Below are 144,179 nucleotides of genomic sequence, written 5' to 3' on the forward strand. Positions count from 1 at the left end.
CATTATAGAATGCCCCCAGATGTGCATCGGAAACTACTACTGGTCTTCCAGTGAACGATAAAAGCGTAAACTGTTTGAGACATTACTCCCATGGAGAAAAGTGCTCATGGTGACTGTTGTATTCAATCCCGATGCAATTTCAGTGTTTCATCAACACTCTGATAGTCCACAGATTACAGAATGCCTCCAGATGTGCATCGGAAACTACTACAGGTCTTCCAGGGAACGATGAAAGCGTAGACAGTTTGAGACATTAGTCACATGGAGGGTAGTGCGCATGGTGACTGTTGTATTCAATCCCGATGCAATTTCTGTGTTTCATCAACACTTTGAAGGTCCACAGATTACAGAATGCCCCAAGATGTGCATCGGACACAACTACTGGTCTTGCAATGAACGATCAAAGCGTAGAATGTTTGAGACATTACTCCCATGGAGGAAAGTGCGCGTGGTGACTGTTGTATTCAATCCTGATGCAATTTCTGTGTTTCATCAACACTCTGATAGTCCACACATTACGGAATGTCAGAAGATGTGCATCGGAAACTACTACTGGTCTTCCAGGGAACGATCAAAGCGTAAACTGTTTGAGACATTACTCACATGGAGGAAAGTGCGCATGGTGACTGTTGTATTCAATCCCGATGCAATATCTGTGTTTAATTAACACTCTGATAGTCCACAGATTACAGAATGCCTCCGGATGAGAATCGGAAACTACTACTGGTCTTCCAGGGAACCATCAAAGCGTAGACTGTTTGAGACATTACTCTCCTTGAGGAAAGTGCACATGGTGACTGTTGTATTCAATCCCGATGCAATTTCTGTGTTTCATCAACACTCAGATAGTCCACAGATTACAGGATGCCTCCAGATGTGCATCGGAAACTACTACTGGTCTTCCAGGGAACGATCAAAGCGTAGACTGTTTGAGACATTACTCACATGGAGAGTAGTGCGCATTGTGACTGTTGTATTCAATCCCGATACAATTTCTGTGTTTCATCAACACTTTGAAGGTCCGCAGATTACAGAATGCCTCAAGATGTGCATCGGACACAACTACTGGTCTTGCAATGAACGATCAAAGCGTAGACTGTTTGAGACATTACTCCCATGGAGGAAAGTGCGCATGGTGACGGTTGTATTCAATCCTGATGCAATTTCTGTGTTTCATCAACACTCTGATAGTCCACACATTACGGAATGTCAGAAGATGTGCATCGGAAACTACTACTGGTCTTGCAGGGAACGATCAAAGCGTAGACAGTTTGAGACATTACTCCCATGGAGGAAAGTGCGCATGGTGACTGTTGTATTCAATCCCGATGCAATTCCTGTGTTTGATCAACACTCTGATAGTCCACAGATTACAGAATGCCTCCATATGTGCATCGGAAACTAATACTGGTCTTCCATGGAAGGATCAAAGCGTAAAATATTGAGTCATTACTTCCATGGAGGAAAGTGCGCCTGGTGACTGTTGTATTCAATCCCGATGCAATTTCTGTGTTAGAGCAAAACTCTGATAGTTTACAGATTACAGATTGCTCCAGATGTGCATTGGAAAGTACTACTGGTCTTGCAGGGAACGATCAAACCGTAGACTGTTTGAGACATTACTCCCATGGAGGAAAGTGCGCATGGTGCCTGTTGTATTCAATCCTGATGCAATTTCTGTGTTTCATCAACACTCTGATAGTCCACATATTATAGAATGCCCCCAGATGTGCATCCTAAACTACTACTGGTCTTCCAATGAACGATAAAAGCGTAAACTCTTTGAGACATTACTCCCATGGAGAAAAGTGCACGTGGTGACTGTTGTATTCAATCCCGATGCAATTTCAGTGTTTCATCAACACTCTGATAGTCCACAGATTACAGAATGCCTCCGGATGTGCATCGGAAACTACTACAGGTCTTCCAGGGAACGATCAAAACGTAGACTGTTTGAGACATTTGTCACATGGAGGGTAGTGCGCATGGTGACTGTTGTATTCAATCCCGATGCAATTTCTATGTTTCATCAACACTTTGAAGGTCCACAGATTACAGAATGCCTCAAGATGTGCATCGGACACAACTACTGGTCTTGCAATGAGCGATCAAAGCGTAGACTGTTTGAGATATTACTCCTATGGAGGAAAGTGCGCATGGTGACTGTTGTATTCAATCCTGATGAAATTTCTGTGTTTCATCAACACTCTGATAGTCCACACATTACGGAATGTCAATCGATGTGCATCGGAAACTACTACTGGTCTTCCAGGGAACGATCAAAGCGTATACTTTTTGAGACATTACTCACATGGAGGAAAGTGCACATGGTGACTGTTGTATTCAATCCCGAGGCAATTTCTGTGCTTCATCAACACTTTGAAAGTCCACACATTACAGAACGCCTCCAGATGTGCATCGGAAACTACTACTGGTCAAGCAGGGAACGATCAAAAGCGTAGACTGTTTGAGAGATTACTCCCATGGAGGGAACTGCGCATGGTGTCTGTTGTATTCAATCCCGATGCAATTTCTGTGTTTCATCAACACTCTGATAGTCCACACATTACAGAATGCCCCCATATGTGCATCGGAAACTAATACTGGTCTTCCAGGAAAGGATCAAAGCGTAAAATGTTGAGACATTACTCCCATGGAGGAAAGTGCGCATGGTGACTGTTGTATTCAATCCCGATGCAATTTCTGTGTTTCATCAACACTCTGATGGTCCACAGATTACAGAATGCCTCCAGATGTGCATCGGAAACTACTACAGGTCTTCCAGGGAACGATCAAAGCGTATACTTTTTGAGACATTACTCACATGGAGGAAAGTGCACATGGTGACTGTTGTATTCAATCCCGAGGCAATTTCTGTGTTTCATCAACACTCAGATAGTCCACAGATTACAGAATGCCTCCATATGTGCATCGGAAACTAATACTGGTCTTCCATGGAAGGATCAAAGCGTAAAATGTTGAGACATTACTCCCATGGAGGAAAGTGGGCATGGTGACTGTTGTATTCAATCCTGATGCAATTTCTGTGTTTCATCAACACTCTGATAGTCCACACATTACGGAATGTCAGAAGATGTGCATCGGAAACTACTACTGGTCTTCCAGGGAACGATCAAAGTGTAGACAGTTTGAGACATTACTCCCATGGAGGAAAGTGCGCTTTGGTGACTGTTGTATTCAATCCCGATGCAATTCCTGTGTTTCATCAACACTCTGATAGTCCACAGATTACAGAATGCCTCCATATGTGCATCGGAAACTAATACTGGTCTTCCATGGAAGGATCAAAGCGTAAAATGTTGAGACATTACTCCCATGGAGGAAAGTGGGCATGGTGACTGTTGTATTCAATCCCGATGCAATTTCTGTGTTTGAGCAAAACTCTGATTGTTTACAGATTACAGAATGCCTCCAGATGTGCATTGGAAACTACTACTGGTCTTGCAGGGAACGATCAAACCGTAGACTGTTTGAGACATTACTCCCATGGAGGAAAGTGCGCATGGTGACTGTTGTATTCAATCCTGATGCAATTTCTGTGTTTCTTCAACACTCTGATAGTCCACACATTATAGAATGCCCCCAGATGTGCATCGGAAACTACTACTGGTCTTCCAATGAACGATAAAAGCGTAAACTGTTTGAGACATTACTCCCATGGAGAAAAGTGCCCATGGTGACTGTTGTATTCAATCCCGATGCAATTTCAGTGTTTCATCAACACTCTGATAGTCCACAGATTACAGAATGCCTCCAGATGTGCATCGGAAACTACTACAGGTCTTCCAGGGAACGATGAAAGCGTAGACTGTTTGAGACATTAGTCACATGGAGGGTAGTGCGCATGGTGACTGTTGTATTCAATCCCGATGCAATTTCTGTGTTTCATCAACACTTTGAAGGTCCACAGATTACAGAATGCCCCAAGATGTGCATCGGACACAACTACTGGTCTTGCAATGAACGATCAAAGCGTAGAGTGTTTGAGACATTACTCCCATGGAGGAAAGTGCGCATGGTGACTGTTGTATTCAATCCTGATGAAATTTCTGTGTTTCATCAACACTCTGATAGTCCACACATTACGGAATGTCAGAAAATGTGCATCGGAAACTATTACTGGTCTTCCAGGTAACGATCAAAGCGTAGACTGTTTGAGACATTACTCACATGGAGGGTAGTGCGCATAATGACTGTTGTATTCAATCCCGAGGCAATTTCTGTGTTTCATCAACACTTTGAAGGTCCACAGATTACAGAATGCCCCAAGATGTGCATCGGACACAACTACTGGTCTTGCAATGAACGATTAAAGCGTAGACAGTTTGAGACATTACTCCCATTGAGGAAAGTGCGCGTGGTGACTGTTGTATTCAATCCTGATGCAATTTCTGTGTTTCATCAACACTCTGATAGTCCACACATTACGGAATGTCAGAAGATGTGCATCGGAAACTACTACTGGTCTTCCAGGGAACGATCAAAGCGTAAACTGTTTGAGACATTACTCACATGGAGGAAAGTGCGCATGGTGACTGTTGTATTCAATCCCGATGCAATATCTGTGTTTAATTAACACTCTGATAGTCCACAGATTACAGAATGCCTCCAGATGAGAATCGGAAACTACTACTGGTCTTCCAGGGAACCATCAAAGCGTAGACTGTTTGAGACATTACTCTCATGGAGGAAAGTGCACATGGTGACTGTTGTATTCAATCCCGATGCAATTTCTGTGTTTCATCAACACTCAGATAGTCCACAGATTACAGGATGCCTCCAGATGTGCATCGGAAACTACTACTGGTCTTCCAGGGAACGATCAAAGCGTAGACTGTTTGAGACATTACTCACATGGAGGGTAGTGCGCATTGTGACTGTTGTATTCAATCCCGATACAATTTCTGTGTTTCATCAACACTTTGAAGGTCCACAGATTACAGAATGCCTCAAGATGTGCATCGGACACAACTACTGGTATTGCAATGAACGATCAAAGCGTAGACTGTTTGAGACATTACTCCCATGGAGGAAAGTGCGCATGGTGACGGTTGTATTCAATCCTGATGCAATTTCTGTGTTTCATCAACACTCTGATAGTCCACACATTACGGAATGTCAGAAGATGTGCATCGGAAACTACTACTGGTCTTGCAGGGAACGATCAAAGCGTAGACAGTTTGAGACATTACTCCCCTGGAGGAAAGTGCGCATGGTGCCTGTTGTATTCAATCCTGATGCAATTTCTGTGTTTCATCAACACTCTGATAGTCCACACATTATAGAATGCCCCCAGATGTGCATCCTAAACTACTACTGGTCTTCCAATGAACGATAAAAGCGTAAACTGTTTGAGACATTACTCCCATGGAGAAAAGTGCACATGGTGACTGTTGTATTCAATCCCGATGCAATTTCAGTGTTTCATCAACACTCTGATAGTCCACAGATTACAGAATGCCTCCGGATATGCATCGGAAGCTACTACAGGTCTTCCAGGGAACGATCAAAGCGTAGACTGTTTGAGACATTTGTCACATGGAGGGTAGTGCGCATGGTGACTGTTGTATTCAATCCCGATACAATTTCTATGTTTCATCAACACTTTGAAGGTCAACAGATTACAGAATGCCTCAAGATGTGCATTGGACACAACTACTGGTCTTGCAATGAACGATCAAAGCGTAGACTGTTTGAGACATTACTCCTATGGAGGAAAGTGCGCATGGTGACTGTTGTATTCAATCCTGATGAAATTTCTGTGTTTCATCAACACTCTGATAGTCCACACTACGGAATGTCAATCGATGTGCATCGGAAACTACTACTGGTCTTCCAGGGAACGATCAAAGCGTATACTTTTTGAGACATTACTCACATGGAGGAAAGTGCACATGGTGACTGTTGTATTCAATCCCGAGGCAATTTCTGTGCTTCATCAACACTTTGAAAGTCCACACATTACAGAACGCCTCCAGATGTGCATCGGAAACTACTACTGGTCAAGCAGGGAACGATCAAAAGCGTAGACTGTTTGAGAGATTACTCCCATGGAGGGAACTGCGCATGGTGTCTGTTGTATTCAATCCCGATGCAATTTCTGTGTTTCATCAACACTCTGATAGTCCACACATTACAGAATGCCCCCATATGTGCATCGGAAACTAATACTGGTCTTCCAGGAAAGGATCAAAGCGTAAAATGTTGAGACATTACTCCCATGGAGGAAAGTGCGCATGGTGACTGTTGTATTCAATCCCGATGCAATTTTTGTGTTTCATCAACACTTTGAGAGTCCACAGATTACAGAATGCCCCAAGATGTGCATCGGACACAACTACTGGTCTTGCAATGAACGATCAAAGCGTAGACTCTTTGAGACATTACTCCCATGGAGGAAAGTGCGCGTGGTGACTGTTGTATTCAATCCTGATGCAATTTCTGTGTTTCATCAACACTCTGATAGTCCACACATTACGGAATGTCAGAAGATGTGCATCGGAAACTACTACTGGTCTTCCAGGGATCGATCAAAGCGTAAACTGTTTGAGACATTACTCACATGGAGGGTAGTGCGCATGGTGACTGTTGTATTCAATCCCGATGCAATTTCTGTGTTTCATCAACACTTTGAAAGTCCACAGATTACAGAATGCCCCAAGATGTGCATCGGACACAACTACTGGTCTTGCAATGAACGATCAAAGCGTAGACTGTTTGAGACATTACTCCCATGGAGGAAAGTGCGCGTGGTGACTGTTGTATTCAATCCTGATGCAATTTCTGTGTTTCATCAACACTCTGATAGTCCACACATTACGGAATGTCAGAAGATGTGCATCGGAAACTACTACTGGTCTTCCAGGGAACGATCAAAGTGTAGACAGTTTGAGACATTACTCCCATGGAGGAAAGTGCGCTTTGGTGACTGTTGTATTCAATCCCGATGCAATTCCTGTGTTTCATCAACACTCTGATAGTCCACAGATTACAGAATGCCTCCATATGTGCATCGGAAACTAATACTGGTCTTCCATGGAAGGATCAAAGCGTAAAATGTTGAGACATTACTCCCATGGAGGAAAGTGGGCATGGTGACTGTTGTATTCAATTACGATGCAATTTCTGTGTTTGAGCAAAACTCTGATAGTTTACAGATTACAGAATGCCTCCAGATGTGCATTGGAAACTACTACTGGTCTTGCAGGGAACGATCAAACCGTAGACTGTTTGAGACATTACTCCCATGGAGGAAAGTGCGCATGGTGACTGTTGTATTCAATCCTGATGCAATTTCTGTGTTTCTTCAACACTCTGATAGTCCACACATTATAGAATGCCCCCAGATGTGCATCGGAAACTACTACTGGTCCTCCAATGAACGATAAAAGCGTAAACTGTTTGAGACATTACTCCCATGGAGAAAAGTGCTCATGGTGACTGTTGTATTCAATCCCGATGCAATTTCAGTGTTTCATCAACACTCTGATAGTCCACAGATTACAGAATGCCTCCAGATGTGCATCGGAAACTACTACAGGTCTTCCAGGGAACGATGAAAGCGTAGACTGTTTGAGACATTAGTCACATGGAGGGTAGTGCGCATGGTGACTGTTGTATTCAATCCCGATGCAATTTCTGTGTTTCATCAACACTTTGAAAGTCCACAGATTACAGAATGCCCCAAGATGTGCATCGGACACAACTACTGGTCTTGCAATGAACGATCAAAGCGTAGAGTGTTTGAGACATTACTCCCATGGAGGAAAGTGCGCATGGTGTCTGTTGTATTCAATCCTGATGAAATTTCTGTGTTTCATCAACACTCTGATAGTCCACACATTACGGAATGTCAGAAGATGTGCATCGGAAACTATTACTGGTCTTCCAGGGAACGATGAAAGCGTAGACTGTTTGAGACATTAGTCACATGGAGGGTAGTGCGCATGGTGACTGTTGTATTCAATCCCGATGCAATTTCTGTGTTTCATCAACACTTTGAAAGTCCACAGATTACAGAATGCCCCAAGATGTGCATCGGACACAACTACTGGTCTTGCAATGAACGATCAAAGCGTAGACAGTTTGAGACATTACTCCCATTGAGGAAAGTGCGCGTGGTGACTGTTGTATTCAATCCTGATGCAATTTCTGTGTTTCATCAACACTCTGATAGTCCACACATTACGGAATGTCAGAAGATGTGCATCGGAAACTACTACTGGTCTTCCAGGGAACGATCAAAGCGTAAACTGTTTGAGACATTACTCACATGGAGGAAAGTGCGCATGGTGACTGTTGTATTCAATCCCGATGCAATATCTGTGTTTAATTAACACTCTGATAGTCCACAGATTACAGAATGCCTCCAGATGAGAATCGGAAACTACTACTGGTCTTCCAGGGATCCATCAAAGCGTACACTGTTTGAGACATTACTCTCATGGAGGAAAGTGCACATGGTGACTGTTGTATTCAATCCCGATGCAATTTCTGTGTTTCATCAACACTCAGATAGTCCACAGATTACAGGATGCCTCCAGATGTGCATCGGAAACTACTACTGGTCTTCCAGGGAACGATCAAAGCGTAGACTGTTTGAGACATTACTCACATGGAGGGTAGTGCGCATTGTGACTGTTGTATTCAATCCCGATACAATTTCTGTGTTTCATCAACACTTTGAAGGTCCACAGATTACAGAATGCCTCAAGATGTGCATCGGACACAACTACTGGTCTTGCAATGAACGATCAAAACGTAGACTGTTTGAGACATTACTCCCATGGAGGAAAGTGCGCATGGTGACGGTTGTATTCAATCCTGATGCAATTTCTGTGTTTCATCAACACTCTGATAGTCCACACATTACGGAATGTCAGAAGATGTGCATCGGAAACTACTACTGGTCTTGCAGGGAACGATCAAAGCGTAGACAGTTTGAGACATTACTCCCATGGAGGAAAGTGCGCATGGTGCCTGTTGTATTCAATCCTGATGCAATTTCTGTGTTTCATCAACACTCTGATAGTCCACACATTATAGAATGCCCCCAGATGTGCATCCTAAACTACTACTAGTCTTCCAATGAACGATAAAAGCGTAAACTGTTTGAGACATTACTCCCATGGAGAAAAGTGCACATGGTGACTGTTGTATTCAATCCCGATGCAATTTCAGTGTTTCATCAACACTCTGATAGTCCACAGATTACAGAATGCCTCCGGATGTGCATCGGAAACTACTACAGGTCTTCCAGGGAACGATCAAAGCGTAGACTGTTTGAGACATTTGTCACATGGAGGGTAGTGCGCATGGTGACTGTTGTATTCAATCCCGATACAATTTCTATGTTTCATCAACACTTTGAAGGTCAACAGATTACAGAATGCCTCAAGATGTGCATCGGACACAACTACTGGTCTTGCAATGAACGATCAAAGCGTAGACTGTTTGAGACATTACTCCTATGGAGGAAAGTGCGCATGGTGACTGTTGTATTCAATCCTGATGAAATTTCTGTGTTTCATCAACACTCTGATAGTCCACACATTACGGAATGTCAATCGATGTGCATCGGAAACTACTACTGGTCTTCCAGGGAACGATCAAAGCGTATACTTTTTGGGACATTACTCACATGGAGGAAAGTGCACATGGTGACTGTTGTATTCAATCCCGAGGCAATTTCTGTGCTTCATCAAGACTTTGAAAGTCCACACATTACAGAACGCCTCCAGATGTGCATCGGAAACTACTACTGGTCAAGCAGGGAACGATCAAAAGCGTAGACTGTTTGAGAGATTACTCCCATGGAGGGAACTGCGCATGGTGTCTGTTGTATTCAATCCCGATGCAATTTCTGTGTTTCATCAACACTCTGATAGTCCACACATTACAGAATGCCCCCATATGTGCATCGGAAACTAATACTGGTCTTCCAGGAAAGGATCAAAGCGTAAAATGTTGAGACATTACTCCCATGGAGGAAAGTGCGCATGGTGACTGTTGTATTCAATCCTGATGCAATTTCTGTGTTTCATCAACACTCTGATAGTCCACACATTACGGAATGTCAGAAGATGTGCATCGGAAACTACTACTGGTCTTCCAGGGAACGATCAAAGTGTAGACAGTTTGAGACATTACTCCCATGGAGGAAAGTGCGCATTGGTGACTGTTGTATTCAATCCCGATGCAATTCCTGTGTTTCATCAACACTCTGATAGTCCACAGATTACAGAATGCCTCCATATGTGCATCGGAAACTAATACTGGTCTTCCATGGAAGGATCAAAGCGTAAAATGTTGAGACATTACTCCCATGGATTAAAGTGGGCATGGTGACTGTTGTATTCAATCCCGATGCAATTTCTGTGTTTGAGCAAAACTCTGATAGTTTACAGATTACAGAATGCCTCCAGATGTGCATTGGAAACTACTACTGGTCTTGCAGGGAACGATCAAACCGTCGCCTGTTTGAGACATTACTCCCATGGAGGAAAGTGCGCATGGTGACTGTTGTATTCAATCCTGATGCAATTTCTGTGTTTCATCAACACTCTGATAGACCACACTTTATAGAATGCCCCCAGATGTGCATCGGAAACTACTACTGGTCTTCCAATGAACGATAAAAGCGTAAACTGTTTGAGACATTACTCCCATGGAGAAAAGTGCACATGGTGACTGTTGTATTCAATCCCGATGCAAATTCAGTGTTTCATCAACACTCTGATAGTTCACACATTACGGAATGTCAGAAGATGTGCATCGGAAACTACTACTGGTCTTCCAGGGAACGATCAAAGCATAGACTGTTTGAGACATTACTCACATGGAGGGTAGTGCGCATGGTGACTGTTGTATTCAATCCCGATGCAATTTCTGTGTTTCATCAACACTTTGAAGGTCCACAGATTACAGAATGCCCCAAGATGTGCATCGGACACAACTACTGGTCTTGCAATGAACGATCAAAGCGTAGACAGTTTGAGACATTACTCCCATGGAGGAAAGTGCGCGTGGTGACTGTTGTATTCAATCCTGATGCAATTTCTGTGTTTCATCAACACTCTGATAGTCCACACATTACGGAATGTCAGAAGATGTGCATCGGAAACTACTACTGGTCTTCCAGGGAACGATCAAAGCGTAATCTGTTTGAGACATTACTCACATGGAGGAAAGTGCGCATGGTGACTGTTGTATACAATCCCGAGGCAATTTCTGAGTTTCATCAACACTTTGAAAGTCCACACATTACAGAACGCCTCCAGATGTGCATCGGAAACTACTACTGGTCAAGAAGGGAACGATCAAAACGTAGACTGTTTGAGACATTGCTCCCATGGAGGGAAGTGCGCATGGTGCCTGTTGTATTCAATCCCGATGCAATTTCTGTGTTTCATTAACACTCTGATAGTCCACACATTACAGAATGCCCCCATATGTTCATCGGAAACTATCGGAAACTAATACTGGTCTTCCAGGGAAGGATCAAAGCGTAAAATGTTGAGACATTACTCCCATGGAGGAAAGTGCGCATGGTGACTGTTTTATTCAATCCCGATGCAATTTCTGTGTTTCAGCAAAACTCTTATAGTTTACAGATTACAGACTGCCTCCAGATGTGCATCGGAGACTACTACTGGTCTTGCAGCGAACGATCAAACCGTAGACTGTTTGAAACATTACTCCCATGGAGGAAAGTGCGCATGGTGACTGTTGTATTCAATCCCGATGCAATTTCTGTGTTTCTTCAACACTCTGATAGTCCTTACATTATAGAATGCCCCCAGATGTGCATCGGAAACTACTACTAGACTTCCAATGAACGATCAAAGCGTAAACTGTTTGAGACATTACTCCCATGGAGAAAAGTGCACATGGTGACTGTTGTATTCAATCCCGATGCAATTTCTGTGTTTCATCAACACTCTGATAGTCCACAGATTACAGAATGCCTCCAGATGTGCATGGGAAACTACTACAGGTCTTCCAGGGAACGATCAAAGCGTAGAGTGATTGAGACATTACTCCCATGGAGGAAAGGGTGCATGGTCACTGTTGTATTCAATTCTGATGCAATTTCTGTGTTTCATCAACACTCTGATAGTCCACACATTACAGAATGCCCCCATATGTTCATCGGAAACTAATACTGGTCTTCCAGGGAAGGATCAAAGCGTAAAATGTTGAGACGTTACTCCCATGGAGGAAAGTGCGCATGGTGACTGTTGTATTCAATCCCGATGCAATTTCTGTGTTTGAGCAAAACTCTGATAGTTTACAGATTACAGAATGCCTAAAGATGTGCATCGGAAACTACTACTGGTCTTCCAGGGAACGATCAAAGCGTAAACTCTTTGAGACATTACTCCCATGGAGGAAGGTGCGCATGGTCACTGTTGTATTCAATCCCGATGCAATTTCTGGGTGTCATCAACACTCTGATAGCCCACAGTTTACAAAATGCCTCCTGATGTGCATCGGAAACTACTACTGGTCTTGCAATGAACGATCAAAGCGTAGACTTTTTGAGACATTACTCCCATGGAGGAAAGTGCGCATGGTGACTGTTGTATTCCATACCGATGTAATTTCTGTGTTTCATCAACACTTTGAAGTTCCACAGATTACAGAGTGCCTCCAGATGTGCATCAGAAACTACTACTGATCTTCCAGGGAACGATCAAAGCGTAAAGTGTTTGAGACATTACTCCCATGGAGAAAAGCCTGCATGTTGCCTGTTGTATACAATCCCGATGCACTTTCTGTGTTTCATCAACACTTTGAAGGTCCACAGATTACAGAATGCCTCCAGATGTGCATCGGAAACTACTACTGGTGTTCCAGGGAACGATCAAAACGTAGACAGTTTGAGACATTACTCCCATGGAGGAAAATGCGAATGATGACTGTTGTATTCAATCCCGAGGCAATTTCTGTGTTTCATCAACACTTTGAAGGTCCACAGATTACAGAATGCCTCCAGATGTGCATCGGAAACTACTACTTGTCTTGCAATGAACGATCAAACCGTAGACTGTTTGAGACATTACTCCCATGGAGGAAAGTGCGCATGGTCACTGTTGTATTCAATCCTGATGCAATTTCTGTGTTTCATCAACACTCTGATAGTCCACACATTATAGAATGCCCCCATATGTGCATCGGAAACTACGACTGGTCTTCCAGGGAACGATCAAAGCGTAAACTGTTTGAGACATTACTCCCATGGAGAACAGTGCACATGGTGACTGTTGTATTCAATCCCGATGCAATTTCTGGGTGTCATCAACACTCTGATAGCCCACAGATTACAAAATGCCTCCTGATGTGCATCGGAAACTACTACAGGTCTTCCAGGGAACGATCAAAGCGTAGACTGTTTGAGACATTACTCACATGCAGGACCGTGCACAAGGTGGCTGTTGTATTCAATCCCGATGCAATTTCTGTGTTTAATCAACACTTTGAAGGTCCACAGATTACAGAATGCCTCCAGATGTGCATCGGAAACTACTACTGGTCTTCCAGGGAACGATCAAAGCGTAGACTGTTTGAGACATTACTCACATGGAGGAAAGTGCACATGGTGACTGTTGTATTCAATCCCGATGCAATTTCTGGGTGTCATCAACACTCCGAAGGTCCACAGATTACAGAATGCCTCTAGATATCCATCGGAAACTACTACTGGTCTTCCAGGGAAAGATCGAAGCGTAAACTGCTTGAGATATTACACCCATGGAGGAAATTGCGCATGGTGACTGTTGTATTCAATCCTGAAGCAATTTCTGTGTTTCATCAACACTCTGATGGTCCACACATTATAGAATGCCCCCAGATGTGCATCGGAAACTACTACTGGTCTTCCAATGAACGATCAAAGGGTAGACTGTTTGAGACATTACTCCCATGTAGGAAAGTGCGCATGGTGATTGTTGTATTCAATCCCGATGCAATTTCTGTGTTTCATCAACACTCAGATAGTTCACAGATTACAGGATGCCTCCAGATGTGCATCGGAAACTACTACTGGTCTTCCAGGGAACGATCAAAGAGTAGACTGTTTGAGACATTACTCACATGGAGGAAAGTGCGCATGGTGACAGTTGTATTCAATCTCGAGGCAATTTCTGTGTTTCATCAACACTTTGAAAGTTCACACATTACAGAACGCCTCCAGATGTGCATCGGAAACTACTACTGGTCAAGCAGGGAACGATCAAAGCGTAGACTCTTTGAGACATTACTCCCATGGAGGAAAGTGCGCATGGTGACAGTTGTATTCAATCCCGAGGCAATTTCTGTGTTTCATCAACACTTTGAAAGTCCACACATTACAGAACGCCTCCAGATGTGCATCGGAAACTACTACTGGTCAAGCAGGGAACGATCAAAGCGTAGACTGTTTGAGACATTACTCCCATGGAGGAAAGTGCGCATGGTGTGTGTTGTATTCAATCCCGATGCAATTTCTGTGTTTCATCAACACTCTGATAGTCCACACATTACAGAATGTTCCCATATGTGCATCGGAAACAAATACTGGTCTTCCAGGGAAGGATCAAAGCGTAAAATATTGAGACATTAGTCCAATGGAGGAAAGTGCGCATGGTGACTGTTGTATCAATCCCGATGCATTTCCTGTGTTTGAGCAAAACTCTGATAGTTTACAGATTACAGAATGCCTCCAGATGTGCATCGGAAACTACTACTGGTCTTGCAGGGAACGATCAAACCGTAGACTGTTTGAGACATTACTCCCATGGAGGAAAGTGCGCATGGTGACTGTTGTATTCAATCCTGATGCAATTTCTGTGTTTCATCAACACTCTGATGGTCCACACATTATAGAATGCCCCCAGATGTGCATCGGAAACTACTACTGGTCTTCCAATGAACGATCAAAGCGTAAACTGTTTGAGACATTACTCCCATGGAGAAAAGTGCACATGGTGACAGTTGTATTCAATCCCGATGCAATTTCTGTGTTTCATCAACACTCCGTTAGTCCACAGATTACAGAATGCCTCCAGATGTGCATCGGAAACTACTACAGGTCTTCCAGGGAACGATCAAAGCGTAGACAGTTTGGGACATTACTCACATGGAGGGTAGTGCGCATGGTGACTGTTGTATTCAATCCCGATGCAATTTCTGTGTTTCATCAACACTTTGAAGGTACACAGATTACAGAATGCCTCAAGATGTGCATCGGACACAACTACTGGTCTTGCAATGAACGATCAAAGCGTAGACTGTTTGAGACATTACTCCCATGGAGGAAAGTGCGCATGGTGACTGTTGTATTCAATCCTGATGCAATTTCTGTGTTTCATCAACACTCTGATAGTCCACACATTACGGAATGTCAGAAGATGTGCATCGGAAACTACTACTGGTCTTCCAGGGAACGATCAAAGCGTAAACTGTTTGAGACATTACTCCCATGGAGGAAAGTGCGCATGGTGACCGTTGTATTCAATCCCGAGGCAATTTCTGTGTTTCATCAACACTTTGAAAGTCCACACATTACAGAACGCCTGCAGATGTGCATCGGAAACTACTACTGGTCAAGCAGGGAACGATCAAAGCGTAGACTGTTTGAGACATTACTCCCATGGAGGGAAGTGCGCATGGTGACTGTTGTATTCATTCCCGATGCAATTTCTGTGTTTCATCAACACTCTGATAGTCCACACATTACAGAATGCCCCCATATGTGCATCGGAAACTAATACTGGTCTTCCACAGAAGGATCAAAGCGTAAAATGTTGAGACATTACTCCCATGGAGGAAAGTGCGCATGGTGACAGTTGTATTCAATCCCGATGCAATTTCTGTGTATCATCAACACTTTGAAGGTCCACAGATTACAGAATGCCTCCAGATGTGCATCGGAAACTACTACTGGTCTTGCAATGAACGATCAAAGCGTAAACTGTTTGAGACAATACTCCCATGGTGGAAAGTGCGCATGGTGACTGTTGTATTAAATCCCGATGCAATTTCTGTGTTTCATCAACACTATGATAGTCCACACATTACAGAATGTCAGAAAATGTGCATCGGAAACTACTACTGGTCTTCCAGGGAACGATCAAAGCGTAAACTGTTTGAGACATTACTCCCATGGAGAAAAGCCTGCATGGTGCCTGTTGTATACAATCCCGATGCACTTTTTGTGTTTCATCAACACTTTGAAGGTCCACAGAATTCAGAATGCCTCCAGATGTGCATCGGAAACTACTACTGGTGTTCCAGGGAACGATCAAAACGTAGACAGTTTGAGACATTACTCCCATGGAGGAAAATGCGAATGATGACTGTTGTATTCAATCCCGAGGCAATTTCTGTGTTTCATCAACACTTTGAAGGTCCACAGATTACAGAATGCCTCCAGATGTGCATCGGAAACTACTACTTGTCTTGCAATGAACGATCAAACCGTAGACTGTTTGAGACATTACTCCCATGGAGCAAAGTGTGCATGGTCACTGTTGTATTCAATCCTGATGCAATTTCTGTGTTTCATCAACACATTGAAGGTCCACAGATTACAGAATGCCTCCAGATGTGCATCGGAAACTACTACTGGTCTTCCAGGGAACGATCAAAGCGTAGACTGTTTGAGACATTACTCACATGCAGGAACGTGCGCAAGGTGGCTGTTGTATTCAATCCCGATGCAATTTCTGTGTTTCATCAACACTTTGAAGGTCCACAGATTACAGAATGCCTCCAGATGTGCATCGGAAACTACTACTGGTCTTCCAGGGAACGATCAAAGCGTAGACTGTTTGAGACATTACTCACATGCAGGAACGTGCGCAAGGTGGCAGTTGTATTCAATCCCGATGCAATTTCTGTGTTTCATCAACACTTTGAAGGTCCATAGATTACAGAATGCCTCCAGATGTGCATCGGAAACTACTACTGGTCTTCCAGGGAACGATCAAAGCGTAGACTGCTTGAGACATTACTCCTATGGGGGAAAGTGCTCATGATGACTGTTGTATTCAATCCCGATGCAGTTTCTGTTTTTCATCAACACTCTGAAGGTCCACAGATTACAGAATGCCTCCAGATGTGCATCGGAAACTATTACATTGACTTCCAGAGAACGATCAAAGCGTAGACTCTTTGAGACATTACTCCCACGGAGGAAATTGCGCATGGTGACTGTTATATTCAATCCCGAGGCAATTTCTGGGTGTCATCAACACTCTGATAGCCCACAGATTACAAAATGCCTCCTGATGTGCATCGGAAACTACTACAGGTCTTCCAGGGAACGATCAAAGCGTAGACTGTTTGAGACATTACTCACATGCAGGACCGTGCACAAGGTGGCTGTTGTATTCAATCCCGATGCAATTTCTGTGTTTAATCAACACTTTGAAGGTCCACAGATTACAGAATGCCTCCAGATGTGCATCGGAAACTACTACTGGTCTTCCAGGGAACGATCAAAGCGTAGACTGTTTGAGACATTACTCACATGGAGGAAAGTGCACATTGTGACTGTTGTATTCAATCCCGATGCAATTTCTGGGTGTCATCAACACTCCGAAGGTCCACAGATTACAGAATGCCTCTAGATATCCATCGGAAACTACTACTGGTCTTCCAGGGAAAGATCGAAGCGTAAACTGCTTGAGATATTACACCCATGGAGGAAATTGCGCATGGTGACTGTTGTATTCAATCCTGAAGCAATTTCTGTGTTTCATCAACACTCTGATGGTCCACACATTATAGAATGCCCCCAGATGTGCATCGGAAACTACTACTGGTCTTCCAATGAACGATCAAAGCGTAAACTGTTTGAGACATTACTCCCATGGAGAAAAGTGCACATGGTGACAGTTGTATTCAATCCCGATGCAATATCTGTGTTTCATCAACACTCTGATAGTCCACAGATTACAGAATGCCTCCATATGAGAATCGGAAACTACTACTGGTCTTCCAGGGAACCATCAAAGCGTAGACTGTTTGAGACATTACTCCCATGGAGGAAAGTACTCCTGGTGATTGTTGTATTCAATCCCGATGCAATTTCTGTGTTTCATCAACACTCAGATAGTTCACAGATTACAGGATGCCTCCAGATGTGCATCGGAAACTACTACTGGTCTTCCAGGGAACGATCAAAGAGTAGACTGTTTGAGACATTACTCACATGGAGGAAAGTGCGCATGGTGACAGTTGTATTCAATCTCGAGGCAATTTCTGTGTTTCATCAACACTTTGAAAGTTCGCACATTACAGAACGCCTCCAGATGTGCATCGGAAACTACTACTGGTCAAGCAGGGAACGATCAAAGCGTAGACTCTTTGAGACATTACTCCCATGGAGGAAAGTGCGCATGGTGACAGTTGTATTCAATCCCGAGGCAATTTCTGTGTTTCATCAACACTTTGAAAGTCCACACATTACAGAACGCCTCCAGATGTGCATCGGAAACTACTACTGGTCAAGCAGGGAACGATCAAAGCGTAGACTGTTTGAGACATTACTCCCATGGAGGAAAGTGCGCATGGTGTGTGTTGTATTCAATCCCGATGCAATTTCTGTGTTTCATCAACACTCTGATAGTCCACACATTACAGAATGTTCCCATATGTGCATCGGAAACAAATACTGGTCTTCCAGGGAAGGATCAAAGCGTAAAATATTGAGACATTAGTCCAATGGAGGAAAGTGCGCATGGTGACTGTTGTATCAATCCCGATGCATTTCCTGTGTTTGAGCAAAACTCTGATAGTTTACAGATTACAGAATGCCTCCAGATGTGCATCGGAAACTACTACTGGTCTTGCAGGGAACGATCAAACCGTAGACTGTTTGAGACATTACTCCCATGGAGGAAAGTGCGCATGGTGACTGTTGTATTCAATCCTGATGCAATTTCTGTGTTTCATCAACACTCTGATGGTCCACACATTATAGAATGCCCCCAGATGTGCATCGGAAACTACTACTGGTCTTCCAATGAACGATCAAAGCGTAAACTGTTTGAGACATTACTCCCATGGAGAAAAGTGCACATGGTGACAGTTGTATTCAATCCCGATGCAATTTCTGTGTTTCATCAACACTCCGTTAGTCCACAGATTACAGAATGCCTCCAGATGTGCATCGGAAACTACTACAGGTCTTCCAGGGAACGATCAAAGCGTAGACAGTTTGGGACATTACTCACATGGAGGGTAGTGCGCATGGTGACTGTTGTATTCAATCCCGATGCAATTTCTGTGTTTCATCAACACTTTGAAGGTACACAGATTACAGAATGCCTCAAGATGTGCATCGGACACAACTACTGGTCTTGCAATGAACGATCAAAGCGTAGACTGTTTGAGACATTACTCCCATGGAGGAAAGTGCGCATGGTGACTGTTGTATTCAATCCTGATGCAATTTCTGTGTTTCATCAACACTCTGATAGTCCACACATTACGGAATGTCAGAAGATGTGCATCGGAAACTACTACTGGTCTTCCAGGGAACGATCAAAGCGTAAACTGTTTGAGACATTACTCCCATGGAGGAAAGTGCGCATGGTGACCGTTGTATTCAATCCCGAGGCAATTTCTGTGTTTCATCAACACTTTGAAAGTCCACACATTACAGAACGCCTGCAGATGTGCATCGGAAACTACTACTGGTCAAGCAGGGAACGATCAAAGCGTAGACTGTTTGAGACATTACTCCCATGGAGGGAAGTGCGCATGGTGACTGTTGTATTCATTCCCGATGCAATTTCTGTGTTTCATCAACACTCTGATAGTCCACACATTACAGAATGCCCCCATATGTGCATCGGAAACTAATACTGGTCTTCCACAGAAGGATCAAAGCGTAAAATGTTGAGACATTACTCCCATGGAGGAAAATGCGAATGATGACTGTTGTATTCAATCCCGAGGCAATTTCTGTGTTTCATCAACACTTTGAAGGTCCACAGATTACAGAATGCCTCCAGATGTGCATCGGAAACTACTACTTGTCTTGCAATGAACGATCAAACCGTAGACTGTTTGAGACATTACTCCCATGGAGCAAAGTGTGCATGGTCACTGTTGTATTCAATCCTGATGCAATTTCTGTGTTTCATCAACACATTGAAGGTCCACAGATTACAGAATGCCTCCAGATGTGCATCGGAAACTACTACTGGTCTTCCAGGGAACGATCAAAGCGTAGACTGTTTGAGACATTACTCACATGCAGGAACGTGCGCAAGGTGGCTGTTGTATTCAATCCCGATGCAATTTCTGTGTTTCATCAACACTTTGAAGGTCCACAGATTACAGAATGCCTCCAGATGTGCATCGGAAACTACTACTGGTCTTCCAGGGAACGATCAAAGCGTAGACTGTTTGAGACATTACTCACATGCAGGAACGTGCGCAAGGTGGCAGTTGTATTCAATCCCGATGCAATTTCTGTGTTTCATCAACACTTTGAAGGTCCATAGATTACAGAATGCCTCCAGATGTGCATCGGAAACTACTACTGGTCTTCCAGGGAACGATCAAAGCGTAGACTGCTTGAGACATTACTCCTATGGGGGAAAGTGCTCATGATGACTGTTGTATTCAATCCCGATGCAGTTTCTGTTTTTCATCAACACTCTGAAGGTCCACAGATTACAGAATGCCTCCAGATGTGCATCGGAAACTATTACATTGACTTCCAGAGAACGATCAAAGCGTAGACTCTTTGAGACATTACTCCCACGGAGGAAATTGTGCATGGTGACTGTTATATTCAATCCCGATGCAATATCTGTGTTTCATCAACACTCTGATAGTCCACAGATTACAGAATGCCTCCAGATGAGAATCGGAAACTACTACTGGTCTTCCAGGGAACCATCAAAGCGTAGACTGTTTGTGACATTACTCCCATGGAGGAAATTGCGCATGGTGACTGTTGTATTCAATCCCGATGCAATTTCTGTGTTTCATCAACACTCAGATAGTCCACAGATTACAGGATGCCTCCAGATGTGCATCGGAAACTACTACTGGTCTTCCAGGGAACCATCAAAGCGTAGACTGTTTGAGACATTACTCCCATGGAGGGTAGTGCGCATGGTGACTGTTGTATTCAATCCCGATACAATTTCTGTGTTTCATCAACACTTTGAAGGTCCACAGATTACAGAATGCCTCAAGATGTGCATCGGACACAACTACTGGTCTTGCAATGAACGATCAAAGCGTAGACTGTTTGAGACATTACTCCCATGGAGGAAAGTGCGCATGGTGACTGTTGTATTCAATCCCGACGCAATTTCTGTGTTTGAGCAAAACTCTGATAGTTTACAGATTACAGAATGCCTCCAGATGTGCATCGGAAACTACTACTGGTGTTGCAGGGAACGATCAAACCGTAGACTGTTTGAGACATTACTCCCATGGAGGAAAGTGCGCATGGTGACTGTTGTATTCAATCCTGATGCAATTTCTGTGTTTCATCAACACTATGATAGTCCACACATTATAGAATGCCCCCAGATGTGCATCGGAAACTACTACTAGTCTTCCAATGAACGATCAAAGCGTAAACTGTTTGAGACATTACTCCCATGGAGGGAAGTGCACATGGTGACTGTTGTATTCAATCCCGATGAAATTTCTGTGTTTCATCAACACTCTGATAGTCCACAGATTACAGAATGCCTCCAGATGTTCATCGGAAACTGCTACAGGTCTTCCAGGGAACGATCAAAGCGTAGACTGATTGAGACATTACTCCCATGGAGGAAAGTTGCATGGTGACTGTTGTATTCCATCCCGATGCAATTTCTGTGTTTCATCAACACTCTGATAGTCCACAGATTACAGTATGCCTCCAGATGTGAATCGGAAACTATTACTGGTCTTCCAGGGAACGATCAAAGCGTAAACTGTTTGAGACATTACACCCATGGAGGAAAGTGCGCATGGTGACTGTTGTATTCAATCCCGATGCAATTTCTGTGTCTCATCAAGACTCTGATAGTCCACAGATTACAGAATGCCTCCAGATGTGCATCGGAAACTACTACTGGTCTTCCAGGGAACGATCAAAGCGTAAACTGTTTGGGACATTACAACCATGGAGGAAAGTGCGCATGGTGACTGTTGTATTCAATCCCAATGCAATATCTGTGTTTCATCAACACCCTGATAGTCCACAGATTACAGAATGCCTCCAGATGTGCATCGGAAACTACTACTGGTCTTCCAGGGAACGATCAAAGCGTAAACTGTTTGAGACATTACACCAATGGAGAAAAGTTTGCATGGTGACTGTTGTATTCAATCCCGATGCAATATCTGTGTTTCATCAAGACTCTGATAGTTCATAGATTACAGAATGCCTCCAGATGTGCATCGGAAACTATTACTGGTCTTCCAGCGAACGATCAAAGCGTAGACTGTTTGAGACATTACCCACATGGAGGATAGTGCGCATGGTGACAGTTGTATCCAATCCCGATGCAATTTCTGTGTTTCATCAAAACTTTGAAGGTACACACATTATAGAATGCCTCCAGATGTGCATCGGAAACTACTACTGGTCTTCCAGGGAACGATCAAAGCGTAAACTGTTTGAGACATTACCCCAAGGAGGAAAGTGCGCATGGTGACTGTTGTATTCAATCCCGATGCAGTTTCTGTGTTTCATCATCACTCAGATAGTCCACAGATTACAGAATGCCTCCAGATGTTCATCGGAAACTACTACTGGTCTTCCAGGGAGCGATCAAATCGTAGACTGTTTGCAACATTACTCCCATGGAGGAAAGTGGTCATGTTGACTGTTGTATTCAATCCCGATGCAATTTCTGTGTTTCATCAACACTCTGATAGTCCACAGATTACTGAATGCCTCCGGATGTGCATCGGAAACTACTAATGGTCTTCAAGGGAACGATCAAAGCGTAAACTGTTTGAGACATTACTCCCATGGAGAAAAGCCTGCATGGTGCCTGTTGTATACAATCCCGATGCACTTTCTGTGTTTTATCAACACTTTGAAGGTCCACAGATTACAGAATGCCTCCAGATGTGCATCGGAAACTACTACTGGTGTTCCAATGAACGATCAAAACATAGACAGTTTGAGACATTACTCCCATGGAGGAAAGTGCGCATGGGGACTGTTGTATTCAATCCCGATGCAGTTTCTGTGTTTCATCAACACTCAGATAGTTCACAGATTACAGAATGCCTCCAGATGTGCATCGGAAACTATTACATTGACTTCCAGGGAACGATCAAAGCGTAGACTGTTTGAGACATTACTCCCATGGAGGAAAGTGCGCATGGTGACTGTTGTATTCCATACCGATGCAATTTCTGTGTTTCATTAACACTTTGAAGATAAACAGATTACAGAATGCTTCCAGATGTGCATCGGAAACTACTACTGTTGTTCCAGGGAACGATCAAAACGTAGACAGTTTGAGACATTACTCTCATGGAGGAAAATGCGAATGATGATTGTTGTATTCAATCCCGAGGCAATTTCTGTGTTTCATCAACACTTTGAAGGTCCACAGATTACAGAATGCCTCCAGTTGTGCATCGGAAACTACTACTGGTCTTGCAGGGAACGATCAAACCGTAGACTGTTTGAGACAATACTCCCATGGAGGAAAGTGCGCATGGTCACTGTTGTATTCAATCCTGATGCAATTTCTGTGTTTCATTAACACTCTGATAGTCCACACATTATAGAATGTCCCCAGATGTGCATCGGAAACTACGACTGGTCTTCCAGGGAACGATCAAAGCGTAGACTGCTTGAGACATTACTCCTATGGAGGAATGTGCTCATTATGGCTGTTGTATTCAATCCCGATGCAGTTTCTGTGTTTCATCAACACTCTGATAGTCCACAGATTACTGAATGCCTCCGGATGTGCATCGGAAACTACTAATGGTCTTCAAGGGAACGATCAAAGCGTAAACTGTTTGAGACATTACTCCCATGGAGAAAAGCCTGCATGGTGCCTGTTGTATACAATCCCGATGCACTTTCTGTGTTTTATCAACACTTTGAAGGTCCACAGATTACAGAATGCCTCCAGATGTGCATCGGAAACTACTACTGGTGTTCCAATGAACGATCAAAACATAGACAGTTTGAGACATTACTCCCATGGAGGAAAGTGCGCATGGGGACTGTTGTATTCAATCCCGATGCAGTTTCTGTGTTTCATCAACACTCAGATAGTTCACAGATTACAGAATGCCTCCAGATGTGCATCGGAAACTATTACACTGACTTCCAGGGAACGATCAAAGCGTAGACTGTTTGAGACATTACTCCCATGGAGGAAAGTGCGCATGGTGACTGTTGTATTCCATACCGATGCAATTTCTGTGTTTCATCAACACTTTGAAGATAAACAGATTACAGAATTCTTCCAGATGTGCATCGGAAACTACTACTGTTGTTCCAGGGAACGATCAAAACGTAGACAGTTTGAGACATTACTCTCATGGAGGAAAATGCAAATGATGATTGTTGTATTCAATCCCGAGGCAATTTCTGTGTTTCATCAACACTTTGAAGGTCCACAGATTACAGAATGCCTCCAGTTGTGCATCGGAAACTACTACTGGTCTTGCAGGGAACGATCAAACCGTAGACTGTTTGAGACAATACTCCCATGGAGGAAAGTGCGCATGGTCACTGTTGTATTCAATCCTGATGCAATTTCTGTGTTTCATTAACACTCTGATAGTCCACACATTATAGAATGCCCCCAGATGTGCATCGGAAACTACGACTGGTCTTCCAGGGAACGATCAAAGCGTAGACTGCTTGAGACATTACTCCTATGGAGGAAACTGCTCATGGTGGCTGTTGTATTCAATCCCGATGCAGTTTCTGTGTTTCATCAAAACTCTGAAGGTCCACAGATTACAGAATGCCTCCAGATGTGCATCGGAAACTATTACATTGACTTCAGGGAACGATCAAAGCGTAGACTGTTTGAGACATTACTCCCATGGAGGAAATTGCGCATGGTGACTGTTGTATTCAATCCCGATGCAATATCTGTGTTTAATCAACACTTTGATAGTCCACAGATTAAAGAATGCCTCCAGATGAGAATCGGAAACTACTACTGGTCTTCCAGGGAACCATCAAAGCGTAGACTGTTTGAGACATTACTCCCATGGAGGAAAGTGCGCATGGTGACTGTTGTATTCAATCCCGATGCAATTTCTGTGTTTCATCAACACTCAGATAGTCCACAGATTACAGGATGCCTCCAGATGTGCATCGGAAACTACTACTGGTCTTCCAGGGAACGATCAAAGCGTAGACTGATTGAGACATTACTCTCATGGAGGATAGTGCGCATAGTGACTGTTGTATTTAATCCCGATGCAACTTCTGTGTTTTTTCAACACTTTGAAGATCTACAGCTTGCAGAATGCCCCCAGATGTACATCAGAAACTAACACAGGTCTTCCAGGGAACGATCAAAGCGTAGACTGCTTGAGACATTACTCCTATGGAGGAAAGTGCTCATGGTGACTGTTGTATTCAATCCCGATGCAGTTTCTGTGTTTCATCAACACTCTGAAGGCCCACAGATTACAGAATGCCTCCAGATGTGCATCGGAAACTATTACATTGACTTCCAGGGAACGATCAAAGCGTAGACTATTTGAGACATTACTCCCATGGAGGAAATTGCGCATGGTGACTGTTGTATTCAATCCCGATGCAATATCTGTGTTTCATCAACACTCTGATAGTCCACAGATTACAGATTGCCTCCAGATGAGAATCGCAAACTACTACTGGTCTTCCAGGGAACCATCAAAGCGTAGACTGTTTGAGACACTACTCCCATGGAGGAAAGTGCGCATTGTGACTGTTGTATTCAATCCCGATGCAATTTCTGTGTTTCATCAACACTCAGATAGTCCACAGATTACAGGATGCCTCCAGATGTGCATCGGAAACTACTACTGGTCTTCCAGGGAACGATCAAAGCGTAAACTGTTTGAGACATTACAACCATGGAGGAAAGTGCGCATGGTGACTGTTGTATTCAATCCCAATGCAATATCTGTGTTTTATCAACACCCTGATAGTCCACAGATTACAGAATGCCTCCAGATGTGCATCGGAAACTACTACTGGTCTTCCAGGAAACGATCAAAGCGTAAACTGTTTGAGACATTACACCAATGGAGGAAAGTGCGCATGGTGACTGTTGTATTCAATCCCGATGCAATTTCTGTGTTTCATCAAGACTCTGATAGTCCACAGATTACAGAATGCCTCCAGATGTGCATCGGAAACTATTACTGGTCTTCCAGGGAACGATCAAAGCGTAGACTGTTTGAGACATTACTCACATGGAGGATAGTGCGCATGGTGACAGTTGTATTCAATCCCGATGCAATATCTGTGTTTCATCAAGACTCATATAGTCCACAGATTACAGAATACCTCCAGATGTGCATCGGAAACTACTGCTGGTCTTCCAGGGAACGATCAAAGCGTAGACTGTTTGAGACATTACTCACATGGAGGATAGTGCGCATGGTGACAGTTGTATTCAATCCCGATGCAATTTCTGTGTTTCATCAACACTTTGAAGGTACACAGATTACAGAATGCCTCCAGATGTGCATGGGAAACTACTACTGGTCTTCCAGGGAACGATCAAAGCGTAGACAGTTTGAAACATTACTCCAACGGAGGAAAGTGCGCATGGTGACTGTTGTACTCCATCCCGATGCAATTTCTGTGTTTCATCAACACTTTGAAGGTCCACAGATTACAGAATGCCTCCAGATGTGCATCGGAAACTACTACTGTTCTTCCAGGGAATGATCAAAGCGTAGACTGTTTGCGACATAACTCCAATGGAGGAATGTAGGCATTGAGAACGTTGTATTCAATCCCGATGCAATTTCTGTGTTTCATCATCACTCAGATAGGCCACAGATTACAGAATGCCTCCAGATGTTCATCGGAAACTACTACTGGTCTTCCAGGGAGCGATCAAATCGTAGACTGTTTGCAACATTACTCACATGGAGGAAAGTGGTCATGTTGACTGTTGTATTCAATCCCGATGCAAATTCTGTGTTTCATCAACACTCTGATAGTCCACAGATTACTGCATGCCTCCGGATGTGCATCGGAAACTACTAATGGTCTTCAAGGGAACGATCAAAGCGTAAACTGTTTGAGACATTACTCCCATGGAGAAAAGCCTGCATGGTGCCTGTTGCATACAATCCCGATGCACTTTCTGTGTTTTATCAACACTTTGAAGGTCCACAGATTACAGAATGCCTCCAGATGTGCATCGGAAACTACTACTGGTGTTCCAATGAACGATCAAAACATAGACAGTTTGAGACATTACTCCCATGGAGGAAAGTGCGCATGTGGACTGTTGTATTCAATCCCGATGCAGTTTCTGTGTTTCATCAACACTCAGATAGTTCACAGATTACAGAATGCCTCCAGATGTGCATCGGAAACTATTACATTGACTTCCAGGGAACGATCAAAGCGTAGACTGTTTGAGACATTACTCCCATGGAGGAAAGTGCGCATGGTGACTGTTGTATTCCATACCGATGCAATTACTGTGTTTCATCAACACTTTGAAGATAAACAGATTACAGAATGCTTCCAGATGTGCATCGGAAACTACTACTGTTGTTCCAGGGAACGATCAAAACGTAGACAGTTTGAGACATTACTCTCATGGAGGAAAATGCGAATGATGACTGTTGTATTCAATCCCGATGCACTTTCTGTGTTTAATCAACACTTTGAAGGGCCACAGATTACAAAATGCCTCCAGATGTGCATCAGAAACTACTACTTTTGTTCCAGGGAACGATCAAAACGTAGACAGTTTGAGACATTACTCCCATGGAGGAAAATGCGAATGATGACTGTTGTATTCAATCCCGAGGCAATTCCTGTGTTTCATCAACACTTTGAAGGTCCACAGATTACAGAATGCCTCCACATGTGCATCGGAAACTATTACATTGACATCCAGGGTACGATCAAAGCGTAGACTGTTTGAGACATTACTCCCATGGAGGAAATTGCGCATGGTGACTGTTGTATTCAATCCCGATGCAATATCTGTGTTTAATCAACACTTTGATAGTCCACAGATTACAGAATGCCTCCAAATGAGAATCGGAAACTACTACTGGTCTTCCAGGGAACCATCAAAGCGTAGACTGTTTGAGTCATTACTCCCATGGAGGGAATTGCGCATGGTGACTGTTGTATTCAATCCCGATGCAATTTCTGTGTTTAATCAACACTTTGATAGTCCACAGATTAAAGAATGCCTCCAGATGAGAATCGGAAACTACTACTGGTCTTCCAGGGAACCATCAAAGCATAGACTGATGAGACATTACTCCCATGGAGGAAAGTGCGCATGGTGACTGTTGTATTCAATCCCGATGCAATTTCTGTGTTTCATCAACACTCAGATAGTCGACAGATTACAGGATGCCTCCAGATGTGCATCGGAAACTACTACTGGTCTTCCAGGGAACGATCAAAGCGTAGACTGATTGAGACATTACTCTCATGGAGGAAAGTGCGCATAGTGACTGTTGTATTCAATCCCGAGGCAACTTCTGTGTTTTATCAACACTTTGAAGATCTACAGCTTACAGAATGCCCCCAGATGTACATCGGAAACTAACACAGGTCTTCCAGGGAACGATCAAAGCGTAGACTGCTTGAGACATTACTCCTATGGAGGAAAGTGCTCATGGTGACTGTTGTATTCAATCCCGATGCAGTTTCTGTGTTTCATCAACACTCTGAAGGCCCACAGATTACAGAATGCCTCCAGATGTGCATCGGAAACTATTACATTGACTTCCAGGGAACGATCAAAGCGTAGACTATTTGAGACATTACTCCCATGGAGGAAATTGCGCATGGTGACTGTTGTATTCAATCCCGATGCAATATCTGTGTTTCATCAACACTCTGATAGTCCACAGATTACAGATTGCCTCCAGATGAGAATCGCAAACTACTACTGGTCTTCCAGGGAACCATCAAAGCGTAGACTGTTTGAGACACTACTCCCATGGAGGAAAGTGCGCATTGTGACTGTTGTATTCAATCCCGATGCAATTTCTGTGTTTCATCAACACTCAGATAGTCCACAGATTACAGGATGCCTCCAGATGTGCATCGGAAACTACTACTGGTCTTCCAGGGAACGATCAAAGCGTAAACTGTTTGAGACATTACAACCATGGAGGAAAGTGCGCATGGTGACTGTTGTATTCAATCCCAATGCAATATCTGTGTTTTATCAACACCCTGATAGTCCACAGATTACAGAATGCCTCCAGATGTGCATCGGAAACTACTACTGGTCTTCCAGGAAACGATCAAAGCGTAAACTGTTTGAGACATTACACCAATGGAAGAAAGTGCGCATGGTGACTGTTGTATTCAATCCCGATGCAATTTCTGTGTTTCATCAAGACTCTGATAGTCCACAGATTACAGAATGCCTCCAGATGTGCATCGGAAACTATTACTGGTCTTCCAGGGAACGATCAAAGCGTAGACTGTTTGAGACATTACTCACATGGAGGATAGTGCGCATGGTGACAGTTGTATTCAATCCCGATGCAATATCTGTGTTTCATCAAGACTCATATAGTCCACAGATTACAGAATACCTCCAGATGTGCATCGGAAACTACTGCTGGTCTTCCAGGGAACGATCAAAGCGTAGACTGTTTGAGACATTACTCACATGGAGGATAGTGCGCATGGTGACAGTTGTATTCAATCCCGATGCAATTTCTGTGTTTCATCAACACTTTGAAGGTACACAGATTACAGAATGCCTCCAGATGTGCATGGGAAACTACTACTGGTCTTCCAGGGAACGATCAAAGCGTAGACAGTTTGAAACATTACTCCCACGGAGGAAAGTGCGCATGGTGACTGTTGTACTCCATCCCGATGCAATTTCTGTGTTTCATCAACACTTTGAAGGTCCACAGATTACAGAATGCCTCCAGATGTGCATCGGAAACTACTACTGTTCTTCCAGGGAATGATCAAAGCGTAGACTGTTTGCGACATTACTCCCATGGAGGAATGTAGGCATTGAGAACGTTGTATTCAATCCCGATGCAATTTCTGTGTTTCATCATCACTCAGATAGGCCACAGATTACAGAATGCCTCCAGATGTTCATCGGAAACTACTACTGGTCTTCCAGGGAGCGATCAAATCGTAGACTGTTTGCAACATTACTCCCATGGAGGAAAGTGGTCATGTTGACTGTTGTATTCAATCCCGATGCAAATTCTGTGTTTCATCAACACTCTGATAGTCCACAGATTACTGAATGCCTCCGGATGTGCATCGGAAACTACTAATGGTCTTCAAGGGAACGATCAAAGCGTAAACTGATTGAGACATTACTCCCATGGAGAAAAGCCTGCATGGTGCCTGTTGTATACAATCCCGATGCACTTTCTGTGTTTTATCAACACTTTGAAGGTCCACAGATTACAGAATGCCTCCAGATGTGCATCGGAAACTACTACTGGTGTTCCAATGAACGATCAAAACATAGACAGTTTGAGACATTACTCCCATGGAGGAAAGTGCGCATGTGGACTGTTGTATTCAATCCCGATAAAGTTTCTGTGTTTCATCAACACTCAGATAGTTCACAGATTACAGAATGCCTCCAGATGTGCATCGGAAACTATTACATTGACTTCCAGGGAACGATCAAAGCGTAGACTCTTTGAGACATTACTCCCATGGAGGAAAGTGCGCATGGTGACTGTTGTATTCCATACCGATGCAATTTCTGTGTTTCATCAACACTTTGAAGATAAACAGATTACAGAATGCTTCCAGATGTGCATCGGAAACTACTACTGTTGTTCCAGGGAACGATCAAAACGTAGACAGTTTGAGACATTACTCTCATGGAGGAAAATGCGAATGATGACTGTTGTATTCAATCCCGATGCACTTTCTGTGTTTAAACAACACTTTGAAGGGCCACAGATTACAAAATGCCTCCAGATGTGCATCAGAAACTACTACTTTTGTTCCAGGGAACGATCAAAACGTAGACAGTTTGAGACATTACTCCCATGGAGGAAAATGCGAATGATGACTGTTGTATTCAATCCCGAGGCAATTCCTGTGTTTCATCAACACTTTGAAGGTCCACAGATTACAGAATGCCTCCAGTTGTGCATCGGAAACTACTACTGGTCTTGCAGGGAACGATCAAACCGTACACTGTTTGAGACAATACTCCCATGGAGGAAAGTGCGAATGGTCACTGTTGTATTCAATCCCGATGCAATTTCTGTGTTTCATCAACACTCTGATAGTCCACAGATTACAAAATGCCTATTGATGTGCATCGGAAACTACTACAGGTCTTCCAGGGAACGATCAAAACGTAGACTGTTTGAGACATTACTCCCATGGAGGAAAGTGCGCATGGTGACTGTTGTATTCAATCTCGATGCAATTTCTGTGTTTCATCAACACTTTGAAGGTCCACAGATTACAGAATGCCTCCAGATGTGCATCGGAAACTACTACTGGTCTTCCAGGGAACGATCAAAGCGTAGACTGTTAGAGACATTACTCACATGCAGGAACGTCCTCAAGGTGCCTGTTGTATTCAATCCCGATGCAATTTCTGTGTTTCATCAACACTTTGAAGGTCCACAGATTACAGAATGCCTCCAGATGTGCACCGGAAACTACTACTGGTCTTCCAGGGAACGATCAAAGCGTAGACTGCTTGAGACATTACTCCTATATAGGAAAGTGCTCATGGTGGCTGTTGTATTCAATCCCGATGCAGTTTCTGTGTATCATCAAAATTCTGAAGGTCCACAGATTACAGAATGCCTCCACATGTGCATCGGAAACTATTACATTGACATCCAGGGCACGATCAAAGCGTAGACTGTTTGAGACATTACTCCCATGGAGGAAATTGCGCATGGTGACTGTTGTATTCAATCCCGATGCAATATCTGTGTTTAATCAACACTTTCATAGTCCACAGATTACAGAATGCCTCCAAATGAGAATCGGAAACTACTATTGGTCTTCCAGGGAACCATCGAAGCGTAGACTGTTTGAGTCATTACTCCCATGGAGGAAATTGCGCATGGTGACTGTTGTATTCAATCCTGATGCAATATCTGTGTTTAATCAACACTTTGATAGTCCACAGATTAAAGAATGCCTCCAGATGAGAATCGGAAACTACTACTGGTCTTCCAGGGAACCATCAAAGCGTAGACTGATGAGACATTACTCCCATGGAGGAAAGTGCGCATGGTGACTGTTGTATTCAATCCCGATGCAATTTCTGTGTTTCATCAACACTCAGATAGTCGACAGATTACAGGATGCCTCCAGATGTGCATCGGAAACTACTACTGGTCTTCCAGGGAAGGATCAAAGCGTAGACTGATTGAGACATTCCTCTCATGGAGGAAAGTGCGCATAGTGACTGTTGTATTCAATCCCGAGGCAACTTCTGTGTTTTATCAACACTTTGAAGATCTACAGCTTACAGAATGCCCGCAGATGTACATCGGAAACTACTACAGGTCTTCCAGGGAACGATTAAAGCGTAGACTGTTTGAGACATTACTTACATGGAGGAAAGTTCACATGGTGAATGTTGTATACAATCCCGATGCAATTTCTATGTTTCATCAACACTTTGAAGGTCCACAGATTACAGAATGCCTCCAGATGTGCATCGGTAACTACTACTGGTGTTCCAGGGAACGATCAAAACGTAGACAGTTTGAGACATTACTCCCATGGAGGAAAATGCGAATGATGACTGTTGTATTCAATCCCGAGGCAATTTCTGTGCTTCATCAACACTCTGATAGTCCACACATTATAGAATGCCCCCAGATGTGCATCGGAAACTACGACTGGTCTTCCAGGGAACGATCAAAGCGTAAACTGTTTGAGACATTACTCCCATAGGGAAAAGTGCACATGGTGACTGTTGTATTCAATCCCGATGCATTTTCCTGGTTTCATCAACCCTCTGATAGTCCACAGATTACAGAATGATTCCACATGTGCATCGGAAACTACTACTGGTCTTCCAGGGAACGATCAAAGCGTAGAGTGTTTGAGACATTTCTCACATGCAGGAACGTGCGCAAGGTGGCTGTTGTATTCAATCCCGATGCCATTTCTGTATTTCGTCAACACTTTGAAGGTCCACAGATTACAGAATGCCTCCAGATGTGCATCGGAAACTACTACTGGTCTTCCAGGGAACGATCAAAGCGTAGACTGCTTGAGACATTACTCCTATGGAGGAAAGTGCTCATGGTGACTGTTGTATTCAATCCCGATGCAGTTTCTGTGTTTCATCAACACTCTGAAGGTCCACAGATTACAGAATGCCTCCAGATGTGCATCGGAAACTATTACATTGACTTCCAGGGAACGATCAAAGCGTAGACTATTTGAGACACTACTCCCATGGAGGAAAAATGCGCATGGTGACTGTTGTATTCAATCCCGATGCAATATCTGTGTTTCATCAACACTCTGATATTCCACAGATTACAGATTGCCTCCAGATGAGAATCGCAAACTACTACTGGTCTTCCAGGGAACCATCAAAGCGTAGACTGTTTGAGACACTACTCCCATGGAGGAAAGTGCGCATTGTGACTGTTGTATTCAATCCCGATGCAATTTCTGTGTTTCATCAACACTCAGATAGTCCACAGATTACAGGATGCCTCCAGATGTGCATCGGAAACTACTAATAGTCTTCCAGGGAACGATCAAAGCGTAAACTGTTTGAGACATTACAACCATGGAGGAAAGTGCGCATGGTGACTGTTGTATTCAATCCCAATGCAATATCTGTGTTTCATCAACACCCTGATAGTCCACAGATTACAGAATGCCTCCAGATGTGCATCGGAAACTACTACTGGTCTTCCAGGAAACGATCAAAACGTAGACTGTTTGAGACATTACTCCCATGGAGGAAAGTGAGCATGGTGACTGTTGTATTCAATCTCGATGCAATTTCTGTGTTTCATCAACACTTTGAAGGTCCACAGATTACAGAATGCCTCCAGATGTGCATCGGAAACTACTACTGGTCTTCCAGGGAACGATCAAAGCGTAGACTGTTTGAGACATTACTCACATGCAGGAACGTCCGCAAGGTGGCTGTTGTATTCAATCCCGATGCAATTTCTGTGTTTCATCAACTATTTGAAGGTCCACAGATTACAGAATGCCTCCAGATGTGCATCGGAAACTACTACTGGTCTTCCAGGGAACGATCAAAGCGTAGACTGCTTGAGACATTACTCCCATGGAGGAAAATGCGAATGATGACTGTTGTATTCAATCCCGATGCAATTTCCTGGTTTCATCAACCCTCTGATAGTCCACAGATTATAGAATGATTCCAGATGTGCATCGGAAACTACTACTGGTCTTCCAGGGAACGATCAAAGCGTAGAGTGTTTGAGACATTTCTCACATGCAGGAACGTGCGCAAGGTGGCTGTTGTATTCAATCCCGATGCAATTTCTGTGCTTCTACAACACTCTGATAGTCCACACATTATAGAATGCCCCCAGATGTGCATCGGAAACTACGACTGGTCTTCCAGGGAACGATCAAAGCGTAAACTGTTTGAGACATTACTCCCATGGAGAAAAGTGCACATGGTGACTGTTGTATTCAATCCCGATGCAATTTCTGTGTTTCATCAACACTCTGATAGTTCACAGATTACAAAATGCCTCCTGATGTGCATCGGAAACTACTACAGTTCTTCCAGGGAACGATCAAAACGTAGACTGTTTGAGACATTACTCCCATGGAGGAAAGTGCGCATGGCGACTGTTGTATTCAATCTCAATGCAATTTCTGTGTTTCATCAACACTTTGAAGGTCCACAGATTACAGAATGCCTCCAGATGTGCATCGGAAACTACTACTGGTCTTCCAGGGAACGATCAAAGCGTAGACTGTTTGAGACATTACTCACATGCAGGAACGTCCGCAAGGTGGCTGTTGTATTCAATCCCGATGCAATATCTGTGTTTAATCAACACTTTGATAGTCCACAGATTACAGAATGCCTCCAAATGAGAATCGGAAACTACTACTGGTCTTCCAGGGAACCATGAAAGCGTAGACTGTTTGAGACATTACTCCCATGGAGGAAATTGCGCATGGTGACTGTTGTATTCAATCCCGATGCAATATCTGTGTTTAATCAACACTTTGATAGTCCACAGATTACAGAATGCCTCCAGATGTGCACCGGAAACTACTACTGGTCTTCCAGGGAACGATCAAAGCGTAGACTGATTGAGACATTACTCTCATGGAGGAAAGTGCGCATAGTGACTGTTGTATTCAATCCCGAGGCAACTTCTTTGTTTTATCAACACTTTGAAGATCTACAGCTTACAGAATGCCCGCAGATGTACATCGGAAACTACTACAGGTCTTCCAGGGAACGATTAAAGCGTAGACTGTTTGAGACATTACTTACATGGAGGAAAGTTCACTTGGTGAATGTTGTATACAATCCCGATGCAATTTCTGTGTTTCATCAACACTTTGAAGGTCCATAGATTACAGAATGCCTCCAGATGTGCATCGGTAACTACTACTGGTGTTCCAGGGAACGATCAAAACGTAGACAGTTTGAGACATTACTCCCATGGAGGAAAATGCGAATGATGACTGTTGTATTCAATCCCGAGGCAATTTCTGTGTTTCATCAACACTCTGATAGTCCACACATTATAGAATGCCCCCAGATGTGCATCGGAAACTACTACTGGTCTTCCAGGGAACGATCAAAGCGTAGAGTGTTTGAGACATTTCTCACATGCAGGAACGTGCGCAAGGTGGCTGTTGTATTCAATCCCGATGCAATTTCTGTGTTTCATCAACACTTTGAAGGTCCACAGATTACAGAATGCCTCCAGATGTCTATCGGAAACTACTACTGGTCTTCCAGGGAACGATCAAATCGTAGACTGCTTGAGACATTACTCCTATGGAGGAAAGTGCTCATGGTGACTGTTGTATTCAATCCCGATGCAGTTTCTGTGTTTCATCAACACTCTGAAGGTCCACACATTACAGAATGCCTCCAGATGTGCATCGGAAACTATTACATTGACTTCCAGGGAACGATCAAAGCGTAGACTATTTGAGACACTACTCCCATGGAGGAAATTGCGCATAGTGACTGTTGTATTCAATCCCGATGCAATATCTGTGTTTCATCAACACTCTGACAGTCCACAGATTACAGATTGCCTCCAGATGAGAATCGCAAACTACTACTGGTCTTCCAGGGAACCATCAAAGCGTAGACTGTTTGAGACACTACTCCCATGGAGGAAAGTGCGCATTGTGACTGTTGTATTCAATCCCGATGCAATTTCTGTGTTTCATCAACACTCAGATAGTCCACAGATTACAGGATGCCTCCAGATGTGCATCGGAAACTACTACTGGTCTTCCAGGGAACGATCAAAGCGTAAACTGATTGAGACATTACAACCATGGAGGAAAGTGCGCATGGTGACTGTTGTATTCAATCCCAATGCAATATCTGTGTTTCATCAACACCCTGATAGTCCACAGATTACAGAATGCCTCCAGATGTGCATCGGAAACTACTACTGGTCTTCCAGGAAACGATCAAAGCGTAAACTGTTTGAGACATTACACCAATGGAGGAAAGTGCGCATGGTGACTGTTGTATTCAATCCCGATGCAATTTCTGTGTTTCATCAAGACTCTGATAGTCCACAGATTACAGAATGCCTCCAGATGTGCATCGGAAACTATTACTGGTCTTCCAGGGAACGATCAAAGCGTAGACTGTTTGAGACATTACTCACATGGAGGATAGTGCGCATGTTGACAGTTGTATTCAATCCCGATGCAATTTCTGTGTTCCATCAACACTTTGAAGGTACACAGATTACAGAATGCCTTCAGATGTGCATCGGAAACTACTACTGGTCTTCCAGGGAACGATCAAAGCGTAAACTGTTTGAGACATTACACCAATGCAGGAAAGTGCGCATGGTGACTGTTGTATTCAATCCCGATGCAATTTCTGTGTTTCATCAAGACTCATATAGTCCACAGATTACAGAATGCCTCCAGACGTGCATCGGAAACTACTACTGGTCTTCCAGGGAACGATCAAAGCGTTGACTGTTTGAGACATTACTCACATGGAGGATAGTGCGCATGGTGACAGTTGTATTCAATCCCGATGCAATTTCTGTGTTTCATCAACACTTTGAAGGTACACAGATTACAGAATGCCTCCAGATGTGCATCGGAAACTACTACTGGTCTTCCAGGGAACGATCAAAGCGTAGACTGTTTGAGACATTACTCACATGCAGGAACGTCCGCAAGGTGGCTGTTGTATTCAATCCCGATGCAATTTCTGTGCTTCATCAACACTCTGATAGTCCACACATTATAGAATGCCCCCAGATGTGCATCGGAAACTACGACTGGTCTTCCAGGGAACGATCAAAGCGTAAACTGTTTGAGACATTACTCCCATGGAGAAAAGTGCACATGGTGACTGTTGTATTCAATCCCGATGCAATTTCTGTGTTTCATCAACACTCTGATAGTTCACAGATTACAAAATGCCTCCTGATGTGCATCGGAAACTACTACAGTTCTTCCAGGGAACGATCAAAACGTAGACTGTTTGAGACATTACTCCCATGGAGGAAAGTGCGCATGGCGACTGTTGTATTCAATCTCAATGCAATTTCTGTGTTTCATCAACACTTTGAAGGTCCACAGATTACAGAATGCCTCCAGATGTGCATCGGAAACTACTACTGGTCTTCCAGGGAACGATCAAAGCGTAGACTGTTTGAGACATTACTCACATGCAGGAACGTCCGCAAGGTGGCTGTTGTATTCAATCCTAATGCAATTTCTGTGTTTCATCAACACTTTGAAGGTCCACAGATTACAGAATGCCTCCAGATGTGCACCGGAAACTACTACTGGTCTTCCAGGGAACGATCAAAGCGTAGACTGCTTGAGACATTACTCCTATGGAGGAAAGTGCTCATGGTGGCTGTTGTATTCAATCCCGATGCAGTTTCTGTGTATCATCAAAACTCTGAAGGTCCACAGATTACAGAATGCCTCCAGATGTGCATCGGAAACTATTACATTGACATCCAGGGAACGATCAAAGCGTAGACTGTTTGAGACATTACTCCCATGGAGGAAATTGCGCATGGTGACTGTTGTATTCAATCCCGATGCAATATCTGTGTTTAATCAACACTTTGATAGTCCACAGATTACAGAATGCCTCCAAATGAGAATCGGAAACTACTACTGGTCTTCCAGGGAACCATCAAAGCGTAGACTGTTTGAGACATTACTCCCATGGAGGAAATTGCGCATGGTGACTGTTGTATTCAATCCCGATGCAATATCTGTGTTTAATCAACACTTTGATAGTCCACAGATTACAGAATGCCTCCAGATGTGCACCGGAAACTACTACTGGTCTTCCAGGGAACGATCAAAGCGTAGACTGATTGAGACATTACTCTCATGGAGGAAAGTGCGCATAGTGACTGTTGTATTCAATCCCGAGGCAACTTCTTTGTTTTATCAACACTTTGAAGATCTACAGCTTACAGAATGCCCGCAGATGTACATCGGAAACTACTACAGGTCTTCCAGGGAACGATTAAAGCGTAGACTGTTTGAGACATTACTTACATGGAGGAAAGTTCACTTGGTGAATGTTGTATACAATCCCGATGCAATTTCTGTGTTTCATCAACACTTTGAAGGTCCATAGATTACAGAATGCCTCCAGATGTGCATCGGTAACTACTACTGGTGTTCCAGGGAACAATCAAAACGTAGACAGTTTGAGACATTACTCCCATGGAGGAAAATGCGAATGATGACTGTTGTATTCAATCCCGAGGCAATTTCTGTGTTTCATCAACACTCTGATAGTCCACACATTATAGAATGCCCCCAGATGTGCATCGGAAACTACGACTGGTCTTCCAGGGAACGATCAAAGCGTAAACTGTTTGAGACATTACTCCCATGGAGAAAAGTGCACATGGTGACTGTTGTATTCAATCCCGATGCAATTTCCTGGTTTCATCAACCCTCTGATAGTCCACAGATTATAGAATGATTCCAGATGTGCATCGGAAACTACTACTGGTCTTCCAGGGAACGATCAAAGCGTAGAGTGTTTGAGACATTTCTCACATGCAGGAACGTGCGCAAGGTGGCTGTTGTATTCAATCCCGATGCAATTTCTGTGTTTCATCAACACTTTGAAGGTCCACAGATTACAGAATGCCTCCAGATGTCTATCGGAAACTACTACTGGTCTTCCAGGGAACGATCAAAGCGTAGACTGCTTGAGACATTACTCCTATGGAGGAAAGTGCTCATGGTGACTGTTGTATTCAATCCCGATGCAGTTTCTGTGTTTCATCAACACTCTGAAGGTCCACAGATTACAGAATGCCTCCAGATGTGCATCGGAAACTATTACATTGACTTCCAGGGAACGATCAAAGCGTAGACTATTTGAGGCACTACTCCCATGGAGGAAATTGCGCATAGTGACTGTTGTATTCAATCCCGATGCAATATCTGTGTTTCATCAACACTCTGATAGTCCACAGATTACAGATTGCCTCCAGATGAGAATCGCAAACTACTACTGGTCTTCCAGGGAACCATCAAAGCGTAGACTGTTTGAGACACTACTCCCATGGAGGAAAGTGCGCATTGTGACTGTTGTATTCAATCCCGATGCAATTTCTGTGTTTCATCAACACTCAGATAGTCCACAGATTACAGGATGCCTCCAGATGTGCATCGGAAACTACTACTGGTCTTCCAGGGAACGATCAAAGCGTAAACTGATTGAGACATTACAACCATGGAGGAAAGTGCGCATGGTGACTGTTGTATTCAATCCCAATGCAATATCTGTGTTTCATCAACACCCTGATAGTCCACAGATTACAGAATGCCTCCAGATGTGCATCGGAAACTACTACTGGTCTTCCAGGAAACGATCAAAGCGTAAACTGTTTGAGACATTACACCAATGGAGGAAAGTGCGCATGGTGACTGTTGTATTCAATCCCGATGCAATTTCTGTGTTTCATCAAGACTCTGATAGTCCACAGATTACAGAATGCCTCCAGATGTGCATCGGAAACTATTACTGGTCTTCCAGGGAACGATCAAAGCGTAGACTGTTTGAGACATTACTCACATGGAGGATAGTGCGCATGTTGACAGTTGTATTCAATCCCGATGCAATTTCTGTGTTCCATCAACACTTTGAAGGTACACAGATTACAGAATGCCTTCAGATGTGCATCGGAAACTACTACTGGTCTTCCAGGGAACGATCAAAGCGTAAACTGTTTGAGACATTACACCAATGCAGGAAAGTGCGCATGGTGACTGTTGTATTCAATCCCGATGCAATTTCTGTGTTTCATCAAGACTCATATAGTCCACAGATTACAGAATGCCGCCAGACGTGCATCGGAAACTACTACTGGTCTTCCAGGGAACGATCAAAGCGTTGACTGTTTGAGACATTACTCACATGGAGGATAGTGCGCATGTTGACAGTTGTATTCAATCCCGATGCAATTTCTGTGTTCCATCAACACTTTGAAGGTACACAGATTACAGAATGCCTTCAGATGTGCATCGGAAACTACTACTGGTCTTCCAGGGAACGATCAAAGCGTAAACTGTTTGAGACATAACACCAATGGAGGATAGTGCGCATGGTGACTGTTGTATTCAATCCCGATGCAATTTCTGTGTTTCATCAACACTTTGAAGGTACACAGATTACAGAATGCCTCCAGATGTGCATCGGAAACTACTACTGGTCTTCCAGGGAACGATCAAAGCGTAGACAGTTTGAGACATTACTCCCACGGAGGAAAGTGCGCATGGTGACTGTTGTATTACATCCCGAGGCAATTTCTGTGTTTCATCAACACTTTGAAGGTCCACAGATTACAGAAAGCCTCCAGATGTGCATCGGAAACTACTACTGGTCTTCAAGGGAACGATCAAAGCGTAAACTGTTTGAGACATTACCCCCATGGAGGAATTTGCACATGGTGACTGTTGTATACAATCCCGATGCACTTTCTGTGTTTCATCAACACTTTGAAGGGCCACAGATCACAAAATGCCTCCAGATGTGCATCAGAAACTCTTACTGTTGTTCCAGGGAACGATCAAAACGTAGACAGTTTGAGACATTACTCCCATGGAGGAAAATGCGAATGATGATTGTTGTATTCAATCCCGAGGCAATTTCTGTGTTTCATCAACACTTTGAAGGTCCACAGTTTACAGAATGCCTCCTGTTGTGCATCGGAAACTACTACTGGTCTTGCAGGGAACGATCAAACCGTGGACTGTTTGAGACAATACTCCCAATGAGGAAAGTGCGAATGGTCACTGTTGTATTCAATCCTGATGCAATTTCTGTGCTTCATCAACACTCTGATAGTCCACACATTATAGAATGCCCCCAGATGTGAATCGGAAACTACAACTGGTCTTCCAGGGAATGATCAAAGCGTAAACTGTTTTAGACATTACTCCCATGGAGAAAAGTGCACATGGTGACTGTTGTATTCAATCCCGATGCAATTTCTGTGTTTCATCAACACTTTGAAGGTACACAGATTACAGAATGCCTCCAGATGTGCATCGGAAACTACTACTGGTCTTCCAGGGAACGATCAGAGCGTAAACTGTTTGAGACATAACACCAATGGAGGATAGTGCGCATGGTGACTGTTGTATTCAATCCCGATGCAATTTCTGTGTTTCATCAACACTTTGAAGGTACACAGATTACAGAATGCCTCCAGATGTGCATCGCAAATTACTACTGGTCTTCCAGGGAACGATCAAATCGTAGACAGTTTGAGACATTACTCCCACGGAGGAAAGTGCGCATGGTGACTGTTGTATTACATCCCGAGGCAATTTCTGTGTTTCATCAACACTTTGAAGGTCCACAGATTACAGAATGCCTCCAGATGTGCATCGGAAACTACTATTGTTCTTCCAGGGAATGATCAAAGCGTAGACTGTTTGCGACATTACTCACATGGAGGAAAGTAATCGTGGAGACTGTTGTATTCAATCCCGATGCAATTTCTGTGTTTCATCAACACTCAGACAGTCCACAGATTACAGAATGTTTCCAGATGTTCATCGGAAACTACTACTGGTCTTCCAGGGAACGATCAAAGCGTAAACTGTTTGAGACATTACTCCCATGGAGAAAAGTGCACATGGTGACTGTTGTATTCAATCCCGATGCAATTTCTGTGTTTCATCAACACTCTGATAGTCAACAGATTACAGAATGCCTCCAGATGTGCATCGGAAACTACTACTGGTCTTCAAGGGAACGATCAAAGCGTAAACTGTTTGAGACATTACCCCCATGGAGGAATTTGCACATGGTGACTGTTGTATACAATCCCGATGCACTTTCTGTGTTTCATCAACACTTTGAAGGGCCACAGATCACAAAATGCCTCCAGATGTGCATCAGAAACTCTTACTGTTGTTCCAGGGAACGATCAAAGCGTAGACAGTTTGAGACATTACTCCCATGGAGGAAAATGCGAATGATGACTGTTGTATTCAATCCCGAGGCAATTTCTGTGTTTCATCAACACTTTGAAGGTCCACAGTTTACAGAATGCCTCCAGTTGTGCATCGGAAACTACTACTGGTCTTGCAGGGAGCGATCAAACCGTAGACTGTTTGAGACAATACTCCCAATGAGGAAAGTGCGAATGGTCACTGTTGTATTCAATCCTGATGCAATTTCTGTGCTTCATCAACACTCTGATAGTCCACACATTATAGAATGCCCCCAGATGTGAATCGGAAACTACAACTGGTCTTCCAGGGAACGATCAAAGCGTAAACTGTTTGAGACATTACTCCCATGGAGAAAAGTGCACATGGTGACTGTTGTATTCAATCCCGATGCAATTTCTGTGTTTCATCAACACTTTGAAGGTACACAGATTACAGAATGCCTCCAGATGTGCATCGGAAACTACTACTGGTCTTCCAGGGAACGATCAGAGCGTAAACTGTTTGAGACATAACACCAATGGAGGATAGTGCGCATGGTGACTGTTGTATTCAATCCCGATGCAATTTCTGTGTTTCATCAACACTTTGAAGGTACACAGATTACATGATGCCTCCAGATGTGCATCGGAAACTACTACTGGTCTTCCAGGGAACGATCAAAGCGTAGACAGTTTGAGACATTACTCCCACGGAGGAAAGTGCGCATGGTGACTGTTGTATTACATCCCGAGGCAATTTCTGTGTTTCATCAACACTTTGAAGGTCCACAGATTACAGAATGCCTCCAGATGTGCATCGGAAACTACTACTGTTCTTCCAGGGAATGATCAAAGCGTAGACTGTTTGCGACATTACTCACATGGAGGAAAGTAGGCGTGGAGACTGTTGTATTCAATCCCGATGCAATTTCTGTGTTTCATCAACACTCAGATAGTCCACAGATTACAGAATGTTTCCAGATGTTCATCGGAAACTACTACTGATCTTCCAGGGAACGATCAAAGCGTAAACTGTTTGAGACATTACTCCCATGGAGAAAAGTGCACATGGTGACTGTTGTATTTAATCCCGATGCAATTTCTGTGTTCATCAACACTTTGAAGGTACACAGATTACAGAATGCCTCCAGATGTGCATCGGAAACTACTACTGGTCTTCCAGGGAACGATCAGAGCGTAAACTGTTTGAGACATAACACCAATTTAGGATAGTGCGCATGGTGACTGTTGTATTCAATCCCGATGCAATTTCTGTGTTTCATCAACACTTTGAAGGTACACAGATTACAGAATGCCTCCAGATGTGCATCGGAAACTACTACTGGTCTTCCAGGGAACGATCAAAGCGTAGACAGTTTGAGACATTACTCCCACGGAGGAAAGTGCGCATGGTGACTGTTGTATACAATCCCGATGCACTTTCTGTGTTTCATCAACACTTTGAAGGGCCACAGATTACAAAATGCATCCAGATGTGCATCAGAAACTACTACTGTTGTTCCAGGGAACGATAAAACCGTAGACAGTTTGAGACATTACTCCCATGGAGGAAAATGCGAATGATGACTGTTGTATTCAATCCCGAGGCAATTTCTGTGTTTCATCAACACTTTGAAGGTCCACAGTTTACAGAATGCCTCCAGTTGTGCATCGGAAACTACTACTGGTCTTGCAGGGAACGATCAAACCGTAGACTGTTTGAGACAATACTCCCAATGAGGAAAGTGCGAATGGTCACTGTTGTATTCAATCCTGATGCAATTTCTGTGCTTCATCAACACTCTGATAGTCCACACATTATAGAATGCCCCCAGATGTGAATCGGAAACTACGACTGGTCTTCCAGGGAACGATCAAAGCGTAAACTGTTTGAGACATTACTCCCATGGAGAAAAGTGCACATGGTGGCTGTTGTATTCAATCCCGATGTAATTTCTGTGTTTCATCAACACAATGATAGTCCACAGATTACAAAATGCCTCCAGATGTGCATCGGAAACTACTACAGGTCTTCCAGGGAACGATCAAAACGTAGACTGTTCGAGACATTACTCCCATGGAGGAAAGTGCGCATGGTGACTGTTGTATTCAATCTCGATGCAATTTCTGTGTTTCATCAACACTTTGAAGGTCCACAGATTACAGAATGACTCCAGATTTGCATCGGAAACTACTACTGGTCTTCCAGGGAATGATCAAAGCGTAGACTGTTTGAGACATTACTCACATGCAGGAACGTCCGCAAGGTGGCTGTTGTATTCAATCCCGATGCAATTTCTGTGTTTCATCAACACTTTGAAGGTCCACAGATTACAGAATGCCTCCAGATGTGCACCGGAAACTACTACTGGTCTTCCAGGGAACGATCAAAGCGTAGACTGCTTGAGACATTACTCCTATGGAGGAAAGTTCTCATGGTGGCTGTTGTATTCAATCCCGATGCAGTTTCTGTGTTTCATCAAAACTCTGAAGGTCCACAGATTACAGAATGCCTCCAGATTTGCATCGGAAACTATTACATTGACTTCCAGGGAACGATCAAAGCGTAGACTGTTTGAGACATTACTCCCATGGAGGAAATTGCGCATGGTGACTGTTGTATTCAATCCCGATGCAATATCTGTGTTTAATCAACACTTTGATAGTCCACAGATTACAGAATGCCTCCAAAAGAGAATCGGAAACTACTACTGATCTTCCAGGGAACCATCAAAGCGTAGACTGTTTGAGACATTACTCCCATGGAGAAAAGCCTGCATGGTGCCTGTTGTATACAATCCCGATGCACTCTCTGTGTTTCATCAACACTTTGAAGGTCCACAGATTACAGAATGCCTCCAGATGTGCATCGGAAACTACTACTGGTCTTCCAGGGAACGATCAAACCGTAGACTGTTTGAGACATTACTCCCATGGAGGAAAGTGCGCATGGTCACTGTTGTATTCAATCCTGATGCAATTTCTGTGTTTCATCAACACTCTGATAGTCCACACATTATAGTATGACCCCAGATGTGCATCGGAAACTACGACTGGTCTTCCAGGGAACGATCAAAGCGTAGACTGATTGAGACATTACTCCCATGGAGAAAAGTGCACATGGTGACTGTTGTATTCAATCCCGATGCAATTTCTGCGTTTCATCAACCCTCTGATAGTACACAGATTACAGAATGCCTCCAGATGTGCATCGGAAACTACTACTGGTCTTCCAGGGAACGATCAAAGCGTAGAGTGATTGAGACATTACTCACATGCAGCAACGTGCGCAAGGTGGCTGTTGTATTCAATCCCGATGCAATTTCTGTGTTTCATCAACACTTTGAAGGTCCACGGATTACAGATTGCCTCCAGATGAGAATCGCAAATTACTACTGGTCTTCCAGGGAACCATCAAAGCGTAGACTGTTTGAGACACTACTCCCATGGAGGAAAGTGCACATGGTGACTGTTGTATTCAATCCCGATGCAATTTCTGCGTTTCATCAACCCTCTGATAGTACACAGATTACAGAATGCCTCCAGATGTGCATCGGAAACTACTACTGGTCTTCCAGGGAACGATCAAAGCGTAGAGTGATTGAGACATTACTCACATGCAGGAACGTGCGCAAGGTGGCTGTTGTATTCAATCCCGATGCAATTTCTGTGTTTCATCAACACTTTGAAGGTCCACGGATTACAGAATGCCTCCAGATGTCTATCGGAAACTACTACTGGTCTTCCAGGGAACGATCAAAGCGTAGACTGCTTGAGACATTACTCCTATGGAGGAAAGTGCTCATGGTGACTGTTGTATTCAATCCCGATGCAGTTTCTGTGTTTCATCAACACTCTGAAGGTCCACAGATTACAGAATGCCTCCAGATGTGCATCGGAAACTATTACATTGACTTCCAGGGAACGATCAAAGCGTAGACTATTTGAGACACTACTCCCATGGAGGAAATTGCGCATAGTGACTGTTGTATTCAATCCCGATGCAATATCTGTGTTTCATCAACACTCTGATAGTCCACAGATTACAGATTGCCTCCAGATGAGAATCGCAAAATACTACTGGTCTTCCAGGGAACCATCAAAGCGTAGACTGTTTGAGACACTACTCCCATGGAGGAAAGTGCGCATTGTGACTGTTGTATTCAATCCCGATGCAATTTCTGTGTTTCATCAACACTCAGATAGTCCACAGATTACAGGATGCCTCCAGATGTGCATCGGAAACTACTACTGGTCTTCCAGGGAACGATCAAAGCGTAAACTGATTGAGACATTACAACCATGGAGGAAAGTGCGCAAGGTGGCTGTTGTATTCAATCCCGTTGCAATTTCTGTGTTTCATCAACACTTTGAAGGTCCACAGATTACAGAATGCCTCCAGATGTTCATCGGAAACTACTGCTGGTCTTCCAGGGAACGATCAAAGCGTAGACTGCTTGAGACATTAGTCCTATGGAGGAAAGTGCTCATGGTGACTGTTGTATTCAATCCCGATGCAATATCTGTGTTTCATCAACACTCTGATAGTCCACAGATTACAGATTGCCTCCAGATGAGAATCGCAAATTACTACTGGTCTTCCAGGGAACCATCAAAGCGTAGACTATTTGAGACATGACTCCCATGGAGGAAAGTGCACATGGTGACTGTTGTATTCAATCCCGATGCAATTTCTGTGTTTCATCAACCCTCTGATAGTCCACAGATTACATAATGCCTCCAGATGTGCATCGGAAACTACTACTGGTCTTCCAGGGAACGATCAAAGCGTAGAGTGATTGAGACATTACTCACATGCAGGAACGTGCGCAAGGTGGCTGTTGTATTCAATCCCGATGCAATTTCTGTGTTTCATCAACACTTTGAAGGTCCACAGATTACAGAATGCCTCCAGATGTCTATCGGAAACTACTACTGGTCTTCCAGGGAACGATCAAAGCGTAGACTGCTTGAGACATTACTCCTATGGAGGAAAGTGCTCATGGTGACTGTTGTATTCAATCCCGATGCAGTTTCTGTGTTTCATCAACACTCTGAAGGTCCACAGATTACAGAATGCCTCCAGATGTGCATCGGAAACTATTACATTGACTTCCAGGGAACGATCAAAGCGTAGACTATTTGAGACACTACTCCCATGGAGGAAATTGCGCATAGTGACTGTTGTATTCAATCCCGATGCAATACCTGTGTTTCATCAACACTCTGATAGTCCACAGATTACAGATTGCCTCCAGATGAGAATCGCAAAATACTACTGGTCTTCCAGGGAACCATCAAAGCGTAGACTGTTTGAGACACTACTCCCATGGAGGAAAGTGCGCATTGTGACTGTTGTATTCAATCCCGATGCAATTTCTGTGTTTCATCAACACTCAGATAGTCCACACATTACAGGATGCCTCCAGATGTGCATCGGAAACTACTACTGGTCTTCCAGGGAACGATCAAAGCGTAAACTGATTGAGACATTACAACCATGGAGGAAAGTGCGCATGGTGACTGTTGTATTCAATCCCAATGCAATATCTGTGTTTCATCAACACACTGATAGTCCACAGATTACAGAATGCCTCCAGATGTGCATCGGAAACTACTACTGGTCTTCCAGGAAACGATCAAAGCGTAAACTGTTTGAGACATTACACCAATGGAGGAAAGTGCGCATGGTGACTGTTGTATTCAATCCCGATGCAATTTCTGTGTTTCATCAAGACTCTGATAGTCCACAGATTACAGAATGCCTCCAGATGTGCATCGGAAACTATTACTGGTCTTCCAGGGAACGATCAAAGCGTAGACTGTTTGAGACATTACTCACATGGAGGATAGTGCGCATGTTGACAGTTGTATTCAATCCCGATGCAATTTCTGTGTTCCATCAACACTTTGAAGGTACACAGATTACAGAATGCCTTCAGATGTGCATCGGAAACTACTACTGGTCTTCCAGGGAACGATCAAAGCGTAAACTGTTTGAGACATTACACCAATGCAGGAAAGTGCGCATGGTGACTGTTGTATTCAATCCCGATGCAATTTCTGTGTTTCATCAAGACTCATATAGTCCACAGATTACAGAATGCCTCCAGACGTGCATCGGAAACTACTACTGGTCTTCCAGGGAACGATCAAAGCGAAGACTGTTTGAGACATTACTCACATGGAGGATAGTGCGCATGGTGACAGTTGTATTCAATCCCGATGCAATTTCTGTGTTTCATCAACAGTTTGAAGGTACACAGATTACAGAATGCCTCCAGATGTGCATCGGAAACTACTACTGGTCTTCCAGGGAACGATCAGAGCGTAAACTATTTGAGACATAACACCAATGGCGGATAGTGCGCATGGTGACTGTTGTATTCAATCCCGATGCAATTTCTGTGTTTCATCAACACTTTGAAGGTACACAGATTACAGAATGCCTCCAGATGTGCATCGGAAACTACTACTGGTCTTCCAGGGAAGGATCAAAGCGTAGACAGTTTGAGACATTACTCCCACGGAGGGAAGTGCGCATGGTGACTGTTGTATTACATCCCTTTTCAATTTCTGTGTTTCATCAACACTTTGAAGGTCCACAGATTACAGAAAGCCTCCAGATGTGCATCGGAAACTACTACTGTTCTTCCAGGGAATGATCAAAGCGTAGACTGTTTGCGACATTACTCCCATGGAGGAAAGTAGGCATGGAGACTGTTGTATTCAATCCCGATGCAATTTCTGTGTTTCATCAACACTCAGATAGACCACAGATTACAGAATGCATCCAGATGTTCATCGGAAACTACTACTGGTCTTCCAGGGAACGATCAAATCGTAGAGTGTTTGCAACATTACTCCCATGGAGGAAAGTGGTCATGGTGACTGTTGTATTCAATCCCGATGCAATTTCTGTGTTTCATCAACACTCTGATAGTCAACAGATTACAGAATGCCTCCAGATGTGCATCGGAAACTACTACTGGTCTTCAAGGGAACGATCAAAGCGTAAACTGTTTGAGACATTACCCCCATGGAGGAATTTGCACATGGTGACTGTTGTATACAATCCCGATGCACTTTCTGTGTTTCATCAACACTTTGAAGGGCCACAGATCACAAAATGCCTCCAGATGTGCATCAGAAACTCTTACTGTTGTTCCAGGGAACGATCAAAACGTAGACAGTTTGAGACATTACTCCCATGGAGGAAAATGCGAATGATGACTGTTGTATTCAATCCCGAGGCAATTTCTGTGTTTCATCAACACTTTGAAGGTCCACAGTTTACAGAATGCCTCCAGTTGTGCATCGGAAACTACTACTGGTCTTGCAGGGAACGATCAAACCGTGGACTGTTTGAGACAATACTCCCAATGAGGAAAGTGCGAATGGTCACTGTTGTATTCAATCCTGATGCAATTTCTGTGCTTCATCAACACTCTGATAGTCCACACATTATAGAATGCCCCCAGATGTGAATCGGAAACTACAACTGGTCTTCCAGGGAACGATCAAAGCGTAGACAGTTTGAGACATTACTCCCACGGAGGAAAGTGCGCATGGTGACTGTTGTATTCAATCCCGATGCAATTTCTGTGTTTCATCAACACTTTGAAGGTACACAGATTACAGAATGCCTCCAGATGTGCATCGGAAACTACTACTGGTCTTCCAGGGAACGATCAAAGCGTAGACAGTTTGAGACGTTACTCCCACGGAGGATAGTGCGCATGGTGACTGTTGTATTACATCAGGAGGCAATTTCTGTGTTTCATCAACACTTTGAAGGTCCACAGATTACAGAATGCCTCCAGATGTGCATCGGAAACTACTACTGTTCTTCCAGGGAATGATCAAAGCGTAGACTGTTTGCGACATTACTCACATGGAGGAAAGTAGGCGTGGAGACTGTTGTATTCAATCCCGATGCAATTTCTGTGTTTCATCAACACTCAGATAGTCCACAGATTACAGAATGTTTCCAGATGTTCATCGGAAACTACTACTGGTCTTCCAGGGAACGATCAAAGCGTAAACTGTTTGAGACATTACTCCCATGGAGAAAAGTGCACATGGTGACTGTTGTATTCAATCCCGATGCAATTTCTGTGTTTCATCAACACTCTGATAGTGAACAGATTACAGAATGCCTCCAGATGTGCATCGGAAACTACTACTGGTCTTGCAGGGAACGATCAAACCGTAGACTGAGACAATACTCCCAATGAGGAAAGTGCGAATGGTCACTGTTGTATTCAATCCTGATGCAATTTCTGTGCTTCATCAACACTCTGATAGTCCACACATTATAGAATGCCCCCAGATGTGAATCGGAAACTACAACTGGTCTTCCAGGGAACGATCAAAGCGTAAACTGTTTGAGACATTACTCCCATGGAGAAAAGTGCACATGGTGACTGTTGTATTCAATCCCGATGCAATTTCTGTGTTTCATCAACACTTTGAAGGTACACAGATTACAGAATGCCTCCAGATGTGCATCGGAAACTACTACTGGTCTTCCAGGGAACGATCAGAGCGTAAACTGTTTGAGACATAACACCAATGGAGGATAGTGCGCATGGTGACTGTTGTATTCAATCCCGATGCAATTTCTGTGTTTCATCAACACTTTGAAGGTACACAGATTACATGATGCCTCCAGATGTGCATCGGAAACTACTACTGGTCTTCCAGGGAACGATCAAAGCGTAGACAGTTTGAGACATTACTCCCATGGAGGAAAGTGCGCATGGTGACTGTTGTATTACATCCCGAGGCAATTTCTGTGTTTCATCAACACTTTGAAGGTCCACAGATTACAGAATGCCTCCAGATGTGCATCGGAAACTACTACTGTTCTTCCAGGGAATGATCAAAGCGTAGACTGTTTGCGACATTACTCACATGGAGGAAAGTAGGCGTGGAGACTGTTGTATTCAATCCCGATGCAATTTCTGTGTTTCATCAACACTCAGATAGTCCACAGATTACAGAATGTTTCCAGATGTTCATCGGAAACTACTACTGATCTTCCAGGGAACGATCAAAGCGTAAACTGTTTGAGACATTACTCCCATGGAGAAAAGTGCACATGGTGACTGTTGTATTTAATCCCGATGCAATTTCTGTGTTTCATCAACAGTTTGAAGGTACACAGATTACAGAATGCCTCCAGATGTGCATCGGAAACTACTACTGGTCTTCCAGGGAACGATCAGAGCGTAAACTGTTTGAGACATAACACCAATGGAGGATAGTGCGCATGGTGACTGTTGTATTCAATCCCGATGCAATTTCTGTGTTTCATCAACACTTTGAAGGTACACAGATTACAGAATGCCTCCAGATGTGCATCGGAAACTACTACTGGTCTTCCAGGGAACGATCAAAGCGTAGACAGTTTGAGACATTACTCCCACGGAGGAAAGTGCGCATGGTGACTGTTGTATACAATCCCGATGCACTTTCTGTGTTTCATCAACACTTTGAAGGGCCACAGATTACAAAATGCATCCAGATGTGCATCAGAAACTACTACTGTTGTTCCAGGGAACGATAAAACCGTAGACAGTTTGAGACATTACTCCCATGGAGGAAAATGCGAATGATGACTGTTGTATTCAATCCCGAGGCAATTTCTGTGTTTCATCAACACTCTGAAGGTCCACAGTTTACAGAATGCCTCCAGTTGTGCATCGGAAACTACTACTGGTCTTGCAGGGAACGATCAAACCGTAGACTGTTTGAGACAATACTCCCAATGAGGAAAGTGCGAATGGTCACTGTTGTATTCAATCCTGATGCAATTTCTGTGCTTCATCAACACTCTGTTAGTCCACACATTATAGAATGCCCCCAGATGTGAATCGGAAACTACGACTGGTCTTCCAGGGAACGATCAAAGCGTAAACTGTTTGAGACATTACTCCCATGGAGAAAAGTGCACATGGTGGCTGTTGTATTCAATCCCGATGCAATTTCTGTGTTTCATCAACACAATGATAGTCCACAGATTAAAAAATGCCTCCAGATGTGCATCGGAAACTACTACAGGTCTTCCAGGGAACGATCAAAACGTAGACTGTTCGAGACATTACTCCCATGGAGGAAAGTGCGCATGGTGACTGTTGTATTCAATCTCGATGCAATTTCTGTGTTTCATCAACACTTTGAAGGTCCACAGATTACAGAATGCCTCCAGATGTGCACCGGAAACTACTACTGGTCTTCCAGGGAACGATCAAAGCGTAGACTGCTTGAGACATTACTCCTATGGAGGAAAGTTCTCATGGTGGCTGTTGTATTCAATCCCGATGCAGTTTCTGTGTTTCATCAAAACTCTGAAGGTCCACAGATTACAGAATGCCTCCAGATGTGCATCGGAAACTATTACATTGACTTCCAGGGAACGATCAAAGCGTAGACTGTTTGAGACATTACTTACATGGAGGAAAGTTCACATGGTGAATGTTGTATACAATCCCGATGCAATTTCTGTGTTTCATCAACAATTTGAAGGTCCACAGTTTACAGAATGCCTCAAGATGTGCATCAGAAACTACTACTGGTCTTCCAGGGAACGATCAAAGCGTAAACTGTTTGAGACATTACTCCCATGGAGAAAAGCCTGCATGGTGCCTGTTGTATACAATCCCGATGCACTCTCTGTGTTTCATCAACACTTTGAAGGTCCACAGATTACAGAATGCATCCAGATGTGCACCGGAAACTACTACTGGTGTTCCAGGGAACGATCAAAACGTAGACAGTTTGAGACATTACTCCCATGGAGGAAAATGCGAATGATGACTGTTGTATTCAATCCCGAGGCAATATCTGGATTTCATCAACACTTTGAAGGTCCACAGATTACAGAATGCCTCCAGATGTGCATCGGAAACTACTACTGGTCTTCCAGGGAACGATCAAACCGTAGACTGTTTGAGACATTACTCCCATGGAGGAAAGTGCGCATGGTCACTGTTGTATTCAATCCTGATGCAATTTCTGTGTTTCATCAACACTCTGATAGTCCACACATTATAGTATGACCCCAGATGTGCATCGGAAACTACGACTGGTCTTCCAGGGAACGATCAAAGCGTAGACTGATTGAGACATTACTCCCATGGAGAAAAGTGCACATGGTGACTGTTGTATTCAATCCCGATGCAATTTCTGCGTTTCATCAACCCTCTGATAGTCCACAGATTACAGAATGCCTCCAGATGTGCATCGGAAACTACTACTGGTCTTCCAGGGAACGATCAAAGCGTAGAGTGATTGAGACATTACTCACATGCAGGAACGTGCGCAAGGTGGCTGTTGTATTCAATCCCGATGCAATTTCTGTGTTTCATCAACACTTTGAAGGTCCACAGATTACAGAATGCCTCCAGATGTTCATCGGAAACTACTGCTGGTCTTCCAGGGAACGATCAAAGCGTAGACTGCTTGAGACATTACTCCTATGGAGGAAAGTGCTCATGGTGACTGTTGTATTCAATCCCGATGCAGTGTCTGTGTTTTATCAACACTCTGAAGGTCCACAGATTAAAGAATGCCTCCAGATGTGCATCGGAAACTATTACATTGACTTCCAGGGAACGATCAAAGCGTAGACTATTTGAGACATGACTCCCATGGAGGAAATTGCGCATGGTGACTGTTGTATTCAATCCCGATGCAATATATGTGTTTCATCAACACTCTGCTAGTCCACAGATTACAGAATGCGTCCAGATGAGAATCGGAAACTACTACTCGTCTTCCAGGGAACCATCAAAGCGTAGACTGTTTGAGACACTACTCCCATGGAGGAAAGTGCGCATGGTGACTGTTGTATTCAATCCCGATGCAATTTCTGTGTTTCATCAACACTCAGATAGTCCACAGATTACAGGATGCCTCCAGATGTGCATCGGAAACTACTACTGGTCTTCCAGGGAAGGATCAAAGCGTAGACTGTTTGAGACATTACTCTCATGGAGGAAAGTGCGCATAGTGACTGTTGTATTCAATCCCGATGCAACTTCTGTGTTTTATCAACACTTTGAAGGTCCACAGCTTACAGAATGCCCCCAGATTTACATCGGAAACTGCTACTGGTCTTCCAGGGAACGATTAAAGCGTAGACTGTTTGAGATATTACTTCCATGGAGGAAAGTTCACATGGTGAATGGTGTGTACAATCCCGATGCAATTACTATGTTTCGTCAACACTTTGAAGGTCCACAGTTTACAAAATGCCTCAAGATGTGCATCAGAAACTACTACTGGTCTTCCAGGGAACGATCAAAGCGTACACTGCTTGAGACATTACTCCCATGGAGAATGTGCGCATGGTGACTGTTGTATTCAATCCCGATGCAATTTCTGTGTTTTATCAACACTCTGATAGTCCACAGATTACAGAATGCCTCCAGATGTGCATCGGAAACTACTACTGGTCTTCCAGGGAAAGATCAAAGCGTAGACTGTTTGCGACATTACTCCCATGGAGGAAAGTGGGCATGGTGACTGTTGTATTCAATCCCGATGCAATTTCTGTGCTTCATCAACACTCTGATAGTCCACACTTTACAGAATGCCCACAGATGTGCATCGGAAACTACTACTGGTCTTCCAGGGAACGATCAAAGCGTAAACTGTTTGAGACATTACTCCCATGGAGAAAAGCCTGCATGGTGCCTGTTGTATACAATCCCGATGCACTTTCTGTGTTTCATCAACACATTGAAGGTCCACAGATTACAGAATGCCTCCAGATGTGCATCGGAAACTACTACTGGTGTTCCAATGAACGATCAAAACATAGACAGTTTGAGACATTACTCCCATGGAGGAAAGTGCGCATGGGGACTGTTGTATTCAATCCTGATGCAATTTCTGTGTTTCATCAACACTCTGATAGTCCACACATTACAAAATGACAGAAGATGTGCATCGGAAACTACTACTGGCCTTCCAATGAACGATCAAATCGTAAACTGTTTGAGACATTACTCCCATAGAGGAAAGTGCGCATGGTGACTGTTGTCTTCAATCCCGATGCAAATTCTGTGTTTAATCAACACTCTGATAGTCCACAGATTACAGAATGCCTCCAGATGTGCATCGGAAACTACTACTAGTCTTCCAGGGAACGATCAAAACGTAGACTGTTTGTGACATTAATATGGAGGAAAGTGCGCATGGTGACTGTTGTATTCAATCCCGACGCAATTTCTGTGTTTCATCAACACTTTGAAGGTCCACAGATTACAGAATGCCTCCAGATGTGCATCGGAAACTACTACTGGTCTTCCAGGGAACGATCAAATCGTAAACTGTTTGAGACATTACTCCCATGGTGGAATGTACGAATGGTGACTGTTGTATTCAATCCCGATGCAATTTCTGTGTTTCATCAAGACTCATATAGTCCACAGATTACAGAATGCCTCCAAATGTGCATCAGAAACTACTACTGGTCTTCCAGGGAACGATCAAAGCGTAGACTGTTTGAGACATTACTCACATGGAGGAGAGTGCGCATGGTGACTGTTGTATTCAATCGCGATGCAATTTCTGTGTTTCATCAAGACTTTGAAGGGCGACAGGTTACAGAATGCCTCCCGATGTGCATCGGAAACTACTACTGGTCTTCCAGGGAACGATCAAAGCGTAGACTGTTTGAGACATTACTCCCATGGAGGAAATTGCTCATGGTGACTGTTGTATTCAATCCCGATGCAATTTCTGTGTTTCATCAAGGCTCAAATAGTTCACAGATTAATGAATGCCTCCAGATGTGCATCGGATACTACTACTGGTCTTCCAGGGAACGATCAAAGCGTAGACTCTTTGAGACATTACTCACATGGAGGATAGTGCGCATGGTGACTGTTGTATTCAATCCCGATGCAATTTCTGTGTTATATCAACACTTTGAAGGTACACAGATTACAGAATGCCTCCAGATGTGCATCGGAAACTATTACTAGTCTTCCAGGGAACGATCAAATCGTAGACTGTTTGAGACATGACTCTCATGGAGGAAAGTGCGCATAGTGAATGTTGTATTTAATACCCATGCATCTTCTGTGTTTTATCAACACGTTGAAGATCCACAGCTTATACAATGCCCCCAGATGTACATCGGAAACCACTACTGCTATTCCAGGGAACGACTAAAGCGTAGACTGTTTGAGACATTACTCCCATGGAGGAAAGTTCACATGGTGATTGTTGTTTACAATCCCGATGCAATTTCTGTGTTTCATCAATACTCTGATAGTCCACAGATTACAGAATGCTTCCAGATGTGCATCGGAAACTATTACATTGACTTCCAGGGAACGATCAAAGCGTAGACTGTTTGAGACATTACTCCCACGGAGGAAATTGCGCATGGTGACTGTTGTGTTCAATCCCGATGCAATTTCTGTGTTTCATCAACACTCTGATAGTCCACAGATTACAGAACGCCTCCAGATGTGCATCGGAAACTACTACTGGTCTTCAAGGGAACGATCAAAGCGTAAACTGTTTGAGACATTACTCCCATGGAGGAAAGTGTGCATGGTGACTGTTGTATTCAATCCCGACGCAATTTCTATGTTTCATTAACACTCAGATTGTCCACATATTACACAATGCATCCAGATGAGCATCGGAAACTACTACTGGTGTTCCAGGGAACGATCAAATCGTAAACTGTTTGAGACATTACTCCCATGGAGGAAAATGCGAATGATGACTGTTGTATTCAATCCCGAGGCAATTTCTGTGTTTCAACAACACTTTGAAGGTCCACAGATTACAGAATGCCTCCAGATGTGCAACGGAAACTACTACTGGTCTTCCAGGGAACGATATAAGCGTAACTGTTTGAGACATTACTCACATGGAGGAAAGTGCGCAAGGTGGCTGTTGTATTCAATCCCGATGCAATTTCTGTGTTTCATCAAGACTTTGAAGGTCGACAGGTTACAGAATTCCTCCCGATGTGCATCGGAAACTACTACTGGTCTTCCAGGGAACGATCAAAGCGTAGACTGTTTAAGACATTACTCCTATGGAGGAAAGTGCTCATGGTGACTGTTGTATTCAATCCCGAAGCAGTTTCTGTGTTTCATCAATACTCTGATAGTCCACAGATTACAGAATGCTTCCAGATGTGCATCGGAAACTATTACATTGACTTCCAGGGAACGATCAAAGCGTAGACTGTTTGAGACATTACTCCCACGGAGGAAATTGCGCATGGTGACTGTTGTGTTCAATCCCGATGCAATTTCTGTGTTTCATCAACACTCTGATAGTCCACAGATTACAGAACGCCTCCAGATGTGCATCGGAAACTACTACTGGTCTTCAAGGGAACGATCAAAGCGTAAACTGTTTGAGACATTACTCCCATGGAGAAAAGCCTGCATGGTGCCTGTTGTACAATCCCGATGCACTTTCTGTGTTTCATCAACACTTTGAAGGTCCACAGATTACAGAATGCCTCCAGATGTGCATCGGAAACTACTACTGGTGTTCCAGGGAACGATCAAAACGTAGACAGTTTGAGACATTACTCCCATGGAGGAAAATGCTAATGATGACTGTTGTATTCAATCCCGATGCAATTTCTGTGTTTCATCAACACTTTGAAGGTCCACAGATTACAGAATGCCTCCAGATGTGCATCGGAAACTACTACTGGTCTTGCAGGAAACGATCACACCGTAGACCGTTTGAGACATTACTCCCATGGAGGAAGGTGCGCATGGTGACTGTTGTATTCAATCATGATGCAATTTCTGTGTTTCATCAACACTCTGATAGTCCACACATTATAGAATGCCCCCAGATGTGCATCGGAAACTACTACTGGTCTTCCAGGGAACGATCAAATCGTAAACTGTTTGAGACATTACTCCCATGGAGGAAAATGCGAATGATGACTGTTGTATTCAATCCCGAGGCAATTTCTGTGTTTCAACAACACTTTGAAGGTCCACAGATTACAGAATGCCTCCAGATGTGCATCGGAAACTACTACTGGTCTTGCAGGGAACGATCAAATCGTAGACTGTTTGAGACATTACTCCCATGGAGGAAAGTGCGCATGGTGAGTGTTGTATTCAATCGCGATGCAATTTCTGTGTTTCATCAACACTTTGAAGGTCCACAGCTTACAGAATGCCCCCAGATGTACATCGGAAACCACTACTGGTCTTCCAGGGAACGATTAAAGCGTAGACTGTTTGAGACATTACTCCCATGGAGAAAAGTTCACATGGTGATTGTTGTTTACAATCCCGATGCAATTTCTGTGTTTCATCAATACTCTGATAGTCCACAGATTACAGAATGCTTCCAGATGTGCATCGGAAACTATTACATTGACTTCCAGGGAACGATCAAAGCGTAGACTGTTTGAGACATTACTCCCATATAGGAAATTGCGCATGGTGACTGTTGTGTTCAATCCCGATGCAATTTCTGTGTTTCATCAACACTCTGATAGTCCACAGATTACAGAACGCCTCCAGATGTGCATCGGTAACTACTACTGGTCTTCAAGGGAACGATCAAAGCGTAAACTGTTTGAGACATTACTCCCATGGAGAAAAGCCTGCATGGTGCCTGTTGTATACAATCCCGATGCACTTTCTGTGTTTCATCAACACTTTGAAGGTCCACAGACTACAGAATGCCTCGAGATGTGGATCGGAAACTACTACTGGTGTTCCAGGGAACGATCAAAACGTAGACAGTTTGAGACATTACTCCCATTGAGGAAAATGCGAATGATGACTGTTGTATTCAATCCCGATGCAATTTCTGTGTGTCATCAACACTTTGAAGGTCCACAGATTACAGAATGCCTCCAGATGTGCATCGGAAACTACTACTGGTCTTGCAAGGAACGATCAAACCGTAGACTGTTTGAGACATTACTCCCATGGAGGAAAGTGCGCATGGTCACTGTTGTATTAAATCCTGATGCAATTTCTGTGTTTCATCAACACCCTGATAGTCCACACATTATAGGATGCCCCCAGATGTGCATCGGAAACTACTACTGGTCTTCCAGGGAACCATCAAAGCGTAGACTGTTTGAGACATTACTCCCATAGAGGAAAGTGCTTAAAGTGACTGTTGTATTCAATCCCGATGCACCTTCTGTGTTTTATCAACACTTTGAAGGTCCACAGCTTGCAGAATGCCCCCAGATGTACATCGGAAACTACTACTGGTCTTCAAGGGAACGATCAAAGCGTAAACTGTTTGAAACATTACTCCCATGGGGAAAAGCCTGCATGGTGCCTGTTGTATACAATCCCGATGCACTTTCTGTGTTTCATCAACACTTTGAAGGTCCATAGATTACAGAATGCCTCCAGATGTGCATCGGAAACTACAACTGGTGTTCCAGGGAACGATCAAAACGTAGACAGTTTGAGACATTACTCCCATGGAGGCAAATGCGAATGATGACTGTTGTATTCAATCCCGAGTCAATTTCTGTGTTTCATCAACACTTTGAAGGTCCACAGATTACAGAATGCCTCCAGATGTGCATCGGAAACTACTACTGGTCTTGCAGGGAACGATCAAAGCGTAAACTGTTTGAGACATTACTCCCATGGAGAAAAGTGCACATGGTGACTGTTGTATTCAATCCCGATGTAATTTCTGTGTTTCATCAACACTCTGTTAGTCCACAGATTACAAAATGCGTCCTGATGTGCATCGGAAACTACTACAGGTCTTTCAGGGAACGAAGAAAGCGTAGACTGTTTGAGACATTACTCACATGGAGGAAAGTGCGCAAGGTGGCTGTTGTATTCAATTCCGATGCAATTTCTGTGTTACAACAACACTTTGAAGGTCGACAGGTTACAGAATGCCTCCAGATGTGCATCGGAAACAACTACTGGTCGTTCAGCGAACGATCAAACCGTAGACAGTTTGAGACATTACTCCCATGGAGGAAAGTGCGCATGCTGACTGTTGTATTCCATACCGATGCAATTTCTGTTTTTCATCAACACTTTGAAGATCCACAGATTACAGAATGCCTCCAGATGTGCATCGGAAACTACTACTGGTCTTCCAGGGAACGATCAAAGCGTAGACTGTTTGAGACATTACTCCTATGGAGGAAAGTGCTCATGGTGAGAGTTGTATTCAATCCCGATGCAGTTTCTGTGTTTCATCAACACTCTGATAGTCCACAGAATACAGAATGCCTCCAGATGTGCATCGGAAACTATTACATTGACTTCCAGGGAACGATCAAAGTGTACACTGTTTGAGACATTACTCCCATGGAGGAAATTGCGCATGGTGACTGTTGTATTCAATCCCGATGCAATTTCTGAGTTTCATCAACACTCTGATAGTCCACAGATTACAGAATGCTCCAGATGTGCATCGGAAACTACTACTGGTCTTCAAGGTAACGATCAAAGCGTAAACTGTTTGAGACATTACTCCCATGGAGAAAAGTGCACATGGTGACTGTTGTATTCAATCCCGATGCAATTTATGTGTTTCATCAACACTCTGATAGTCCACAGATTACAAAATGTCTCCTGATGTGCATCGGAAACTACTACAGGTCTTTCAGGGAACGATGAAAGCGTAGACTGTTTGAGACATTACTCCCATGGAGGAAAGTGCGCATGGTGACTGTTGTATTCAATCTCGATTCAATTTCTGTGTTTCATGAACACTTTGAAGGTCCACAGATTACAGAATGACCCCAGATGTACATCGGAAACTACTACTGGTCTTCAAGGGAACGATCAATGCGTAAACTGTTTGAGACATTACTCCCATGGAGAAAAGCCTGCATGGTGCCTGTTGTATACAATCCCGATGCACTTTCTGTGTTTCATCAACACTTTGAAGGTCCACAGATTACAGAATGCCTCCAGATGTGCATCGGAAACTACTACTGGTGTTCCAGGGAACGATCAAAACGTAGACAGTTTGAGACATTACTCCCATGGAGGAAAATGCGAATGATGACTGTTGTATTCAATCCCGAGGCAATTTCTGTGTTTCACCAACACTTTGAAGGTCCACAGATTACAGAATGCCTCCAGATGTGCATCGTAAACTACTACTGGTCTTGCAGGGAACGATCAAACCGTAGACTGTTTGAGACATTACTCCCATGGAGGAAAGTGCGCATGGTGACTGTTGTATTCAAATATGATGCAATTTCTGTGTTTCATGAACACTCTGATAGTCCACACATTATAGAATGCCCCCAGATGTGCATCGGAAACTACTACTGGTCTTCCAGGGAACAATCAAACCGTAAACTGTTTGAGACATTACTCCCATGGAGGAAAATGCGAATGATGACTGTTGTATTCAATCCCGAGGCAATTTCTGTGTTTCAACAACACTTTGAAGGTCCACAGTTTACAGAATGCCTCCAGATGTGCATCGGAAACTACTACTGGTGTTGCAGGGAACGATCAAGCCGTAGACTGTTTGAGACATTACTCCCATGGAGGAAAGTGCGCATGGTGACTGTTGTATTCAATCGCGATGCAATTTCTGTGTTTCATCAACACTTTGAAGGTCCACAGATTACAGAATGCCTCCAGATGTGCATCGGAAACTACTACTGGTCTTCCAGGGAACGATATAAGCGTAGACTGTTTGAGACATTACTCACATGGAGGAAAGTGCGCAAGGTGGCTGTTGTATTCAATCCCGATGCAATTTCTGTGTTTCATCAACACTCTGATAGTCCACAGATTACAGAATGCCTCCAGATGTGCATAGGATGTACTACTGGACTTCAAGGGAACAATCAAAGCGTAAACTGTTTGAGACATTACTCCCATTGAGAATAGCCTGCATGGTGCCTGTTGTATACAATCCCGATGCACTTTCTGTGTTTCATCAACACTTTGAAGGTCCACAGATTACAGAATTTCTCCAGATGTGCATCGGAAACTACTACTGGTGTTGCAGGGAACGATCAAACCGTAGACTGTTTGAGACATTACTCCCATGGAGGAAAGTGCGCAAGGCGACTGTTGTATTAAATCCTGATGCAATTTCGGTGTTTCATCAACACTCTGATAGTCCACACATTATAGAATGCCCCCAGATGTGCATCGGAAACTACTACTGGTCTTCCAGGGAACGATCAAAGCGTAAACTGTTTGAGACATTACTCCCATGGAGAAAAGTGCACATGGTGACTGTTGTATTCAATCCCGATGCAATTTCTGGGTTTCATCAACACTCTGATAGTCCACAGATTACAAAATGCCTCCTGATGTGCATCGGAAACTACTTCAGGTCTTCCAGGGAACGATCAAAGCGTAGACTGTTTGGGACATTACTCCCATGGAGGAAAGTGCGCATGGTGACTGTTGTATTTAATCTCGATGCAATTTCTGTGTTTCATCAACACTTTGAAGGTCCACAGATTACAGAATGCCTCCAGATGTGCATCGGAAACTACTACTGGTCTTGCAGGGAACGATCAAAGCGTAAACTGTTTGAGACATTACTCCCATGGAGAAAAGTGCACATGGTGACTGTTGTATTCAATCCCGATGTAATTTCTGTGTTTCATCAACACTCTGTTAGTCCACAGATTACAAAATGCGTCCTGATGTGCATCGGAAACTACTACAGGTCTTTCAGGAAACGAAGAAAGCGTAGACTGTTTGAGACATTACTCACATGGAGGAAAGTGCGCAAGGTGGCTGTTGTATTCAATTCCGATGCAATTTCTGTGTTACAACAACACTTTGAAGGTCGACAGGTTACAGAATGCCTCCAGATGTGCATCGGAAACAACTACTGGTCGTTCAGCGAACGATCAAACCGTAGACAGTTTGAGACATTACTCCCATGGAGGAAAGTGCGCATGCTGACTGTTGTATTCCATACCGATGCAATTTCTGTGTTTCATCAACACTTTGAAGATCCACAGATTACAGAATGCCTCCAGATGTGCATCGGAAACTACTACTGGTCTTCCAGGGAACGATCAAAGCGTAGACTGTTTGAGACATTACTCATATGGAGGAAAGTGCTCATGGTGACAGTTGTATTCAATCCCGATGCAGTTTCTGTGTTTCATCAACACTCTGATAGTCCACAGAATACAGAATGCCTCCAGATGTGCATCGGAAACTATTACATTGACTTCCAGGGAACGATCAAAGTGTACACTGTTTGAGACATTACTCCCATGGAGGAAATTGCGCATGGTGACTGTTGTATTCAATCCCGATGCAATTTCTGAGTTTCATCAACACTCTGATAGTCCACAGATTACAGAATGCTCCAGATGTGCATCGGAAACTACTACTGGTCTTCAAGGTAACGATCAAAGCGTAAACTGTTTGAGACATTACTCCCATGGAGAAAAGTGCACATGGTGACTGTTGTATTCAATCCCGATGCAATTTATGTGTTTCATCAACACTCTGATAGTCCACAGATTACAAAATGCCTCCTGATGTGCATCGGAAACTACTGCAGGTCTTTCAGGGAACGATGAAAGCGTAGACTGTTTGAGACATTACTCCCATGGAGGAAAGTGCGCATGGTGACTGTTGTATTCAATCTCGATTCAATTTCTGTGTTTCATGAACACTTTGAAGGTCCACAGATTACAGAATGACCCCAGATGTACATCGGAAACTACTACTGGTCTTCAAGGGAACGATCAATGCGTAAACTGTTTGAGACATTACTCCCATGGAGAAAAGCCTGCATGGTGCCTGTTGTATACAATCCCGATGCACTTTCTGTGTTTCATCAACACTTTGAAGGTCCACAGATTACAGAATGCCTCCAGATGTGCATCGGAAACTACTACTGGTGTTCCAGGGAACGATCAAAACGTAGACAGTTTGAGACATTACTCCCATGGAGGAAAATGCGAATGATGACTGTTGTATTCAATCCCGAGGCAATTTCTGTGTTTCACCAACACTTTGAAGGTCCACAGATTACAGAATGCCTCCAGATGTGCATCGTAAACTACTACTGGTCTTGCAGGGAACGATCAAACCGTAGACTGTTTGAGACATTACTCCCATGGAGGAAAGTGCGCATGGTGACTGTTGTATTCAAATATGATGCAATTTCTGTGTTTCATGAACACTCTGATAGTCCACACATTATAGAATGCCCCCAGATGTGCATCGGAAACTACTACTGGTCTTCCAGGGAACAATCAAACCGTAAACTGTTTGAGACATTACTCCCATGGAGGAAAATGCGAATGATGACTGTTGTATTCAATCCCGAGGCAATTTCTGTGTTTCAACAACACTTTGAAGGTCCACAGTTTACAGAATGCCTCCAGATGTGCATCGGAAACTACTACTGGTGTTGCAGGGAACGATCAAACCGTAGACTGTTTGAGACATTACTCCCATGGAGGAAAGTGCGCATGGTGACTGTTGTATTCAATCGCGATGCAATTTCTGTGTTTCATCAACACTTTGAAGGTCCACAGATTACAGAATGCCTCCAGATGTGCATCGGAAACTACTACTGGTCTTCCAGGGAACGATATAAGCGTAGACTGTTTGAGACATTACTCACATGGAGGAAAGTGCGCAAGGTGGCTGTTGTATTCAATCCCAATGCAATTTCTGTGTTTCATCAACACTCTGATAGTCCACAGATTACAGAATGCCTCCAGATGTGCATCGGAAGTACTACTGGACTTCAAGGGAACAATCAAAGCGTAAACTGTTTGAGACATTACTCCCATTGAGAAAAGCCCGCATAGTGCCTGTTGTATACAATCCCGATGCACTTTCTGTGTTTCATCGATACTTTGAAGGTCCACAGATTACAGAATTTCTCCAGATGTGCATCGGAAACTACTACTGGTGTTGCAGGGAACGATCAAACCGTAGACTGTTTGAGACATTACTCCCATGGAGGAAAGTGCGCAAGGCGACTGTTGTATTAAATCCTGATGCAATTTCGGTGTTTCATCAACACTCTGATAGTCCACACATTATAGAATGCCCCCAGATGTGCATCGGAAACTACTACTCGTCTTCCAGGGAACGATCAAAGCGTAAACTGTTTGAGACGTTACTCCCATGGAGAAAAGTGCACATGGTGACTGTTGTATTCAATCCCGATGCAATTTCTGGGTTTCATCAACACTCTGATAGTCCACAGATTACAAAATGCCTCCAGATGTGCATCGGAAACCACTACTGGTCTTGCAGGGAACGATCAAAATGTAGACTCTTTGATACATTACTCCCATGGAGGAAATTGCGCATGGTCACTGTTGTATTAAATCCTGATGCAATTTCTGTGTTTCATCAACACTCTGATAGTCCACACATAATAGAATGCCCCCAGATGTGCATCGGAAACTACTACTGGTCTTCCAGGGAACGATCAAAGCGTAAACTGTTTGAGACATTACTCCCATGGAGAAAAGTGCACATGGTGACTGTTGTATTCAATCCCGATGCAATTTCTGGGTTTCATCAACACTCTGATAGTCCACAGATTACAAAATGCCTCCTGATGTGCATCGGAAACTACTTCAGGTCTTCCAGGGAACGATCAAAGCGTAGACTGTTTGGGACATTACTCCCATGGAGGAAAGTGCGCATGGTGACTGTTGTATTTAATCTCGATGCAATTTCTGTGTTTCATCAACACTTTGAAGGTCCACAGATTACAGAATGCCTCCAGATGTGCATCGGAAACTACTACTGGTCTTGCAGGGAACGATCAAAGCGTAAACTGTTTGAGACATTACTCCCATGGAGAAAAGTGCACATGGTGACTGTTGTATTCAATCCCGATGTAATTTCTGTGTTTCATCAACACTCTGTTAGTCCACAGATTACAAAATGCGTCCTGATGTGCATCGGAAACTACTACAGGTCTTTCAGGAAACGAAGAAAGCGTAGACTGTTTGAGACATTACTCACATGGAGGAAAGTGCGCAAGGTGGCTGTTGTATTCAATTCCGATGCAATTTCTGTGTTACAACAACACTTTGAAGGTCGACAGGTTACAGAATGCCTCCAGATGTGCATCGGAAACAACTACTGGTCGTTCAGCGAACGATCAAACCGTAGACAGTTTGAGACATTACTCCCATGGAGGAAAGTGCGCATGCTGACTGTTGTATTCCATACCGATGCAATTTCTGTGTTTCATCAACACTTTGAAGATCCACAGATTACAGAATGCCTCCAGATGTGCATCGGAAACTACTACTGGTCTTCCAGGGAACGATCAAAGCGTAGACTGTTTGAGACATTACTCATATGGAGGAAAGTGCTCATGGTGACAGTTGTATTCAATCCCGATGCAGTTTCTGTGTTTCATCAACACTCTGATAGTCCACAGAATACAGAATGCCTCCAGATGTGCATCGGAAACTATTACATTGACTTCCAGGGAACGATCAAAGTGTACACTGTTTGAGACATTACTCCCATGGAGGAAATTGCGCATGGTGACTGTTGTATTCAATCCCGATGCAATTTCTGAGTTTCATCAACACTCTGATAGTCCACAGATTACAGAATGCTCCAGATGTGCATCGGAAACTACTACTGGTCTTCAAGGTAACGATCAAAGCGTAAACTGTTTGAGACATTACTCCCATGGAGAAAAGTGCACATGGTGACTGTTGTATTCAATCCCGATGCAATTTATGTGTTTCATCAACACTCTGATAGTCCACAGATTACAAAATGCCTCCTGATGTGCATCGGAAACTACTGCAGGTCTTTCAGGGAACGATGAAAGCGTAGACTGTTTGAGACATTACTCCCATGGAGGAAAGTGCGCATGGTGACTGTTGTATTCAATCTCGATTCAATTTCTGTGTTTCATGAACACTTTGAAGGTCCACAGATTACAGAATGACCCCAGATGTACATCGGAAACTACTACTGGTCTTCAAGGGAACGATCAATGCGTAAACTGTTTGAGACATTACTCCCATGGAGAAAAGCCTGCATGGTGCCTGTTGTATACAATCCCGATGCACTTTCTGTGTTTCATCAACACTTTGAAGGTCCACAGATTACAGAATGCCTCCAGATGTGCATCGGAAACTACTACTGGTGTTCCAGGGAACGATCAAAACGTAGACAGTTTGAGACATTACTCCCATGGAGGAAAATGCGAATGATGACTGTTGTATTCAATCCCGAGGCAATTTCTGTGTTTCACCAACACTTTGAAGGTCCACAGATTACAGAATGCCTCCAGATGTGCATCGTAAACTACTACTGGTCTTGCAGGGAACGATCAAACCGTAGACTGTTTGAGACATTACTCCCATGGAGGAAAGTGCGCATGGTGACTGTTGTATTCAAATATGATGCAATTTCTGTGTTTCATGAACACTCTGATAGTCCACACATTATAGAATGCCCCCAGATGTGCATCGGAAACTACTACTGGTCTTCCAGGGAACAATCAAACCGTAAACTGTTTGAGACATTACTCCCATGGAGGAAAATGCGAATGATGACTGTTGTATTCAATCCCGAGGCAATTTCTGTGTTTCAACAACACTTTGAAGGTCCACAGTTTACAGAATGCCTCCAGATGTGCATCGGAAACTACTACTGGTGTTGCAGGGAACGATCAAACCGTAGACTGTTTGAGACATTACTCCCATGGAGGAAAGTGCGCATGGTGACTGTTGTATTCAATCGCGATGCAATTTCTGTGTTTCATCAACACTTTGAAGGTCCACAGATTACAGAATGCCTCCAGATGTGCATCGGAAACTACTACTGGTCTTCCAGGGAACGATATAAGCGTAGACTGTTTGAGACATTACTCACATGGAGGAAAGTGCGCAAGGTGGCTGTTGTATTCAATCCCAATGCAATTTCTGTGTTTCATCAACACTCTGATAGTCCACAGATTACAGAATGCCTCCAGATGTGCATCGGAAGTACTACTGGACTTCAAGGGAACAATCAAAGCGTAAACTGTTTGAGACATTACTCCCATTGAGAAAAGCCCGCATAGTGCCTGTTGTATACAATCCCGATGCACTTTCTGTGTTTCATCGATACTTTGAAGGTCCACAGATTACAGAATTTCTCCAGATGTGCATCGGAAACTACTACTGGTGTTGCAGGGAACGATCAAACCGTAGACTGTTTGAGACATTACTCCCATGGAGGAAAGTGCGCAAGGCGACTGTTGTATTAAATCCTGATGCAATTTCGGTGTTTCATCAACACTCTGATAGTCCACACATTATAGAATGCCCCCAGATGTGCATCGGAAACTACTACTCGTCTTCCAGGGAACGATCAAAGCGTAAACTGTTTGAGACGTTACTCCCATGGAGAAAAGTGCACATGGTGACTGTTGTATTCAATCCCGATGCAATTTCTGGGTTTCATCAACACTCTGATAGTCCACAGATTACAAAATGCCTCCAGATGTGCATCGGAAACCACTACTGGTCTTGCAGGGAACGATCAAAATGTAGACTCTTTGATACATTACTCCCATGGAGGAAATTGCGCATGGTCACTGTTGTATTAAATCCTGATGCAATTTCTGTGTTTCATCAACACTCTGATAGTCCACACATAATAGAATGCCCCCAGATGTGCATCGGAAACTACTACTGGTCTTCCAGGGAAAGATCAAAGCGTAAACTGTTTGAGACATTACTCCCATGGAGAAAAGTGCACATGGTGACTGTTATATTCAATCCCGATGCAATTTCTGGGTTTCATCAACACTCTGATAGTCCACAGATTACAAAATGCCTCCTGATGTGCATCGGATACTACTACAGGTCTTCCAGGGAACGATCAAAGCGTAGACTGTTTGAGACATTACAACCATGGAGGAAAGTGCGCATGGTGACTGTTGTATTCAATCTCGATGCAATTTCTGTGTTTCATCAACACTTTGAAGGTCCACAGATTACAGAATGCTGCCAGATGTGCATCGGAAACTACTACTGGTCTTCCAGGGAACGATCAAAGCGTAGACTGTTTGAGACATTACTCACATGCAGGAAAGTGCGCAAGGTGGCTGTTGTATTCAATCCCGATGCAACTACTGTGTTTCATCAACACTTTGAAGGTCCACAGACTACAGAATGCCTCCAGATGTGCATCGGAAACTACTACTGCTCTTCCAGGGAACGATCAAAACGTAGACAGTTTGAGACATTACTCCCATAAAGGAAAGTGCGCATGGTGAATGTTGTATTCTATACCGATTCAATTACTGTGTTTCATCAACACTTTGAAGATCCACAGATTACAGAATGCCTCCAGATGTGCATCGGAAACTACTACTAGTCTTCCAGGGAACGAACAAAACGTAGACTGTTTGAGACATTACTCCTATGGAGGAAAGTGCTCATGGTGACTGTTGTATTCAATCCCGATGCAGCTTCTGTGTTTCATCAACACTCTGAAGGTCCACTGATTACAGAATGCCTCCAGATGTGCATCGGAAACTATTACATTGTCTTCCAGGGAACGATCAAAGCGTAGACTATTTGAGACAGTACTCCCATGGAGGAAATTGCGCATGGTGGGTGTTGTATTCAATCCCGATGCAATTTATGTGTTTCATCAACACTCTGATAGTCCACTGATTACAGAATGCCTCCAGATGTGCATCGGAAACTACTACTGGTCTTCAAGGGAACGATCAAAGCGTAAACTGTTTGAGACATTACTCCCATGGAGGAAAGTGCGCATTGTGACTGTTGTATTCAATCCCGACGCAATTTCTATGTTTCATTAACACTCAGATTGTCCACAGATTACACAATGCATCCAGATGTGCATCGGAAACTACTACTGGTGTTCCAGGGAACGATCAAAACGTAGACAATTTGAGACATTACTCTCATGGAGGAAAATGCGAATGATGACTGTTGTATTCCATCCCGAGGCAATTTCAGTGTTTCAACAACACTTTGAAGGTCCACAGATTACAGAATGCCTCCAGATGTGCATCGGAAACTACTACTGGTCTTGCAGGAAACGATCACACCGTAGACCGTTTGAGACATTACTCCCATGGAGGAAAGTGCGCATGGTGACTGTTGTATTCAATCATGATGCAATTTCTGTGTTTCATCAACACTCTGATAGACCACACATTATAGAATGCCCCCAGATGTGCATCGGAAACTACTACTGGTCTTCCAGGGAACGATCAAATCGTAAACTGTTTGAGACATTACTCCCATGGAGGAAAATGCGAATGATGACTGTTGTATTCAATCCCGAGGCAATTTCTGTGTTTCAACAACACTTTGAAGGTCCACAGATTACAGAATGCCTCCAGATGTGCATCGGAAACTACTACTGGTCTTGCAGGGAACGATCAAATCGTAGACTGTTTGAGACATTACTCCCATGGAGGAAAGTGCGCATGGTGACTGTTGTATTCAATCGCGATGCAATTTCTGTGTTTCATCAACACTTTGAAGGTCCACAGCTTACAGAATGCCCCCAGATGTACATCGGAAACCACTACTGGTCTTCCAGGGAACGATTAAAGCGTAGACTGTTTGAGACATTACTCCCATGGAGAAAAGTTCACATGGTGATTGTTGTTTACAATCCCGATGCAATTTCTGTGTTTCATCAATACTCTGATAGTCCACAGATTACAGAATGCTTCCAGATGTGCATCGGAAACTATTACATTGACTTCCAGGGAACGATCAAAGCGTAGACTGTTTGAGACATTACTCCCATGGAGGGAATTGCGCATGGTGACTGTTGTGTTCAATCCCGATGCAATTTCTGTGTTTCATCAACACTCTGATAGTCCACAGATTACAGAACGCCTCCAGATGTGCATCGGTAACTACTACTGGTCTTCAAGGGAACGATCAAAGCGTAAACTGTTTGAGACATTACTCCCATGGAGAAAAGCCTGCATGGTGCCTGTTGTATACAATCCCGATGCACTTTCTGTGTTTCATCAACACTTTGAAGGTCCATAGACTACAGAATGCCTCGAGATGTGGATCGGAAACTACTACTGGTGTTCCAGGGAACGATCAAAACGTAGACAGTTTGAGACATTACTCCCATTGAGGAAAATGCGAATGATGACTGTTGTATTCAATCCCGATGCAATTTCTGTGTTTCATCAACACTTTGAAGGTCCACAGATTACAGAATGCCTCCAGATATGCATCGGAAACTACTACTGGTCTTGCAAGGAACGATCAAACCGTAGACTGTTTGAGACATTACTCCCATGGAGGAAAGTGCGCATGGTCACTGTTGTATTAAATCCTGATGCAATTTCTGTGTTTCATCAACACCCTGATAGTCCACACATTATAGGATGCCCCCAGATGTGCATCGGAAACTACTACTGGTCTTCCAGGGAACCATCAAAGCGTAGACTGTTTGAGACATTACTCCCATAGAGGAAAGTGCTTATAGTGACTGTTGTATTCAATCCCGATGCACCTTCTGTGTTTTATCAACACTTTGAAGGTCCACAGCTTGCAGAATGCCCCCAGATGTACATCGGAAACTACTACTGGTCTTCAAGGGAACGATCAAAGCGTAAACTGTTTGAGACATTACTCCCATGGGGAAAAGCTAGCATGGTGCCTGTTGTATACAATCCCGATGCACTTTCTGTGTTTCATCAACACTTTGAAGGTCCATAGATTACAGAATGCTTCCAGATGTGCATCGGAAACTATTACATTGACTTCCAGGGAACGATCAAAGCGTAGACTGTTTGAGACATTACTCCCATGGAGAAAAGTGCACATGGTGACTGTTGTATTCAATCCCGATGTAATTTCTGTGTTTCATCAACACTCTGTTAGTCCACAGATTACAAAATGCGTCCTGATGTGCATCGGAAACTACTACAGGTCTTTCAGGGAACGAAGAAAGCGTAGACTGTTTGAGACATTACTCACATGGAGGAAAGTGCGCAAGGTGGCTGTTGTATTCAATTCCGATGCAATTTCTGTGTTACAACAACACTTTGAAGGTCGACAGGTTACAGAATGCCTCCAGATGTGCATCGGAAACAACTACTGGTCGTTCAGCGAACGATCAAACCGTAGACAGTTTGAGACATTACTCCCATGTAGGAAAGTGCGCATGCTGACTGTTGTATTCCATACCGATGCAATTTCTGTGTTTCATCAACACTTTGAAGATCCACAGATTACAGAATGCCTCCAGATGTGCATCGGAAACTACTACTGGTCTTCCAGGGAACGATCAAAGCGTAGACTGTTTGAGACATTACTCCTATGGAGGAAAGTGCTCATGGTGACAGTTGTATTCAATCCCGATGCAGTTTCTGTGTTTCATCAACACTCTGATAGTCCACAGAATACAGAATGCCTCCAGATGTGCATCGGAAACTATTACATTGACTTCCAGGGAACGATCAAAGTGTACACTGTTTGAGACATTACTCCCATGGAGGAAATTGCGCATGGTGACTGTTGTATTCAATCCCGATGCAATTTCTGAGTTTCATCAACACTCTGATAGTCCACAGATTACAGAATGCTCCAGATGTGCATCGGAAACTACTACTGGTCTTCAAGGTAACGATCAAAGCGTAAACTGTTTGAGACATTACTCCCATGGAGAAAAGTGCACATGGTGACTGTTGTATTCAATCCCGATGCAATTTATGTGTTTCATCAACACTCTGATAGTCCACAGATTACAAAAGGCCTCCTGATGTGCATCGGAAACTACTACAGGTCTTTCAGGGAACGATGAAAGCGTAGACTGTTTGAGACATTACTCCCATGGAGGAAAGTGCGCATGGTGACTGTTGTATTCAATCTCGATTCAATTTCTGTGTTTCATGAACACTTTGAAGGTCCACAGATTACAGAATGACCCCAGATGTACATCGGAAACTACTACTGGTCTTCAAGGGAACGATCAATGCGTAAACTGTTTGAGACATTACTCCCATGGAGAAAAGCCTGCATGGTGCCTGTTGTATACAATCCCGATGCACTTTCTGTGTTTCATCAACACTTTGAAGGTCCACAGATTACAGAATGCCTCCAGATGTGCATCGGAAACTACTACTGGTGTTCCAGGGAACGATCAAAACGTAGACAGTTTGAGACATTACTCCCATGGAGGAAAATGCGAATGATGACTGTTGTATTCAATCTCGAGGCAATTTCTGTGTTTCACCAACACTTTGAAGGTCCACAGATTACAGAATGTCTCCAGATGTGCATCGTAAACTACTACTGGTCTTGCAGGGAACGATCAAACCGTAGACTGTTTGAGACATTACTCCCATGGAGGAAAGTGCGCATGGTGACTGTTGTATTCAAATATGATGCAATTTCTGTGTTTCATGAACACTCTGATAGTCCACACATTATAGAATGCCCCAGATGTGCATCGGAAACTACTACTGGTCTTCCAGGGAACAATCAAACCGTAAACTGTTTGAGACATTACTCCCATGGAGGAAAATGCGAATGATGACTGTTGTATACAATCCCGAGGCAATTTCTGTGTTTCAACAACACTTTGAAGGTCCACAGTTTACAGAATGCCTCCAGATGTGCATCGGAAACTACTACTGGTGTTGCAGGGAACGATCAAACCGTAGACTGTTTGAGACATTACTCCCATGGAGGAAAGTGCGCATGGTGACTGTTGTATTCAATCGCGATGCAATTTCTGTGTTTCATCAACACTTTGAAGGTCCACAGATTACAGAATGCCTCCAGATGTGCATCGGAAACTACTACTGGTCTTCCAGGGAACGATATAAGCGTAGACAGTCTGAGACATTACTCACATGGAGGAAAGTGCGCAAGGTGGCTGTTGTATTCAATCCCGATGCAATTTCTGTGTTTCATCAACACTCTGATAGTCCACAGATTACAGAATGCCTCCAGATGTGCATCGGAAGTACTACTGGACTTCAAGGGAACAATCAAAGCGTAAACTGTTTGAGACATTACTCCCATTGAGAAAAGCCTGCATGGTGCCTGTTGTATACAATCCCGATGCACTTTCTGTGTTTCATCAACACTTTGAAGGTCCACAGATTACAGAATTTCTCCAGATGTGCATCGGAAACTACTACTGGTGTTGCAGAGAACGATCAAACCGTAGACTGTTTGAGACATTACTCCCATGGAGGAAAGTGCGCAAGGCGACTGTTGTATTAAATCCTGATGCAATTTCGGTGTTTCATCAACACTCTGATAGTCCACACATTATAGAATGCCCCCAGATGTGCATCGGAAAGTACTACTGGTCTTCCAGGGAACGATCAAAGCGTAAACTGTTTGAGACATTACTCCCATGGAGAAAAGTGCACATGGTGACTGTTGTATTCAATCCCGATGCAATTTCTGGGTTTCATCAACACTCTGATAGTCCACAGATTACAAAATGCCTCCTGATGTGCATCGGAAACTACTACAGGTCTTCCAGGGAACAATCAAAGCGTAGACTGTTTGAGACATTACTCCCATGGAGGAAAGTGCGCATGGTGACTGTTGTATTCAATCTCGATGCAATTTCTGTGTTTCATCAACACTTTGAAGGTCCACAGATTACAGAATGCCTCCAGATGTGCATCGGAAACTACTACCGGTCTTCCAGGGAACGATAAAAACGTAGACAGTTTGAGACATTACTCACATGGAGGAAAGTGCGCAAGGTGGCTGTTGTATTCCATACCGATGCAATTTCTGTGTTTCATCAACACTTTGAAGATCCACAGATTACAGAATGCCTCCAGATGTGCATCGGAAACTACTACTGGTCTTCCAGGGAACGATCAAAACGTAGACTGTTTGAGACATTACTCCTATGGAGGAATGTGCTCATGGTGACTGTTGTATTCAATCCCGATGCAGTTTCTGTGTTTCATCAACACTCTGATAGTCCACAGATTACAGAATGCCTCCAGATGTGCATCGGAAACTATTACATTGACTTCCAGGGAACGATCAAAGTGTAGACTGTTTGAGACATTACTCCCATGGAGGAAATTGCTCATGGTGACTGTTGTATTCAATCCCGATGCAATTTCTGTGTTTCATCAACACTCTGATAGTCCACAGATTACAGAATGCTCCAGATGTGCATCGGAAACTACTACTGGTCTTCAAGGTAACGATCAAAGCGTAAACTGTTTGAGACATTACTCCCATGGAGAAAAGTGCACATGGTGACTGTTGTACTCAATCCCGATGCAATTTCTGTGTTTCATCAACACTCTGATAGTCCACAGATTACAAAATGCCTCCTGATGTGCATCGGAAACTACTACAGGTCTTTCAGGGAACGATGAAAGCGTAGACTGTTTGAGACATTACTCCCATGGAGGAAAGTGCGCATGGTGACTGTTGTGTTCAATCTCGATGCAAATTCTGTGTTTCATGAACACTTTGAAGGTCCACAGATTACAGAATGCCCCAGATGTACATCGGAAACTTCTACTGGTATTCAAGGGAACGATCAATGCGTAAACTGTTTGAGACATTACTCCCATGGAGAAAAGCCTGCATGGTGCCTGTTGTGTACAATCCCGAAGCACTTTCTGTGTTTCATCAACACTTTGAAGGGCCACAGATTACAGAATGCATCCAGATGTGCATCGGAAACTACTACTGGTGTTCCAGGGAACGATCAAAACGTAGACAGTTTGAGACATTACTCCCATGGAGGAAAATGCTAATGATGACTGTTGTATTCAATCCCGAGGCAATTTCTGTGTTTCATCAACACTTTGAAGGTCCACAGATTACAGAATGCCTCCAGATGTGCATCGGAAACTACTACTGGTCTTGCAGGGAACGATCAAACCGTAGACTGTTTGAGACATTACTCCCATGGGAAAAAGTGAGCATGGTCACTGTTGTATTCAATCCTGATGCTATTTCTGTGTTTCATCAACACTCTGATAGTCCACACATAATAGAATGCACCCAGATGTGCATCGGAAACTACTACTGGTCTTCCAGGGAACGATCAAAGCGTAAACTCTTTGAGACATTACTCCCATGGAGAAAAGTGCACATGATGACTGTTGTATTCAATCCCGATGCAATTTCTGGGTTTCATCAACACTCTGATAGTCCACAGATTACAAAATGCCTCCTGATGTGCATCGGAAACTACTACAGGTCTTCCAGGGAACAATCAAAGCGTAGACTGTTTGAGACATTACTCCCATGGAGGAAAGTGCGCATGGTGACTGTTGTATTCAATCTCGATGCAATTTCTGTGTTTCATCAACACTTTGAAGGTCCACAGATTACAGAATGCCTCCAGATGTGCATCGGAAACTACTACCGGTCTTCCAGGGAACGATAAAAACGTAGACAGTTTGAGACATTACTCACATGGAGGAAAGTGCGCAAGGTGGCTGTTGTATTCCATACCGATGCAATTTCTGTGTTTCATCAACACTTTGAAGATCCACAGATTACAGAATGCCTCCAGATGTGCATCGGAAACTACTACTGGTCTTCCAGGGAACGATCAAAACGTAGACTGTTTGAGACATTACTCCTATGGAGGAATGTGCTCATGGTGACTGTTGTATTCAATCCCGATGCAGTTTCTGTGTTTCATCAACACTCTGATAGTCCACAGATTACAGAATGCCTCCAGATGTGCATCGGAAACTATTACATTGACTTCCAGGGAACGATCAAAGTGTAGACTGTTTGAGACATTACTCCCATGGAGGAAATTGCTCATGGTGACTGTTGTATTCAATCCCGATGCAATTTCTGTGTTTCATCAACACTCTGATAGTCCACAGATTACAGAATGCTCCAGATGTGCATCGGAAACTACTACTGGTCTTCAAGGTAACGATCAAAGCGTAAACTGTTTGAGACATTACTCCCATGGAGAAAAGTGCACATGGTGACTGTTGTACTCAATCCCGATGCAATTTCTGTGTTTCATCAACACTCTGATAGTCCACAGATTACAAAATGCCTCCTGATGTGCATCGGAAACTACTACAGGTCTTTCAGGGAACGATGAAAGCGTAGACTGTTTGAGACATTACTCCCATGGAGGAAAGTGCGCATGGTGACTGTTGTGTTCAATCTCGATGCAAATTCTGTGTTTCATGAACACTTTGAAGGTCCACAGATTACAGAATGCCCCAGATGTACATCGGAAACTTCTACTGGTATTCAAGGGAACGATCAATGCGTAAACTGTTTGAGACATTACTCCCATGGAGAAAAGCCTGCATGGTGCCTGTTGTGTACAATCCCGAAGCACTTTCTGTGTTTCATCAACACTTTGAAGGGCCACAGATTACAGAATGCATCCAGATGTGCATCGGAAACTACTACTGGTGTTCCAGGGAACGATCAAAACGTAGACAGTTTGAGACATTACTCCCATGGAGGAAAATGCTAATGATGACTGTTGTATTCAATCCCGAGGCAATTTCTGTGTTTCATCAACACTTTGAAGGTCCACAGATTACAGAATGCCTCCAGATGTGCATCGGAAACTACTACTGGTCTTGCAGGGAACGATCAAACCGTAGACTGTTTGAGACATTACTCCCATGGGAAAAAGTGCGCATGGTCACTGTTGTATTCAATCCTGATGCTATTTCTGTGTTTCATCAACACTCTGATAGTCCACACATAATAGAATGCACCCAGATGTGCATCGGAAACTACTACTGGTCTTCCAGGGAACGATCAAAGCGTAAACTCTTTGAGACATTACTCCCATGGAGAAAAGTGCACATGATGACTGTTGTATTCAATCCCGATGCAATTTCTGGGTTTCATTAACACTCTGATAGTCCACAGATAACAAAATGCCTCCTGATGTGCATCGGAAACTACTACAGGTCTTCCAGGGAACGATCAAAACGTAGACTGTTTGAAACATTACTCCCATGGAGGAAAGTGCGCATGGTGGCTGTTGTATTCAATCTCGATGCAATTTCTGTGTTTCATCAACACTTTGAAGGTCCACAGATTACAGAATGCCTCCAGATGTCCATCGGAAACTACTACTGGTCTTCCAGGGAACGATCAAAACGTAGACAGTTTGAGACATTACTCCCATGGAGGAAAGTGCGCATGGTGACTGTTGTATTCAATCCCGATGCAATTTCTGTGTTTCATCAACACTCTGATAGTCCACAGATTACAGAATGCTCCAGATGTGCATCGGAAACTACTACTGGTCTTCAAGGTAACGGTCAAAGCGTAAACTGTTTGAGACATTACTCCCATGGAGAAAAGTGCACATGGTGACTGTTGTATTCAATCCCGATGCAATTTATGTGTTTCATCAACACTCTGATAGTCCACAGATTACAAAATGCCTCCTGATGTGCATCGGAAACTACTACAGGTCTTTCAGGGAACGATGAAAGCGTAGACTGTTTGAGACATTACTCCCATGGAGGAAAGTGCGCATGGTGACTGTTTTATTCAATGGCGATGCAATATCTGTGTTTCATCAACACTTTGAAGGTCCACAGATTACAGAGTGCCTCCAGATGTGCATCGGAAACTACTACTGGTCTTCCAGGGAACGATCAAAGCGTAGACTGTTTGAGACTTTACTCCCATGGAGGAAAGTGCGCATGGTGACTGTTGTATTCAATCTCGATTCAATTTCTGTGTTTCATGAACACTTTGAAGGTCCACAGATTACAGAATGCCCCCAGATGTACATCGGAAACTACTACTGGTCTTCAAGGGAGCGATCAATGCGTAAACTGTTTGAGACATTACTCCCATGAAGGAAAGTGCGCATGGTGACTGTTGTATTCCATACCGATGCAATTTCTGTGTTTCATCAACACTTTGAAGATCCACAGATTACAGAATGCCTCCAGATGTGCATCGGAAACTACTACTGGTCTTCCAGGGAACGATCAAAGCGTAGACTGTTTGAGACATTACTCCTATGGAGGAAAGTGCTCATGATGACAGTTGTATTCAATCCCGATGCAGTTTCTGTGTTTCATCAACACTCTGATAGTCCACAGATTACAGAATGCCTCCAGATGTGCATCGGAAACTATTACATTGACTTCCAGGGAACGATCAAAGTGTACACTGTTTGAGACATTACTCCCATGGAGGAAATTGCGCATGGTGACTGTTGTATTCAATCCCGATGCAATTTCTGAGTTTCATCAACACTCTGATAGTCCACAGATTACAGAATGCTCCAGATGTGCATCGGAAACTACTACTGGTCTTCAAGGTAACGATCAAAGCGTAAACTGTTTGAGACATTACTCCCATGGAGAAAAGTGCACATGGTGACTGTTGTATTCAATCCCGATGCAATTTATGTGTTTCATCAACACTCTGATAGTCCACAGATTACAAAATGCCTCCTGATGTGCATCGGAAACTACTACAGGTCTTTCAGGGAACGATGAAATCGTAGACTGTTTGAGACATTACTCCCATGGAGGAAAGTGCGCATGGTGACTTTTGTATTCAATCTCGATTCAATTTCTGTGTTTCATGAACACTTTGAAGGTCCACAGATTACAGAATGACCCCAGATGTACATCGGAAACTACTACTGGTCTTCAAGGGAACGATCAATGCGTAAACTGTTTGAGACATTACTCCCATGGAGAAAAGCCTGCATGGTGCCTGTTGTATACAATCCCGATGCACTTTCTGTGTTTCATCAACACTTTGAAGGTCCACAGATTACAGAATGCCTCCAGATGTGCATCGGAAACTACTACTGGTGTTCCAGGGAACGATCAAACCGTAAACTGTTTGAGACATTACTCCCATGGAGGAAAGTGCGCATGGTGACTGTTGCATTCAAATATGATGCAATTTCTGTGTTTCATGAACACTCTGATAGTCCACACATTATAGAATGCCCCCAGATGTGCATCGGAAACTACTACTGGTCTTCCAGGGAACGATCAAACCGTAAACTGTATGAGACATTACTCCCATGGAGGAAAATGCGAATGATGACTGTTGTATTCAATCCCGAGGCAATTTCTGTGTTACAACAACACTTTGAAGGTCCACAGTTTACAGAATGCCTCCAGATGTGCATCGGAAACTACTACTGGTGTTGCAGGGAACGATCAAACCGTAGACTGTTTGAGACATTACTCCCATGGAGGAAAGTGCGCATGGTGACTGTTGTATTCAATCGCGATGCAATTTCTGTGTTTCATCAACACTTTGAAGGTCCACAGATTACAGAATGCCTCCAGATGTGCATCGGAAACCACTACTGGTCTTCCACGGACGATATAAGCGTAGACTGTTTGAGACATTACTCACATGGAGGAAAGTGCGCAAGGTGGCTGTTGTATTCAATCCCGATGCAATTTCTGTGTTTCATCAACACTCTGATAGTCCACAGATTACAGAATGCCTCCAGATGTGCATCGGAAGTACTACTGGACTTCAAGGGAACGATCAAAGCGTAAACTGTTTGAGACATTACTCCCATTGAGAAAAGCCTGCATGGTGCCTGTTGTATACAATCCCGATGCACTTTCTGTGTTTCATCAACACTTTGAAGGTCCACAGATTACAGAATTTCTCCAGATGTGCATCGGAAACTACTACTGGTGTTGCAGGGAACGATCAAACCGTAGACTGTTTGAGACATTACTCCCATGGAGGAAAGTGCGCAAGGCGACTGTTGTATTAAATCCTGATGCAATTTCGGTGTTTCATCAACACTCTGATAGTCCACACATTATAGAATGCCCCCAGATGTGCATCGGAAACTACTACTGGTCTTCCAGGGAACGATCAAAGCGTAAACTGTTTGAGACATTACTCCCATGGAGAAAAGTGTACATGGTGACTGTTGTATTCAATCCCGATGCAATTTCTGGGTTTCATCAACACTCTGATAGTCCACAGATTACAAAATGCCTCTTGATGTGCATCGGAAACTACTACAGGTCTTCCAGGGGACGATCAAAACGTAGACTGTTTGAGACATTACTCCCATGGAGGAAAGTGCGCATGGTGACTGTTGTATTCAATCTCGATGCAATTTCTGTGTTTCATCAACACTTTGAAGGTCCACAGACTACAGAATGCCTCCAGATGTGCATCGGAAACTACTACTGCTCTTCCAGGGAACGATCAAAACGTAGACAGTTTGAGACATTACTCCCATGGAGGAAAGTGCGCATGGTGATTGTTGTATTCCATATCGATGCAATTTCTGTGTTTCATCAACACTTTGAAGATCCACAGATTACAGAATGCCTCCAGATGTGCATCGGAAACTACTACTAGTCTTCCAGGGAACGATCAAAACGTAGACTGTTTGAGACATTACTCCTATGAAGGAAAGTGCTCATGGTGACTGTTGTATTCAATCCCGATGCAGCTTCTGTGTTTCATCAACACTCTGAAGGTCCACAGATTACAGAATGCCTCCAGATGTGCATCGGAAACTAATACATTGACTTCCAGGGAACGATCAAAGCGTAGACTGTTTGAGACATTACTCCCATGGAGGAAATTGCGCATGGTGGCTGTTGTATTCAATCCCGATGCAATTTCTGTGTTTCATCAACACTCTGATAGTCCACAGATTACAGAATGCCTCCAGATGAGAATCGGAAACTACTACTGGTCTTCCAGGGAACCATCAAATCGTAGACTGTTTGAGACATTACTCCCATGAAGGAAAGTGCGCATGGTGACTGTTGTATTCAATCCTGATGCCATTTCTGTGTTTCATCAACACTCTGATAGTCCACACATTATAGAATGCCCCCAGATGTGCATCGGAAACTACTACTGGTCTTCCAGAGAACGATCAAATCGTAAACTGTTTGAGACATTACTCCCATGGAGAAATGTGCACATTATGACTTTTGTATTCAATCCCGATGAAATTTCTGTGTTTCATCAACACTCTGATAGTCCACAGATTACAAAATGCCTCCAGATGTGCATCGGAAACTACTACAGGTCTTCCAGGGAACGATCAAAGAGTAGACTGTTTGAGACGTTACTAACATGGAGGAAAGTGCGCATGGTGACTGTTGTATTCAATCGCGATGCAATATCTGTGTTTCATCAACACTTTGAAGGTCCACAGATTACAGAATGCCTCCAGATGTGCATCGGAAACTACCACCGGTCTTCCAGGGAACGATAAAAACGTAGACAGTTTGAGACATTACTCACATGGAGGAAAGTGCGCAAGGTGGCTGTTGTATTCCATACCGATGCAATTTCTGTGTTTCATCAACACTTTGAAGATCCACAGATTACAGAATGCCTCCAGATGTGCATCGGAAACTACTACCGGTCTTCAAGGTAACGATCAAAGCGTAAACTGTTTGAGACATTACTCCCATGGAGAAAAGTGCACATGGTGACTGTTGTACTCAATCCCGATGCAATTTCTGTGTTTCATCAACACTCTGATAGTCCACAGATTACAAAATGCCTCCTGATGTGCATCGGAAACTACTACAGGTCTTTCAGGGAACGATGAAAACGTAGACTGTTTGAGACATTACTCCCATGGAGGAAAGTGCGCATGGTGACTGTTGTGTTCAATCTCGATGCAAATTCTGTGTTTCATGAACACTTTGAAGGTCCACAGATTACATAATGCCCCAGATGTACATCGGAAACTTCTACTGGTATTCAAGGGAACGATCAATGCGTAAACTGTTTGAGACATTACTCCCATGGAGAAAAGCCTGCATGGTGCCTGTTGTGTACAATCCCGAAGCACTTTCTGTGTTTCATCAACACTTTGAAGGGCCACAGATTACAGAATGCATCCAGATGTGCATCGGAAACTACTACTGGTGTTCCAGGGAACGATCAAAACGTAGACAGTTTGAGACATTACTCCCATGGAGGAAAATGCTAATGATGACTGTTGTATTCAATCCCGAGGCAATTTCTGTGTTTCATCAACACTTTGAAGGTCCACAGATTACAGACTGCCTCCAGATGTGCATCGGAAACTACTACTGGTCTTGCAGGGAACGATCAAACTGTAGACTGTTTGAGACATTACTCCCATGGGAAAAAGTGCGCATGGTCACTGTTGTATTCAATCCTGATGCTATTTCTGTGTTTCATCAACACTCTGATAGTCCACACATTATAGAATGCACCCAGATGTGCATCGGAAACTACTACTGGTCTTCCAGGGAACGATCAAAGCGTAAACTCTTTGAGACATTACTCCCATGGAGAAAAGTGCACATGATGACTGTTGTATTCAATCCCGATGCAATTTCTGGGTTTCATTAACACTCTGATAGTCCACAGATAACAAAATGCCTCCTGATGTGCATCGGAAACTACTACAGGTCTTCCAGGGAACGATCAAAACGTAGACTGTTTGAAACATTACTCCCATGGAGGAAAGTGCGCATGGTGGCTGTTGTATTCAATCTCGATGCAATTTCTGTGTTTCATCAACACTTTGAAGGTCCACAGATTACAGAATGCCTCCAGATGTCCATCGGAAACTACTACTGGTCTTCCAGGGAACGATCAAAACGTAGACAGTTTGAGACATTACTCCCATGGAGGAAAGTGCGCATGGTGACTGTTGCATTCAATGCCGATGCAATTTCTGTGTTTCATCAACACTCAAATAGTCCACAGATTACAGGATGCCTCCAGATGTGCATCGGAAACTACTACTGGTCTTCCAGGGAACGATCAAAGCGTAGACTGTTTGAGACACTACTCTCATGGAGGAATGTGCGCATAGTGACTGTTGTATTCAATCCCGATGCAACTTCAGTGTTTTATCAACACTTTGAAGGTCCACAGCTTACAGAATGCCCCCAGATGTACATCGTAAACTACTACTGGTCTTCCAGGGAACGATTAAAGCGTAGACTGTTTGAGACATTACTCCCATGGAGGAATGTTCACATGGTGACTGTTGTATACAATAAAGATGCAATTTCTGTGTTTCATCAACACTTTGAAGGTCCACAGTTTACAGAACTCCTCCAGATGTGCATCAGAAACTACTACTGGTCTTCCAAGGAACGATCAAATCGTAGACTGTTTGAGACATTACTACCATGGAGGAATGTGCGAATGGTGACTGTTGTATTCAATCCCGATGCAATTTCTGTGTTTTATCAACACTCTGATAGTCCACAGATTACAGAATGCCTCCAGATGTGCATCGGAAACTACTACTGGTCTTCCAGGGGACGATCAGAGCGTAGACTGTTTGCGACATTACTCCCATGGAGGAAAGTGGGCATGGTGACTGTTGTACTCAATCCCGATGCAATTTCTGTGTTTCATCAACACTCAGATAGTCCACAGATTACAGAATGCCTCCAGATGTGCATCGGAAACAACTACTGGTCTTCCAGGGAACGATCAAAGCGTAAACTGTTTGAGACATAACACCCATGGAGGAAAGTGCGCATGGTGACTGTTGTATTCAATCCCGATTCAATTTCTGTGTCTCATCAAGTCTCTGATAGTCCACAGATTACAGAATGCCTCCAGATGTGCTTCGGAAAATACTACTGGTCTTCCGGGGATTGATCAAAGCGTAAACTGTTTGAGACATTACACCAATAAAGGAAAGTGCGCATGGTGACTGTTGTATTCAATCCCAATGCAATATCTGTGTTTCATCAACACTGTGATAGTCCACAGATTACAGAATGCCTCCAGATGTGCATCGGAAACTACTACTGGTCTTCCAGGGAACGATCAAAGCGTAAACTGTTTGAGACATTACTCCAATGGTGGAAAGTGCGCATGGTGACTGTTGTATTCAATCCTGATGCAATTTCTGTGTTTCATCAACACTCTGATAGTCCACACATTACAGATTGTCAGAAGATGTGCATCGGAAACTACTACTGGTCTTCCAGGGAACGTTCAAAACGCAAACTGTTTGAGACATAACTCCCATGGAGGAAAGTGCGCATGGTGACTGTTGTATTCAATCCCGATGCAATTTCTGTGTTTCATCAACACTCTGATAGTCCACAGATTACAGAATGCCTCCAGATGTGCATCGGAAACTACTACTGGTCTTCCAGGGAACGATCAAAACGTAGACTGTTTGTGACATTACTCATATTGAGGAAAGTGCGCATGGTGACTGTTGTATTCAATCCCGATGCAATTTCTGTGTTTCATCAACACTTTGAAGGTCCACAGATTACAGAATGCCTCCAGATGTGCATCGGAAACTACTACTGGTCTTCCAGGGAACGATCAAAGCGTCGACTGTTTGCGACATTACTCCCATAGAGGAAAGTGGGCATGGTGACTGTAGTATTCAATCCCGATGCATTTTCTGTGTTTCATCAACACTCTGACAGTCAACAGATTACAGAATGCCTCCAGATGTGCATCGGAAACAACTACTGGTCTTCAAGGGAACGATCAAAGCGTAAACTGTTTGAGACATTACACCAAAGGAGGAAAGTGCGCATGGTGACTGTTGTATTCAATCCCGATGCAATTTCTGTGTTTCATCAACACTCTGATAGTCCACAGATTACAGAATGCCTCCAGATGTGCATCGGAAACTACTACTGGTCTTCCAGGGAACGATCAAAACGTAGACTGTTTGTGACATTACTCATATTGAGGAAAGTGCGCATGGTGACTGTTGTATTCAATCCCGATGCAATTTCTGTGTTTCATCAACACTTTGAAGGTCCACAGATTTCAGAATGCCTCCAGATGTGCATCGGAAACTACTACTCGTCTTCCAGGGAACGATCAAAGCATAGACTGTTTGAGACATTACTCACATGGAGGATAGTGCGCATGGTGACTGTTGTATTCAATCCCGACGCAATTTCTGTGCTTCATCAAGACTTTGAAGGTACACAGATTACAGAATGCCTCCAGATGTGCATCGGAAACTACTACTGGTCTTCCAGTGAACGACCAAAGCGTAGACTGTTTGAGACATTACTCGCATGGAGGAAAGTGCGAATGGTGGCTGTTGTATTCAATCGCGATGCAATTTCTGTGTTTCATCAACACTTTGAAGGTCCACAGATTACAGAATGAATCCAGATGTGCTTCGGAAACTACTACTGGTCTTCCAGGGAACGATCAAAGCGTAGACTGTTTAGACATTATCACCTGGAGGAGAGTGCGCTAGGTGGCTGTTGTATTCAATCCCGATGCAATTTCTGTGTTTCATCAAGACTTTGAAGGTCCACAGATTACACAATGCCTCCAGATGTGCATCGGAAACTACTACTGGTTTCCAGGGAACGATCAAAGCGTAGACAGTTTGAGACATTATTCCCGTGGAGGAAAATGCGAATGATGACTGTTGTATTCAATCCCGAGGCAATTTCTGTGTTACATCAACACTTTGAAGGTCCACAGATTATAGAATGCCTCCAGATGTGCATCGGAAACTACTACTGGTCATGCACGGACGATCAAAGCGTAGACTGTTTGAGACATTACTCCCATAAAGGAAAGTGCGCATTTTGACTGTTGTATTCAATCCTGATGCAATTTCTGTGTTTCATCAACACTCTGATAGTCCACACATTGTAGAATGCCCCCAGATGTGCATCGGAAACTACTACTGGACTTCCAGGTAACGATCAAAGCGTAGACTGTTTGAGACATTACTCCCATGGAGGAAAGTGCGAATGGTGGCTGTTGTATTCAATCGCAATGCAATTTCTGTGTTTCATCAACACTTTGAAGGTCCACAGATTACAGAATGCCTCCAGATGTGCATTGGAAACTACTACTGGTCTTCCAGGGAACGATCAAAGCGTAGACTGTTTAGACATTATCACCTGGAGGAGAGTGCGCAAGGTGGCTGTTGTATTCAATCCCGATGCAATTTCTGTGTTTCATCAAGACTTTGAAGGTCCACAGATTACAGAATGACTCCAGATGTGCATCGGAAACTATTACTGGTCTTCCAGGGAACGATCAAAACGTAGACAGTTTGAGACATTACTCCCATGGCGGAAAGTGCGCATGGTGACTGTTGTATTCAATCCCGATGCAATATCTGTGTTTCATCAACACTCTGATAGTCCCCACATTATAGAATGCCCCCAGATGTGCATCGGAAACTACTACTGGTCTTCCAGGGAACGATCAAAGCGTATAATGTTTGAGACATTACTCCCATGGAGAAAAGTGCACCTGGTGACTGTTGTATTCAATCCCGATGCAATTTCTGGGTTTCATCAACACTCTGATAGTCCACAGATTACAAAATGCCTCCTGATGTGCATCGGAAACTACTACAGGTCTTCCAGGGAATGATCAAAACGTAGACAGTTTGAGACATTACTCCCATGGAGGAAAGTGCGCATGGTGACTGTTGTATTGCATCCCGATGCAATTTCTGTGTTTCATCAACACTTTGAAGATCCACAGATTACAGAATGCCTCCAGATGTCCATCGGAAACTACTACTGGTCTTCCAGGGAACGATCAAAACGTAGACAGTTTGAGACATTACTCCCATGGAGGAAAGTGCGCATGGTGACTGTTGTATTGCATCCCGATGCAATTTCTGTGTTTCATCAACACTTTGAAGATCCACAGATTACAGAATGCTTCCAGATGTGCATCGGAAACTACTACTGGTCTTCCAGGGAACGATCAAAGCGTAGACTGTTTGAGACATTACTCCTATGGGGGAAAGTGCTCATGGTGACTGTTGTATTCAATCCCGATGCAGTTTCTGTGTTTCATCAACACTCTGAAGGTCCACAGATTACAGAATGCCTCCAGATGTGCATCGGAAACTATTACTTTGACTTCCAGGGAACGATCAAAGCGTAGACTGTTTGAGACATTACTCCCATGGAGGAAATTGCGCATGGTGACTGTTGTATTCAATCCCGATGCAATTTCTGTGTTTTATCAACACTCTGAAAGTCCACAGATTACAGAAAGCCTCCTGATGAGCATCGGAAACTACTACTGGTGTTCCAGGGAACGATCAAAGCGTAGACAGTTTGAGACATTACTCCCGTGGAGGAAAATGCGAATGATGACTGTTGTATTCAATCCCGAGGCAATTTCTGTGTTACATCAACACTTTGAAGGTCCACAGATTACAGAATGCCTCCAGATGTGCGTCGGAAACTACTACTGGTCTTGCACGGAACGATCAAAGCGTAGACTGTTTGAGACATTACTCCCATAAAGGAAAGTGCGCATGGTGACTGTTGTATTCAATCCTGATGCAATTTCTGTGTTTCATCAACACTCTGATAGTCCACACATTATAGAATGCCCCCAGATGTGCATCGGAAACTACTACTGGTCTTCCAGGGAACGATCAAAGCGTAGACTGTTTGAGACATTACTCCCATGTAGGAAAGTGCGCATGGTGACTGTTGTATTCAATCGCGATGCAATTCCTGTGTTTCATCAACACTTTGAAGGTCCACAGATTACAGAATGACTCCAGATGTGCATCGGAAACTACTACTGGTCTTCCAGGGAACTATCAGAGCGTAGACTGTTTGAGACATTACTCACATGGAGGAAAGTGCGCAAGGTGGCTGTTGTATTCAATCCCGATGCAATTTCTGTGTTTCATCAACACTTTGAAGGTCGACAGGTTACAGAATGCCTCCAGATGTGCATCGGAAACTATTACATTAACTTCCAGGGAACGATAAAGCGTAGACTGTTTGAGAGATTACTCTCATGGAGGAAATTGCGCATGGTGACTGTTGTATTCAATCCCGATGCAATTTCTGTGTTTTATCAACACTCTGAAAGTCCACAGATTACAGAATGCCTCCTGATGTGCATCGGAAACTACTACTGGTGTTCCAGGGAACAATCAAAACGTAGACAGTTTGAGACATTTCTCCCTCGGAGGAAAATGCGAATGATGACTGTTGTATTCAATCCCGAGGCAATTTCTGTGTTTCATCAACACTTTGAAGGTCCACAGATTACAGAATGCCTCCAGATGTGCATCGGAAACTACTACTGGTCTTGCAGGGAACGATCAAACCGTAGACTCTTTGAGACATTACCCCCATGGAGGTAAGTGCGCATGGTCACTGTTGTATTCAATCCCGATGCAATTTCTGTGTTTCATCAACACTCTGATAGTCCACAGACTACAGAATGCCTCCAGATGTGCATCGGAAACTACTACTGGTCTTCCAGGGAACGATCAAACCGTAAACTGTTTGAGACGTTACTCCCATGGAGAAAAGTGCACCTGGTGACTGTTGTATTCAATCCCGATGCAATTTCTGGGTTTCATCAACACTCTGATAGTCCACAGATTACAAAATGCCTCCTGATGTGCATCGGAAACTACTACAGGTCTTCCAGGGAATGATCAAAGCGTAGACTGTTTGAGACATTACTCCCATGGAGGAAAGTGCGCATGGTGACTGTTGTATTCAATATCGATGCAATTTCTGTGTTTCATCAACACCTTGAAGGTCCACAGATTACAGAATATCTCCAGATGTGCATCGGAAACTACTACTGGTCTTCCAGGTAACGATCAAAGCGTAGACTGTTTGAGACATTACTCACATGCAGGAAAGTGCGTAAGGTGGCTGTTGTATTCAATCCCGACGCAATTTCTGTGTTTCATCAACACTTTGAAGATCCACAGATTACAGAATGCCTCCAGATGTGCATCGGAAACTACTACTGGTCTTCCAGGGAACGATCAAAGCGTAGACTGTTTGAGACATTACTCCTATGGGGGAAAGTGCTCATGGTGACTGTTGTATTCAATCCCGATGCAGTTTCTGTGTTTCATCAACACTCTGAAGGTCCACAGATTACAGAATGCCTCCAGATGTGCATCGGAAACTATTACATTGACTTCCAGGGAACGATCAAAGCGTAGACTCTTTGAGACATTACTCCCATGGAGAAAAGTGCACATGGTGACTGTTGTATTCAATCCCTATGCAATTTCTGTGTTTCATCAACACTCAGATAGTCCACAGATTACATGATGCCTCCAGATGTGCACCGGAAACTACTACTGGTCTCCCAGGGAACCATCAAAGCGTAGACTGTTTGAGACATTACTCCCATGGAGGGATGTGCGCATGGTGACTGTTGTATTCAATCCCGATGCAATTTCTGTGTTTTATCAACACTCTGAAAGTCCACAGATTACAGAATGCCTCCAGATGTGCATCGGAAACTACTACTGGTCTTCCAGGGAACGATCAAAACGTAGACAGTTTGAGACATTACTCCCATGGAGGAATATGCGAATGATGAGTGTTGTATTCAATCCCGAGGCGATTTCTGTGTTTCATCAACACTTTGAAGGTCCACAGATTACAGAATGCCTCCAGATGTGCATCGGAAACTACTACTGGTCTTGCAGGGAACGATCTAACCGTAGACTGTTTGAGACATTACTCCCAAGGAGGAAAGTGCGCATAGTGACTGTTGTATTCAATCCTGATGCAATTTCTGTGTTTCATCAACACTCTGATAGTCCACACATTATAAAATGCCCCCAGATGTGCAACGGAAACTACTACTGGTCATCCAGGGAACGATCAAAGCGTAAACTGTTTGAGACATTACTCCCATGGAGAAAAGTGCTCATGGTGACTGTTGTATTCAATCCCGATGCAATTTCTGTGTTTCATCAACACTCTGATAGTCCACAGATTACAAAATGCCTCCAGATGTGCATCGGAAACTACTACAGGTCTTCCAGGGAACGATAAAAGCGTAGACTGTTTGAGACATTACTCCCATGGAGGAAAGTGCGCATGGTGACTGTTTTATTCAATCACTATGAAATTTCTGTATTTCATCAACACTTTGAAGGTCCACAGATTACAGAATGCCTCTAGATGTGCATCGGAAACTACTACTGGTCTTCCAGGGAACGATCAAAGCGTAGACTGTTTAGACATTACTCACCTGGAGGAGAGTGCGCAAGGTGGCTGTTGTATTCAATCCCGATGCAATTTCTGTGTTTCATCAACACTTTGAAGGTCCACAGATTACAGAATACCTCCAGATGTCCATCGGAAACTACTACTGGTCTTCCAGGGAACGATCAAAGCGTAGACTGTTTAGACATTATCACCTGGAGGGGAGTGCGCAAGGTAGCTGTTGTATTCAATCCCGATGCAATTTCTGTGTTTCATCAAGACTTTGAAGGTCCACAGATTACAGAATGCCTCCAGATGTGCATCGGAAACTATTACTGGTCTTCCAGGGAACGATCAAAACGTAGACAGTTTGAGACATTACTCCCATGGCGGAAAGTGCGCATGGTGACTGTTGTATTCAATCCCGATGCAATATCTGTGTTTCATCAACACTCTGATAGTCCCCACATTATAGAATGCCCCCAGATGTGCATCGGAAACTACTACTGGTCTTCCAGGGAACGATCAAAGCGTATAATGTTTGAGACATTACTCCCATGGAGAAAAGTGCACCTGGTGACTGTTGTATTCAATCCCGATGCAATTTCTGGGTTTCATCAACACTCTGATAGTCCACAGATTACAAAATGCCTCCTGATGTGCATCGGAAACTACTACAGGTCTTCCAGGGAATGATCAAAACGTAGACAGTTTGAGACATTACTCCCATGGAGGAAAGTGCGCATGGTGACTGTTGTATTGCATCCCGATGCAATTTCTGTGTTTCATCAACACTTTGAAGATCCACAGATTACAGAATGCCTCCAGATGTCCATCGGAAACTACTACTGGTCTTCCAGGGAACGATCAAAACGTAGACAGTTTGAGACATTACTCCCATGGAGGAAAGTGCGCATGGTGACTGTTGTATTGCATCCCGATGCAATTTCTGTGTTTTATCAACACTTTGAAGATCTACAGATTACAGAATGCTTCCAGATGTGCATCGGAAACTACTACTGGTCTTCCAGGGAACGATCAAAGCGTAGACTGTTTGAGACATTACTCCTATGGGGGAAAGTGCTCATGGTGACTGTTGTATTCAATCCCGATGCAGTTTCTGTGTTTCATCAACACTCTGAAGGTCCACAGATTACAGAATGCCTCCAGATGTGCATCGGAAACTATTACTTTGACTTCCAGGGAACGATCAAAGCGTAGACTGTTTGAGACATTACTCCCATGGAGGAAATTGCGCATGGTGACTGTTGTATTCAATCCCGATGCAATTTCTGTGTTTCATCAACACTCAGATAGTCCACAGATTACAGGATGCCTCCAGATGTGCATCGGAAACTACAACTGGTCTTCCAGGGAACCATCAAAGCGTACATTGTTTGAGACATTACTCCCATGGAGGAATGTGCGCATGGTGACTGTTGTATTCAATCCCGATGCAATTTCTGTGTTTTATCAACACTCTGAAAGTCCACAGATTACAGAACGCCTCCTGATGTGCATCGGAAACTACTACTGGTGTTCCAGGGAACGATCAAAGCGTAGACAGTTTGAGACATTATTCCCGTGGAGGAAAATGCGAATGATGACTGTTGTATTCAATCCCGATGCAATTTCTGTGTTACATCAACACTTTGAAGGTCCACAGATTACAGAATGCCTCCAGATGTGCATCGGAAACTACTACTGGTCTTGCACGGAACGATCAAAGCGTAGACTGTTTGAGACATTACTCCCATAAAGGAAAGTGCGCATGGTGACTGTTGTATTCAATCCTGATGCAATTTCTGTGTTTCATCAACACTCTGATAGTCCACACATTATAGAATGCCCCCAGATGTGCATCGGAAACTACTACTGGTCTTCCAGGGAACGATCAAAGCGTAAACTGTTTGAGACATTACTCCCATGGAGAAAAGTGCACCTGGTGACTGTTGTATTCAATCCCGATGCAATTTCTGGGTTTCATCAACACTCTGATAGTCCACAGATTACAAAATGCCTCCTGATGTGCATCGGAAACTACTACAGGTCTGCCAGGGAATGATCAAAGCGTAGACTGTTTGAGACATTACTCCCATGGAGGAAAGTGCGCATGGTGCCTATTGTATTCAATCTCGATGCAATTTCTGTGTTTCATCAACACTTTGAAGGTCCACAGATTACAGAATGCCTCCAGATGTGCATCGGAAACTACTACTGGTCTTCCAGGTAACGATCAAAGCGTAGACTATATGAGACATTACTCACATGCAGGAAAGTGCGTAAGGTGGCTGTTGTATTCAATCCCGATGCAATTTCTGTGTTTCATCAACACTCTGATAGTCCACAGATTACAAAATGCCTCCAGATGTGCATCGGAAACTACTACAGGTCTTCCAGGGAACGATCAAAGCGTAGACTGTTTGAGACATTACTCCCATGTAGGAAAGTGCGCATGGTGACTGTTGTATTCAATCGCGATGCAATTCCTGTGTTTCATCAACACTTTGAAGGTCCACAGATTACAGAATGACTCCAGATGTGCATCGGAAACTACTACTGGTCTTCCAGGGAACTATCAGAGCGTAGACTGTTTGAGACATTACTCACATGGAGGAAAGTGCGCAAGGTGGCTGTTGTATTCAATCCCGATGCAATTTCTGTGTTTCATCAACACTTTGAAGGTCGACAGGTTACAGAATGCCTCCAGATGTGCATCGGAAACTATTACATTAACTTCCAGGGAACGATAAAGCGTAGACTGTTTGAGAGATTACTCTCATGGAGGAAATTGCGCATGGTGACTGTTGTATTCAATCCCGATGCAATTTCTGTGTTTTATCAACACTCTGAAAGTCCACAGATTACAGAATGCCTCCTGATGTGCATCGGAAACTACTACTGGTGTTCCAGGGAACAATCAAAACGTAGACAGTTTGAGACATTTCTCCCTCGGAGGAAAATGCGAATGATGACTGTTGTATTCAATCCCGAGGCAATTTCTGTGTTTCATCAACACTTTGAAGGTCCACAGATTACAGAATGCCTCCAGATGTGCATCGGAAACTACTACTGGTCTTGCAGGGAACGATCAAACCGTAGACTGTTTGAGACATTACCCCCATGGAGGTAAGTGCGCATGGTCACTGTTGTATTCAATCCTGATGCAATTTTGTGTTTCATCAACACTCTGATAGTCCCCACATTTTAGAATGCCCCCAGATGTGCATCGGAAACTACTACTGGTCTTCCAGGGAACGATCAAAGCGTAAACTGTTTGAGACATTACCCATGGAGAAAAGTGCACCTGGTGACTGTTGTATTCAATCCCGATGCAATTTCTGGGTTTCATCAACACTCTGATAGTCCACAGATTACAAAATGCCTCCTGATGTGCATCGGAAACTACTACAGGTCTTCCAGGGAATGATCAAAGCGTAGACTGTTTGAGACATTACTCCCATGGAGGAAAGTGCGCATGGTGACTGTTGTATTCAATATCGATGCAATTTCTGTGTTTCATCAACACCTTGAAGGTCCACAGATTACAGAATGCCTCCAGATGTGCATCGGAAACTACTACTGGTCTTCCAGGTAACGATCAAAGCGTAGACTGTTTGAGACATTACTCACATGCAGGAAAGTGCGTAAGGTGGCTGTTGTATTCAATCCCGATGCAATTTCTGTGTTTCATCAACACTTTGAAGATCCACAGATTACAGAATGCCTCCAGATGTGCATCGGAAACTACTACTGGTCTTCCAGGGAACGATCAAAGCGTAGACTGTTTGAGACATTACTCCTATGGGGGAAAGTGCTCATGGTGACTGTTGTATTCAATCCCGATGCAGTTTCTGTGTTTCATCAACACTCTGAAGGTCCACAGATTACAGAATGCCTCCAGATGTGCATCGGAAACTATTACATTGACTTCCAGGGAACGATCAAAGCGTAGACTGTTTGAGACATTACTCCCATGGAGGAAATTGCGCATGGTGACTGTTGTATTCAATCCCGATGCAATTTCTGTGTTTGATCAACACTCAGATAGTCCACAGATTACAGGATGCCTCCAGATGTGCATCGGAAACTACTACTGGTCTTCCAGGGAACCATCAAAGCGTAGACTGTTTGAGACATTACTCCCATGGAGGGATGTGCGCATGGTGACTGTTGTATTCAATCCCGATGCAATTTCTGTGTTTTATCAACACTCTGAAAGTCCACAGATTACAGAATGCCTCCAGATGTGCATCGGAAACTACTAGTGGTCTTCCAGGGAACGATCAAAACGTAGACAGTTTGAGACATTACTCCCATTGAGGAATATGCGAATGATGAGTGTTGTATTCAATCCCGAGGCGATTTCTGTGTTTCATCAACACTTTGTAGGTCCACAGATTACAGAATGCCTCCAGATGTGCATCGGAAACTACTACTGGTCTTGCAGGGAACGATCTGACCGTAGACTGTTTGAGACATTACTCCCAAGGAGGAAAGTGCGCATAGTGACTGTTGTATTCAATCCTGATGCAATTTCTGTGTTTCATCAACACTCTGATAGTCCACACATTATAGAATGCCCCCAGATGTGCAACGGAAACTACTACTGGTCATCCAGGGAACGATCAAAGCGTAAACTGTTTGAGACATTACTCCCATGGAGAAAAGTGCTCATGGTGACTGTTGTATTCAATCCCGATGCAATTTCTGTGTTTCATCAACACTCTGATAGTCCACAGATTACAAAATGCCTCCAGATGTGCATCGGAAACTACTACAGGTCTTCCAGGGAACGATAAAAGCGTAGACTGTTTGAGACATTACTCCCATGGAGGAAAGTGCGCATGGTGACTGTTGTATTCAATCGCTATGAAATTTCTGTGTTTCATCAACACTTTGAAGGTCCACAGATTACAGAATGCCTCCAGATGTGCATCGGAAACTACTACTGGTCTTCCAGGGAACGATCAAAGCGTAGACTGTTTAGACATTGCTCACCTGGAGGAGAGTGCGCAAGGTGGCTGTTGTATTCAATCCCGATGCAATTTCTGTGTTTCATCAACACTTTGAAGGTCCACAGATTACAGAATGCCTCCAGATGTCCATCGGAAACTACTACTGGTCTTCCAGGGAACGATCAAAACGTAGACAGTTTGAGACATTACTCCTATGGAGGAAAGTGCTCATGGTGACTGTTGTATTCAATCCCGATGCAGTTTCTGTGTTTCATCAACACTTTGAAGGTCCACAGATTACAGAATGCCTCCAGATGTGCATCGGAAACTATTACATTGACTTCCAGGGAACGATCAAAGCGTACACTGTTTGAGACATTACTCCCATATAGGAAATTGCGCATGGTGATTGCTGTATTCAATCCCGATGCAATTTCTGTGTTTCATCAACACTCTGATAGTCCACAGACTACAGAATGCCTCCAGATGTGCATCGGAAACTACTACTGGTCTTCAAGGGAACGATCAAAGCGTAAACTGTTTGAGACATTACTCCAATGGAGAAAAGCCTGCATGGTGCCTGTTGTATACAATCCCGATGCACATTCTGTGTTTCATCAACACTTTGAAGGTCCACAGATTACAGAATGCCTCCAGATGTGCATCGGAAACTACTACTGGTATTCCAGGGAACGATCAAATCGTAGACAGTTTGAGACATTACTCCAATGAGGAAAATGCGAATGATGACTGTTGTATTCAATCCCGAGGCAATTTCTGTGTTTCATCAACACTTTGAAGGTCCACAGATTACAGAATGCCTCCAGATGTGCATCGTAAACTACTACTGGTCTTCCAGGGAACGATCAAAGCGTAGACTGCTTGAGACATTACTCCTATGGGGGAAAGTGCTCATGGTGACTGCTGTATTCAATCCCGATGCAGCTTCTGTGTTTCATCAACACTCTGAAGGTCCACAGATTACAGAATGCCTCCAGATGTGCATCGGAAACTATTACAATGACTTCCAGGGAACGATCAAAGCGTAGACTGTTTGAGACATTACTCCCATGGAGGAAATTGCGCATGGTGACTGTTATATTCAATCCCGATGTAATTTCTGTTTTTCATCAACACTCAGATAGTCCACAGATTACAGGATGCCTCCAGATGTGCATCGGAAACTACTACTGGTCTTCCAGGGAACGATCAAAGCGTAGACTTTTTGAGACATTACTCACATGGAGGGTAGTGTGCATGGTGACTGTTGTATTCAATCCCGATACAATTTCTGTGGTTCATCAACACTTTGAAGGTCCACAGATTACAGAATGCCTCAAGATGTGCATCGGACACAACTACTGGTCTTGCAATGAACGATCAAAGCGTAGACTGTTTGAGACATTACTCCCATGGAGGAAAGTGCGCATGGTGACTGTTATATAGCATACCGATGCAGTTTCTGTGTTTCATCAACACTCTGAAGGTCCACAGATTACAGAATGCCTCCAGATGTGCATCGGAAACTATTACATTGACTTCCAGGGAACGATCAAAGCGTAGACTGTTTGAGACATTACTCCCATGGAGGAAATTGCGCATGGTGACTGTTGTATTCAATCCCGATGCAATTTCTGTGTTTCATCAACACTCAGATAGTCCACAGATTACAGGATGCCTCCAGATGTGCATCGGAAACTACTACTGGTCTTCCAGGGAACCATCAAAGCGTAGACTGTTTGAGACATTACTCCCATGGAGGAATGTGCGCATGGTGACTGTTGTATTCAATCCCGATGCAATTTCTGTGTTTTATCAACTCTCTGAAAGTCCACAGATTACAGAATGCCTCCAGATGTGCATCGGAAACTACTACTGGTGTTATAGGGAACGATCAAAACGTAGACAGTTTGAGACATTACTCCCATGGAGGAATATGCGAATGATGAGTGTTGTATTCAATAGCGAGGCGATTTCTGTGTTTCATCAACACTTTGAAGGTCCACAGATTACAGAATGCCTCCAGATGTGCATCGGAAACTACTACTGGTCTTGCAGGGAACGATCTAACCGTAGACTGTTTGAGACATTAATCCCATGGCGGAAAGTGCGCATAGTGACTGTTGTATTCAATCCTGATGCAATTTCTGTGTTTCATCAACACTCTGATAGTCCACACATTATAGAATGCCCCCAGATGTGCAACGGAAACTACTATGGTCATCCAGGGAACGATCAAAGCGTAAACTGTTTGAGACATTACTCCCATGCAGAAAAGTGCTCATGGTGACTGTTGTATTCAATCCCGATGCAATTTCTGTGTTTCATCAACACTCTGATAGTCCACAGATTACAAAATGCCTCCAGATGTGCATCGGAAACTACTACAGGTCTTCCAGGGAACGATAAAAGCGTAGACTGTTTGAGACATTTCTCCCATGGAGGAATGTGCGCATGGTGACTGTTGTATTCAATCGCTATGAAATTTCTGTGTTTCATCAACACTTTGAAGGTCCACAGATTACAGAATGCCTCCAGATGTGCATCGGAAACTACTACTGGTCTTCCAGGGAACGATCAAAGCGTAGACTGTTTAGACATTACTCACCTGGAGGAGAGTGCGCAAGGTGGCTGTTGTATTCAATCCCGATGCAATTTCTGTGTTTCATCAACACTTTGAAGGTCCACAGATTACAGAATGCCTCCAGATGTGCATCGGAAACTACTACTGGTCTTGCACGGAACGATCAAAGCGTAGACTGTTTGAGGCATTACTCCCATAAAGGAAAGTGCGCATGGTGACTGTTGTATTCAATCCTGATGCAATTTCTGTGTTTCATCAACACTCTGATAGTCCACATATTACAAAATGCCTCCAGATGTGCATTGGAAACTACTACAGGTCTTCCAGGGAACGATCAAAGCGTAGACTGTTTGACACATTACCCCCATGGAGGAAAGTGCGCATGGTGACTGTTGTTTTCAATCGCGATGCAATTTCTGTGTTTCATCAACACTTTGAGGTCCACAGATTACAGAATGCCTCCAGATGTGCATCGGAAACTACTACTGGTCTTCCAGGGAACGATCAAAGCATAGACTGTTTGAGACATTACTCACATGGAGGAAAGTGCGCAAGGTGGCTGTTGTATTCAATCCCGATGCAATTTCTGTGTTTCATCAACACTTTGAGGGTCGACAGGTTACAGAATGCCTCCATATGTGCATCGGAAACTATTACTGGTCTTCCAGGGAACGATCAAAAAGTAGACAGTTTGAGACATTACTCCCATGGCGGAAAGTGCGCTTGGTGACTGTTGTATTCAATCGCGATGCAATTTCTGTGTTTCATCAACACTCTGATAGTCCACAGATTACAGAATGCCTCCAGATGTGCATCGGAAACTACATCTGGTCTTAAAGGGAACGATCAAAGCGTAAACTGTTTGAGACATTACTCCCATGGAGAAAAGCCTGCATGGTGCCTGTTGTATACAATCCCGATGCACTGTCTGTGTTTCATCAACACTTTGAAGGTCCACAGATTACAGAATGCCTCCAGATGTGCATCGGAAACTACTACTGGTCTTCCTGGGAACGATCAAAGCGTAGACTGTTTGAGACATTACTCACATGGAGGAAAGTGCGCAAGGTGGCTGTTGTATTCAATCCCGATGCAATTTCTGTGTTTCATCAACACTTTGAAGGTCGACAGGTTACAGAATGCCTCCAGATGTGCATCGGAAACTACATCTGGTCTTAAAGGGAACGATCAAAGCGTAGACTGTTTGAGACATTACTCCCGTGGAGGAAAATGCGAATGATGACTGTTGTATTCAATCCCGAGGCAATTTCTGTGTTTCATCAACACTTTGAAGGTCCACAGATTACAGAATGCCTCCAGATGTGCATCGGAAACTACTACTGGTCTTGCAGGGAACGATCAAACCGTAGACTGTTTGAGACATTACTCCCATGGAGGTAAGTGCGCAAGGTCACTGTTGTATTCAATCCTGATGCAATTTCTGTGTTCCATCAACACTCTGATAGTCCCCACATTATAGAATGCCCCCAGATGTGCATCGGAAACTACTGCTGGTCTTCCAGGGAACGATCAAAGCGTAAACTGTTTGAGACATTACTCAAATGGAGAAAAGTGCACATGGTGACTGTTGTATTCAATCCCGATGCAATCTCTGGGTTTCATCAACACTCTGATAGTCCACAGATTACAAAATGCCTCCTGATGTGCATCGGAAACTACTACAGGTCTTCCAGGGAATGATCAAAGCGTAGACTGTTTGAGACATTACTCCCATGGAGGAAAGTGCGCATGGTGACTGTTGTATTCAATCTCGATGCAATTTCTGTGTTTCATCAACACTTTGAAGGTCCACAGATTACAGAATGCCTCCAGATGTGCATCGGAAACTACTACTGGTCTTCCAGGTAACGATCAAAGCGTAGACTGTTTGAGACATTACTCCCATGGAGGAAAGTGCGCATGGTGACTGTTGTATTCAATCTCGATGCAATTTCTGTGTTTCATCAACACTTTGAAGGTCCACAGATTACAGGATGCCTCCAGATGTACATCGGAAACTACTACTGGTCTTCCAGGGAACCATCAAAGCGTAGACTGCTTGAGACATTACTCCCATGGAGGAATATACGCATGGTGACTGTTGTATTCAATCAGGATGCAATTTCTGTGTTTTATCAACACTCTGAAAGTCCACAGATTACAGAATGCCTCCAGATGTGCATCGGAAACTACTACTGGTGATCCAGGGAACGATCAAAACTTAGACAGTTTGAGACATTACTCCCATGGAGGAATATGCGAATGATGGCTGTTGTATTCAATCCCGAGGCGATTTCTGTGTTTCATCAACACTTTGAAGGTCCACAGATTACAGAATGCCTCCAGATGTGCATCGGAAACTACTACTGGTCTTCCAGGGAACGATCAAAGCGTAGACTGTTTAGACATTACTCACCTGGAGGAGAGTGCGCAAGGTGGCTGTTGTATTCAATCCCGATGCAATTTCTGTGTTTCATCAACACTTTGAAGGTCCACAGATTACAGAATGCCTCCAGATGTGCATCGGAAACTACTACTGGTCTTGCACGGAACGATCAAAGCGTAGACTGTTTGAGGCATTACTCCCATAAAGGAAAGTGCGCATGGTGACTGTTGTATTCAATCCTGATGCCATTTCTGTGTTTCATCAACACTCTGATAGTCCACATATTACAAAATGCCTCCAGATGTGCATTGGAAACTACTACAGGTCTTCCAGGGAACGATCAAAGCGTAGACTGTTTGACACATTACCCCCATGGAGGAAAGTGCGCATGGTGACTGTTGTTTTCAATCGCGATGCAATTTCTGTGTTTCATCAACACTTTGAGGTCCACAGATTACAGAATGCCTCCAGATGTGCATCGGAAACTACTACTGGTCTTCCAGGGAACGATCAAAGCGTAGACTGTTTGAGACATTACTCACATGGAGGAAAGTGCGCAAGGTGGCTGTTGTATTCAATCCCGATGCAATTTCTGTGTTTCATCAACACTTTGAGGGTCGACAGGTTACAGAATGCCTCCATATGTGCATCGGAAACTATTACTGGTCTTCCAGGGAACGATCAAAAAGTAGACAGTTTGAGACATTACTCCCATGGCGGAAAGTGCGCTTGGTGACTGTTGTATTCAATCGCGATGCAATTTCTGTGTTTCATCAACACTCTGATAGTCCACAGATTACAGAATGCCTCCAGATGTGCATCGGAAACTACATCTGGTCTTAAAGGGAACGATCAAAGCGTAAACTGTTTGAGACATTACTCCCATGGAGAAAAGCCTGCATGGTGCCTGTTGTATACAATCCCGATGCACTGTCTGTGTTTCATCAACACTTTGAAGGTCCACAGATTACAGAATGCCTCCAGATGTGCATCGGAAACTACTACTGGTCTTCCTGGGAACGATCAAAGCGTAGACTGTTTGAGACATTACTCACATGGAGGAAAGTGCGCAAGGTGGCTGTTGTATTCAATCCCGATGCAATTTCTGTGTTTTATCAACACTTTGAAGGTCGACAGGTTACAGAATGCCTCCAGATGTGCATCGGAAACTACATCTGGTCTTAAAGGGAACGATCAAAGCGTAGACTGTTTGAGACATTACTCCCGTGGAGGAAAATGCGAATGATGACTGTTGTATTCAATCCCGAGGCAATTTCTGTGTTTCATCAACACTTTGAAGGTCCACAGATTACAGAATGCCTCCAGATGTGCATCGGAAACTACTACTGGTCTTGCAGGGAACGATCAAACCGTAGACTGTTTGAGACATTACTCCCATGGAGGTAAGTGCGCAAGGTCACTGTTGTATTCAATCCTGATGCAATTTCTGTGTTCCATCAACACTCTGATAGTCCCCACATTATAGAATGCCCCCAGATGTGCATCGGAAACTACTGCTGGTCTTCCAGGGAACGATCAAAGCGTAAACTGTTTGAGACATTACTCAAATGGAGAAAAGTGCACATGGTGACTGTTGTATTCAATCCCGATGCAATCTCTGGGTTTCATCAACACTCTGATAGTCCACAGATTACAAAATGCCTCCTGATGTGCATCGGAAACTACTACAGGTCTTCCAGGGAATGATCAAAGCGTAGACTGTTTGAGACATTACTCCCATGGAGGAAAGTGCGCATGGTGACTGTTGTATTCAATCTCGATGCAATTTCTGTGTTTCATCAACACTTTGAAGGTCCACAGATTACAGAATGCCTCCAGATGTGCATCGGAAACTACTACTGGTCTTCCAGGTAACGATCAAAGCGTAGACTGTTTGAGACATTACTCCCATGGAGGAAAGTGCGCATGGTGACTGTTGTATTCAATCTCAATGCAATTTCTGTGTTTCATCAACACTTTGAAGGTCCACAGATTACAGGATGCCTCCAGATGTACATCGGAAACTACTACTGGTCTTCCAGGGAACCATCAAAGCGTAGACTGCTTGAGACATTACTCCCATGGAGGAATATACGCATGGTGACTGTTGTATTCAATCAGGATGCAATTTCTGTGTTTTATCAACACTCTGAAAGTCCACAGATTACAGAATGCCTCCAGATGTGCATCGGAAACTACTACTGGTGATCCAGGGAACGATCAAAACTTAGACAGTTTGAGACATTACTCCCATGGAGGAATATGCGAATGATGGCTGTTGTATTCAATCCCGAGGCGATTTCTGTGTTTCATCAACACTTTGAAGGTCCACAGATTACAGAATGCCTCCAGATGTGCATCGGAAACTACTACTGGTCTTGCAGGGAACGATCTAACCGTAGACTGTTTGAGACATTACTCCCAAGGAGGAAAGTGCGCATGGTGACTGTTGTATTCAATCCTGATGCAATTTCTGTGTTTCATCAACACTCTGATAGTCCACACATTATAGAATGCCCCCAGATGTGCATCGGAAACTACTACTGGTCATCCAGGGAACGATCAAAGCGTAAACTGTTTGAGACATTACTCCCAAGGAGGAAAGTGCGCATGGTGACTGTTGTATTCAATCCTGATGCAATTTCTGTGTTTCATCAACACTCTGATAGTCCACACATTATAGAATGCCTCCAGATGTGCATCGGAAACTACTACGAGTCTTCAAGGGAACGATCAAAACGTAAACTGTTTGAGACATTACTCCCATGGAGAAAAGCCTGCATGGTGCCTGTTGTATACAATCCCGATGTACTTTCTGTGTTTCATCAATACTTGGAAGGTCCACAGATTACAGAATGCATCAACATGTGCATCGGAAACTACTACTGGTGTTCCAGGGAACGATCAAAACGTAGACAGTTTGAGACATTACTCCCATGGAGGAAAATGCGAATGATGACTGTTGTATTCAATCCCGATGATATTTCTGTGTTTAATCAACACTCTGTTTGTCCACAGATTACAGAATGCCTCCAGATGTGCATCGGAAACTACTACAGGTCTTCCAGGGAACGATCTGACCGTAGACTGTTTGAGACATTACTCCCATGGAGAAAAGCCTGCATGGTGACTGTTGTATTCAATGCCGATGCAATTTCTGTGTTTCATCAACACTTTGAAGGTACACAGATTACAGAATGCCTCCAGATGTGCATCGGAAACTACTACTGGTCTTCCAGGGAACGATCAAAGCGTTAACTGTTTGAGACATTACAACCATGGAGGAAAGTGGGCATGGTGACTGTTGTATTCAATCCCAATCCATTATCTGTGTTTCATCAACACTCAGATAGTCCACAGATTACAGAATGCCTCCAGATGTGCATCGGAAACTACTACTGGTCTTCCAGGGAACGATCAAAGCGTAAACTGTTTGATACATTACACCAATCGAGGAAAGTGCGCATGGTGACTGTTGTATTCAATCCCGATGCAATTTCTGTGTTTCATCAAGACTCTGATAGTCCACAGATTACAAAGTGCCTCCAGATGTGCATCGGAAATTACTACTGGTCTTCCAGGGAACGATCAAAACGTAAACTGTTTGAGACATTACAACCATGGAGGAAAGTACTCATGGTAACTGTTGTATTCAATCCCGATGCAGTTTCTGTGTTTCATCAACACTCTGATATTCCACACATTACAGAATGCCTCCAGATGTGCATCGAGAACTATTACATTGACTTCTAGGGAACGATCAAAGCGTAAACTGTTTGATACATTACACCAATCGAGGAAAGTGCGCATGGCGACTGTTGTATTCAATCCCGATGCCATTTCTGTGTTTTATCAACACTCTGATAGTCCACAGATTACAGAATGCCTCCAGATGTGCATCGGAAACTACTACGAGTCTTCAAGGGAACATTCAAAACGTAAACTGTTTGAGACATTACTCCTATGGAGAAAAGCCTGCATGGTGCCTGTTGTATACAATCCCGATGTACTTTCTGTGTTTCATCAACACTTGGAAGGTCCACAGATTACAGAATGCATCCAGATGTGCATCGGAAACTACTACTGGTGTTCCAGGGAACGATCAAAACGTAGACAGTTTGAGACATTACTCCCATGGAGGAAAATGCGAATGATGACTGTTGTATTCAATCCCGATGATATTTCTGTGTTTAATCAACACTCTGTTTGTCCACAGTTTACAGAATGCCTCCAGATGTGCAACGGAAACTACTACAGGTCTTCCAGGGAACGATCTAACCGTAGACTGTTTGAGACATTACTCCCATGGAGGAAAGTGCGCATGGTGACTGTTGTATTCAATCCCGATGCAATTTCTGTGTTTCATCAACACTTTGAAGGTACACAGATTACAGAATGCCTCCAGATGTACATCGGAAACTACTACTGGTCTTCCAGGGAACCATCAAAGCGTAGACTGCTTGAGACATTACTCCCATGGAGGAATATACGCATGGTGACTGTTGTATTCAATCAGGATGCAATTTCTGTGTTTTATCAACACTCTGAAAGTCCACAGATTACAGAATGCCTCCAGATGTGCATCGGAAACTACTACTGGTGATCCAGGGAACGATCAAAACTTAGACAGTTTGAGACATTACTCCCATGGAGGAATATGCGAATGATGGCTGTTGTATTCAATCCCGAGGCGATTTCTGTGTTTCATCAACACTTTGAAGGTCCACAGATTACAGAATGCCTCCAGATGTGCATCGGAAACTACTACTGGTCTTGCAGGGAACGATCTAACCGTAGACTGTTTGAGACATTACTCCCAAGGAGGAAAGTGCGCATGGTGACTGTTGTATTCAATCCTGATGCAATTTCTGTGTTTCATCAACACTCTGATAGTCCACACATTATAGAATGCCCCCAGATGTGCATCGGAAACTACTACTGGTCATCCAGGGAACGATCAAAGCGTAAACTGTTTGAGACATTACTCCCAAGGAGGAAAGTGCGCATGGTGACTGTTGTATTCAATCCTGATGCAATTTCTGTGTTTCATCAACACTCTGATAGTCCACACATTATAGAATGCCTCCAGATGTGCATCGGAAACTACTACGAGTCTTCAAGGGAACGATCAAAACGTAAACTGTTTGAGACATTACTCCCATGGAGAAAAGCCTGCATGGTGCCTGTTGTATACAATCCCGATGTACTTTCTGTGTTTCATCAATACTTGGAAGGTCCACAGATTACAGAATGCATCAACATGTGCATCGGAAACTACTACTGGTGTTCCAGGGAACGATCAAAACGTAGACAGTTTGAGACATTACTCCCATGGAGGAAAATGCGAATGATGACTGTTGTATTCAATCCCGATGATATTTCTGTGTTTAATCAACACTCTGTTTGTCCACAGATTACAGAATGCCTCCAGATGTGCATCGGAAACTACTACAGGTCTTCCAGGGAACGATCTGACCGTAGACTGTTTGAGACATTACTCCCATGGAGAAAAGCCTGCATGGTGACTGTTGTATTCAATGCCGATGCAATTTCTGTGTTTCATCAACACTTTGAAGGTACACAGATTACAGAATGCCTCCAGATGTGCATCGGAAACTACTACTGGTCTTCCAGGGAACGATCAAAGCGTTAACTGTTTGAGACATTACAACCATGGAGGAAAGTGGGCATGGTGACTGTTGTATTCAATCCCAATCCATTATCTGTGTTTCATCAACACTCAGATAGTCCACAGATTACAGAATGCCTCCAGATGTGCATCGGAAACTACTACTGGTCTTCCAGGGAACGATCAAAGCGTAAACTGTTTGATACATTACACCAATCGAGGAAAGTGCGCATGGTGACTGTTGTATTCAATCCCGATGCAATTTCTGTGTTTCATCAAGACTCTGATAGTCCACAGATTACAAAGTGCCTCCAGATGTGCATGGGAAATTACTACTGGTCTTCCAGGGAACGATCAAAACGTAAACTGTTTGAGACATTACAACCATGGAGGAAAGTACTCATGGTAACTGTTGTATTCAATCCCGATGCAGTTTCTGTGTTTCATCAACACTCTGATATTCCACACATTACAGAATGCCTCCAGATGTGCATCGAGAACTATTACATTGACTTCTAGGGAACGATCAAAGCGTAAACTGTTTGATACATTACACCAATCGAGGAAAGTGCGCATGGCGACTGTTGTATTCAATCCCGATGCCATTTCTGTGTTTTATCAACACTCTGATAGTCCACAGATTACAGAATGCCTCCAGATGTGCATCGGAAACTACTACGAGTCTTCAAGGGAACATTCAAAACGTAAACTGTTTGAGACATTACTCCTATGGAGAAAAGCCTGCATGGTGCCTGTTGTATACAATCCCGATGTACTTTCTGTGTTTCATCAACACTTGGAAGGTCCACAGATTACAGAATGCATCCAGATGTGCATCGGAAACTACTACTGGTGTTCCAGGGAACGATGAAAACGTAGACAGTTTGAGACATTACTCCCATGGAGGAAAATGCGAATGATGACTGTTGTATTCAATCCCGATGATATTTCTGTGTTTAATCAACACTCTGTTTGTCCACAGATTACAGAATGCCTCCAGATGTGCAACGGAAACTACTACAGGTCTTCCAGGGAACGATCTAACCGTAGACTGTTTGAGACATTACTCCCATGGAGGAAAGTGCGCATGGTGACTGTTGTATTCAATCCCGATGCAATTTCTGTGTTTCATCAACACTTTGAAGGTACACAGATTACAGAATGCCTCCAGATGTGCATCGGAAACTACTACTGGTCTTCCAGGGAACGATCAAAGCGTAAACTGTTTGAGACATTACAACCATGGAGGAAAGTGGGCATGGTGACAGTTGTATTCAATCCCAATCCAATATCTGTGTTTCATCAACACTCAGATAGTCCACAGATTACAGAATGCCTCCAGATGTGCATCGGAAACTACTACTGGTCTTCCAGGGAACGATCAAAGCGTAAACTGTTTGATACATTACACCAATCGAGGAAAGTGCGCATGGTGACTGTTGTATTCAATCCCGATGCAATTTCTGTGTTTCATCAAGACTCTGATACTCCACAGATTACAAAATGCCTCCAGATGTGCATCGGAAACTACTACTGGTCTTCCAGGGAACGATCAAAACGTAGACAGTTTGAGACATTACTCCCATTGAGGAATATGCGAATGATGAGTGTTGTATTCAATCCCGAGGCGATTTCTGTGTTTCATCAACACTTTGTAGGTCCACAGATTACAGAATGCCTCCAGATGTGCATCGGAAACTACTACTGGTCTTGCAGGGAACGATCTGACCGTAGACTGTTTGAGACATTACTCCCAAGGAGGAAAGTGCGCATAGTGACTGTTGTATTCAATCCTGATGCAATTTCTGTGTTTCATCAACACTCTGATAGTCCACACATTATAGAATGCCCCCAGATGTGCAACGGTAACTACTACTGGTCATCCAGGGAACGATCAAAGCGTAAACTGTTTGACACATTACTCCCATGGAGAAAAGTGCTCATGGTGACTGTTGTATTCAATCCCGATGCAATTTCTGTGTTTCATCAACACTCTGATAGTCCACAGATTACAAAATGCCTCCAGATGTGCATCGGAAACTACTACAGGTCTTCCAGGGAACGATAAAAGCGTAGACTGTTTGAGACATTACTCCCATGGAGGAAAGTGCGCATGGTGACTGTTGTATTCAATCGCTATGAAATTTCTGTGTTTCATCAACACTTTGAAGGTCCACAGATTACAGAATGCCTCCAGATCTGCATCGGAAACTACTACTGGTCTTCCAGGGAACGATCAAAGCGTAGACTGTTTAGACATTGCTCACCTGGAGGAGAGTGCGCAAGGTGGCTGTTGTATTCAATCCCGATGCAATTTCTGTGTTTCATCAACACTTTGAAGGTCCACAGATTACAGAATGCCTCCAGATGTCCATCGGAAACTACTACTGGTCTTCCAGGGAACGATCAAAACGTAGACAGTTTGAGACATTACTCCTATGGAGGAAAGTGCTCATGGTGTCTGTTGTATTCAATCCCGATGCAGTTTCTGTGTTTCATCAACACTTTGAAGGTCCACAGATTACAGAATGCCTCCAGATGTGCATCGGAAACTATTACATTGACTTCCAGGGAACGATCAAAGCGTACACTGTTTGAGACATTACTCCCATATAGGAAATTGCGCATGGTGATTGCTGTATTCAATCCCGATGCAATTTCTGTGTTTCATCAACACTCTGATAGTCCACAGACTACAGAATGCCTCCAGATGTGCATCGGAAACTACTACTGGTCTTCAAGGGAACGATCAAAGCGTAAACTGTTTGAGACATTACTCCAATGGAGAAAAGCCTGCATGGTGCCTGTTGTATACAATCCCGATGCACATTCTGTGTTTCATCAACACTTTGAAGGTCCACAGATTACAGAATGCCTCCAGATGTGCATCGGAAACTACTACTGGTATTCCAGGGAACGATCAAATCGTAGACAGTTTGAGACATTACTCCAATGAGGAAAATGCGAATGATGACTGTTGTATTCAATCCCGAGGCAATTTCTGTGTATCATCAACACTTTGAAGGTCCACAGATTACAGAATGCCTCCAGATGTGCATCGGAAACTACTACTGGTCTTCCAGGGAACGATCAAAGCGTAGACTGCTTGAGACATTACTCCTATGGGGGAAAGTGCTCATGGTGACTGCTGTATTCAATCCCGATGCAGCTTCTGTGTTTCATCAACACTCTGAAGGTCCACAGATTACAGAATGCCTCCAGATGTGCATCGGAAACTATTACAATGACTTCCAGTTAACGATCAAAGCGTAGACTGTTTGAGACATTACTCCCATGGAGGAAATTGCGCATGGTGACTGTTATATTCAATCCCGATGTAATTTCTGTTTTTCATCAACACTCAGATAGTCCACAGATTACAGGATGCCTCCAGATGTGCATCGGAAACTACTACTGGTCTTCCAGGGAACGATCAAAGCGTAGACTTTTTGAGACATTACTCACATGGAGGGTAGTGTGCATGGTGACTGTTGTATTCAATCCCGATACAATTTCTGTGGTTCATCAACACTTTGAAGGTCCACAGATTACAGAATGCCTCAAGATGTGCATCGGACACAACTACTGGTCTTGCAATGAACGATCAAAGCGTAGACTGTTTGAGACATTACTCCCATGGAGGAAAGTGCGCATGGTGACTGTTATATAGCATACCGATGCAGTTTCTGTGTTTCATCAACACTCTGAAGGTCCACAGATTACAGAATGCCTCCAGATGTGCATCGGAAACTATTACATTGACTTCCAGGGAACGATCAAAGCGTAGACTGTTTGAGACATTACTCCCATGGAGGAAATTGCGCATGGTGACTGTTGTATTCAATCCCGATGCAATTTCTGTGTTTCATCAACACTCAGATAGTCCACAGATTACAGGATGCCTCCAGATGTGCATCGGAAACTACTACTGGTCTTCCAGGGAACCATCAAAGCGTAGACTGTTTGAGACATTACTCCCATGGAGGAATGTGCGCATGGTGACTGTTGTATTCAATCCCGATGCAATTTCTGTGTTTTATCAACTCTCTGAAAGTCCACAGATTACAGAATGCCTCCAGATGTGCATCGGAAACTACTACTGGTGTTATAGGGAACGATCAAAACGTAGACAGTTTGAGACATTACTCCCATGGAGGAATATGCGAATGATGAGTGTTGTATTCAATAGCGAGGCGATTTCTGTGTTTCATCAACACTTTGAAGGTCCACAGATTACAGAATGCCTCCAGATGTGCATCGGAAACTACTACTGGTCTTGCAGGGAACGATCTAACCGTAGACTGTTTGAGACATTAATCCCATGGCGGAAAGTGCGCATAGTGACTGTTGTATTCAATCCTGATGCAATTTCTGTGTTTCATCAACACTCTGATAGTCCACACATTATAGAATGCCCCCAGATGTGCAACGGAAACTACTACTGGTCATCCAGGGAACGATCAAAGCGTAAACTGTTTGAGACATTACTCCCATGGAGAAAAGTGCTCATGGTGACTGTTGTATTCAATCCCGATGCAATTTCTGTGTTTCATCAACACTCTGATAGTCCACAGATTACAAAATGCCTCCAGATGTGCATCGGAAACTACTACAGGTCTTCCAGGGAACGATAAAAGCGTAGACTGTTTGAGACATTTCTCCCATGGAGGAATGTGCGCATGGTGACTGTTGTATTCAATCGCTATGAAATTTCTGTGTTTCATCAACACTTTGAAGGTCCACAGATTACAGAATGCCTCCAGATGTGCAACGGAAACTACTACTGGTCTTCCAGGGAACGATCAAAGCGTAGACTGTTTAGACATTACTCACCTGGAGGAGAGTGCGCAAGGTGGCTGTTGTATTCAATCCCGATGCAATTTCTGTGTTTCATCAACACTTTGAGGGTCGACAGGTTACAGAATGCCTCCATATGTGCATCGGAAACTATTACTGGTCTTCCAGGGAACGATCAAAAAGTAGACAGTTTGAGACATTACTCCCATGGCGGAAAGTGCGCTTGGTGACTGTTGTATTCAATCGCGATGCAATTTCTGTGTTTCATCAACACTCTGATAGTCCACAGATTACAGAATGCCTCCAGATGTGCATCGGAAACTACATCTGGTCTTAAAGGGAACGATCAAAGCGTAAACTGTTTGAGACATTACTCCCATGGAGAAAACCTGCATGGTGCCTATTGTATACAATCCCGATGCACTGTTTGTGTTTCATCAACACTTTGAAGGTCCACAGATTACAGAATGCCTACAGATGTGTATCGGAAACTACTACTGGTCTTCCAGGGAACGATCAAAACGTAGAGAGTTTGAGACATTACTCCCGTGGAGGAAAATGCGAATGATGACTGTTGTATTCAATCCCGAGGCAATTTCTGTGTTTCATCAACACTTTGAAGGTCCACAGATTACAGAATGCCTCCAGATGTGCATCGGAAACTACTACTGGTCTTGCAGGGAACGATCAAACCGTAGACTGTTTGAGACATTACTCCCATGGAGGTAAGTGCGCAAGGTCACTGTTGTATTCAATCCTGATGCAATTTCTGTGTTCCATCAACACTCTGATAGTCCCCACATTATAGAATGCCCCCAGATGTGCATCGGAAACTACTGCTGGTCTTCCAGGGAACGATCAAAGCGTAAACTGTTTGAGACATTACTCAAATGGAGAAAAGTGCACATGGTGACTGTTGTATTCAATCCCGATGCAATCTCTGGGTTTCATCAACACTCTGATAGTCCACAGATTACAAAATGCCTCCTGATGTGCATCGGAAACTACTACAGGTCTTCCAGGGAATGATCAAAGCGTAGACTGTTTGAGACATTACTCCCATGTAGGAAATTGCGCATGGTGACTGTTGTATTCAATCTCGATGCAATTTCTGTGTTTCATCAACACTTTGAAGGTGCACAGATTACAGAATGCCTCCAGATGTGCATCGGAAACTACTACTGGTCTTCCAGGTAACGATCAAAGCGTAGACTGTTTGAGACATTACTCCCATGGAGGAAAGTGCGCATGGTGACTGTTGTATTCAATCTCGATGCAATTTCTGTGTTTCATCAACACTTTGAAGGTCCACAGATTACAGGATGCCTCCAGATGTACATCGGAAACTACTACTGGTCTTCCAGGGAACCATCAAAGCGTAGACTGCTTGAGACATTACTCCCATGGAGGAATATACGCATGGTGACTGTTGTATTCAATCAGGATGCAATTTCTGTGTTTTATCAACACTCTGAAAGTCCACAGATTACAGAATGCCTCCAGATGTGCATCGGAAACTACTACTGGTGATCCAGGGAACGATCAAAACTTAGACAGTTTGAGACATTACTCCCATGGAGGAATATGCGAATGATGGCTGTTGTATTCAATCCCGAGGCGATTTCTGTGTTTCATCAACACTTTGAAGGCCCACAGATTACAGAATGCCTCCAAATGTGCATCGGAAACTACTACTGGTCTTGCAGGGAACGATCTAACCGTAGACTGTTTGAGACATTACTCCCAAGGAGGAAAGTGCGCATGGTGACTGTTGTATTCAATCCTGATGCAATTTCTGAGTTTCATCAACACTCTGATAGTCCACACATTATAGAATGCCCCCAGATGTGCATCGGAAACTACTACTGGTCATCCAGGGAACGATCAAAGCGTAAACTGTTTGAGACATTACTCCCAAGGAGGAAAGTGCGCATGGTGACTGTTGTATTCAATCCTGATGCAATTTCTGTGTTTCATCAACACTCTGATAGTCCACACATTATAGAATGCCTCCAGATGTGCATCGGAAACTACTACGAGTCTTCAAGGGAACGATCAAAACGTAAACTGTTTGAGACATTACTCCCATGGAGAAAAGCCTGCATGGTGCCTGTTGTATACAATCCCGATGTACTTTCTGTGTTTCATCAATACTTGGAAGGTCCACAGATTACAGAATGCATCAACATGTGCATCGGAAACTACTACTGGTGTTCCAGGGAACGTTCAAAACGTAGACAGTTTGAGACATTACTCCCATGGAGGAAAATGCGAATGATGACTGTTGTATTCAATCCCGATGATATTTCTGTGTTTAATCAACACTCTGTTTGTCCACAGATTACAGAATGCCTCCAGATGTGCATCGGAAACTACTACAGGTCTTCCAGGGAACGATCAAAACGTAAACTGTTTGAGACATTACAACCATGGAGGAAAGTACTCATGGTAACTGTTGTATTCAATCCCGATGCAGTTTCTGTGTTTCATCAACACTCTGATATTCCACACATTACAGAATGCCTCCAGATGTGCATCGAGAACTATTACATTGACTTCTAGGGAACGATCAAAGCGTAAACTGTTTGATACATTACACCAATCGAGGAAAGTGCGCATGGCGACTGTTGTATTCAATCCCGATGCCATTTCTGTGTTTTATCAACACTCTGATAGTCCACAGATTACAGAATGCCTCCAGATGTGCATCGGAAACTACTACGAGTCTTCAAGGGAACACTCAAAACGTAAACTGTTTGAGACATTACTCCTATGGAGAAAAGCCTGCATGGTGCCTGTTGTATACAATCCCGATGTACTTTCTGTGTTTCATCAACACTTGGAAGGTCCACAGATTACAGAATGCATCCAGATGTGCATCGGAAACTACTACTGGTGTTCCAGGGAACGATCAAAACGTAGACAGTTTGAGACATTACTCCCATGGAGGAAAATGCGAATGATGACTGTTGTATTCAATACCGATGATATTTCTGTGTTTAATCAACACTCTGTTTGTCCACAGATTACAGAATGCCTCCAGATGTGCATCGGAAACTACTACAGGTCTTCCAGGGAACGATCTAACCGTAGACTGTTTGAGACATTACTCCCATGGAGGAAAGTGCGCATGGTGACTGTTGTATTCAATCCCGATGCAATTTCTGTGTTTCATCAACACTTTGAAGGTACACAGATTACAGAATGCCTCCAGATGTGCATCGGAAACTACTACTGGTCTTCCAGGGAACGATCAAAGCGTAAACTGTTTGAGACATTACAACCATGGAGGAAAGTGGGCATGGTGACTGTTGTATTCAATCCCAATCCAATATCTGTGTTTCATCAACACTCAGATAGTCCACAGATTACAGAATGCCTCCAGATGTGCATCGGAAACTACTACTGGTCTTCCAGGGAACGATCAAAGCGTAAACTGTTTGATACATTACACCAATCGAGGAAAGTGCGCATGGTGACTGTTGTATTCAATCCCGATGCAATTTCTGTGTTTCATCAAGACTCTGATAGTCCACAGATTACAAAATGCCTCCAGATGTGCATCGGAAACTACTACTGGTCTTCCAGGGAACGATCAAAACGTAAACTGTTTGTGACATTACAACCATGGAGGAAAGTGCGCATGGTGACTGTTGTATTCAATCCGAATGCAATATCTGTGTTTCATCAACACTCTGATAGTCCACAGATTACAGAATGCCTCTAGATGTGCATCGGAAGCTATTACATTGACTTCCAGGGAACGATCAAAGCGTAGACTGTTTGAGACATTACTCCCATGGAGGAAAGTGCGCATGGTGACTGTTGTATTCAATACTGATGCAATTTCTGTGTTTAATCAACACTCTGATAGTCCACACTTTGTAGAATGCACCCAGATGTGCATCGGAAACTACTTCTGGACTTCCAGGGAACGATCAAAGCGTAAACTGTTTGAGACATTACTCCCATGGAGAAAAGAGCACATGGTGACTGTTGTATTCAATCCCGATGCAATTTCTGTGTTTCATCAACACTCTGATAGTCCACATATTACAAAATGCTCCCAGATGTGCATCGGAAACTACTACAGGTCTTCCAGGGAACGATCAAAGCGTAGACTGTTTGAGACATTACTCCTATGGAGGAAAGTGCTCATGGTGACTGTTGTATTCAATCCCGATGCAGTTTCTGTGTTTCATCAACACTTTGAAGGTCCACAGATTACAGAATGCCTCCAGATGTGCATCGGAAACTATTACATTGGCTTCCAGGGAACGATCAAAGCGTACACTGTTTGAGACATTACTCCCATGTAGGAAATTGCGCATGGTGACTGTTGTATTCAATCACGATGCAATTTCTGTGTTTCATCAACACTCTGATAGTCCACAGACTACAGAATGCCTCCAGATGTCCATCGGAAACTACTACTGGTCTTCAAGGGAACGATCAAAGCGTAAACTGTTTGAGACATTACTCCAATGGAGAAAAGCCTGCATGGTGCCTGTTGTATACAATCCCGTGCACATTCTGTGTTTCATCAACACTTTGAAGGTCCACAGATTACAGAATGCCTCCAGATGTGCATCGGAAACTACTACTGGTATTCCAGGGAACAATCAAATCGTAGACAGTTTGAGACATTACTCCCATGGAGGAAAATGCGAATGATGACTGTTGTATTCAATCCCGAGGCGATTTCTGTGTTTCATCAACACTTTGAAGGTCCACAGATTACAGAATGCCTCCAGATGTCCATCGGTAACTAATACTGGTCTTCCAGGGAACGATCAAAACGTAGACAGTTTGAGACATTACTCCCACGGAGGAAAGTGCGCATGGTGACTGTTGTATTGCATACCGATGCAATTTCTGTGTTTCATAAACACTTTGAAGATCCACAGATTACAGAATGCCTCCAGATGTGCATCGGAAACTACTACTGGTCTTCCAGGGAACGATCAAGGCGTAGACTGTTTGAGACATTACTCCTATGGGGGATAGTGCTCATGGTGACTGTTGTATTCAATCCCGATGCAGTTTCTGTGTTTCATCAACACTCTGAAGGTCCACAGATTACAGAATGCCTCCAGATGTGCATCGGAAACTATTACATTGACTTCCAGGGAACGATCAAAGCGTAGACTGTTTGAGACATTACTCCCATGGAGGAAATTGCGCATGGTGACTGTTGTATTCAATCCCGATGCAATTTCTGTGTTTCATCAACACTCAGATAGTCCACAGCTTACAGGATGCCTCCAGATGTGCATCGGAACTACTACTGGTCTTCCAGGGAACCATCAAAGCGTAGACTGTTTGAGACATTACTCCCAAGGAGGAATGTGCGCATGGTGACTGTTGTATTCAATCCCGATGCAATTTCTGTGTTTTATCAACACTCTGAAAGTCCACAGATTACAGAATGTTTCCAGATGTGCATCGGAAACTACTACTGGTGATCCAGGGAACGATCAAAACGTAGACAGTTTGAGACATTACTCCCATGGAGGAATATGCGAATGATGGCTGTTGTATTCAATCCCGAGGCGATTTCTGTGTTTCATCAACACTTTGAAGGTCCACAGATTACAGAATGCCTCCAGATGTGCATCGGAAACTACTACTGGTCTTGCAGGGAACGATCTAACCGTAGACTGTTTGAGACATTACTCCCATGGAGGAAAGTGCGCATGGTGACTGTTGTATTCAATCCTGATGCAATTTCTGTGTTTCATCAACACTCTGATAGTCCACACATTATAGAATGCCCCCAGATGTGCATCGGAAACTACTACTGGTCATCCAGGGAACGATCAAAGCGTAAACTGTTTGAGACATTACTCCCATGGAGAAAAGTGCTCATGGTGACTGTTGTATTCAATCCCGATGCAATTTCTGTGTTTCATCAACACTCTGATAGTCCACAGATTACAAAATGCCTCCAGTTGTGCATCGGAAACTACTACAGGTCTTCCAAGGAACGATGAAAGCGTAGACTGTTTGAGACATTACTCCCATGGAGGAAAGTGCGCATTTTGACTGTTGTATTCAATCGCTATAAAATTTCTGTGTTTCATCAACACTTTGAAGGTCCACAGATTACAGAATGCCTCCATATGTGCATCGGAAACTACTACTGGTCTTCCAGGGAACGATCAAAGCGTAGACTGTTTGAGACATTACTCACATGGAGGAAAGTGCGCAAGGTGGCTGTTGTATTCAATCCCGATGCAATATCTGTGTTTCATCAACACTTTGAAGGTCGACAGGTTACAGAATGCCTCCAGATGTGCATCGGAAACTACTACTGGTCTTCCAGGGAACGATCAAAACGTAGACAGTTTGAGACATTACTCCTTTGGAGGAAAGTGCGCATGGTGACTGTTGTATTCCATACCGATGCAATTTCTGTGTTTCATCAACACTTTGATGATCTACAGATTACAGAATGCCTCCAGAAGTGCATCGGAAGCTACTACTGGTCTTCCAGGGAACGATCAAAGCGTAGACTGTTTGAGACATTACTCCTATGGAGGGAAGTGCTCATGGTAACTGTTGTATTCAATCCCGATGCAGTTTCTGTGTTTCATCAACACTCTGATATTCCACACATTACAGAATGCCTCCAGATGTGCATCGGAAACTATTACATTGACTTCTAGGAACGATCAAAGCGTAGACTGGTTGAGACATTACTCCCATGGAGGAAATTGCGCATGGTGACTGTTGTATTCAATCCCGATGCCATTTCTGTGTTTTATCAACACTCTGATAGTCCACAGATTACAGAATGCCTCCAGATGTGCATCGGAAACTACTACGAGTCTTCAAGGGAACGATCAAAACGTAAACGGTTTGAGACATTACTCCCATGGAGAAAAGCCTGCATGGTGCCTGTTGTATACAATCCCGATGTACTTTCTGTGTTTCATCAACACTTTGAAGGTCCACAGATTACAGAATGCATCCAGATGTGCAAAGGAAACTACTACTGGTGTTCCAGGGAACGATCAAACCGTAGACAGTTTGAGACATTACTCCCATGGAGGAAAATGCGAATGATGACTTTTGTATTCAATCCCGATGATATTTCTGTGTTTAATCAACACTCTGTTTGTCCACAGATTACAGAATGCCTCCAGATGTGCATCGGAAACTACTACAGGTCTTCCAGGGAACGATCTAACCGTAGACTGTTTGAGACATTACTCCCATGGGGGAAAGTGCGCATGGTGACTGTTGTATTCAATCCCGATGCAATTTCTGTGTTTCATCAACACTTTGAAGGTACACAGATTACAGAATGCCTCCAGATGTGCATCGGAAACTACTACTGGTCTTCCAGGGAACGATCAAAGCGTAAACTGTTTGAGACATTGCAACCATGGAGGAAAGTGGGCATGGTGACTGTTGTATTCAATCCCAATCCAATATCTGTGTTTCATCAACACTCAGATAGTCCACAGATTACAGAATGCCTCCAGATGTGCATCGGAAACTACTACTGGTTTTCCAGGGAACGATCAAAGCGTAAACTGTTTGATACATTACACCAATCGAGGAAAGTGCGCATGGTGACTGTTGTATTCAATACCGATGCAATTTCTGTGTTTCATCAAGACTCTGATAGTCCACAGATTACGAAATGCCTCCAGATGTGCATCGCAAACTACTACTGGTCTTCCAGGGAACGATCAAAGCGTAAACTGTTTGAGACATTACAACCATGGAGGAAAATGCGCATGATGACTGTTGTATTCAATCCCGATGAAATTTCTGTGTTTCATCAACACTCTGATAGTCCACATATTACAAAATGCTCCCAGATGTGCATCGGAAACTACTACAGGTCTTCCAGGGAACGATCAGAGCGTAGACTGTTTGAGACATTTCTCCCATGGAGGAAAGTGCGCATGGTGACTGTTGTATTCAATCGCGATGCAATTTCTGTGTTTCATCAACACTTTGAAGGTCCACAGATTACAGAATGCCTCCAGATGTGCATCGGAAACTACTACTGGTCTTCCAGGTAACTATCAAAGCGTAGACTGTTTGAGACATTACTCCTATGGAGGAAAGTGCTCATGGTGACTGTTGTATTCAATCCCGATGCAGTTTCTGTGTTTCATCAACACTTTGAAGGTCCACAGATTACAGAGTGCCTCCAGATGTGCATCGGAAACTATTACATTGACTTCCAGGGAACGATCAAAGCGTACACTGTTTGAGACATTACTCCCATATAGGAAATTGCGCATGGTGACTGTTGTATTCAATCCCGATGCAATTTCTGTGTTTCATCAACACTCTGATAGTCCACAGACTACAGAATGCCTCCAGATGTGCATCGGAAACTACTACTGGTCTTCAAGGGAACGATCAAAGCGTAATCTGTTTGAGACATTACTCCAATGGAGAAAAGCCAGCATGGTGCCTGTTGTATACAATCCCGATGCACATTCTGTGTTTCATCAACACTTTGAAGGTCCACAGATTACAGAATGCCTCCAGATGTGCATTGGAAACTACTACTGCTACTCCAGGGAACGATCAAATCGTAGACGGTTTGAGACATTACACCAATCGAGGAAAATGCGAATGATGACTGTTGTATTCAATCCCGAGGCAATTTCTTTGTTTCATCAACACTTTGAAGGTCCACAGATTACAGAATGCCTCCAGATGTGCATCGGAAACTACTACTGGTCTTGCAGGGAATGATCTAACCGTAGACTGTTTGAGACATTACTCCCATGGAGAAAAGTGCGCATGGTCACTGTTGTATTTAATCCTGATGCAATTTCTGTGTTTCGTCAACACCCTGATAGTCCACACATTATAGAATATCCCGAGATGTGCATCGGAAACTACTACTGGTCTTCCAGGGAACGATCAAAGCGTAAAATGTTTGAGACATTAATCCCATGGAGAAAAGTGCACATGGTGATTGTTGTATTCCATCCCGATGCAATTTCTGGGTTTCATCAACACTCTGATAGTCCACAGATTACAAAATGCCTCTGATGTGCGTCGGAAACTACTACAGGTCTTCCAGGGAACGATCAAAGCGTAGACTGTTTGAGACATAACTCCCATGGAGGAAAGTGCGCATGGTGACTGTTGTATTCAATCTCGATGCAGTTTCTGTGTTTCATCAACACTCTGATAGTCCACACATTACAGAATGGCTCCAGATGTGCATCGGAAACTATTACATTGACTTCCAGGGAACGATCAAAGCGTAGACTCTTTGAGACATTACTCTCATGGAGGAAATTGCGCATGGTGACTGATGTATTCAATCCCGATGCAATTTCTGTGTTTCATCAACACTCTGATAGTCCACAGATTACAAAATGCCTCCAGTTGTGCATCGGAAACTACTACAGGTCTTCCAAGGAACGATGAAAGCGTAGACTGTTTGAGACATTACTCCCATGGAGGAAAGTGCGCATTTTGACTGTTGTATTCAATCGCTATAAAATTTCTGTGTTTCATCAACACTTTGAAGGTCCACAGATTACAGAATGCCTCCATATGTGCATCGGAAACTACTACTGGTCTTCCAGGGAACGAACAAAGCGTAGACTGTTTGAGACATTACTCACATGGAGGAAAGTGCGCAAGGTGGCTGTTGTATTCAATCCCGATGCAATATCTGTGTTTCATCAACACTTTGAAGGTCGACAGGTTACAGAATGCCTCCAGATTTGCATCGGAAACTACTACTGGTCTTCCAGGCAACGATCAAAACGTAGACAGTTTGAGACATTACTCCTTTGGAGGAAAGTGCGCATGGTGACTGTTGTATTCCATACCGATGCAATTTCTGTGTTTCATCAACACTTTGATGATCTACAGATTACAGAATGCCTCCAGATGTGCATCGGAAGCTACTACTGGTCTTCCAGGGAACGATCAAAGCGTAGACTGTTTGAGACATTACTCCTATGGAGGAAAGTGCTCATGGTAACTGTTGTATTCAATCCCGATGCAGTTTCTGTGTTTCATCAACACTCTGTAATTCCACACATTACAGAATGCCTCCAGATGTGCATCGGAAACTATTACATTGACTTCTAGGGAACGATCAAAGCGTAGAGTGGTTGAGACATTACTCCCATGGAGGAAATTGCGCATGGTGACTGTTGTATTCAATCCCGATGCCATTTCTGTGTTCTATCAACACTCTGATAGTCCACAGATTACAGAATGCCTCCAGATGTGCATCGGAAACTACTACGAGTCTTCAAGGGAACGATCAAAACGTAAACTGTTTGAGACATTACTCCCATGGAGAAAAGCCTGCATGGTGCCTGTTGTATACAATCCCGATGTACTTTCTGTGTTTCATCAACACTTTGAAGGTCCACAGATTACAGAATGCATCCAGATGTGCATCGGAAACTACTACTGGTGTTCCAGGGAACGATCAAAACGTAGACAGTTTGAGACATTACTCCCATGGAGGAAAATGCGAATGATGACTGTTGTATTCAATCCCGATGATATTTCTGTGTTTAATCAACACTCTGTTTGTCCACAGATTACAGAATGCCTCCAGATGTGCATCGGAAACTACTACAGGTCTTCCAGGGAACGATCTAACCGTAGACTGTTTGAGACATTACTCCCATGGAGGAAAGTGCGCATGGTGTCTGTTGTATTCAATCCCGATGCAATTTCTGTGTTTCATCAACACTTTGAAGGTACACAGATTACAGAATGCCTCCAGATGTCCATCGGAAACTACTACTGGTCTTCCAGGGAACGATCAAAGCGTAAACTGTTTGAGACATTACAACCATGGAGGAAAGTGGGCATGGTGACTGTTGTATTCAATCCCTATCCAATATCTGTGTTTCATCAACACTCAGATAGTCCACAGATTACAGAATGCCTCCAGATGTGCATCGGAAACTACTACTGGTCTTCCAGGGAACGATCAAAGCGTAGACTGTTTGAGACATTACTCCTATGGAGGGAAGTGCTCATGGTAACTGTTGTATTCAATCCCGATGCAGTTTCTGTGTTTCTTCAACACTCTGATATTCCACACATTACAGAATGCCTCCAGATGTGCATCGGAAACTATTACATTGACTTCTAGGGAACGATCAAAGCGTAGACTGGTTGAGACATTACTCCCATGGAGGAAATTGCGCATGGTGACTGTTGTATTCAATCCCGATGCCATTTCTGTGTTTTATCAACACTCTGATAGTCCACAGATTACAGAATGCCTCCAGATGTGCTTCGGAAACTACTACGAGTCTTCAAGGGAACGATCAAAACGTAAACTGTTTGAGACATTACTCCCATGGAGAAAAGCCTGCATGGTGCCTGTTGTATACAATCCCGATGTACTTTCTGTGTTTCATCAACACTTTGAAGGTCCACAGATTACAGAATGCATCCAGATGTGCAAAGGAAACTACTACTGGTGTTCCAGGGAACGATCAAAACGTAGACAGTTTGAGACATTACTCCCATGGAGGAAAATGCGAATGATGACTGTTGTATTCAATCCCGATGATATTTCTGTGTTTAATCAACACTCTGTTTGTCCACAGATTACAGAATGCCTCCAGATGTGCATCGGAAACTACTACAGGTCTTCCAGGGGACGATCTAACCGTAGACTGTTTGAGACATTACTCCCATGGAGGAAAGTGCGCATGGTGACTGTTGTATTCAATCCCGATGCAATTTCTGTGTTTCATCAACACTTTGAAGGTACACAGATTACAGAATGCCTCCAGATATCCATCGGAAACTACTACTGGTCTTCCAGGGAACGATCAAAGCGTAAACTGTTTGAGACATTACAACCATGGAGGAAAGTGGGCATGGTGACTGTTGTATTCAATCCCTATCCAATATCTGTGTTTCATCAACACTCAGATAGTCCACAGATTACAGAATGCCTCCAGATGTGCATCGGAAACTACTACTGGTCTTCCAGGGAACGATCAAAGCGTAGACTGTTTGAGACATTACTCCTATGGAGGGAAGTGCTCATGGTAACTGTTGTATTCAATCCCGATGCAGTTTCTGTGTTTCTTCAACACTCTGATATTCCACACATTACAGAATGCCTCCAGATGTGCATCGGAAACTATTACATTGACTTCTAGGGAACGATCAAAGCGTAGACTGGTTGAGACATTACTCCCATGGAGGAAATTGCGCATGGTGACTGTTGTATTCAATCCCGATGCCATTTCTGTGTTTTATCAACACTCTGATAGTCCACAGATTACAGAATGCCTCCAGATGTGCTTCGGAAACTACTACGAGTCTTCAAGGGAACGATCAAAACGTAAACTGTTTGAGACATTACTCCCATGGAGAAAAGCCTGCATGGTGCCTGTTGTATACAATCCCGATGTACTTTCTGTGTTTCATCAACACTTTGAAGGTCCACAGATTACAGAATGCATCCAGATGTGCAAAGGAAACTACTACTGGTGTTCCAGGGAACGATCAAAACGTAGACAGTTTGAGACATTACTCCCATGGAGGAAAATGCGAATGATGACTGTTGTATTCAATCCCGATGATATTTCTGTGTTTAATCAACACTCTGTTTGTCCACAGATTACAGAATGCCTCCAGATGTGCATCGGAAACTACTACAGGTCTTCCAGGGAACGATCTAACCGTAGACTGTTTGAGACATTACTCCCATGGAGGAAAGTGCGCATGGTGACTGTTGTATTCAATCCCGATGCAATTTCTGTGTTTCATCAACACTTTGAAGGTACACAGATTACAGAATGCCTCCAGATGTGCATCGGACACTACTACTGGTCTTCCAGGGAACGATCAAAGCGTAAACTGTTTGAGACATTGCAACCATGGAGGAAAGTGGGCATGGTGACTGTTGTATTCAATCCCAATCCAATATCTGTGTTTCATCAACACTCAGATAGTCCACAGATTACAGAATGCCTCCAGATATGCATCGGAAACTACTACTGGTCTTCCAGGGAACGATCAAAGCGTAAACTGTTTGAGACATTACAACCATGGAGGAAAATGCGCATGGTGACCGTTGTATTCAATCCCGATGCAATTTCTGTGTTTCATCAACACTCTGATAGTCCACATATTACAAAATGCTCCCAGATGTGCATCAGAAACTACTACAGGTCTTCCAGGGAACGATCAGAGCGTAGACTGTTTGAGACATTTCTCCCATGGAGGAAAGTGCGCATGGTGACTGTTGTATTCAATCGCGATGCAATTTCTGTGTTTCATCAACACTTTGAAGGTCCACAGATTACAGAATGCTTCCAGATGTGCATCGGAAACTACTACTGGTCTTCCAGGTAACTATCAAAGCGTAGACTGTTTGAGGCATTACTCCTATGGAGGAAAGTGCTCATGGTGACTGTTGTATTCAATCCCGATGCAGTTTCTGTGTTTCATCAACACTTTGAAGGTCCACAGATTACAGAATGCCTCCAGATGTGCATCGGAAACTACTACTGGTCTTGCAGGGAATGATCTAACCAAAGACTGTTTGAGACATTACTCCCATGGAGAAAAGTGCGCATGGTCACTGTTGTATTCAATCCTGATGCAATTTCTGTGTTTCGTCAACACCCTGATAGTCCACACATTATAGAATGCCCCGAGATGTGCATCGGAAACTACTACTGGTCTTCCAGGGAACGATCAAAGCGTAAAATGTATGAGACATTAATCCCATGGAGAAAAGTGCACATGGTGATTGTTGTATTCCATCCCGATGCAATTTCTGGGTTTCATCAACACTCTGATAGTCCACAGATTACAAAATGCCTCTGATGTGCGTCGGAAACTACTACAGGTCTTCCAGGGAACGATCAAAGCGTAGACTGTTTGAGACATAACTCCCATGGAGGAAAGTGCGCATGGTGACTGTTGTATTCAATCTCGATGCAGTTTCTGTGTTTCATCAACACTCTGATAGTCCACACATTACAGAATGGCTAGAGATGTGCATCGGAAACTATTACATTGACTTCCAGGGAACGATCAAAGCGTAGACTCTTTGAGACATTACTCCCATGGAGGAAATTGCGCATGGTGACTGTTGTATTCAATCCCGATGCAATTTCTGTGTTTCATCAACACTCTGATAGTCCACAGATTACAAAATGCCTCCAGTTGTGCATCGGAAACTACTACAGGTCTTCCAAGGAACGATGAAAGCGTAGACTGTTTGAGACATTACTCCCATGGAGGAAAGTGCGCATTTTGACTGTTGTATTCAATCGCTATAAAATTTCTGTGTTTCATCAACACTTTGAAGGTCCACAGATTACAGAATGCCTCCATATGTGCATCGGAAACTACTACTGGTCTTCCAGGGAACGATCAAAGCGTAGACTGTTTGAGACATTACTCACATGGAGGAAAGTGCGCAAGGTGGCTGTTGTATTCAATCCCGATGCAATATCTGTGTTTCATCAACACTTTGAAGGGCGACAGGTTACAGAATGCCTCCAGATTTGCATCGGAAACTACTACTGGTCTTCCAGGGAACGATCAAAACGTAGACAGTTTGAGACATTACTCCTTTGGAGGAAAGTGCGCATGGTGACTGTTGTATTCCATACCGATGCAATTTCTGTGTTTCATCAACACTTTGATGATCTACAGATTACAGAATGCCTCCAGATGTGCATCGGAAACTACTACTGGTCTTCCAGGGAACGATCAAAGCGTAGACTGTTTGAGACATTACTCCTATGGAGGAAAGTGCTCATGGTAACTGTTGTATTCAATCCCGATGCAGTTTCTGTGTTTCATCAACACTCTGATATTCCAAACATTACAGAATGCCTCCAGATGTGCATCGGAAACTATTACATTGACTTCTAGGGAACGATCAAAGCGTAGACTGGTTGAGACATTACTCCCATGGAGGAAATTGCGCATGGTGACTGTTGTATTCAATCCCGATGCCATTTCTGTGTTTTATCAACACTCTGATAGTCCACAGACTACAGAATGCCTCCAGATGTGCATCGGAAACTACTACGAGTCTTCAAGGGAACGATCAAACCGTAAACTGTTTGAGACTTTACTCCCATGGAGAAAAGCCTGCATGGTGCCTGTTGTATACAATCCCGATGTACTTTCTGTATTTCATCAACACTTTGAAGTTCCACAGATTACAGAATGCATCCAGATGTGCATCGGAAACTACTACTGGTGTACCAGGGAACGATCAAAACGTAGACAGTTTGAGACATTACTCCCATGGAGGAAAATGCGAATGATGACTGTTGTATTCAATCCCGATGATATTTCTGTGTTTAATCAACACTCTGTTTGTCCACAGATTACAGAATGCCTCCAGATGTGCATCGGAAACTAATACTGGTCTTCCAAGGAACGATCTAACCGTAGACTGTTTGAGACATTACTCCCATGGAGGAAAGTGCGCATGGTGACTGTTGTATTCAATCCCGATGCAATTTCTGTGTTTCATCAACACTTTGAAGGTACACAGATTACAGAATGCCTCCAGATGTGCATCGGAAACTACTACTGGTCTTCCAGGGAACGATCAAAGCGTAAACCGTTTGAGACATTACAACCATGGAGGAAAGTGGGCATGGTGACTGTTGTATTCAATCCCAATCCAATATCTGTGTTTCATCAACACTCAGATAGTCCACAGATTACAGAATTTCTCCAGATGTGCATCGGAAACTACTACTGGTTTTCCAGGGAACGATCAAAGCGTAAACTGTTTGATTCATTACACCAATCGAGGAAAGTGCGCATGGTGACTGTTGTATTCAATCCCGATGCAATTTCTGTGTTTCATCAAGACTCTGATAGTCCACAGATTACGAAATGCCTCCAGATGTGCATGGGAAACTACTACTGGTCTTCCAGGGAACGATCAAAGCGTAAACTGTTTGAGACATTACAACCATGGAGGAAAATGCGCATGGTGACTGTTGTATTCAATCCCGATGCAATTTCTGTGTTTCATCAACACTCTGATAGTCCACATATTACAAAATGCTCCCAGATGTGCATCGGAAACTACTACAGGTCTTCCAGGGAACGATCAGAGCGTAGACTGTTTGAGACATTTCTCCCATGGAGGAAAGTGCGCATGGTGACTGTTGTATTCAATCGCGATGCAATTTCTGTGTTTCATCAACACTTTGAAGGTCCACAGATTACAGAATGCCTCCAGATGTGCATCGGAAACTACTACTGGTCTTCCAGGTAACTATCAAAGCGTAGACTGTTTGAGACATTACTCCTATGGAGGAAAGTGCTCATGGTGACTGTTGTATTCAATCCCGATGCAGTTTCTGTGTTTCATCAACACTTTGAAGGTCCACAGATTACAGAGTGCCTCCAGATGTGCATCGGAAACTATTACATTGACTTCCAGGGAACGATCAAAGCGTACACTGTTTGAGACATTACTCCCATATAGGAAATTGCGCATGGTGACTGTTGTATTCAATCCCGATGCAATTTCTGTGTTTCATCAACACTCTGATAGTCCACAGACTACAGAATGCCTCCAGATGTGCATCGGAAACTACTACTGGTCTTCAAGGGAACGATCAAAGCGTAATCTGTTTGAGACATTACTCCAATGGAGAAAAGCCTGCATGGTGCCTGTTGTATACAATCCCGATGCACATTCTGTGTTTCATCAACACTTTGAAGGTCCACAGATTACAGAATGCCTCCAGATGTGCATCGGAAATTACTACTGGTACTCCAGGGAACGATCAAATCGTAGACGGTTTGAGACATTACACCAATCGAGGAAAATGCGAATGATGACTGTTGTATTCAATCCCGAGGCAATTTCTGTGTTTCATCAACACTTTGAAGGTCCACAGATTACAGAATGCATCCAGACGTGCATCGGAAACTACTACTGGTCTTGCAGGGAATGATCTAACCGTAGACTGTTTGAGACATTACTCCCATGGAGGAAAGTGCGCATGGTCACTGTTGTATTCAATCCTGATGCAATTTCTGTGTTTCGTCAACACCCTGATAGTCCACACATTATAGAATGCCCCGAGATGTGCATCGGAAACTACTACTGGTCTTCCAGGGAACGATCAAAGCGTAAAATGTTTGAGACATTAATCTGATGGAGAAAAGTGCACATGGTGATTGTTGAATTCCATCCCGATGCAATTTCTGGGTTTCATCAACACTCTGATAGTCCACAGATTACAAAATGCCTCTGATGTGCGTCGGAAACTACTACAGGTCTTCCAGGGAACGATCAAAGCGTAAACTGTTTGAGACATTACTCAAATGGAGAAAAGTGCGCATGGTGACTGTTGTATTCAATCTCGATGCAATTTCTGTGTTTCATCAACACTTTGAAGGTCCACAGATTACAGAATGCCTCCAGATGTGCTTTGGAAACTACTACTGGTCTTCCAGGGAACGATCAAAGCGTAGACTGTTTGAGACATTACTCACATGCAGGAAAGTGCGCAAGGTGCCTGTTGTATTCAATCCCGATGCAATTTCTGTGTTACATCAACACTTTGAAGGTCCACAGATTACAGAATGCCTCCAGTTGTGCAGCGGAAACTACTACTGGTCTTCCAGGGAACGATCAACACGTAGACTGTTTGAGACATTACTCCTATGGAGGAAAGTTCTCATGGTGACTGTTGTATTCAATCCCGATGCAGTTTCTGTGTTTCATCAACACTCTGATAGTCCACACATTACAGAATGGCTCCAGATGTGCATCGGAAACTATTACATTGACTTCCAGGGAACGATCAAAGCGTAGACTCTTTGAGACATTACTCCCATGGAGGAAATTGCGCATGGTGACTGTTGTATTCAATCCCGATGCAATTTCTGTGTTTCATCAACACTCTGATAGTCCACAGACTACAGAATGCCTCCAGATGTGCATCGGAAACTACTACTGGTCTTCCAGGGAACGATCAAAACGTAGACAATTTGAGACATTACTCCCATGGAGGAATGTGCGCATGATGACTGTTGTATTCCATACCGGTGCAATTTCTGTGTTTCATCAACACTTTGCAGATCCACAGACTACAGAATGCCTCCAGATGTGCATCGAAAACTACTACTGGTCTTCCAGGTAACTATCAAAGCGTAGACTGTTTGAGACATTACTCCTATGGAGGAAAGTGCTCATGGTGACTGTTGTATTCAATCCCGATGCAGTTTCTGTGTTTCATCAACACTTTGAAGGTCCACAGATTACAGAATGCCTCCAGATGTGCATCGGAAACTATTACATTGACTTCCAGGGAACGATCAAAGCGTACACTGTTTGAGACATTACTCCCATATAGGAAATTGCGCATGGTGACTGTTGTATTCAATCCCGATGCAATTTCTGTGTTTCATCAACACTCTGATAGTCCACAGACTACAGAATGCCTCCAGATGTGCATCGGAAACTACTACTGGTCTTCAAGGGAACGATCAAAGCGTAAACTGTTTGAGACATTACTCCAATGGAGAAAAGCATGCATGGTGCCTGTTGTATACAATCCCGATGCACATTCTGTGTTTCATCAACACTTTGAAGGTCCACAGATTACAGAATGCCTCCAGTAGTGCATCGGAAACTACTACTGGTATTCCAGGGAACGATCAAATCGTAGACAGTTTGAGACATTACTCCCATGGAGGAAAATGCGAATGATGACTGTTGTATTCAATCCCGAGGCAATTTCTGTGTTTCATCAACACTTTGAAGGTCCACAGATTACAGAATGCCTCCAGATGTGCATCGGAAACTACTACTGGTCTTGCAGGGAACGATCTAACCGTAGACTGTTTGAGACATTACTCCCATGGAGGAAAGTGCGCATGGTCACTGTTGTATTCAATCCTGATGCAATTTTTGTGTTTCGTCAACACCCTGATAGTCCACACATTATAGAATGCCCCGAGATGTGCATCGAAAACTACTACTGGTCTTCCAGATAACTATCAAAGCGTAGACTGTTTGAGACATTACTCCTATGGAGGAAAGTGCTCATGGTGACTGTTGTATTCAATCCCGATGCCGTTTCTGTGTTTCATCAACACTTTGAAGGTCCACAGATTACAGAATGCCTCCAGATGTGCATCGGAAACTATTACATTGACTTCCAGGGAACGATCAAAGCGTACACTGTTTGAGACATTACTCCCATATAGGAAATTGCGCATGGTGACTGCTGTATTCAATCCCGATGCAATTTCTGTGTTTCATCAACACTCTGATAGTCCACAGACTACAGAATGCCTCCAGATGTGCATCGGAAACTACTACTGGTCTTCAAGGGAACGATCAAAGCGTAAACTGTTTGAGACATTACTAAAATGGAGAAAAGCCTGCATGGTGCCTGTTGTATACAATCCCGATGCACATTCTGTGTTTCATCAACACTTTGAAGGTCCACAGATTACAGAATGCCTCCACATGTGCATCGGAAACTACTACTGGTATTCCAGGGAACGATCAAATCGTAGACAGTTTGAGACATTACTCCCATGGAGGAAAATGCGAATGATGACTGTTGTATTCAATCCCGAGGCAATTTCTGTGTTTCATCAACACTTTGAAGGTCCACAGATTACAGAATGCCTCCAGATGTGCATCGGAAACTACTACTGGTCTTGCAGGGAACGATCTAACCGTAGACTGTTTGAGACACTACTCCCATGGAGGAAAGTGCGCATGGTCACTGTTGTATTCAATCCTGATGCAATTTTTGTGTTTCGTCAACACCCTGATAGTCCACACATTATAGAATGCCCCGAGATGTCCATCGAAAACTACTACTGGTCTTCCAGATAACTATCAAAGCGTAGACTGTTTGAGACATTACTCCTATGGAGGAAAGTGCTCATGGTGACTGTTGTATTCAATCCCGATGCAGTTTCTGTGTTTCATCAACACTTTGAAGGTCCACAGATTACAGAATGCCTCCAGATGTGCATCGGAAACTATTACATTGACTTCCAGGGAACGATCAAAGCGTACACTGTTTGAGACATTACTCCCATATAGGAAATTGCGCATGGTGACTGCTGTATTCAATCCCGATGCAATTTCTGTGTTTCATCAACACTCTGATAGTCCACAGACTACAGAATGCCTCCAGATGTGCATCGGAAACTACTACTGGTCTTCAAGGGAACGATCAAAGCGTAAACTGTTTGAGACATTACTCCAATGGAGAAAAGCTTGCATGGTGCCTGTTGTATACAATCCCGATGCACATTCTGTGTTTCATCAACACTTTGAAGGTCCACAGATTACAGAATGCCTCCACATGTGCATCGGAAACTACTACTGGTATTCCAGGGAACGATCAAATCGTAGACAGTTTGAGACATTACTCCCATGGAGGAAAATGCGAATGATGACTGTTGTATTCAATCCCGAGGCAATTTCTGTGTTTCATCAACACTTTGAAGGTCCACAGATTACAGAATGCCTCCAGATGTGCATCGGAAACTACTACTGGTCTTGCAGGGAACGATCTAACCGTAGACTGTTTTAGACATTACTCCCATGGAGGAAAGTGCGCATGGTCACTGTTGTATTAAATCCTGATGCAATTTCTGTGTTTCGTGAACACCCTGATAGACCACACATTATAGAATTCCCCGAGATGTGCATCGGAAACTACTACTGGTCTTCCAGGGAACGATCAAAGCGTAAACTGTTTGAGACATTACTCCCATGGAGAAAAGTGCACATGGTGATTGTTGTATTCCATCCCGATGCAATTTCTGGGTTTCATCAACACTCTGATAGTCCACAGATTACAAAATGCCTCTGATGTGCATCGGAAACTACTACAGGTCTTCCAGGGAACGATCAAAGCGTAGACTGTTTGAGACATTACTCCCATGCAGGAAAGTGCGCATGGTGACTGTTGTATTCAATCTCGATGCAATTTCTGTGTTTCATCAACACTTTGACGGTCCACAGATAACAGAATGCCTCCAGATGTGCTTTGGAAACTACTACTGGTCTTCCAGGGAACGATCAAAGCGTAGACTGTTTGAGACATTACTCACATGCAGGAAAGTGCGCAAGGTGCCTGTTGTATTCAATCCCGATGCAATTTCTGTGTTTCATCAACACTTTGAAGGTCCACAGATTACAGAATGCCTCCAGATGTGCAGCGGAAACTACTACTGGTCTTCCAGGGAACGATCAACACGTAGACAGTTTGAGACATTACTCCCATGGAGGAAAGTGCGCATGGTGACTGTTGTATTCCATACCGATGCAATTTCTGTGATTCATCAACACTTTGAAGATCCACAGATTACAGAATGCCTCCAGATGTGCATCAGAAACTACTACTGGTCTTCCAGGGAACGATCAAAACGTAGACTGTTTGAGACATTACTCCTATGGAGGAAAGTTCTCATGGTGACTGTTGTATTCAATCCTGATGCAGTTTCTGTGTTTCATCAACACTCTGATAGTCCACACATTACAGAATGGCTCCAGATGTGCATCGGAAACTATTACATTGACTTCCAGGGAACGATCAAATCGTAGACTCTTTGAGACATTACTCCCATGGAGGAAATTGCGCATGGTGAGTGTTGTATTCAATCCCGATGCAATTTCTGTGTTTCATCAACACTCTGATAGTCCACAGAGTACAGAATGACTCCAGATGTGCATCGGAAACTACTAGTGGTCTTCAAGGGAACGATCAAAACGTAAACTGTTTGAGACATTACTCCCATGGAGAAAAGCCTGCTTGGTGCCTGTTGTATACTATCCCGATGCACTTTCCGTTTTTCATCAACACTTTGAAGGTCCACAGTTTACAGAAAGCCTCCATATGTGCATCGGAAACTACTACTGGTGTACCAGGGAACGATCAAAACGTAGACAGTTTGAGACATTACTCCCATGGAGGAAAATGCGAATGATAACTGTTGTACTCAATCCCGAGGCAGTTTTTGTGTTTCATCAACACTTTGAAGGTCCACAGATTACAGAATGCCTCCAGATGTGCATCGGAAACTACTACTGGTCTTGCAGGGAACGATCTAACCGTAGACTGTTGGTGACATAACACCCATGGAGGAAAATGCGAATGATGACTGTTGTATTCCATCCCGATGCAATTTCTGTGTTACATCAACACTTTGAAGGTCCACAGATTACAGAATGCCTCCAGATGTGCATCGTAAACTACTACTGGTCTTGCAGGGAACGATCAAAGCGTAGACTGTTTGAGACATTACTCACATGGATGATAGTGCGCATGGTGACTGTTGTATTCAATCCCGATGCAATTTCTGTGTTTCATCAACACATTGAAGGTACACAGATTATGGAGTGCCTCCAGATGTGCATCGGAACCTACTACTGGTCTTCCAGGGAACGATCAAAGCGTAGACAGTTTGAGACATTACTCCCACGGAGGAAAGTGCGCATGGTGACTGTTGTATTCCATCCCGATGCAATTTCTGTGTTTCATCAACTCTTTGAAGGTCCATAGATTACAGAATGACTCCAGATGTGCATCGGAATGTATTACATTGTCTTCCAGGGAACGATCAAAGCGTAGACTGTTTGAGACATTACTCTCATGGAGTAAAGTGCGCATAGTGACTGTTGTATTCAATACCGATGCAATTTCTGGGTTTCATCAACACTCTGATAGTCCACAGATTACAAAATGCCTCCAGATGAGAATCGGAAACTACTACTGGTCTTCCAGGGAACCATCAAAGCGTACACTGTTTGAGACATTACTCCCATGGAGGAAAGTGCGCATGGTGATTGTTGTATTCAATCCCGATGCAATTTCTGTATTTCATCAACACTCAGATAGTCGACAGATTACAGGATGCCTCCAGATGTGCATCGGAAACTACTACTGGTATTCCAGGGAACGATTAATGCGTAGACTGGTGGAGACATTACTCCCATGGAGGAAAATGCGAATGATGACTGTTGTATTAAATCCCGAGGCCATTTCTGTGTTTCATCAACACTGTGAAGGTCCACAGATTACAGAATGCCTCCAGATGTGCATCGGAAAGTATTACATTGTCTTCCAGGGAACGATCAAAGCGTAGACTGATTCAGACATTACTCCCATGGAGGAAAGTGCGCATGGTGACTGTTGTATTCAATCCCGATGCAATATCTGTGTTACATCAACACTCTGATAGTCCACAGATTACAGAATGCCTCCAGATGGGTCTCGGAAACTACTACTGGTCTTCAAAGGAACGATCAAACCGTAAACTGTTTGAGACATTACTCCCATGGAGAGAAGCCTGCATGGTGCCTGTTGTGTACAATCCCGATGCACGCTCTGTGTTTCATCAACACTTCGAAGGTCCACAGATTACAGAATGCCTCCAGATGTGCATCGGAAACTACTACTGGTGTTCCAGGGATCGATCAAAACGTAGACAGTTTGAGACATTACTCCCATGGAGGAAAATGCGAATGATGACTGTTGTATTCAATCCCGAGGCAATTTCTGTGTTTCATCAACACTTTGAAGGTCCACAGATTACAGAACGCCTCCAGATGTGCATCGGAAACTACTACTGGTCTTCCAGGGAACTATCAAAGCGTAGACTGTTTGAGACATTACCCACATGCAGGAACGTGCGCAAGGTCGCTGTTGTATTCAATCCCGATGCAATTTCTGTGTTTCATCAACACTTTGAAGGTCCACAGATTACAGAATGCCTCCAGATGTGCATCGGAAACTACTACTGGTGTTCCAGGGAACGATCAAAGCGTAGACTGCTTGAGACATTACTCCTATGGAGGAAAGTGCTCATGGTGACTGTTGTATTCAATCCCGATGCAGTTTCTGTGTCTCATCAACACTCTGAAGGTCCACAGATTACAGAATGCCTCCAGATGTGCATCGGAAACTATTACATTGACTTCCAGGGAACGATCGAAGCGTAGACTGTTTGAGACATTACTCGAATGGAGGAAATTGCGCATGGTGACCGTTGTATTCAATCCCGATGCAATATCTGTGTTTCATCATCACTCTGATAGTCCACAGATTACAGAATGCCTCCAGATGAGAATCGGAAACTACTACTGGTCTTCCAGGGAACCATCAAAGCGTAGGCTGTTTGAGACATCACTCCCATGGAGGAAAGTGCGCATGGTGACTGTTGTATTTAATCCCGAAGTAATTTCTGTGTTTCATCAACACTCAGATAGTCCACAGATTACAGGATGCCTCCAGATGTGCATCGGAAACTACTACTGGTCTTCCAGGGAACGATCAAAGCGTAGACTGTTTGAGACATTACTCACATGGAGGGTAGTGCGCATTGTGACTGTTGTATTCAATCCCGATACAATTTCTGTGTTTCATCAACACTTTGAAGGTCCACAGATTACAGAATGCCTCAAGATGTGCATCGGACACAACTACTGGTCTTGCAATGAACCATCAAAGCGTAGACTGTTTGAGACATTACTCTCATGGAGGAAAGTGCGCATGGTGACGGTTGTATTCAATCCTGATGCAATTTCCGTGTTTCATCAACACTCTGATAGTCCACACATTACGGAATGTCAGAAGATGTGAATCGGAAACTACTACTGGTCTTCCAGGGAACGATCAAAGCGTAAACTTTTTGAGACATTACTCCCATGGAGGAAAGTACGCATGGTGACTGTTGTATTCAATCCCGAGGCAATTTCTGTGTTTCATCAACACTTTGAAAGTCCACACATTACAGAACGCCTCCAGATGTGCATCGGAAACTACTACTGGTCTTCCAGGGAACGATCAAAGCGTAGACTGTTTGAGACATTACTCCCATGGAGGGAAGTGCGCATGGTGTCTGTTGTATTCAATCCCGATGCAATTTCTGTGTTTCATCAACACTCTGATAGTCCACACATTACAGAATGCCCCCATATGTGCATCGGAAACTAATACAGGTCTTCCAGGGAAGGATCAAAGCGTAAAATGTTGAGACATTACTCCCTTGGAGGAAAGTGCGCATGGTGACTGTTGTATTCAATCCCGATGCAATTTCTGTGTTTCATCAACACTCTGATAGTCCACAGATTACAGAATGCCTCCAGATGTGCATCGGAAACTACTACAGGTCTTCCAGGGAACGAACAAACCGTAGACTGTTTGAGACATTACTCACATGGAGGGTAGTGCGCATGGTGACTGTTGTATTCAATCCCGATGAAATTTCTGTGTTTCATCAACACTCTGATAGTCTACACATTACAGAATGCCCCCATATGTTCATCGGAAACTAATACTAGTCTTCCAGGGAAGGATCAAAGCGTAAAATGTTTAGACATTACTCCCATGGAGGAAAGTGCGCATGGTGAATGTTGTATTCAATCCCGATGCAATATCTGTGTTTGAGCAAAACTCTGATAGTTTACAGATTACAGACTGCCTCCAGATGTGCATCGGAAACTACTACTGGTTTTGCAGCGAACGATCAAACCGTAGACTTTTTGAGACATTACTCCCATGGAGGAAAGTGCGCATGGTGACTGTTGTATTCAATCCCGATGCAATTTCTGTGTTTCATCAACACTCTAATAGTCCACAGATTACAGAATACCTCCAGATGTGCATCGGAAACTACTACAGGTCTTCCTTGGGAACGATCAAAGCGTAGACTGATTGAGACATTACTCCCATGGAGGAAAGTGCGCATGGTGACTGTTGTATTCAATCCCGATGCAATTTCTGTGTTTCATCAACACTCTGATAGTCCTTACATTACAGAATGTCAGAAAATCTGCATCGGAAACTACTACTGGTCTTCCAGTGAACGATCAAAGCGTAAACTCTTTGAGACATTACTCCAATGGAGGAAAGTGCGCATGGTGACTGTTGTATTCCATACCGATGCAATTTCTGTGTTTCATCAACACTTTGAAGATCCACAGATTACAGAGTGCCTCCAGATGTGCATCCGAAACTACTACTGATCTTACAGGGAACGATCAAAGCGTAGATTGTTTCAGACATTACTCCTATGGAGGAAAGTGCTCATGGTGACTGTTGTATTCAATCCCGATGCAGTTTCTGTGTTTCATCAACACTCAGATAATTCACAGTTTACAGAATGCCTCCAGATGTGCATCGGAAACTATTACATTGACTTCCAGGTAACGATCAAAGAGTAGACTGTTTGATACATTACTCCCATGGAGGAAATTGCGCATGGTGACTGTTGTGTTCAATCCCGTTGCAATTTCTGGGTTACATCAACACTCTGATAGTCCAGAGATTACAGAATGCCTCCAGATATGCATCGGAAACTGCTACTGGTCTTCAAGGGAACGATCAAAGCGTAAACTGTTTGAGACATTACTCCCATGGAGGAAAGCCTGCATGGTGCCTGTTGTATACAATCCCGATGCACTTTCTGTGTTTCATCAACACTTTGAAGGTCCACAGATTACAGAATGCCTCCAGATGTGCATCGGAAACTACCACTGGTGTTCCAGGGAACGATCAAAACGTAGACAGTTTGAGACATTACTCCCATGGAGGAAAATGCGAATGATGACTGTTGTATTCAATCCCGAGGCAATTTCTGTGTTTCATCAACACTTTGAAGGTCCACAGATTACAGAATGCCTCCAGATGTGCATCGGAAACTACTACTTGTCTTGCAATGAACGATCAAACCGTAGACTGTTTGAGACATTACTCCCATGGAGGAAAGTGTGCATGGTCACTGTTGTATTCAATCCTGATGCAATTTCTGTGTTTCATCAACACTCTGATAGTCCACACATTATAGAATGCCCCCATATGTGCATCGGAAACTACGACTGGTCTTCCAGGGAACGATCAAAGCGTAAACTGTTTGAGACATAACTCCCATGGAGAACAGTGCACATGGTGACTGTTGTATTCAATCCCGATGCAATTTCTGGGTGTCATCAACACTCTGATAGTCCACAGAATACAAAATGCCTCCTGATGTCCATCGGAAACTACTACAGGTCTTCCAGGGAACGATCAAAACGTAGACTGTTTGAGACATTACACCCATGGAGGTAAGTGCGCATGGTGACTGTTGTATTCAATCCCAATGCAGTTTCTGTGTTTCATCAACACTCTGAAGGTCCACAGATTACAGGATGCCTCCAGATGTGCATCGGAAACTATTACATTGACTTCCAGGGAACGATCGAAGCGTAGACTGTTTGAGACATTACTCGAATGGAGAAAATTGCGCATGGTGACGGTTGTATTCAATCCCGATGCAATTTCTGTGTTTCATCAACACTCTGATAGTCTACACATTACAGAATGCCCCCATATGTTCATCGGAAACTAATACTGGTCTTCCAGGGAAGGATCAAAGCGTAAAATGTTGAGACATTACTCCCATGGAGGAAAGTGCGCATGGTGACTGTTGTATTCAATCCCGATGCGATTTCTGTGTTTGAGCAAAACTCTGATAGTTTACAGATTACAGACTGCCTCCAGATGTGCATCGGAAACTACTACTGGTTTTGCAGCGAACGATCAAACCGTAGACTGTTTGAGACATTACTACCTTGGAGGAAAGTGCGCATGGTGACTGTTGTATTCAATCCCGATGCAATTTCTGTGTTTCATCAACACTCTAATAGTCCACAGATTACAGAATACCTCCAGATGTGCATCGGAAACTACTACAGGTCTTCCTTGGGAACGATCAAAGCGTAGACTGATTGAGACATTACTCCCATGGAGGAAAGTGCGCATGGTGACTGTTGTATTCAATCCCGATGCAATTTCTGTGTTTCATCAACACTCTGATAGTCCACACATTACAGAATGTCAGAAGATGTGCTTCGGAAACAACTACAGTTCTTCCAGGGAACGATCAAAGCGTAAACTGTTTGAGACATTACTCCCATGGAAGAAAGTGCACATGGTGACTGTTGTATTCAATCCCGATGCAATTTCTGTGTTTCATTAACACTCTGATAGTCCACACATTACAGAATGCCCCCATTTGTGCATAGGAACTAATACAGGTCTTCCAGGGAAGGATCAAAGCGTAAAATGTTGAGACATTACTCCCATTGAGGAAAGTGCGCATGGTGACTGTTGTATTCAATCCCGATGCAATTTCTGTGTTTCATCAACACTCTGATAGTCCACAGATTACAGAATGCCTCCAGATGTGCATCGGAAACTACTACAGGTCTTCCAGGGAACGAACAAACCGTAGACTGTTTGAGACATTACTCACATGGAGGGTAGTGCGCATGGTGACTGTTGTATTCAATCCCGATGAAATTTCTGTGTTTCATCAACACTCTGATAGTCTACACATTACAGAATGCCCCCATATGTTCATCGGAAACTAATACTAGTCTTCCAGGGAAGGATCAAAGCGTAAAATGTTGAGACATTACTCCCATGGAGGAAAGTGCGCATGGTGAATGTTGTATTCAATCCCGATGCAATATCTGTTTTTGAGCAAAACTCTGATAGTTTACAGATTACAGACTGCCTCCAGATGTGCATCGGAAACTTCTACTGGTTTTGCAGCGAACGATCAAACCGTAGACTGTTTGAGACATTACTCCCATGGAGGAAAGTGCGCATGGTGACTGTTGTATTCAATCCCGATGCAATTTCTGTGTTTCATCAACACTCTAATAGTCCACAGATTACAGAATACCTCAAGATGTGCATCGGAAACTACTACAGGTCTTCCTTGGGAACGATCAAAGCGTAGACTGATTGAGACATTACTCCCATGGAGGAAAGTGCGCATGGTGACTGTTGTATTCAATCCCGATGCAATTTCTGTGTTTCATCAACGCTCTGATAGTCCTTACATTACAGAATGTCAGAAAATGTGCATCGGAAACTACTACTGGTCTTCCAGTGAACGATCAAAGCGTAAACTCTTTGAGACATTACTCCAATGGAGGAAAGTGCGCATGGTGACTGTTGTATTCCATATCGATGCAATTTCTGTGTTTCATCAACACTTTGAAGATCCACAGATTACAGAGTGCCTCCAGATGTGCATCGGAAACTACTACTGATCTTCCAGGGAACGATCAAAGCGTAGACTGTTTCAGACATTACTCCTATGGAGGAAAGTGCTCATGGTGACTGTTGTATTCAATCCCGATGCAGTTTCTGTGTTTCATCAACACTCAGATAATTCACAGTTTACAGAATGCCTCCAGATGTGCATCGGAAACTATTACATTGACTTCCAGGGAACGATCAAAGAGTAGACTGTTTGATACATTACTCCCATGGAGGAAATTGCGCATGGTGACTGTTGTATTCAATCCCGTTGCAATTTCTGTGTTACATCAACACTCTGATAGTCCAGAGATTACAGAATGCCTCCAGATGTGCATCGGAAACTATTACATTGACTTCCAGGGAACGATCGAAGCGTAGACTGTTTGAGACATTACTCGAATGGAGAAAATTGCGCATGGTGACGGTTGTATTCAATCCCGATGCAATTTCTGTGTTTCATCAACACTCTGATAGTCTACACATTACAGAATGCCCCCATATGTTCATCGGAAACTAATACTGGTCTTCCAGGGAAGGATCAAAGCGTAAAATGTTGAGACATTACTCCCATGGAGGAAAGTGCGCATGGTGACTGTTGTATTCAATCCCGATGCAATTTCTGTGTTTGAGCAAAACTCTGATAGTTTACAGATTACAGACTGCCTCCAGATGTGCATCGGAAACTACTACTGGTTTTGCAGCGAACGATCAAACCGTAGACTGTTTGAGACATTACTACCTTGGAGGAAAGTGCGCATGGTGACTGTTGTATTCAATCCCGATGCAATTTCTGTGTTTCATCAACACTCTAATAGTCCACAGATTACAGAATACCTCCAGATGTGCATCGGAAACTACTACAGGTCTTCCTTGGGAACGATCAAAGCGTAGACTGATTGAGACATTACTCCCATGGAGGAAAGTGCGCATGGTGACTGTTGTATTCAATCCCGATGCAATTTCTGTGTTTCATCAACACTCTGATAGTCCACACATTACAGAATGTCAGAAGATGTGCTTCGGAAACAACTACAGTTCTTCCAGGGAACGATCAAAGCGTAAACTGTTTGAGACATTACTCCCATGGAAGAAAGTGCACATGGTGACTGTTGTATTCAATCCCGATGCAATTTCTGTGTTTCATTAACACTCTGATAGTCCACAGATTACAGAATGCCTCCAGATGTGCATTGGAAACTACTACTGGTCTTCCAGTGAACGATCAAAGCGTAGACAGTTTGATACATTACTCCCATGGAGGAAATTGCGCATGGTGACTGTTGTATTCAATCCTGTTGCAATTTCTGTGTTACATCAACACTCTGATAGTCCACAGATTACAGAATGCCTCCAGATATGCATCGGAAACTGCTACTGGTCTTCAAGGGAACGATCAAAGCGTAAACTATTTGAGACATTACTCCCATGGAGGAAAGCCTGCATGGTGCCTGTTGTATACAATCCCGATGCACTTTCTGTGTTTCATCAACACTTTGAAGGTCCACAGATTACAGAATGCCTCCAGATGTGCATCGGAAACTACTACTGGTGTTCCAGGGAACGATCAAAACGTAGACAGTTTGAGACATTACTCCCATGGAGGAAAATGCGAATGATGACTGTTGTATTCAATCCCGAGGCAATTTCTGTGTTTCATCAACACTTTGAAGGTCCACAGATTACAGAATGACTCCAGATGTGCATCGGAAACTACTACTTGTCTTGCAATGAACGATCAAACCGTAGACTGTTTGAGGCATTACTCCCATGGAGGAAAGTGTGCATGGTCACTGTTGTATTCAATCCTGATGCAATTTCTGTGTTTCATCAACACTCTGATAGTCCTCACATTATAGAATGCCCCCATATGTGCATCGGAAACTACGACTGGTCTTCCAGGGAACGATCAAAGCGTAAACTGTTTGAGACATAACTCCCATGGAGAACAGTGCACATGGTGACTGTTGTATTCAATCCCGATGCAATTTCTGGGTGTCATCAACACTCTGATAGTCCACAGAATACAAAATGCCTCCTGATGTGCATCGGAAACTACTACATGTCTTCCAGGGAACGATCAAAACGTAGACTGTTTGAGACATTACACCCATGGAGGTAAGTGCGCATGGTGACTGTTGTATTCAATCCCAATGCAGTTTCTGTGTTTCATCAACACTCTGAAGGTCCACAGATTACAGAATGCTTCCAGATGTGCATCGGAAACTATTACATTGACTTCCAGGGAACGATCGAAGCGTAGACTGTTTGAGACATTACTCGAATGGAGAAAATTGCGCATGGTGACGGTTGTATTCAATCCCGATGCAATTTCTGTGTTTCATCAACACTCTGATAGTCTACACATTACAGAATGCCCCCATATGTTCATCGGAAACTAATACTGGTCTTCCAGGGAAGGATCAAAGCGTAAAATGTTGAGACATTACTCCCATGGAGGAAAGTGCGCATGGTGACTGTTGTATTCAATCCCGATGCAATTTCTGTGTTTGAGCAAAACTCTGATAGTTTACAGATTACAGACTGCCTCCAGATGTGCATCGGAAACTACTACTGGTTTTGCAGCGAACGATCAAACCGTAGACTGTTTGAGACATTACTCCCTTGGAGGAAAGTGCGCATGGTGACTGTTGTATTCAATCCCGATGCAATTTCTGTGTTTCATCAACACTCTAATAGTCCACAGATTACAGAATACCTCCAGATGTGCATCGGAAACTACTACAGGTCTTCCTTGGGAACGATCAAAGCGTAGACTGATTGAGACATTACTCCCATGGAGAAAAGTGCGCATGGTGACTGTTGTATTCAATCCCGATGCAATTTCTGTGTTTCATCAACTCTCTGATAGTCCACACATTACAGAATGTCAGAAGATGTGCTTCGGAAACAGCTACAGTTCTTCCAGGGAACGATCAAAGCGTAAACTGTTTGAGACATTACTCCCATGGAAGAAAGTGCACATGGTGACTGTTGTATTCAATCCCGATGCAATTTCTGTGTTTCATTAACACTCAGATAGTCCACAGATTACAGAATGCCTCCAGATGTG

The sequence above is a fragment of the Schistocerca gregaria genome, chromosome 9 (genome assembly GCF_023897955.1).
Source record: "Schistocerca gregaria isolate iqSchGreg1 chromosome 9, iqSchGreg1.2, whole genome shotgun sequence".
NCBI classification, from domain to species: domain Eukaryota; kingdom Metazoa; phylum Arthropoda; class Insecta; order Orthoptera; family Acrididae; genus Schistocerca; species Schistocerca gregaria.